This window comes from Fistularia commersonii, chromosome 5, assembly GCF_037954325.1.
Source record: "Fistularia commersonii isolate RoL2024-O1a breed Wild chromosome 5, RoL_Fcom_v1.0, whole genome shotgun sequence".
Taxonomy (NCBI): domain Eukaryota; kingdom Metazoa; phylum Chordata; class Actinopteri; order Syngnathiformes; family Fistulariidae; genus Fistularia; species Fistularia commersonii.
Window position 1 is genome coordinate 13,726,794 of NC_141288.1, and position 121,896 is coordinate 13,848,689.

Consider the following 121,896-nt stretch of genomic DNA (forward strand, 5'->3'; position numbering starts at 1 on the left):
CTTGGTGCAATCCGGGAGAATCGTTCTCACACTCTGCATGACGAGCTGTGATGAACAGCTCATTCAGACGTTGGATCATCCCACCCTACTGCAGAACGGAATGCTTAACTCAATGTTTTGTTTCTCAAATACAAAGGTCATAACAATCCTCATTACACTTAACAACATACTCCATCTTGTGTCTGGGTGTTCTGTTCTTGGGGTCGACCAGTCTCTGCCTTGGCGCGTCAAGGGGTTTGAGGTGTACAAGTTCAACAAGATTTGATGATTAACCATGACCAGGATGACTGGGAGCCTTCACAGATTTCTCTATCTTCTATCAGCTGCCTTCATCCAAATATTAGGATTGGTCTGTGCCCCTCAAACAAAGACTGGTACATTTCTTTATTCATTCAGTTTATAACAAGCTTCTATCAAAGCATATTGAAATCAGTTATTTCTTTTAACTGCATATTTTGATCTAACACAGCATCAAGTCACCCTCCACTCGAAATAAAAGCAATGTCTGTCCTCGAGAGAGTTCCTCTTATATCATAATGTGAGTTAAAATCTCACATCACCCATTCACAAAAGATCTTTTATTCTACCCTTATATGCATGAACATTTCGTTTAGAGGACAGCAAAGAAATCACCTCATGCGACCTTGAAAACATTTTCGGATGATTTAACGACTTTCCTCATTTCAACCAACTCTTTCCGAAGTTACTCTAAAAATACGTGCATTCAACTACACAGTAGTCCTGGCTATGATTAGTCAGAGTATCACATTATGTACAGAATCTTTAATTGAGTATAAAAAAGGCCATGAAATGGCTTCTAAAACACTGGGGGCACACTAATGCCTGAACCAATGTTCAGATTTTTTTGATGTCTCTTAAATGTGGATTGCTTTACCTTTGTTTGAACTGCCTTTGAAATGTGTGGTATTCATTAATCCACATAAACCTGAATCACCGTGGTTCCGCAACAAGGTGATCAGCTGCACCCAAATTGCCACCAGTATCTGAAAATGTAGTGTAAAAAAAAAAAAAAAGTGATCATAATGCATTTTAGAGTTAGTTAACTTTGGCTTGCTCACAATGAAACACTCCCAGGCTATGGAGAGATTCCACTTCATCCCATCACCCATTAAAATGTACAGTTTATGGCATTTTTGTGCTCCTGTGAATTTACATAAAAGTCAATTAGCATCCCCCACTTGCAATTTCATCCATCTGATAATGTGTTTTGATGCCTCTTTTTGAGGCAAAATATCTTTCAGTCTTTTAGTTATATTCATAAACTCCACATAGGTCATTAGAACTGAAGAAGACTCTCGGATTAGGGGTGAAATATCTTCAAGTGAAGAAATTCAAGTCCAGTTGCCAAGTCAAGAAGATTTCGACAAGCTTTCGGTCCCATTCCTTCTTTTCAGACGCGTTGCTATAAAAATTCCACCTAAGCAGGACACAGGCTCCACTGAGACTTTTTATTTTCCCGGGGGGGCTTCTTTCTCCTATTCCACATCCCTGGCTCTAAACAAGACAGGTTTGTAACCTCAGACACAGACACACAGTAACCTCAGCACACTGTTTCAGGCTCAGTTACTGAATTAGCATCTGAGACTGGACTGGCAAGAACAGAATGGGAGGCTGAACAACAGACAGTATTTTTTTCTTTTTTTTTATCTTTCTCTTATTCACTTCCATTATCATTCACTCAATCATCGGTCTTACATTGCAACCTGTTCTTCATCAAAGCTTGTAAAGATACAAATTTCAGGGCAGATGATTCTTTCCATTGTCTCAAGGCTTTAGTTGCAAAGTTATTTTATGGCAGAACATCAAGTACCATTTGATACTCAGATGTATATTTGAAATAAAAAGCTGAATTTTTTTGGTGAAAGGCACATCGAGCATTGCGCCGTGAAGAGATCAATACCAATTCAGAGAGATAACAACCCAAGCTCAAACAGACATGGTTCACCTTGTAACAAGAGCTTCATGATATTGACAGTAAAATGACCCTATTCCACTGTAATCATCTGATTTTTGGTATTCTTCGTCTATAGAAGCTATGGAAGCTTGTCTCATCCTAAAACTGAAGTCTGAGAACTGTCTGAAAAGGGTTGCTGAGGTGATTCTTGGCGTTGTTACAAGGGTTGGGAATTTCATCTGCTGTAACTAGTTGGGAAAGCACATGTAAATCTTTCGGGTTTGGATCTAAAAACACCATATTTCACTGCTAAAAGTTGAAACCCAGATAGATATTCTGTATTCAATCCAGCAGACAGTGAGATGGAGATATTACATTTTTATTAACGCGTTATTAGGCACCTCGATATGGTATCGTAAACAAGAATTTCAAAGCAAATTGTAAAACGTTTTTTGTCGAAATCACGACGCGATACTATTAACTTTCTATTGTTTGATTGAAATCAAACATGCCAAAGACGGGTTTGTGGAGAATTTTTTAATTCAATTTGATACTTTAATACTTTTTTCAGGCCTGAAGTTTCAGGTTCACTCCCAGTGAATCCATAGCAACTAAGTTTGTTTGCAACCTTCAATGCCTTTAACTCCTGCAGGGAGATTTATATTTCATGTTGTAAGAATGTTTTTATAGTGCATTGTTTCATGAGACGAGCAAAATAGCAACAACAGTTCATTAATGGCACTGATGAAATGTGTGTGTCAAACCGTGATGTGTCTTCAAGCCATGCTGCAGTAATGCAATGAATCCTCATGCTTTTTTTTTTTACTACGCAGTGCGCATTGAGAACACAGGGGAGAAACATGGTCTCTTTTCCCTATTTATGTAAAAGGCCGGTGAAATTGAAGCTAAGAGGTCTGAGCCTTGGTGGACATGTGCTGTCACAATAAAACTCACCATAATAGAGCCTGATGTGCTATTGACACATGCGCTGACACATAAGTATAGCATGCAACTGTTTATATAGGGGAACAAGTAATTATTAGTCAATGAGCTAGGTTGTAGCACAAATAAAGTGTTTGTTTTACCTGACAGACAGAGACGTGCATATGAGTACAGAAGAAGCAATAAATGGAGCCCCTACAGCAAGTCTGATAGGAAAGAACATATGTTTCATATAAATTCAGGACGTGTCAAGTATTTTACCCCCTCCACTTGAATGCACCTTTCTGATATGTGTTCCAGCTGTTCGAATGATAGCGCATGTGATGATATACAATGCTTTGTGTGTGTGTGTGTGTGTGTGTGTGTGTGTGTGTGTGTGTGTGTGTGTGTGTGTGTGTGTGTGTGTGTGTGTGTGTGTGTGTGTGTGTGTGTGTATCTTGATCAAAATATTTTTTTGTTAGAGCACTTTATTTATCTAGCATTCATTTAAACAAGTGCAAAAGTAGAAATAGTATGAATAACTATAATAGAACTGAGGAAGATGGCTAATAATTCAAGATGTAATGTATATCCTGGAGCATTTAAATTAACTTTTGAAACATGGGTAGTGAGTGCAGTGATGGTAAACCTGGCAGCTCTCATTTAAGCAAATCCTCTCCAGTTCATGGACAGAAACTATAGAATTTTGGGAGGTCGACTTTATTGTGAAAACAGAACCAAAGCATATTTTGACAGCTCTCTTGACACAGTTCAAGATGAATAAGCCCTAACACCGGGATCATTTGCAGAATGTGTCACACTGAGAGTATCTTCTTTGGTGATATGAGGTGGTATGAGCTAGTACACAGTGAGAATGTTCTTTAAGAAAGTCAAAATCGTCTGTGGGAATAGGCAACTTATATGAAGTGCTAAAATAACAGGGTGGCTCATGTGGTAATGAAGCCGTCTCATAATCTCAAGGTTGCTGTTTGATTCCTGGCCCCCTCCAGAGGTGTACTTGACCCTTAATGGCTCCTGCTGCTGCCCTGACAGTAAATACATTTATGTGAACATTCAAGTCATGTTATCACCTTGTAAAAATCCCCATTGTATATATATTTATGTGTGTGTGTGTGTGTGTGTGTGTGTGTGTGTGTGTGTGTCCAAATACAGTCCATTTAGCACATTTACAGTAAATGCAGCACAAAAAAATCTTTTTTTTTTATATCCTTGTTTTTTTTCATTTTTGACCGAATGTATATAATGTTTCCCACTGTTTTATGGAAAATTATTTTCTCAAGGGTTTCAAGTTTCCATATCACAGTTGTGCACAGCGTGTTCTGGTCAACATGTAAAGGCTCAAATGGAGTAGAATAATTTCCATTCTGACCGTAAATTAGAATTGCTGGACCACAAAGAGCCTTTCTTTCCCAAACCATAGAAATTGTTTTTTTTTTTCTGTTTTGAATTGCACTGTAATCATTTTGGTCAGTAAAGCTCAAGTGTTCAAAAAAGACTAAAACTGGATTCCAATGAGGAGTGCAGAGATGGAAAATATTATGAGATGATCCTCCTCACAATTTGTGCCCTCTCTGCTCCCCAGCTATATACTAATTCCCCATTATGTTGGAATCAAGATCAGTTCCTTCATTCTTCAACTACCTGTATTTTCTTCGTCAGCTCAGAAATTTGTCAAATTTTCCAGGAGTCTAAATTTTAACTGGTGATTCTAATAGAATAGAATATAATAGAATAGAATATAGGTTTTACCCAATTTGCCATGAAAGATGTTCACGTTTCTATTGATCACACCTGTTTATATTTGCTCGAAAAGCTTACTTCTTTGATATAAACCTGCAGTTGAAAATTGAACTGCTTGTGAACAACCATACAGTTTAGATTGTAAGTAAATGCAAATACATACACACACACACAAACACACATAGAAGGCAGTGAGTTGGAATGGTGTGCCAAAAGTTCCTGTGGAAGCAGGCCAAGTTTTGACAAGTTTCTATGTCTCACACCGACTCTCCTCTATATCACTCTTCCACTCTGCCCATCCATCTCTTCCCCTGTCAGCCCTTCCACTATTTTCAGAAGTGGCTCTCCTCCCATCCCCTCTTGTCCCAGGCATGTCAGCAGCATTTTTTTCCCAGGGAGGGCAGACACATAACATAAATTATTTGGTTAGTCCTGCCCTGTATTAAGAGGCAGAGGGAAGGATTCAGGGCAGTCATGTCAAACCGAATCATCCGTTTTGAGAATGAAAACCATGTTTTTGTTTTGATTTTAATCCATGTTTCTTATGTTTACAAATAACACACAACCTGATATGCGTGTGTCACGTTTCCTCAAACAACACCAGATTGGCTGCGCATTTGCTCCAGTGCATCAGCAACTGGTGTGTGTGAATGACTCCGTGGCAGAGTGAGACAAGCTAGCATGTAAGTCTAGCAACCGGGGAAAAGAGATAATGGAGCGGAAGTGAAGAGTTGGGGCTGCCAGCGGACAGCCATGTCAAAACTTTGTCTGATGGGGAAATGAGAGATTGTTAGAGTAAAGGGAAAGTGGCTTCCGCTTAGTAGGCCAAAAGTTTTAAAAGGCTGGTCACACACACGGACGAATGTTTCATTTTCCCTTGTGTCACATGACTTCCTTGGCACTCAGCTCACCTCAGCTGCCCAGCCTTAGCCCAACGTTACATTACCTTTTGATGAATGTTCAAGGAAACCTTTTAATAAAAGTCAGTACTGCACAGTTGGAATAAACCAGAGATCACATCAGGCAACAAAACAACAAGGGAATTAAGCCAATAGATAACAAGCTCCATTTGTTCCATGCTCTTGTCATTTAAATAGCCCTCAGACTCTCGGGGTCATGAAAAGGCTTTACGTGTAGCTATTCACTTTTAACATACTCAAACACTGACATTTATATTTTGGAATTTTAAAAGGGTGCTCATCTATTTTGAGCTTTAGATCCATTCCTGAACATTTGGCAAGTTTATTCTGTCTCATTGATAAATTGAATATTGGTCAATACTAAAGAAAGAAGGGCCAACAAAGCATTTATCTGCAGAAGAATAAATCAATAAATCAAATATATACTGTCTAACAGCTTTTTTATAGAAGATGAAGATTGTACTAGGTAATGGATCCCTCGCTTCCCCTCTGACTCTAGCTCAAACTTCCATTGGCTTAGCAGCTTTTTCATGAGAAAGCCTCACGAGGATCATTCATTCTGTGTTTTAAACTCAGTCACGGATGCATGTGCATCCCAGTGTCCATATTTTTGGTTATTTTGATCTGAGTTTTGGCACATGTTCTGTTACTTTGATTTAGGGAAAATGAACAAACTCAACTACATTTCTCACATCTGTAGTACATAGGAGAAGATGACTCTGCAGGTTGTATAGACTGAGAGATGCCCTTTCATACTGCCATTGAATCCAATTACGGTACATATGTAAAAGGCACTGGGGTGCACAACGATCACACTGAGAAGGTACATTGTCCCATTTCCTTAATCTTAAATTATATGTGACCTCAAAAGCCAGTCTGATACACAGAATTGATCAGAAAGTATTTTCATGTTGCATACTTGAATGATGGCGGCACGTGGTTAGCTTACCCACCATAAAGTAACAAGGTCCCTAATTTGATTCCAATAGGGGCACTTTCTGTGTGGGGTTTGCATATTGTCCCCGTGTTTGTATGGGTTTCCTCCGAGTTCTCCGTTTTTCTCCCGCAGTCCAAAGAAATATTCAATAGGTTATTTGGAGACCCTAAATTGGCCAGTTGTGAATGGTTATTTGTCTCTATATGTGGCCCTGTGATTGGCATGCAATTGGTCCAGGGTGAACCCCGCCTCTCACCCAATGACAGCAAGGACAGACTCCGGTTCCCCCGCAACCTCGAGTGCTGGATAAGCGGTACAGATAAAGCATGTAAGATGCTTGAATTCCCCGGGGATTTTCTGGAATGCCTCAAATTTGACAGATATGTCTCTTTTTAACCTGTATCCACTGCACTGATAGATGAGCGAAGGGTGAGCCTTAATCGTCTGATGGTGTATTTTATTCACCTTGTCAATTAAACAGCTGTGGGCCTATCTGTGACACATTCAAATCAAGCTTTTAGAATTTAGACATCACATATACACACAAGCAATGAGAAAGTGAGTCCCTGCAGATACGCAATCACTATAATGTGTGTGTAAGATAGTAGCCTGTTCAGGATACAAGAATGATTGTTACATCCCTGGAGAGCAATTTCATCCATTTGAGTAGCAAGATTGGGAACATACTTGACAAAGTCATCTGGATTCCACATCAAAAAATTAATGTGACATTAAATAGAGGAATGCATCTGGTTCAAATGATGTCTTCATGAGTTTCATGTGTGCCTGCCGTAAAAAATTACTAAAAGCAAAACGTAAAAGACTTCATGAGTAAAATCTGTAGGCTTTATCTTGTTCAGTTGGCCCCGGCCTCACAGCTTCGTTATAAGTGAGTCAAAAATTTGACATATGGGAAAGTTAGGGAAAAAAAACAACCCTGCTGGGAATAGCTCCTAAATTCTTTCCCATGTAGACGACACTCATATCCTTTCTCCTATTTGCCAGCTCACCCTGCTAATACAAGAGGAGTGCGTCTAGTGAATCGTGTAAATAAGTGCCATGTACCTCAATAAAGGACTATATTTAACTAACAAACAGATGTATTACTACAACGTTAAATACTCAGAATTATAATAATGCTTCATACGAATGCGCCTTGAACTCCATTGATTTACCACAATCTAGAAGCCTCAAGGGGTTAACAAAGACCACCTTTGGTGCTGATAACCTTCAGGGTAGCAGTGGAAATTTTGCTTCTGTGGGTCGAAGAAGGAGGGGACGAAGGCGTGTTCGGAAGCAGAGAGAAGAGGAAACGCAAGAGTCTGGGACTGAGAGTAGGGACTTTGAATATTCAGACGATGACAGGAAAAGGTAGAGAGTTGGTCGACATGATGCAGAGAAAGAAGGTGGACATACTGTGTGTCCAGGGGACCAGGTGGAAAGGTAGTAAGGCTAGAAGATTTGGAGCAGGTTTTAAATTGTACTATCATAGCACTGACAGGAAGATAAATTAAATAGGAGTTATCTTGAAGGAGGAGTTTGTTTGGGATGTTCTGGGGGTGAAAAGAATGTCAGCTAGACTTATGTGTCTGAAACTGGATATTTAGGGAGTGATGCTCAGTGTTGTTAGTGGCTATGCCCCACAGGTGGGGCGTGAGTTAGAGGAGAAGTTCTTAAATTAGTTAGATTAAGTGATGCAGAATATCCCTAGAGATGAGACAATGGTAATTGTTGATGATGGTAGACTTTGCAAAAAGGACGGGAATGGGTGTAGTGAACACTTTTTTCCAGAAAAGACAGGAAGATAGGGTAACTTCTTAGAACAGAGGTAGGAGCACACAGGTAGACTACATCTTGTAGAGTCAAGGTAATCTGAAAGAAATCAGTGACTGCAAAGTAGTGGTAGGTAAGAGTGTAGCCAGACAGCGTAGGATGGTGGTTTGTAGAATGACTCTGGTGACAAGGAAGATCAAGAGGACAAAGGCAGAGCAGAGGACAAAGTGGTGGAAGCTGAAAAGGGAGGAGTGTTGTATGGTTTCGGGGAGGAGTTGAGAAAGACTTTGGGTGGTCAGGAAGAGCTCCAAGACGACTGGACATCTACAGGTAATGTAGATGTCCAGAATGTCTCAGTCTGTCAGTCCAGCAACACTGTTCCTGATGTCCATGCAGAGGCGTGTCAGCTAGGACACCCCAACAACAGCCAGAGCTCCAGGGCGGACCTCATCCACCCCCGGCACCCTGCTACTAATGAGCTTTTTGACTGCTTCAGCAACTTAAGCCCCAGAAATAGGCGGGCCAAGCATTCCGACCGGAGGTCTCTTTGTATGGCAGTTCCGAGGTCTTGGAAGTATTCTTTCCACTGATCTACAACGTCTCGAGTTGAGGTCAGCAGCACCCTGTTCCCAATGTACACAGTTTCAATGGAGAACTGCTTCCCCTTCCTGAGCCGCCGGATGGTGGACAAGAATCTCCTTGAGGCCCACCGGAAGTAGTTCTCCATGGCCTCCCTGAACTCCTCCCACACCCAAGTTTTTGTCTCTCGGCCTGCTAGTACTGTTAGCAGCCTCCTCAACCCCGCAGGCATAAAAGGCCCGATAGGACTCCTTCTTCAGTTTGGGGGGGTCCACCAGCAGGTTCGAGGGTTGCTGCCCTGACAGACATCAGCCACCTTACTCCCGCAACTCCAGTCTGCAGCCTCGAAAATGGAAGCACGGAACATGGCCCATTCTGACTCAATGTCCCCTGCCTCCCCCAGTAAGTGGTTGTAGTTCTGCCAGAGACAGGAGTTGAAACTCCTTCTGACAGGTACTCTACCAGATGTTCTCAGCAGACCCTCATGTTACTTTTGGGTCTGCTGGGTCTCCCCACCATTGGAGCCCACTCACCACCAGTTGGTGATTAGTTGACAGCTCTGCCCCTCTCCTCACCTGAGTGTCCAGGATATGCGGCTGCAAGTCCGACAACACAATCTCAAGGTCGATCAAAGAACTGCAGTCTAAGGTTTGGTGCCAAGTGCACCTTTATGCCTGAACATGGTGTTCGTTATGGACAATCCATAATGGACACAGAAGTCAAGTAACAAAGCTCTGCTCGGGTTCATGTCTGGGAGGTCGTTCCTCCCAGTCATACCCTTCCAGGTCACACTGTTGTTGCCCACGTGAGCATTGAAGTCTCCCAGTAGACTGGAGTCCCCAGTGGGAGCACTCTCTAGCGGCCCCCCTAGGGGGAAGCCGAGAAGGGTGGGGTAAGTTAACTGAAGCTAGGTGCATAGCCGCAAACAACAGTCAGAACCAATCCCCCCACCTGAAGGATGCTACTTTCTCGTCCACTGGGTTGAACCCCAACGCCTAGGCAAGGGAAAACTGGATCCAAAGTCATGGGTGGTCTTTTGAGCTGTGCTTTGTTTGGGCCCTGTTTGCCTTGGATGGGCCTTCCGACAACATAGCTCCCATAGCTCCTAGGGTCACTGGGAAGCCAAACCTCTCAACCATGATGAAGGTAGCAGCTCAAGGAGAAGCCCAGAGCAGTCATCGCACTAAATTCGACACAACCCTGAATACTTGAACCTTACATACAGTACAGTGCAAAAAATCCTTTTTTCCATTTTTCAGTTCTTTGCTTCTTTACTGTTTTACCTTTTTCTTTCTACATATTTATCTATTTATACTTCACAGTGTTATTTCATATTATTTGTCTTATATTTTTTCTGTCTTATATCTCAAACCCAGAGATGCTGCTATTGTTGTTTTATTGTGTTGTTTCCTGCCTTGTTATGTTGGTTTGTGTCTGTTTTTAATTGAACCTGATAGCTGCTATCTCTAAATTTTGTTGCACTCTGTAACGACAATAAAAGTCTTGAATCTTCGAAAAAATGGCACCATGGACCACGCAGTATCTTGAGAACATAATGAGTGTCTTGGGCAGCAGATGCTTTAAGGAAAAGCTTGGGTGCTTTTAGATTAAAGATGTAATGCTCAATATCAAGCCTCTCCTTTCTTGGGATCACCCTTTGATAACATAATCAGCATGCCAACGCTCCTGACGTACAAAGAGACTGCTTCAAAACCCAGCCATCCAAATTCTGCTGAACCCAACACACAGGGTATGAATAGTGAGATGGGTCTTGTCCCAACAAACGATCTGGTGATACCAAGGATCCTGAAATTGCATGCTAACTGATTCACAGAGTTTCTGAGAAGTTTTTGTGGCATACTCTTCCGCAATGTCAGAGTTAGTTTGCTGTTAAATTGCTGATACCAAATGTGACATTGTTCTTTGACATCTTGGAAATAAAAGGGGCCTAAGATGCTCCATTTTGTGCCGCCAGCTGGTCCAGTCCCTATTATGTAACCAAGATTTTTAATAGTGAGCCTCATTCATGTACATGTGTAGAGAAAGCCTCATTCTAATGTAGCGGCACCTTGGCTCCAAGGAGCGTCAGCATGAATTTCGCTGCAGATATTCATGGACACTAGCTTTATATTTTCCCGTTGAAATGAAATAATGACGCAAAAGTTGCCGATTTTGAGGCTCAAATCATTTCAGTTTTGTTTTGTGTGTACTCTCCTTGTTTGCTTCTTCTCGCGTTCATTTTGGCTTTGAATATTTTGTTTGGTATTGATTTTAAGTCAAAATCATTTCAGTTTTGTTTTGTGTGTACTCTCCTTGTTTGCTTCTTCTCGCGTTCATTTTGGCTTTGAATATTTTGTTTGGTATTGATTTTGAGTCAGGGCACAGCTGTAAGAAATTCGACATTTCCCTTCAATATTTATGACATCAATTCTTTTCCGAAATTGTCGAAAGGGCACCAGGAAACTACAGGGGAACTGCTGCATCAAACCCAGAGGGATCACCACTGGCCGTGACTGCGGTAAATGAGGTCCTACAAAAACCCCATAGAATTTACGTCACAGAAATGTGGTGCTTCCGTGAGTACAATCATCTGAATCTACCATTCAGTAACACAGGTTGTCTTGTTCAAGTTTTAATTTAAGTAATTATTTTAAAACATTACAATTCCCTGTTATTTAATTAATTAAGTTTGTCTGACGTTATGTGACCAAGAGATGTTGGTCCATTAGCTCTCAAAAAGCTCTCAAAGCTTGGATCTCAAAGACCAAACGTGCAGAGATCATGCTTAGCAAGTCATGGATTTTGAACAGCATAAGATGTGTTTCGCCATTTTGTGGAGACAAACGTGTAATGCTGTAGAGTGCCTTAAGTAACCTAAATCTATGTCAATGAACTGCAGCGACGAGTGCTAACTACCATAAAGCCACAGTAAAGACACTGACACTTGGATAAAGCAACAACCTAAGATTCTTCTGCAACTAAATGAACCTTAGCAGAGGGAAAAGTGCTCCCTGAGGGACATATTTAACTCTGAAACTTTTAATACCAAATACAGCACTGAATTATCATGCTATTGATATCAGGGATGTGTGTCTGCAAGGTTTCAGTTGCAGTACAAGGCAACTATGGCAGGTCAGATAACATGTCTTTTTCTCAGACAGACACGCTTTAATTAAGCGGCAATGTTGTCTGGCTTACAACACTGTAGTATCCTCTGTCTAGATAGAGAGATGTCTTGGATGTTTAGATTCTTCATTTATGGGGTCTAAATTTGAAATTTACATAATAAATATTATTTATCACTTAATAAAGAAGTTCAGTATTCACTAAATCTACTTTTAAGTTTCCTCATTTAAAAATCCTGATCTCAGTTAACACTTTTGTCTCACATTCAATTAACTGCTTTTGCCACAGCATGTAAATAAATAGACACAAGGAAGAGCAGCCATTTTTTACGTTATGCCAACACTGTGTGGCAATTACAATGTAATGATAATTTGTCCTTTATTAATTCCCATGGGAAATTCATTCTCTGCAATTTACCATTCATGGATGAACCATGAGCAGTAGGCTGCCGTCAACCAGTGCCAGGGGAGCAGCTAGGGATTCAGTGTCTTGCTCAATACCACATTAGGAGTAGCCAGGAATTGAACCAGGAATGTTCAGTTCAATCTCAGTTCAGTTCTATCTCCTGCGCCACGCCACCCCTAGACTTTGTTAAAAGGAAAGCACATAGCCTTTGAATCAGCTTTACAATTTGACTTAGGATAATCCATGTGGTACAAACAACACTTAGGTAACAAGATAACTCAGCCTTGGCAGCTCAATGTGATGGAAAGAAAATACAGTATATTGTTACTGCATTGACAGGGAACTAGTAGAAGACAACAAGTTTCCGACTATTCATAACAAACCATACGGTTTAGAAGTTTTTTTAAGATGATTATTATTTGCAACTGGTGTCAAATTTTATTAAATGGACTGGAAGATAGAATTTGTCATTTTAAAATTACTCTTTCAAACCATGCTCTTTATGACCCACATCCAACAAAATTGTTTTATTTGTTTTTGATGTACCTCAGTTACCGATCCCAACATTGAAGAGCGGCTCTGGTTTGTTCCTGTGTTCAGTTGTGCAAGTAAATACTGGAAATACATTTATATCAAAAACAAATAACTCTCTGATATCTGCTTATCATTTTTGGGAGTTTTCTGTTTGATTATAACAGTTAATCTCAATCCAAAATGTGACTTTTAGTCTTTTCCCAGCAGCTAAATGTTTTAATTTCGCAACGATGCGTGTGCAGTTTGACACTACTAGCCATGGGAAGGGAATTTTCCAAAAGATTTGTCCCCCTCAGTCACTTTGCACTGGCGCCAGGCATAACCTCGCCACAGAGGAGTGATCAACACCAGAAACAAACTGATAGTTTTAAAAATAAAACAATGAAGCTACTATAACATACTGATTACCACAGCTTTAATGAAATGAACAAGTAGAACAAAATGCTGTATGTAAGCTATTTATCATGAGCTATTTGAGATTGAAATTATGCTGGAATCTGAATTGGATTGCCAACTTCTTTACTCTGTTTCCTTTAAGCAGAAAAATCAGGGATAGTAATTTAAAACAAAAAATCCATTTATTTTGTAAAAATAAATTCGATTTTTTCATTATTATCCATTAAATTTTCCATTTTCCATTAAATAATCATTTCCATAAAAACAGTCAGAAATAACCATCCTAATGCTTGGTAGCTATTGCATTCCTTAACCCAAAATCCCATTAATTAAATCCTGTAATTCAATGTCCTCACATCTGTATAGTCAAGTCTACAGTCTGTACTTCATAATAAACTGCACCAATTGGCTTTGTCGTATACAGTGGAAAAACCTCCATAAACCTGGATTCATAAACAACGATGTGCAACATTAAAAGATTTACAACATAATAATTTTAGCATTTCAATAAAAGCTAGTTGGAAGAGCAGACAAGTGGACTTTTGAGCTGTTACAATAACACACTGTTTTGAACCAGTACTGAACCTCGTGAGTAGCAACCCGGTTTGACCGTAGGTGTCGAAACAAGCTTTTAATTTCATAACAGCTGCCGTAATACTGTATGGTTAGAAATAGTGTTTGTGAATTTAAAGGGCTGCTATATCTTAAAGCACCAATTATGCCCTTAGTGGTAAATTGATTGTAATAATGGTTGTACTGTATTGTTATATAATGTACTTTTCTTGGTATCCCACCTTCATCGATGCCGGCAAATAGGTCAAAACAATAGACAAATATCAATATAACACTGACATAATAGTTAACAAAGGTGACTTCAGTTCTCTGTAATGCTGACTTTTCCTCTTGCGATCAGTAGGCTTGGCGACAAAAGCCAAAGCTATTTGATGCTTAAAGGCCAACACGCATCGAGAACATTGTGTAACAGGCATTAACTGTGGAGTTCGAACTCGGAGCAAATAGCGATTGGGAACTTCTCGCCAAAAAAAGCCACTGGGGCCAGGTGAAATGTTCAAATGTGTGGTGGGCACAAAGGGGTGTGGCTTTCACCCAGCAGGACTGCAGGTTGGGGGCATTGTCTGCACTCCTGCGAGATAGTTCCGATGTTTGATGTTGAGGATAAATGTTCAAACTCACGTCCGAGTGGTTCCTAACCACTGCTAAGATAGCGTGTTTACAAAAAAAGCGTGTATGTTTTCCAGTATTATCTCTTTCCTCTGTATTAAGCATTTGTTTAGTTTGTATTGAATCACAAAAACCCACTGGAGGAATGAAGTTACATAAGTCATTCCAATAAAACTACTTGGGGCGTCATTTATCAAACTTGTGTCAAAAAGGTTCCAAATCATTCCACACAACAAAAATGTAGAATATCCATTAGTGTAAATATCCATATTTATCAACCATAGGAACACCAGGCATATACACACTTGTAAATAACCTGTTAACATATTATGCATCCGTCCATCTTTTTCCGCTTATCCTGCACTCAGGATCGCGGGGGATGCTGGACCCTATCCATGCTGTCATCGGGTGAGGGGCAGGTTACACCCTGGACGGGCCACATATATAGACAAACAACCATTCACTCACTATTTTCCCAATTTTTTCCTATTAATTTGTGACCACTGTGCCACCCCCTATTCTGCATCAATTAAATTTACACATGTTCCTATGTGCAAATACAAATTGATAAATCCAATTCTTTTGACGGAATGTTCATACGCACTCTTTTACGAACGCTTCTGTATGTATCCTAGCTGACCCGTATGCCAGGGTTAATGAATAACCCTGATTAATGTCTTTTCTATTTAAGGGGAATCATTGTGGTGTCCCTTCCCTAAGTCTAATCACTGAGTGGAATAATAATCTTTATGAGTTAAAAGATAACAAATTAGAACTAACAGTTCTTTCAAACCTGGTCATGCTGATCATATCAATTCCAAAAAAAAAAATTTCCTTTAAGTTTTCCAAATATATTTCTGCCTCATTCTTCTGAATTAATGTAGATTCATTCATATTTTTAATCATAAAAATTCTAAGCTGCCAAGGGATTTTTATGAATGCTATGTTATATTCTTTTTGAAAAAAAAAATATAAAACATTTCTGAAGTCCATGCTGAACTGTTTATGCTGAGTGACTCATATGCATTATATAATGCGGGACTTATATAATAATGGTGATGTCACAACTAGTTCTGACATCTGAAGTGGAAATGAATGTGTCTGTGTGTGTGTGTTTGCGTCTGTGCGTGTGTATAAAACCCGTGTCAGATATCAGTACAAGGAATTCATACACGCTCCTCTTTTGATGAGTGGCTATCAGATTCTTTAGCAAATTGTTAAAACCATTCAGTCTGAACAAACCTTCAACATGCTCTCATTCATTTTTTTTCTTGAAGTTCTTTAAATACTATGACGGTTAAAAAAAGAAAACTGCACCACCTCATTTGACAAAAATTGGTTAATGGGTTCAGAAGTGAAAATTACCATTTTTGACTATTTCTCTTTATTATTGAAAACCAATTTGAATTATCTATTTTAAAAAACAGCGAAATCTTAAATCAAAATCTGACCACGATTTGTCTATGTAGAACAGAGTGAGATGTGTCATGTCCTATAACTGTGTTACATAACCAAGCCTAACCCTAACCCTGTGTTCAACTGTAAATGTATCAACATCTGTACTGTCTATTTGTTGGTCAGTTTCTTCAACAATGTAATCACAGAACTCTTCAATTTGCTTTATGGTAGCAGGCACTGTAGAGGTATGTTTCAGCTGTCTGTCGTGTGTCACCTGTAAATATGTCACATCATGGCCCCAGACAACACTTCATGGTTTGATGCCGCTTGAGATTAAACTGTTTATGTATTTAATTTATGACACTCATGTGGGTTTCATAAGTTAAATGGATGTTCATAGGACAATTTTTAAAATCAGTAAATGGATGAAGCAAAGAAACGTCATTTCCTGTCTAATGGTATTATAGAGTTGCACTGAAATCTAACTTTATTAACAAACTGAAAGACAGTTAATTGATAACAATCTGAACAAACCACTGCTAAATATAAAATATGTCAAACTGTAGAAGCGTTATACTCAGTGTTTCAAAAATAATGTTTTTAATTAATTGTTTTTCTCATCATTTGAACTGCTGAATGAGGTGGCCTGCACAGACTCACAGTCTGTGGACAAGGGGGGGGCACTGCCCTCAGATTAGGTCACATCCTCCTGTCGTTGTCGTGACGATGAACATTACGCTGGAATACTAATCCACCAGAAAGTAGAGATGAGTGTTAATCACTGCTGCTTTGACTGCACGCACAGATTACACACACACACACACACACACACACATAAACACACACACTCATATATCTGTGTTCATGTCCATGTCTCATATGGAATACGCATCAGTACAGAAGTTTCTATGTCTAATTTTCAACTGCGCACATTCAGAAATGAAATCCAACTGCAGAATCTCAATTACTTTTTAAACCTGTTTAGTGTGATTGCAAAGAAATTAAATGCATTTATATAAAGTATAAAAAACAGATTCCACAAAACTCTTGCCTCATCATAAATGTTTGTTATTGATAAACAAATTGATGCCAGTTTCTGCCTGAACTTTTTGCAACTTACTTAATAAAACACAAAATTTGGTTAGACAGTATGACCATAGAATAATTGGCTTGAGGAAAAAGGACTGGTTGTCTTGGGCAAATGGTTGTGAGATCTGTGGATCTTTTTTTTCAACAATTTAGAACAATATTATTGTTAAAATACAATTTTGATAGTCATCTTGTCATTTACCCTGGAGATTTCACTTTACTGTTTGAATAATGCACAGTTGCGCCACATGGGGTGAAAAGTCCAATTTTTTTTTTCTCTCAGTAAATGCAGACATGATCTAAAGGTTATAATCTAGCAGAGAGGTGGCAGAGCGGGCTGTTAATCCTCCATGTTCCCTTTTGAGTGAATACATCCGTTTCGGCTTTACGCCGGCTGGTAATGAAGGGGGGATTGCAGAAAAGCATGCAGTTTACAGGGGAAATCAGTGCAAGAGACAGACTGTGAAGAGGATGGAGGACCATCAGTTTGACGTGGTCAGGTTTAATATCAGTTTAAAATTGGAGCTCTGGATTATGAAGCCATTCTATCGCACTAAACAACAGTCATCCATTCATAAAGTGGTTTGTGCATCACAGCAACATCCTCTCACTTCTGGTAAATCAGACTTAATGTGATGTCTGTGCATCTGAAACATCAATGCAAAATGAACTTTATGGCGACAAAATATATTTTATATATTACAAATGTTATGCAACCAAGCTTTTGTTTATACATGTGTCATAAAGACTCGTCTGTCTCATCTATGAGGAAGTCTTTCAAGTGCTAATGTCTGACAGAATATCTAAATAACAACATACAATATATGAAACAGACTGAGCTGCCAATGATAGCGACTGTGCATCACTGATAAAATGAAGGTGTCTCATTCATCATGATTGGGTCCAAAGGTAGGCTTTGCAGTATTGCAGCAAAAACAATCATCTGAAAGCCACAGCTGACAACCCACCCAGCCTTTGGTAGACTTGTACTCGGATGGCTTAAGAGTGGGGAAAAAAAATGCAAAAGATTACCTAACTCGTAAATTATTCTCATAATGGTTTACTGTTGTGATTCATGGATTGCTCATTGGATCATGTGATGATTTTGGTTGAAAATGAAAAATGGGCTTACAGATGTGTGATGGCGTGGCAACAGTGATTTTAATAGTTTTATTTGACCATAAAGCCACCATTTATTATCATATCTCCCCATTCATACGAGGAACAGAGCAACAGGAAACGGGAGACCGCATCATGCTCCTTGCTTCCTGGTCTTCCCAAAACCTTGCGCCACACAGAGACCCTCCGTTTCTGGTGGGATGTTAGAGGGTCTTTTACAACCTTGCTCTGATGTACTGACCAAACCTCCCCATAGCAGCAGGAGATAGACGGTCGGTGTCCTCTGCAACTATCCTCCAGCAGTAAACCCCTCACATGGATTTGGCACACACTCAAAAGCATATCTAATGGATGGTTACCAGCCACCCATGTTTTCTCGCTCTGTAAAAGGAGATTGGCATCCCGTATGCTCTGGCTCTGCTCTGTCAGTCTCCAAACATGGATGCAAGCCTGACAAATCCTCTTTAAGATTTGTTGTACACCAGCCCCGTCCCACCAGAGCAGCCAGGGTGAGTGGTTCTCAGACCAATGTCTGCAGCTGATAGTTTATTCATGTCATCCAGCTCCACTTTTCTCCAGAACTTTGCACAAATGATTAAGAGTGAGAACATGAGACTTCAGTTCCCGGGAGTCAGCGTACGAGTGTCGTGTCAATCACCTCAAGCCCTTCAAGAAGAGCTTTTGCCCCAGCCTTTAAACCACTCACTTATGTTCAGTTCTCTCCCATTACATCCAGACCTGCCCCGCTGTATGACCATGGTTTGTATTTAACCCTCATATTATGTTAAGGGTCAATTTGACCCATTTCACCCATTGACCCAATGGGTCAAATTGACCCTTAACATAATATGAGGGTTAGCCCTTAATCAGCTGTTTTGGACGTATCTGTTTGTTTGACGTGGAAACAATCCGAAGCTCATAACACACCTGTCTGATGTTGCGGCTTCACTCACGCTCTTTGTTTGACAGATTATTCTTGAGCATGCAAAGTAGATGAAAAATTGGAGTTCATTGGATGCTTTTGTCATGTTTCCATAATGTTACATGTAGCGCCGGATAAAATTGGATATAGGGAACATAGGGAAGGTTTGCATGCTGTCATTGTCCAGTATTTACACACCATACCTTTTTAAGGGAGATAACTCCACAGCTGTGGGTGAGCTCTGGTGTGTGATATGACTTTCAGATTTGGTTTGGCAATAATTGTTGTCTGCTAGATGTGCATGCAAAAGTTATGTAACAAATCTTTTGTGGCACTCAGAAATACCCATTTCACTCAGAAATACCCACTCAGAAATACCCATTTCTGAATGCTGGTTATATCAGCTAAGAAAACAATATCTAACTTATCAATGACTGGACGCGTCAAATTGCTTTAAGGTGTAGTAGCATAATGCTACCCTTCTAGAGAGCGCGGGAGTCTGAGGAGAATTGTTCAAGACATAGAAAGACCATTTCTGTTTAAGGGGGGATTTCCAAGTTACTGTACTCTACAATTCAATGACTTAATGCACTGCATTTAATTTCTCACATATGTAAATGATAAATGGTTGGCATTCATATAACGCTGTAATGACTACTCAAAGTTCCTTTATAACACTGTTATAGTCACATACCAATGGACAAATTTACACACTGTCAGCAAGGGGGGGGTCACACAGGGTTCAAGCACACTAAAATATTCACACACATTCATAATACGGTGTGGTATCAGGAGATCAGCATCATGTTCACAGACACTTCATTCCAGTCTCTGGGGGGGGCACTGAAATCAAACCCATAAACACTTGATTATGGGATGGCCACACAGTAATCTGAGTCATAACGCATGTAGCATGTTTGACTGGTAGTCCGAAAAACCTCAACTAGCGCTTGGTGATGCCCAGCGTTACAGTGTGCATATTTCAGACCCATTCCTTTAAGTTTCAAGTCAGACGGCGAAACCTCTGCAGACACCTGACATTATTTACATTTACAGAGACACAAAGGGCAGTCCGCCCCGGTCGGGCCAGAAGTAAGGAGCCACAAGCTAACTCAAGACTCACAAGAATTACCTATAGATAATCCCAACATTTTTTATCTAATACACTTAGCTGCATCATGAGTTAAAACTAAGCATGGGAAAACTCAAATTTCAGAATTTTATGTACCCATTGTTTGCCAAGTGTATGTTTAAATAGTACGTTTTGTGTTTTTCCAACTACTAAAAACTTAAAATAGAGCACCCGCGCAGAGAAATGTTATTCAGACAGAGTGGGGACTCACAGCTGATTTGGGCCCTGAGACAACACAACTGGTTAATTTTGCCTCACGCAAGTATTTTCAAAAGGGATTACATAATGAGATATTTGGGAAAAATGTGAAACAAGTTCATTATGTGTCTGAAAATGCTATTTCGATCAAAATAAACCATAAAACCATGAGATCTTGAATTATGGGATGGCAGCAGCTGGTACCACATGCAATAAAAATACAATTTAATAGGTTCCTGTAGTGTACCAGGCTATTTTTCCCATGACTTTTACATGAAGCAGAGGTATAGTTCTGCTCATTGACCATTTAAGTCACACTGAACAGCAACACAACTCATCCTTCCGCACCATGTGAACACAACCACCTTTGACCTCTTTGATAAAAACAAAACAAACTAATCAGAATGATGGTGAGATTCTATGACCTTTTCCAGTTTTAGTGAGCGATTGCTTTCGGCCGTATTCACAATTTACAACATTGCTATTCTTGATATACTTAATTATCATATTATCTCAAAGGTCTCGATAAGGTAAATAAGTTTGCTTTTCTGTTGTTTGCACACTGGGAGAAAGTGTTTTGAATAAAAGATACTGCATTTTTTCAGGAATTGTTTAGGCTTTGTGACTGATGCAAGAAAAACGGAGGAGGGTTCAACTATCTCAGAAGGAAATATTTAAACAATTTATGTCTCATTACAGCCTGATGAGTACTTCTAAGGGAGCTGCAAGCTCTTAGCTAAAGTCAATACAACCTTCAGTAGAATGATCCCATGCTACTAATGGTTTTCCACATCCAAAAGGAAATATAGAAAATATTCACCTGGATCAGGCTCCCTTTGCTTTTCCCCAATTCATGTTCTCGATCTTGTAAAAAAGTAGAAATAAATAAATAAATAAATAAATAAATAATGGTTAATACATGGATTGAGTAAGGCTATCAAACCAGATGCATGCAGATACTAAATAATTAAATGATGGCTTTTTTTGTACTCCTCACTCTATGTCCTCATCCCCCATAACACAATGATCTGAGTTTAATCAAATATGGTTTGTCAGTCTGGGGTAGACTAATACAGACAGAGGACTAAAGGAGGGATGGCAAAAGTGCAATGTTGAAGAAAACTACCTGCAGTGATGACATCAGCAGAACACAACAGGAAAAGGACAGAGTGGCTGTTTCAGTCACAACAAAGATCTGGAAAGGAAAAACATGGGCAACAAAAAATAGAGACAGACTTCCTTCACATAACTGTGTTTTTTTTAAGCAAGTGTCTTCTATGATAATTTGAGGTTATGAAACCCAAAAAACACAGTCGTTCTCTGAGGCTCACTCAACACCACCAACAATACCTACATGAGTGTAACATTCCTGGATCCTACAAATGTTATACTTCAGTGACTGGGACTGGAGAGTCCTCCCATTTCCCAGCATTCAAGACAACATCACCTTTTTTACAATGTGCGGTGATCCAAAACAGACAGCACAAATTCCCTGCATGACATCAGCTCGACCTCTGCAGTTTTACATTTCACTTTGCAGTGACAGGTTTATAATCAAGCGAAGAAATCCCCAGTAATCCACCATTGAACATGAACATTTTGTGTATCTGAGAAAGATGATATGCAATGAATGTAAAAAAAGAAACTAAAATAAATAGTGAAAGACCAGGGTCACTAGATTCTTTCCAAACTGCAACCATTTTGTATCACAAAACACCATCGAAATACATTGATTCGCCTATTGTATGATACTTTTGGAACTTAATAAAATCCTGTGCGATTTTTCACCCTTTTTTATTTTTAGATCAACTATGCAAGTTTCTAAAAATGTATTAATCACTTTCTAGTCATGTTGTCGCTGTGTGTGCTCGATAAATGTCTCCCAGACAAAAGTATTAATTTCACTTGTAATGTTGAGCAAAGGAACATGAGGAAAAAAATAACTAAAAGAACTTTCAAAAATATTCATGTTAGTGTGGAAACACCACTTCAGCCGTTAAATGTCTGAAATGGGAAAGTTCAGCTTTTCCTGTTAAATTGAAACAAAAGAATACTCTGTAAACTAAAGAGTTAACCAAAAGTTGAACACTAAGTTGAGAATAAATGTTGATTTGACTTTTATTAATTTGTCTAAATGCAGACAGTCGTGTCAGGAAGGGCGTCTGGCATAAGACTTGTGCCAAAACCAAACATATTAATTACACCTAAGAATCTCATACCGCATCAGTTGAGCCCCAGGTTAACAACGACCGACATTGGTGCCAATAACCTACAGGGTACAAGTGGAAATTGGGATACTGTGAGTCGAAGAAGGAGAGGAGGAGGGCGTGTTTGGAAGCAGAAAGAGAAGAGTCTGGGACTGAGAGTAGGGACTTTCAATATCGGGACCATGACAGGAAAAGGTAGAGTTGGTGGACATGATGCAGAGAAGGAAGGTGGATATACTGTGTGCCCAGGAGACCAGGTGGAAAGGTAGTAAGGCTAGAAGCTTAGGAGCAGGTTTTAAGTTGTGCTATCATGGTACTGACCGGAAAAGAATTGAAGTAAGAGTAATCTTGAAGGAGGAGTTTGTGAGGAATGTTCTGGAGGCGAAAAGAATGTCAGATAGACTTATGAATCTGAAATTGGAAATTGAAGGTGTGATGCTCGGTGTTGTAAGTGTCTATGCCCCACGGTTGGGGTGTGAGTTAGAGGAGAAGTTCTGGAATCAGCTGGATGAAGTGATGCAGAATATACTGTAATTGGTGCAGACCTCAATGGACATGTTGGTGCAGGCAATAGAGGGGATGAAGAAGTGATGAGTAGATTTGGTATCCAGGATTGGACCGATGATGGTAGATTTGGGTGGCGTGAGAGAAACCCTGGTACTATATGAGGAAGTCTGGAGTGGCAGAGAAGTATGTTAGACTGGTGAGGGATATGTATGCTAGCTGTGAGACAGTGGTGATGTGTGCTGTCGGTGTAAGAGAGACGTTCATGGTGGAGGTGGGACTCCAGGTATCAGCTCTGAGCTCCTTCATGTTTGCAGTAGTGATGGAAAAGCTGACAGACAAGAGTAGACAGGACTCCCATGGACCGTAATGTTTGCAGACGACATTGTGATTTGTAGTGAGAGGAGGGAACAGGTTGAGGAAAATCTTGAGAAGTGGAGGTATGCGCTGGAAAGGAGAGGACTGAGGGTTAGTCACAGAATACAGAACATAGATATGTGAATTAGAGGAAACATCAACACCACCAACATGTTGAAAAGAGCTAGAGGTTGCAGAGATGAAGATGTTGAGGTTTCTTTGGGAGTGATAACAATGGATAGGATCAGGAATGAGTTCATCAGAGGGGCACCACGTGGTAGATGTTTTGGAGAGAAGGTCAGAGAAGCCAGACTGAGATGGTTTTGTCATGAACCATTTGACTGAATTGTGTGAATGAAGTACTGTGTGCACGAGTGTCAACTTGATTGTCCATACTGCCACACGTTTCACACGTAGAGAGGATTGAAATACCATTTCTCTAAGGCCCACAGTGCAGTAGTACAAAAATTATAAATAATATTTCGGATACGAATTTATGACAAGGTAGCAAGGTTATATGTTAGTCCAAAGAAAATTTGATGCATATGAGTTTTAAAATTACAGTTGTAAAAATAAGTGCAGTTGCAGAGATCAACTGTTTTTTTTTTTTGTTGTTGTTGTTGTTGTTTTTCCTTCTCAGACAACATAAAAATTAGATTCCGTTCCAATTTCCATAAATCGGAGACCCTGTGAGAGGTCTGTCTATTAAGTGGCCAAATATTAAAAATGATAAGGTTGCATAAATGACATGACTTATATTTGCTACTATAACTATAAGGACGTAAGGCAGCGAGGCTGCAGGGTTCTCCATCATGCAGACAGTATGATATGTTATCTGGCCTGGATCAACTTGTGCAGCAAAATATCACAGGTACCGCAAGAAAACATGAAGAAGGTCCAAGTGCGCAACTTGATGAGCGCTTATATAAGCAGTGATTCAAGATTTAAATCTTTTCAAAGTCATGATATAAGTAATTCTCTTTATGTTTTGTCTATCTGCTGGTTAAACCGAGGCTTCTATCAGCTGTGTCTCATCCAGAGGGCCCCGTGCTTTTGTCCTCCCAGTTGGATGTTTGAGCAATCCTCTGCTGAAACATGGACGCTCTGGATCAAATCAAATCAAAATCAATCAAAATCTGAGTTTAAGGAGTTCAAACCTCGGTTACTGCACCGTGCCCATCGAGCTCCAGAAAACATTTTATATTCTAAAACTGTTCACTGTTGGATTTATGTGGAAACTTCATGCTTGGAGGTGAAAAACCTCAGACTCGAGAACAATCAGTGATGTCGGATCATTGGAGCTTGGCCATGTTTATAGTTTCTGGATCACTAAATGCGATTAAAAAGATTTTAATATCCATAGCACAATATCACCCACCAGAAATAAATTCTTTATAGTTTTTATTTATGCCTTGAAGCTTACAGTCTGTATCGAATGTTTACTATATAGTAAATTACTATATAGTAAACTATATTTACTAGCTAATATCCCAAAGTCAGTACACTTGTTAAACTCTGGAAAGCATACAGGCAAGATTCCAAATGGCCACTTAATTTCTTTTATTTTTTTTCCCTTTCCTGACATCACGTTGACCACACCTGCAAGGTATTCAGACTGGCTTAAAATATCGTGGTATCATTTTCAGCCTTTCTCCGCGGATCCTTACACCCTGTTCTCACGACCTTGACCTCTTTTTCATTCACTATGGTGGAAAAATGGAGCACATGTTGATTTATGATGCCAGACAGGACAACGTTTCTTAAAAGTTAAACTTATGACTGGAACGTCTTGGAAATAAACCAGCTCGGGTAATGAAGGCCTTCAGGATGTAATGTTTCATCATTTCCAAAAAGGCCAGGTTTCTCTGACATCACTATGACGTATGTCTATGTACAGCTGCAACTGGGCACCTGTGTATTTCAAATGTTACATTCGTAAAAAGTAACAGGATTATTATCAGATTTCAATGGCTAGATCTTCCATCTTGTAATTCTGGTGTAACTGACATGAGCCTTTGCCGGTGTTCTTGGCCCTGTGGCGCCCTCTACTGCCCGGTGGTGTCGAAGAGAGGCTTTCTATCGTGTGTGATCTGTCACGCCTGTTCATACAACAATGACTAACATGAACAATACACACTGGAATTACAGCAGCAGTTTGAGGAGATTATATCAAAATAACTGAAACTGTCAGGGTTAAGCTTGCATGCACTTCTCTGGTTAATCTTCTTAAATGTCCTATATTGGACTGAAGTTCTATCTGAATTTAAGTAATATATACATAACATAACTTAATTTGCTTTATGATTATTGATAGTAACAGTATAATATAGGACGTTTTATTTTTTTTGTCTGATCAGAATGATATTTGTTGTATTACATCATATTGCAAGTTTATGCATCCTGGAACACCCAGGGTTGGCTTTTCTCCCTGCTCATTTGGTTTGAAATTACACAGTAGTTAAGTAGCTATTAATCACACAAGCAGTCATGCTCTTTGTGACCAGCAGATGTCAGGCTCACAAAAAAAAAAAAAAAAATCAGCGAAGAACTTCCAACTCCGTCCATATTTGTGTGTCTTGGAATTTGTCCTCTTGAGATAAGTAATTTAACCTCAGATAAGCTTAAGAATATTCATGACAGAGCCGTGGTGGGTCCCAGTGAGGCTGAAAAAAAGCTCTTATAGAATAAATTACATTTTTCTTTTTCTTCTCCTTTCGGCTTTTCCCTTCAGGGGTCGCCACAGCGAAACAACCTTCTCCATCTAACTCTATTCTTTGTATTCTCCTCTCTCACACGAACTACCGTCATATCATTTCTCACTACGTCCATAAATCTTCTCTTTGGTCTTCCTTGACCCCTCCTGCCTGGCAGCTCCAATTCCAGCATCTTTTCTATACGAGATGTAGTCTACCTGGGTGCTACTACCTCTGCTCTTAGCAGGGTAACTAAGTTACCCCATGCGCCTGTCTTTTCTGGAAAAAAAAGTGTTCACTACAGCCATTTCCTTTTTGCCGAATCTACCACCATGTGTCCCTTTGCGTTCCTGTCTTGTATACCAAATCTACCCATCACTTCTTCATCCCCTCTATTGCCTGCCCTAACATGCTCATTGAAGTCTGCACCAATCACCACTCTCTCATCACTGGGGATATTCTGCAGCACTTCACCTAGCTCATTCCAGAACTTCTCCTTCTCCTCTAACGCACATCCCAACCGTGGGGCATAGACACTTACAACACTGAGTATCACACCTTCAATTTCCAATTTCAGACTCGTAAGTCTATCTGACATTCTTTTCGCCTTTAGAACATTCCTCACAAACCCCTCCTTCAAGATAACTCCTACTCCATTTCTTTTCCTGTCAGTACCATGATAGTACAACTTAAAGCCTGCTCCTAAGCTTCTAGCCTTACTACCTTTCCACCTGGTCTCCTGGGCACACAGTATATCCACTTTCCTTCTCTGCGTCGTTTCAACCAACTCTACATTTTCCTGTAATTGTCCCAATATTCATAGTCCCTACTCTCAGACTCTTGCCATTCCTCTTCTCTCTCAGCCTCCAAACACACCTTCCTCCTTTCCTTCTTTGACCTACAATAGCCCAGTTTCCAGTGGTTTCCTGTAAGTTATCGGTACCAATGGCGGTCGTTGTTTACCCGGCCCTCGACCGATCCGGTTTGGTTTGGGCAAAAGTTTTAAGCCGGATGCCTTGCCTGGCGCAACCCTCTGCATTTATCTGGGCTTAGGACAGGCTCGGGGAGACACTGCCCCCTCCCCCCCCTCCCCGAGGCTGGCTCGGGGAGACACCGGCCAGTGCCGCCCTGAGGCTGTTTATAGAATAAATCACATTAAGTAGGTAAAATTACCTTGTCTTTCAATATGTTAAGCAGTTAAATGTCACGTTCTTGCAGCTGTGAGTTGAATCCAAGACAAAGAATCAAGATTTTTAATTGGCATTGTGCAGGCACTGTGTAATTTTGCAGTGTCAGTGAAATTGCTCCATCTCATTACAACCGAGGGAGTATTTTGCTGCATAAGCTACTTTTTGTACATTTCACTCAAAGTACTTCCAGTTCTTTCAGGATGTTTCAAATCCCAGGCTTTTACTTGTACGAGGGCGTAATTATTACTACTGTAGTAACAGTTCTGTCCTCGGTGGACTGTTGGAGGTCAGTATATCAGCTAACCCAGGTCACAGCATGTGTAACGTATCAGCAATATTAAATTCTATTTAATATTTTGTTTTTGTAACATTTCAGTTCTAACGTGGAATCCTTGATCCAATGCAAATGGGGTAAAGCACAAGAATCTTACTCTGTTCAAAAAAATACATTTTTGATTGTTCATTGCATGCTGATGATTGTGAAAGGTTGGATAGTTACATACGATACAGTGGATATTTCAATGTGTGGACATATAATATGATTTTCCATTAACCAAGAAGCTAAATTTGTCTAAACGGGGTCAGGTAAATGATCTCTGAGATAGAAACTGATACCATTTTATGAGTTTTGTTTTATCAGAATCAGAATCAGAATTATTTTAATGATCACCAAAGTGAAATTACTTTTTGTTAAAGAAGCAGCTCCTTATCCAATAGTACAAAAAAAGAAAATATAAGCATAAATATAAACAAATCTATAAAAGCAGTATGAAAAAAATTAAAACCATGTACAAGTATATATACAAACGAACATGTAGTTCCGAGTTATTGCATTGTTTTAGCATTGAATATGGATATGGGTCATTGCACAGCAGAAATGACTGTACGTTGTGAAACCTGAGTATGCCCAAATTAAGTAGTAAATGATGTTGCTGCCTTTGGGGTAAAATTATAATTTGAGGCTTTGTTTCATTTATATGATAAATTTCAAGCATTAATCTATCCAAATAATTTTGGAGCGAAGGTTATTTGAAAAAAAAACAATCACTCTAAAATGTTTTTACCATCTTAATTAGTGTTCACACTGGGAGAAAACTGCTGTGTGTTTGGGGTAGGAAAAAAAAAAAACAGAAACTAAAATGCTCAGACGCACTAATTACTGAGATGTTCTTTCAAGTATAAAAAAACAAGGAATATTTGTACCATCTTACAGCACTGGCTGTTCTCCCAGACACACCTGACCCATAATCATATTAGCCAAGAACATTTCCTGTCTGCCCTCTTATTTTCCTGTCTGCTGCCAGGGCATGCCGGGCTGCTGAGCTTACCTGAAAGGCATCACATCACCAAAACTTTTTTTTTAAAACCATGTGAATTTTACAGACATTAAAGAAATTTCATATTTTCCCAGTATGTTACTATTATAGTTGTTTTTCATATTTCATACAGATCATATCAGACAACAGTGACATGTCTGTTCATCTGAAGCTGCTTCTTCAGTATCTGTCCTGAAGAGGACGCTCATTCCTTTCATATTAGCTGCTTTGAATAGTGAGACACCATTGGCCTCCTATTACTGTCACATGGACGTGACGTGTGTTTCATCATCGTCATCTGTGTGGTCAGTATGAGTGAGTCATGTTGGGAATCGCCCAAAAGAGATACTGTGTGTGTGGCCGTGTGTCATATTTTTGTGCATTTTTTTTTTTGTCTTCTTTTGTTTTACTCTGCAGCCATTGAAAGCTCCACCAAAATGAAATTCAGATTCAGATTAGAGGGTCATTGTGGATTACACAGGACGAACTGTGTCCCGACACACACACTCCCCACCAGGCAGTCAGACAGATTAACTAGGACGCTCCTTTAGATCACACACAATCGCACACACAGACAACACACAGACAAAACATAATCCATCACCTTCAGCACACAATAATCTGCAGCATTATACTACACACATGATACCACACACTTTGCTGTGTGTGGGTCAATGTCACAGTACAAAATCTAAGTAGCTTATGCTTCCATCCAGGTCAATAGAATAAAAACTTTTTTTTTTTTAATTTAATGACCCTTTATTTAACCCTTCTTCTCAAGAATCACAAGGTTCAGTTTCATTTGATCTCTTTGAGGCATCTCTTTGGTCGCAGAATGAGAAAAACTACATCTATTCATTACTCAGGTGCAGTATAGCCACTGGGCCTCTGGGGCAGCATTTGGCGTTTGGAGGTTTGTAAAAGATCCTGGCTAAGACTATTAGATCTGCCCTGCAGCTGAGAGAACAGGGGATCACTGAGGGCAGAAGTTTCTTAGAAGGATCCCTGTTGTGATGGTGTAGGAGTGCATCAACGTGCAGCTCTTATTTACTCTGTACTCACAGAAATCACTAGTAAAAGTACCCCATCTCGATTTCAATGTTATATCAGTGTAAATTAGAGCCTGACTGATTTCATACCCATTACAGCTGTGTATGTAAAAAACACTCTTACTAATAAACTTAATATATCGAGTGCAAAATGTATCATCACTGAATTTGGAGTGAATGAGCTAAATATTTGTTTTGGATTGTAAATGAAAATCAGTTTAATGTCTCAGAAAACAAACGCAAATATCAACATGGAAGGACCTTAGCGTGTCAGATTACATGAACGTTGACTGTGTGGATGTTACGAAGTTTTAGTTATCAGCATGCTTCCAAAACAACATAATCTCAGTGTCTTTTTTCATCAGTATCTAAATTCCGTAGGCTGACATTAGACATTCTGTCATGTACGTCACAACCTGAAAGCAACCAAGTGTCCAAACAATGCTGATGTATAGTTTGGGAAGTAGCAATAGCTCAATTATTATGTCTTGTGTACAGTTTTCATATTGCCTATATACACTGTAAACCAGACTAAATATATATGAGAAACATTTTATTTAGATACTTATTGGCAATTATGATTATCTTTGTATGTATATATCTGGTGTGGTTTACACTTACCCTCAAGTCAGTATTAGCTGATGTAACTGCCACACACATCAGTGAAATAGTCTTTCATTTTTTTGCTTAGTCATACATGACAAGTGTATACAGAGAAACCCTTCTTACTCTGTTACAATGCTGTTATGGCTATGAGTCAACATCAAAAGCTATCAGTGCTGTATGTTTGAAATGTTTCAGAATAATGGGTAATAAGTGGACGTAAACTAAAAGGGATCATGCAGGGTGTGACTGCCCTTTTTTGGATGTTTACTTTTGAAGAAGTTGCTTGTTGCAATTCTGGAAACTGCACAACACAACTCAGCCAGGATGTTCCATCAGAACAATCAGAAGCATAATTTACCCCGGCAATAAAACCAAAATAAAGTTTTTTTCTGTTTCTGATTCTGACTTCAGAAGAGCACAGAAATTTACAAAAGGGTTCAATTCAGACATAATGATGCATTGTTCAGAACAATGCTGCCTGTTTTATAGGAGGTTCAAATTCATTTGTGTTCCTGCATCTGTGACGCCAGCGGTGTCGGCAGCCTGGAGGTCAACTAGGGTGTCAGGTATTGTTGCGTCAAGCATGAGAAATGCAGATTTCAGTGACCCTTTTTAAACAAAGCCTTCAGATGAACTGCAGATCCTGATAGTTAACAATGACACCTTGGCTCTGTATGTGTGTGTGAAAGAAGAATATCATATCATATCATATTCTTCTGCTCCTTTCAGCTTTTCCCTTCAGGTGTCACCACAGCAAATTAACCTTCTCCATCTAACACTATTCCCTGTATCCTCCTCTCTCACACAATTCTAGCTCCAATTCTAGCTGCCTTTTACCAATATATTCACTATCCCTTCTCTGTACATGACCGAACCATCTCAGTCTGGCTTCTCTGACCCTCTCTCCAAAACATCTAACGTGTTGTCCCTCTAATGGACTCATTCCTGATCCTATCCCTCCTCGTCAGTCCCAAAGAGAACCTCAACATCTTCATCTCTTCAACCTTCAGCTCTGCCTCCTGTCTCTTTGTCATTGTCACTGTTTCTAAACCATACAGCATCGCTGGTCTCGCCACTGTCTTGTACACTTGTCTGGTCTCCCATTATTTCCTTTCATTCTGGCTGATAGTCTTCTATCGCATAGTACCCCTGATGCTTTTCTCCACCCATTCCAACCTGCTTGAAACCATCTCTTCACCTCCTTTCCAAACTCTCCATTGCTCTGGACTGGTGACCTTAAGTACAAAAAATCCTCCAACCTCTCGATATCCGCTCCCTGTAGCCTCACCATTCCACACCGTGTCCTCTCATTCACACACATGTCCTCTGTGTTCTGCAACTAACCTTCATCCCTCTCCTTTCCAGAGCATACCTCCACCTCTCAAGATTTTTCTCAACCTGTTCCCTGTTCCCTCACTACAGATCACAATGTCATCTGCAAACATCATGGTCCGTGGAGATTGCCCTCTAACTTCGTGTGCCAACTTATCCATCACCACTGCAAACAAGAAGGGGCTCAGAGCTGATCCCTGATGGAGTCCCACCTCCACCTTGAACTTCTCTGTAACATCTACAGCACACCTCCCCACTGTCTCACAGCCAGCATACATGTCCTGCACCAGTCTAATATACTTCTCTGCCACTCCAGACTTCCTTATACAATACCAGAGTCTCTTGTCACCCTTTCATGTTTTTTTCTAGGTCTACAAAAGTGCAATGCAGCTCCCTCTGACCTTCTCTGTACTTCTCTATTAGCATTCTCAAAGCAAATACTGCATCTGTAGTACTCTTTCTAGGCATGAAGGCCATTTTTAGGCCATACTGCTGCTCACTCTCTAAGATCCTGTTGAATAATCTAGCCAGAAACTCTACCACTGCCTCTCCTAGACACTTCCACTCCCGCACAGGACCAACTGCCTTTCAGCTCTTTATCCTCTTCAATGGTTTTCTCACTTCACTTTTACTAATCTCTGCTACTTTGTGGTCTACAATGTCACCTCTTCTTCAAAGTATGCTGTCCATCTTCTATTACTCTTCTAGCATCTGCCAATACATTTCCCTCACTATCCTCAATCACTTGGACCTGCTGTACATCCTTTCCATCTCTGTCTCTCTGTTTTGCCAATTGGCCTCTGTTTTGTCGCTGTTTGATCGACAGGGTGAACGCCGCCTTAGCCTTCAGCTGGGATAGTCTCTACTCAACCATACATAGATGATAAGCACTTTAGATAAGGAATTAATTAATGTAATTGACAGAATGAATTGTCATTACGTCAGTCTACTAAAGGTTTGAATGAGATTCTGTTCTTCTGTTGTTTCTCAAAGCTGTTCTTGGGACCTCTGGGTGACTTTGTACTAACATAACATAAGATATATAAATATACACAATGTATGGATATATATATATATGTATGGATATAAGTGCAAAACAGTGTTCTTTCTTTGCGTCTTTCATGCCTAATTCCTCACTCTGCCCTGTCAGTGACCTGTGAACAGCACAGGTTTCAAAACACAATTACAGCACATCAAGAAAAAAAAGAAGTTGATTTCATTGGGTCAAAACTTCCCATCTGTCTTGAGAGGAAAGAGGAACAGGACAGTTTACCTCGTGGTCAAATTATAAAGACTGTTTCACCTGTTGGAAGAATACGAAGCACTATAAACCCAACATTTTACCATCTTATTGGTATTATGATAGTAAAATCCAAAAGTATCATAACTGACACATATAATTTCAATGTATTTTTTCGAGAAAATCTTGATTGTTGAATTATGATTAATTTCAATAAGTTAAAGAACATATCAGTCTTTCTTTTCAGTCTATCTTTTTGATAGAAAAACAGATATTGTCATCATAACAGCTTTAAATATTTGGTGGTTGTGAAAACATCCAGTTCTGCCTCAAATCTGCCTCATCATGAGTTGTTTTTTACGCTCCTCTGTATTTATAGAATGGGGTTGAAACACGGGTTAAAATTCTTTCTCACAGACTGCTGCCTATGATGGGATGGATAAGAAAACGCTTTATTGTTTATTGGTTTTAAAGGTCCTGTCTTTAGGAAGACCAAAGAGAAGATTTATGGACGTAGTGAGAGAGGATATTAAGTGAGTTGGTGTGAGAGAGGAGGATACAGAGAAGAGGGTTAGATGGAGAAGGTTGATTCGCTGTGGCAACTCCTGAAGGGAAAAGCCAAAAGGAAAAGAAGAAGGTTTTAAGAGAGCCTTGCATCATTTTTCTCCACACATCTGTACCCTATTCTTGCATCCAAGAATAAGTATCAACTTAATTTATCCATCTCAAGGAAATAACTTGAAAGTGGAGAAAAGTTTTTCAACAGTAAAAGTAACACGGCCTGCTATTCCTGTCTATTTTTGTGCGGAATGCAATGAGACTGACATGACTTGCACTTGCATGTTTTAGCTGTATGTCATGCACAGATCCAGACACAGCTGCTTGTAGCCTTGCAGAAAACAATGAACGTCAGTGCGTGAGTACACATCACTCGCTGAGAGCACATCGCAAATGGAAGCTCGTCCTGTCTGGTGCAGAGATTGAGCTCTGGCGAGCTCGGTGTGTGTCCCGTCCAAAGATAACTGCAGCCCACATTTTTTCTACAAACCGAGCTGACTTTCTGATAAAACTCATTAACAACCATCTCCCCCCTCATGCAGAAAAATAAGATGGTTTGTGAATTACAACCAGAGACTCAGAGCCTCTGCTTGTAAAATACTAGAAGACATCCGGTGGTGTTTCCCAATGGATTTGCTGTAAATGTTTAAAAAGTGACCCATTGCGCCATATCGGCTTTTTTTCTATGTGAAGACGAGTAAGACCATGATTACTGATGGCGAATTCCCGTCCCCACCCAGACCCCCACACACAGTAACAATGGTAACATCACAATGTAATTTGCAATATAATGCAAAATTTGGAATTCCACATGCAGCAGCAAAGTGCACTGGTCCTGTCTGATGTGATGAAATCCATACTATGATAGGAAATGTCCTGATGTGTGAGGCATTACACCAATGTCAGACACACCACATTAAGCTGTGATAGATGACCTAAGAAAATTATAAAGAAATGCAATTTTTGCCACATAACCAGTTGCACAAAAGGACTGAGGGTGTGAGCTCCAATAACCTTTTAAAGGCATTACACATGTCACTTGGACTTAAATCATTCTTATTTGTTTCTTTCATTTGTTACTTGGTTTTGTTTTGTGTCAGAGGCAGTAAAGTTGTAGAATTCTATAGACTCATTTCACAACAGCCAACGCATCTTTTTTCCCCAATTTTCGGGGGAAAATCAAACCAGATATTAACTCTGTGGATAGTGGACCTATTACCATGTGTACTATGAATATCACCGCGTACAGTATCTGTGTGTGGAAACCATGTCATCACCAGATCTGATAGTCCCAAAATCCAAAAAAGAAGAAACAGATGTGTAAAACAAGAACTATTTCATTTCCATCTCATTTATTGCGGGACCGGAGGGTGATGTTTCTCTCTCTCTCTCTCTCTCTCTCTCTCTCTCTCTCTCTCTCTCTCTCTCTCTCTCTCTCTCTCTCGCTCTTTATCATGGGTGAATGTGAGGCTGCGCACATCACTCTGTGGTTTAAGTTTTATTATGTAGAGTTGGAAAGGGAAAAAGAGGCGGTGGGGGTAATGGGTTTTCAGATGAGTGTAGCTTTGTCCATGTTTACCTAGCACCATTAAAAATGTCTCAATATCTCCCGCATACCTATTTTTCACTGCATTCCTCTACTCTTCTCCGATCAGTCCAGAAAATTATAAGATATCTAACCTCATTTCAGCTTGTTTACATAGTATCTTCATTTCACTCTTCTCCTCCCATCCCCGGAGCTGGCGTGTCTGTTGTCCTTGACGATCCTATTAGACAGTTATTAAGCCATTAGCTCGGTGAGGCTTTAGGAACAGTGAGGACACCAGTATAACAGGAAGTAAGCTGATGTTTTCTAATAGGGTAAATTGACGCTGACTAAGTTATTCCTTTTCTTTCCAATCCAGAGGCTAATCTGGAACCTATTAAGGCACAAATGGAATGATGTCACTTTTTTGAGAGTGGTTTGGCACACATATGTGACTTATTACCTCTTCTAATTTAGGCAGGTTATTTGTCCGTAATGACAATCGTTAAATCTCCTTGCCTGGTAATTGTGAATATCTGCATTAGTAGTGCAAAGAGATGATGCGGTGGAAGCGGTGGTGTGTGTAAGGCGTCTCTCTGTCTGTGGTGCTTTTTGTTTTAACTCAGTCTCTCAATTCTGCCTGAACGATTTCACCAGATGATTCACAAATGTGTGGGATTAACATATTCGGTTTGGTTGACAAAGAAGGGAGTTTAAGTGTGTAGCATCCAAAGGGTATAAATTCATGTTCAATGTGACTTTTTGGAGAGAAAAAAATAGTAAGTAGGATGTTTTCATCTTTCTAGAGTAATTTCCTGAGTCATTATTTTACTTTTTTGCCTAAATCAACTCCTTATTCAATATATGAATTGATTTTCGTGTCTTCTGAAAAAATTGAAAAATTAGGCAATTGTTTTAAGAAGGCAACCAAATCAGATAATGGTCGGAGATTCATGTGAGACAAAACCGGTATGCATTATGTTTTAATGCATACCTGGAAAATTTAAAACAGATTAAGCAAAACCCTCCAATCCACAAAATAACACACAAAAATGAAAGACAACTGATTCTTTCCACTTTTAATCCTGTAGTGAATTAATATCAAAATATAATAGTCAATTGCTGACTGCAAGAGTAAGAATTAGCATAAAACGTGAGTTGTTTTTTTTTATTGTTTACGTTTCAATAAAAGTGCAGTCGGTGAAATGAATGCGCCCTATGCAACTGGACTCACAACGAAAACAAAGATGACTTGCTACAGTAAGACAGTCCTTTGTGCCAGCAATGGGACTATGCAGGAGATCACGTACATGGGCTTTTATTTCAGAGCCAGTGTAATCAGGGATAAGTCACAGCCTATTTAATCTCTTCTACTCCATTCAAGGCCTCCTGAATGACTTATCCTCTCCATTCAGCAGAAAATCTCCCCATCAGGGGCCTCAACACAAAGAGGGAGGGATGAGTTTTCACTCTTCTGCATCAATAGTGGAGGTATTGGGTTTATACAACATTGAAAACACTGCGCAGTCAAAGGTCAATGTGTACGTCAGGGGCCATCCATAGTGATGTGCCGATTCATATTCACACATCTACCAGATGTTTCGCTTTCTCTTTTGCCTTTTATTTATTTATTTTGTGTGTTCGTAAGACGCTCTGTTGTTTTCCGTTTCAAGTTTGCCGGTTCAACTTCTCTTGTTCACTTTGGTGAAACACCTGCCTTGATTTTCTTACATTGTCTTATTATCTTATTCTACTATTGACTAATGATGACTTTAATAACACTCGTAGTAACCTACAACTACTGCCGCAGAGTGCGAGAAGAGTCCGGTCAACATTTTTGTTTTTTAGAAGATTATGTGATGCAACGCAACGGTAATAGTTCCTTGTGGTATTCAAATGAAAGTAAAACTGTCATGACAGGAACAAAAGTAGGCACTGCTGATTTACTAGACCATTGAACAGTAGACCATAGACCAGGGACGGGCAATTATTTTAGCCACTTTCTTATTTAATTTTTATGTGCGGGCCAACTAGGAATCATGTAAACAGAACAAAATGAAATTGCAATTTAAATATTAAAGTTTTTCGGCATTATATTTCAGCTTTAATCATGAATGGTCATATAAATGTACCGACATCATTTTGTATGTAATCACCCATACAAAATTAAACAAAAGACAAAAAAAGGGGTTGAAAAATATTGAAATATTCAAAGAAAATAGTTTGGCGGGCTGGATAAAAAACCAAAATGGGCCGTATGTGGCCCGCGGAACGAAAAATGCCCAGGTCTGTCATAGACAATTAAGCAAGTACTGCAAAAACACAAGATAATTCATGTATTAATCTCATATTTTTTAGTAGATCAGTAGAAACAATCATATCTGTGCGTATAAAAATCTAGGTAGGTACATTTAAAAAAAGATTGTTTCGCCATTTAATTCCATCCTATTCTGTCACACTGCTATAGAAACTGACTTGAGGAATCCTCAGGGTTACCTCTGAGTTCCCTCCCTGGGTCATTCCCTCTATTTTTGAAATCCGCTTCCTCTTCAATTCATTCTCACTCTTCTTTCTCTACCTGTGTCTTTCCTCATATCCATCCTCTCAGTTCATTAGCTGGTCTTCCCCGTGGCGCCCCTGGCTTCTGGCCTACCTGCCCGCCTTGGAGTCTCACCACCTGTTGCTTCTTTCCCTGGTCCACTCGAGTTCAGGTTCCTGTCTCTCTGTTTTTGTCAGCTCCTGTTTGCCGGTCAGTTTGGCAGTTTAACATTCCAGCTGTGTCCCCTGTTTCTGGCCCTTCCTGTTGTTACCTATTTTTTTGTCCATTCGGCTTATTTCTTAAAAAGCTGAGTTCTTTGGTTCCCCCGCCCCTGCTGATTTGGCTGTTGGGTTCCCGGGACTCTGCCACAACACACGATTTAACTTTTATAAAACTCCCTGGGTTTATTTTGGGCAAAACATGGGCAAATGAGTTTTGGTATAGTCAATTATTAAAGGTCCTCGCATGGACTGGAGGGTGGGATATCTATCGTCACATGTGAGCATGTGTTTTTTTATGGACGATAGTCATAAAACCATAAATGTGTATTGTGATTCCAATGCAAGGTACTCACGAGTATTCTTCCTGGCTGGTGGGAGGTTAGTTCACCTTTTTTTATCTCTATGGTTCAAAACTGAAAGATAGTAAAGGTGTATGTTCAGGTGTTACTTTGAACCCAAGAGTGGGGGCAGGGGGTCACCAAGAAGGAAGCACTGATCAGTCGCACAAGGAGGAGGAAGCTGAGTCATGATATTCTCCGTTCCCTCAGGGAAAATGAATCACTCTGCGAGTAGAAGCGGGTAAATGTCACTTGTGCTTTTCTCCATGCCTATATTGATTAGAAACCCTATTTCACTGCGTCAACCACTCCAAACACCTGGTCGCATCACACCCACAGTGATTCTGTGTATGTCAGAGTGATTGAGGACACACAGTCCTCTGTCAGTACAGCTTTAGGTAGCTATTTGTGGAGCCACTGGCTTAGTTCTCCCTGTTAATGACGGGCCTACGACCCATTCATACACCTGACACAGCAGCTTGTCTCTCCCACAGAGATGAAAAAATACTCTGGCCAAATATCAGCACCAAAACAGGCACCATTGCAAGGCTGCGGTTGTTAGGACAACACTGTCAACAGTTGGAGATACTAGCAGTTACAGCTTTCACTCTTTTGGCTCACATCTTAGCATTTTATTTGTTAAAGATCTACTTGTTATGTCAACATTGGATTAGCAAATTCAAGATGTTTACATGAACCATTGGATTTATATTTTGATGGCAAATTATTATTATTATCATTATTATTATTTGTTTATTATTAGCTCTATTTCTTCATCTTCAAATATTGATATTGGTGCAAAAATATGGTCCCAGTCATGAAGTGCCTGCGTGACAGAATGCATGATGTTGAGGTGTATAGTTAAAATAGATGCTTATATTTAGTTGGAAAAGTGGGTCAAAACATGAAAAAGACAAGTTAAAATGCTTAGGAGGGTTTATGTGGTAATGTGCTAAGTGCTGAAAAAGAGAAGGAGTTACGTGTGTGTGTGTGTGTGTGTGTGTGTGTGTGTGTATGTGTGTGTGTGTGTGTGTGTGTGTGTGTGTGTGTGTGTGTGTGTGTGTGTGTGTGTGTGTGTGTGTGTGTGTGTGTGTTGCGTGTCTACGAGGAGTTCCAGTGAGGCGGAGCAGAAAGTGGTGAACCTGACAGCAGTCACATAGGCACTCTGTCCACAGGATGAGAAGGCTGAGCCAAGACTGCCATGATTCAGAATGAAGGAAATACCACATTTGACTGGCAAATGCAGTGTCTGAGTTTTCCCTCTGTCTGGGAAAGATGCAGGGATGAGGAGCTTGCTTTTCCTCATGTATCTGAGGTAAATGGGTTCATCTCATCTGCGGGTCTAATTTATAACTTGATGCGAGGATGAACCAGATCATGGATCATATATTGATGTCACAAACTTACATTCGTGGAACTTTCCAATTTATTTTGAAAAATATACTAATATGCACTAACATTGATTCTGCATTCATTTGAAGTCATTAGGAATGAGAGTAAGAGTGAGTAACTTTTATTCAGTGTTAGGAGTTACTAGTATCTTGCAATTAGTGTAACAGAAGACACTTTTAAAAAGGAAAACTTCAAGAATCATGGATGTATTCACAGACATGTGTTAGATATGTGTTTCCACATAAGAAAGATGGAAAATAGCTTAATTTTTTCTTCAAATTAACCAACTTTTTGGTTGACTTTCTAGGTAACATTAATCTAATCATACAAGCTATTTCACTTGATCCTTATATGACAACGAATACATGTATGTAGAAAACTGATTTTTCATGTTTACCACCCAGTAAGTTTACAGTGTTCTGCTCTCATCTGAACGATTACACTGCCTGTGCAGAGGTAACCTGACCAGCAAGAGAACACGACCCCCTGACGACAGGACTTCCGAGCTACTTCCCGGCTGTGCCGTCACAAAAGGCCTGATAAGCAGCAAACAGTGTGTGACTCATGAATTATGTGACTATCTCAGAGGAGTTATGATTTCCAGTACACACTGAATGATTGTCTTATGACTTCCATATAAGTACACCGCAAGTTGTAAAGGCTCCTTTGGAATAAAATCAATACAGTAGAGGACATCTATTTCCCAGTGAATTTATTGGTCCAGCAGATGCAAAAAAAATCAAATACAACATACTGTCCAGACATGCATATTCAAAGGAGATGCCTCTCATTCAAAGCAGTCATTCAACTACATTACAAAATAAATAGAGAATGTAATAAAATGTATTTTTTTCTTCTTTACAAAAAACAAATTTCAAGTATCTCAAGCAAACATGTTACCAAAAGTTTTATTAGAAGTCACAAGAAACATTCTTAGTAAATCATATTTTCCATTCACTCAAAATAAATTGGTACAAAAACACTTAATTACATTTTCTGTTGAGGAGAATTCCGAGTCATCTCCTAGCCTCTCCAGTTAGACTTTATGTACATTAACATTTACAAAGATATTATTAACAGCACGCTTTGTTATAAGAAAATATAGGTGCTCACGTTTGTGCGTAGCCGACAGCAAAATGAGATTGAACACTGAACTAAAACAAAATTTAATTGAAGAGATGTTAGCTATGTTAACTGATTCGTATCAGCAGATCTAAATATAATGGAAAATAAATATCTTGTGAAAAGTTAATTACTCAAATGATATGTGAAATTATTAGGTGAAAGTTGGTGCCTCTCCTTAAGCATTCAAGTCCAAAATAATAACCAGAGAAGCGGCATCGGGCTTGCAAAGCAAGCACTACAGGCACTCTGACTGCAGCAAAGGTGATATTTGCCATAAGAAAAAAACAGACATACAAATAAAAAAAAGTAAAAATGTATCCCCGTTGTGCAAAATGATTTCTTATTTCATAGACTGTGTCCAATTGTACCACTCAGCCCTAATACACATTTTAGACAAACATCTACATCAGCGCCTCCAAATAAGGATGGTTAACATTGTAAACTAAATTCTTAAGTGTTACAACATGGTTAAAAAAACATTAAATGAAGTCAAGATGTTTGAGGTTGGTCTTTTGGTCTCTCTGAAAATAAGAAAGTGGAGTCCCAGAGAGCTGTCTAAGCTGTGAAATGTAACATGAATAAACTGAGTCACAGTTGACCTCTTTTAGTCTAAAATTCATGATACACAAGAGGTTTTCCAATTTCCCAAAGAACAAATTCATTATTCCCAGAGACAGAACATATTGAGGATGGCAGCAAAGGGAGGACTTGAAAAATAAAATCTCTCTGGACGTAAATATCTAATAAGACAATGGAGTGACAAGGGATCTAAGATTTAGCAGGCTCTTTTGAAAGAGAGAATGTCTGACAATAGTGTTTTCAGCAGGCATCTCGGCAAACACGCTTGTGGCTCCCCTGCCAGGGGATCGATGCGGTTTCACTGGCAGGGCTGCAGGATGTCGTGGCGGCCAGATGACTTTCTCTTCAGGTTCTGCCAGGACAAAAGAAGCACAGACAGTTTGAACAGTTGTGCTGCGTTCTAGCTACTTTATCAAGAACAAAGAAAAGCACATATGGCGACCAACACCTGAGACACACCACAAGTGACAGTTGCAGTGTAATCACTAAACTGCCAGTTACATCACCTATGTTTTCTGGCCCCCTGGTATTTTTAGAGGGCGTAAAATCTCACACGGAGTTCATGAGTGTGTCAACAGGTTGGTGCGTCTGAATACGTGTGCCAGCACACATAATCCTCAGGTGATTATAAATGAGGTAGACAAGCTCACCCAGTGGTGGCTCGCACCAGCAAAACTAGCACTGACTTGTCACTTCCTCTCACAATCAGGTGACTTTCATGGCTTTTCTTGTAGTTTAATTAACAGTATGAAATATAATTCTTTTCTCTAGTCCTTCTTCTGGGGGTCCTAAACAAAGACTTTTCACTACAGCAGCAATGATTGCATTTGCACTGTTTAAGTTATATTTTTCTAAAATCTGTTATCTATATATTGTTGCTTCATGTTTGCATATATGTAGCACTAAGCATCTAGTTGAAGCTAGCTTTAGCATAATAAGGTGTTAAATAATTGATTCATCAAATTTGTCGTTTGAGTTTGTCTACCTTGCAGGCTGCGGATGTGTGTAAGTTTTGTTGCATCTAAGACTTGCATAAAACTACAAAGCCACAGCAAAGCATCTACACTGTGTTTACCTTTGAAAGACTAACAGCAAAACCACATCCAGATAGTGGAGGATGGTTCGTCTTTAAGCGGGACGAGACAGGCCAAAAATAAACCAATGACAAGAACAGGACAGTAAGCATGAATCAGCAAACTATAGTATACAGATTGTCATGGTAACACCAGTGATTATGAAAGCAGACAGGAATGATGGGAATGTAAACATGAAAATGAACATCCCCACAACCCCCTCACCCCTGCCAGGAAAAGCAACTTCCCCTGAGTTATGAATGGGAAAATACACTGACTGGATTGTATCATTAGGAATGGTCTTACAAAATCCCACTATTACTCTATTAAGGGATATGTAACATTTCCAGGTCTATTTAGATGAACCACTATTTTAGTTTGAGGTTTTCATGTTCCCTTTCACCTCCCCAGTTCTCAACTACATATGGGGTGGGGAAAAGAAAAAAATTGCAGTGCACAGACACAGTGGGAAAACGAGATGAAATCGAGACATGCAGTTATGAGCTATGAGCAAATACTTACAGGCAAACTTTGCCCAGCCAGTGCTGCATCGTGCAGAGTGGAGAAGGCATTCGAGAAAGAGGACAGGAAATAAGTGAATGAATAAACATGGAGTCTATGCGGATGCATTTGAAAGCGAAACAGGCAAAGAGAAAGGGTCTTTTGAAATTTTCCAGAGATGTGCCAACTGTAGCTCATGCAATGTACCGGCAGTGATCAATCTTGTCAAATGTAGCGCACGGCTTGAAATAAAGTTTTATCCTGGTGAATCCTGAAAAAATATATATCATTAATGAGTTAATAATCACCTGTCCAGCCAGGGAAAGAGGGAGGTGGGTCGGGCTGCAGAGGGCCAGAGAGGCTACTGAGGGTGGCAGCTCCTGAATGGGAGCCTCGTCCAGGTCATCGATGCGCGGTTTCTTGATGTTTGACTCTGGGCTGGTCAGGGGAGTCACACTGTTCCTCCTGATCAAGGTGCCTGGACCCCTCTTCACCTCCTGCAACGATTAAAACTACTGTATTATCCCATTACTTTGGAAAATAAATGTCTGTTCCTTTACACACACAAACACACACAGAGTAGTTATACATGACAATACAGGGCCTTCTGCTGTCAGGTCTTACCTCCGGGCGGTCTCTGTGGGTGTTCACCGCCTCCACATTAAGAGAGATGGACTCCACTTTGCACCCATAGGCCACAGGGGTGAGCTTCAGTACTGTGTGAAGGGGACACTTCAGGTAGGGCATTTCATCTGGAACAATGAAAAAGGGCTTGTGAGGACTGGGAAATATGTACATACACACAATAAGCCATCGAAATTATATATTTAGTGGTTTAATTCAATTGATCGAGAAAAACACAGATTACAGTCTTTTACAAAAATTGATTTTTTTCTGATAGTCTTTAGTCAAAACTTTGTTTGGGTCAGTCACTTCGCATTGATAACTAGATATCGTGGTATTTTTTAGAGTATCTAGTTTTATAATAATTAGAATAATTCAATTTTTTTTAAAGATCCTTATTCTTATTCTCTCACTAAAGCCAAACATTTAGGGAGGTGTTCTACGTGTCTTCTTGTGAATCAAGAAAAAGGAAACTCAGGCTTACTGGAGATGCAGTACTTACCCGCGCTTTTATCGAGGAAATAGGCAAGCAGGCAGCGCATGACGGCCTGGTGGCAGATAACCAGGACGTTCTCCTGCCTCTCAAGCTCCATGATGACCGGCTCCACTCGCTGCACCAGGTCCTGATAGGACTGCAGTCAAGAGGAAGGGAGTTTGTTACAGTTGAATTACTTATGTGTAAATGTATCAGCTATTTCTGTATTTCTGTTCTGTATATTCCGTTTAGAGGGTCATGACACTGATAAAAGTTATTGTGATAAAGGTCAATAATGATCCAGCCATGAGATAAGTGGTTTTGTTCAACATTAGATAAGTTGAACAAAGGGACTGATTTCATGAGGCTTGCGATATCTTGGTTTGGTTGAAATTTTGTGACACTTTTGGTTTCGGCTCTGTTTCATACAAAGTAATCTGACTCACCATAGCTGTGAAAACCCACCCTTATAATGAATAATGTGGGTGTAAGGCATGTGTACCTCTCCAGCAGGGTAGCGGTAGTAGAATTTATCTTCATCTCTCAGGGAAAACTCCTCTGGAAATTTCTCCTTTACTTCATCATAAGTCATCTCCTCACATACTCCCTAGAAACAAACACACCATGCATGTCATACTTTCATTTTAGAAAGAACACAGATTTTTTTGTGCTGTAGTATAAGACAGACACTCACTGCATCTATCTCATTCAGGGCCTTCCACTGCTCGTATGGGACTCCCAGGTGCTCGGCTGTCTGGATGCTGCGACACAGCTGGCTTGTCCAAACCTTCAGATCCTTCAACTGCTGCTCCTTGACAAACCCAGCCAGAGCTGCCGAGAACTGTAACATGGAACAAGCTTCAGTCTCTAGCTAACACTCAGAAATATACTCTGCCTCACCATATGTGGATCTCCCTACCTGTTTGCCGTGTGACGAGAGGCCAGAGTCACCACCCAGGCGCCCCTCTAGGTTATCGGTGCTCTCTCCATGTCGACATAGGTAGATGGTTCGGGGCTGCACATGGATGTTCATTAGGTAGTACACAATTTTACTTTGGATGTGATCCTGGATGCGATTGACAAGGAAGCGGCGACCAACGTCTATAACTTTAATGAAGGACAGATCTCTGGAGTAGGAGGACAGAGAAGATGTATGAGAAACTGAAAATGCATTTGAATTGGGAGTAATGTTCACACAAAATCAGTGTTGGGGAATTACCTATCGTGCTGATCGGGATCAAGAGGCTGGTAACTGGTCTTGTAGCATTCAATTCGCCTCTGAAAATCCAACATGGCTTCAGTCTTGTTGCAGTCCCTGTAATCTGGACAGGAAACCTTCACTTCCTGTATGGGAGGGGAGACTGTCAGATGGCAAACAATATACCTGAGGCCAGAGAGTTTGCAAAACAGTTAATGCTGTTTCCAGGGCAGAGAGGAGTTCTGGTATCATTAGAGTGTGATTTACCATGATGTTTGAAGCAATGACGCTGGGATCATCACAGACTGACTCGATGAAAAAGATCTAGATGGTGAAAATAGAGGTTGTTGAAAGTTGTACATTTGGTTTACTTCATTTCCTTGAATTACACTCAGATCACTCACCTTGAAACCATTTTCACTGCCAAACTGCAGGATCATCTCTCGCCTCTCCCTTGTTGTATTTGTGGCGTCAAATACCTGAGGAGTACAGGAAATTAAAATGGATTGTCTCGCTATGTTAAGCAGTTTTATTACAAAAACTATGCATTGTGGGTAACGTACCGCGACTTGGCCTCCCTCATCCTGCAGGTAGGATTTGACGTCCCTCAAGGCTGCTAAGGCACATTGTCTGAGGAGAGAAGAACACTGAGATTACACTTCCACTTCCACTTCCTCTTCAAAAACTAAAAATTAACCAAATGAAACCAAAAAATGACTTACTGACGAATTTTCACGGCACACTCATTATCAGGCTTGAAAAAATCAAAAGAGCTGTAGTTCTTGACTGCCTCCCTGCGATATTCTCCCACATTGAAGACTGGAACAAACACAGAAAAAGACAACAAGCTTTAAGATGATGTCTTGAAGACAAAAAACAGATGCCAGGAACATTGCCATTGAGGACATCAGCGCAAGTGTGTGTTGACGTGTGTTGCATACCTTTGGTGGGCATGCCAATCCAGTTGAGGTAGCGGGTGAGTTTTTTGGACATGTAAGTCTTCCCTCGGGCTGGGAGGCCGACCATCACGATAACAGTCGGTGGATTGGCAATGTGAGGGGCGCCACCCGCTGCAGAAAGGGATGGGGGGCAGGAGACCATTTGTACATGAATATATAATGACAAAGGAGCATGAAAACTCCTGTACTAACATTTAGCAAGATGCAATATGTCAGTCAACTGCAGACACAATACTACAGAAGAGCTACAACTCTTGAACATATTCATCAAAGCCCTTTATCATTTATGTCCACCTTATTGCACATCTGATCCACTTCTGAACACTGGGTCAACAGCTATGATGTAATTTACCCAAGCAATTTACATTAGGAGCCATGGACTCCGGTGGTCTGCATTTGTGTTTACATGTGTGCATAAATGATACAAAACATCAGTATGTTGATGACAGGAAAACTAGTCTGTCAAGTCTGTTTTTAAAGTCTATCAGAACATTTCAGATCATAGTTACTGAATCAAATAACAAATGTTAGAAATATGAATTACTTTTCATGTAATCCTGGTTCTGTCTGAAATAATTATGGATCATCCATAATGCAAGTAATTTTCAATTAATACGTTCATAAAAAAAAAAATAACTAAGCAAATAAGTTTGCAAATGAAAATTCAATTGACAAGGTTTTTTTTTTAAATGATGGTGAGCCATATGCAGACTGCAAAAATGCTTAATGAGTTCATATGTATGAAAAAAAATCTTGACTTATCACACATACTCAATTTAAAATTAATGAAGGACGCAGTCCTCCCTCTGTGAATCATGTGTTCAATATCTCCACCTTCATTTTGTTTGTCTGGTACTGCGCATGTTCTCTGTCCTCCTTTGCTGCATCAGCAGAGATCTCTCCCTAATCTTGTTTCCGACACAATGAGTGGAAAAAGGGATCGAGCTCTTAGTACAGACTCCAACATCTGATTGGTCGGTATTCTCCAGCTAACCTGGAGAATAACAAACAATTTATTTCCAGAGCTGCAAGTAGCAGAAATACATTTATCACTTATGCTGATGCAAGGACAAATAATTTATTGGAAATCATACAAATTACCCGACAGCCAGCGATAAACTCCCTTAAAAATATGTTTGAATGTTGTAAAATCACTTTCACAAACTATTTTTGAAAATGACATGTATTTGTATCCATCAAAATATGTCCCTTAACATTTTAATCTGACACTGCGGCATCAGCATAATCAGAGTCCGGAGTTGTAGTTTTGAGGTTGTCTAGTGTGGGGCAGAGGGATTCGCTCCTCACAAATCACTATCTACATCTATATCCAAGCATCGATCATAAAAGAGCAGCGGCACATGCCTGAATAAAGCGATCAGAAAAACCGGCCTTGACCCCACCCTAAAAGCAGATTTATATGCTTGCACCTAAATGCCGGTTTCCCACCATCATCCTTCCATTGTGGTTCACAAGCCCCGCCAGCCGCATGGCGGGGAGGGGGTCGCGCCACGCACACGCGCTACCGGCCGACCAATGACAGCAGGGCGGCATCACAGACGGGAGACAACAGGGAGGGGAGGAGGGTGCTCGGCGGTAACCATGGTGACCTCTTCACGGTCACGGCCACGGTCCAAAGATGTGTGGCGCGTGCCAATAGACAACAGGTGCACTGCTCCGTCGAGCGAATATGTCTAGCTTGTGTCCTGAGAAATGACTGTGTCTTTTTAGAAAAGTACTAAAAACAAAACAAAAAACAGGAAACAACTCTTGTGAGTTGCGCTGAAGACGACCGCAATGACGCGCAGAATGTATGAATCCCGGCGTCCTCCGGTTGAATTCTGGGGAAGCGAGTGACAGGAAACGCCTCCGGCCGGCACATAGCACTTTCACTTTGCCACACACGACTGACACCGGCGGCAACATGGACGTAAACTGCCTGTGCTGTAAGAATATCTTAAATATTTATATTAGTTCGTACCTCTCCGGGGCGCCGGCTTGTCATCCTTTGTAGGAACCCAGATCTTTTGGATCCTGTTCTGGGTCAGCTCTCTTGGCATTCCTCGGGGGCTGAAAAGACGCTCACGACACGGAAACCGAGCCGCTTAAAATCCCGTAGCTCGGAAAAACGAGAGGACGGACCCAGTGATGTCTCAGGCGGAGGGAGGCTGGATGTTCGGTGTCTGCGGAGCACGTTGAGCCGGTGCTAATCTGCCGTCGTGCTGAGCACGACGGCTATTTAACTCCACCCGGCCTGGGACAACGTGACTGTCGTGACGAAATAACGCTAACACGCGCTCGCGCTCGCGCACGCATGTACCGTGGAGGGTAAAGGAGAGCGCCGCCCCGTGGTACATCAACAGTACAACGTTATAAAGTAGTGCGGATCCCTTAAGGGAAAGATCATCACGACATTTTCATTTACTTTGCTGTCTGCATGATCCTGCTTTTTTTTTCATCTGCAATCTCGCTTCTCCGGCCGTAGACTAAAGATGAAATGAATAAGAAGTAGTGTATCACCTGTTTATCACGGGGTCAAACGTGCAGATTCACCTGCTCATCCTCCTTTGTCCCTGAGTTACACCAGATGTAATTATACATCGTAGTTTAGTATAAACTATAGAGAGCCCTCAAGGACTAAACATTATTCATGTACAGAAGTAGTTTAATGAAAGTATTCAGGGAATCTAAATCCCTTTGATTAATTAAAATTCAAAACAGGCACACTGTAAAATGTGTGCCGTGGAATTTGATTGACAGCTGAGGGACTGAGAACTTTAACCTTCTACAAAATGAAAAAGAAACTTTCTGACAGTTTGGGAATACTGATGTAATAATCTGTGATTATGTTATTAATGTTCAAGGGTAAAATGCACTACGGTTAATCATTAATAATGCCTTTCATGGCATGCAAAATTTAACTAAACTATAAAGCGCATGAGTGACACATTTCAAAGATCATGACATCACTTTAATTCTTTGTACAATAAATGTAAATATCTGTTATTAATAGCAATTTACTCCGGTTCTTGTTTCAGCAACATGTCATATGCTATCTGGTGTATTAAGTCTGTCTGTACATCAAAAAAGTATTTCAAAGTCGAATAAAATAAAAACTTTAGCAACTTCTGCTGTCTCACACTGATCAGAATGGTTTTCGTGAAAAACTCCTATTGCTTCACCTGTGCTTATACCTTAAAAAAAACCCTGTGGACTTTCAATAACCTCACAAGAACATATCCCACTTTCAATGACTTGGTTTTTTGACAACAGAGGAACGAACTGATCAATTTCAACCAGAAATACTGTACTTTCCACATTTTTATTTCTATGAACAACCTGTGAATTCTATCACAAATGTTTGTTTTCAAATGCAAAATGCTTAAAAGGAAATATGAACTTGGGCAATCAAGGTCAAGTTGTGATCTTTTCACCTCTCGACTCCAGACGTGCCACTGTACGATCTCAAAACACAGTCTGGTTGTGAAACCAAACATGGTATGTAAATATTCTTTAAGATTGTAAAACATGTTTTAAACTTTGCGTCAGATACAAAACTCTTCACAGATAAAAAGTATTGTGAAATTGATGCAGCATCGGTTCAAGAAGGATAAGACAATAATTACTCCCCTGGTTCAAACTGGAGAACAGGGTCAAGTCATGGGAGCAAATTTCACCAGATCTTTCGAAATGCAGGTTTCGATATGAATCCAAGCACAAGAACATTCTTTCATTTGCCAACCTGAAAAAATTACAATAAACTACATCAAAATTATGAATAAAGACAAATGACTGGAAATTGAAATTACTTTTAAAATAAACTAATAATAACAAATAAACATATTGAGAACTGGCAAGGAATCATGTGAAACCTCCAGCAAAAACTCTCTCCAAGTTTTTCATAAAAGCATGTTTGTTGTTGACATTATCAGTTCATGTCTTGGAAATTCCTGGGTTACTTTAGATTCAACTTCCATGACATGATTTCCACATTCTCAAATAATTATTGAACACAAATAAGGAAAATTTATTGCTCATTTTTCTGTAATTCTGAGCAAATTGCCAGGTAATTATTTACCAATTTTAGGTGGTTTTTGCTTAATTTTAGGAAGAGTTTTAAGTTGATTTTCTTCTCCCGGCATTTTTCTTTTATACTTTCTTTTGCATGACAGAGATAGTCAGGTTCAAGGCCAGGTCTATAGGCCTTTTTTTGGACCTGTTTAAGTCATGTTTCCATATATTGCTCTGCAAGTGTCTCTAGAAGAAAGCCATCTGACCATGACCCCTTGACCTCTCCCTAAGTCATTCCAATTGGTATTAAGGTCAGGGCTAACTACGCTGCCCTCCCATCAACCCGAGAGCCAAATAAATTGCTCGAGTGAGATGATCATGTTCAGAGTATGAACAGTCTCACATCAGGTCCTCCAATCACACACACAAACTAATACATAACTGTAGCCAAAGCACACTTACTACAGACACTCATCTGCACGTTAAGCTTTCCAGTTCAAGGTAACTTTTAAGTGCAAAACTTTTTTTTTATTTAGCTGTGATGTAATCTGATTGAGGAAGCCGTTATTTTCAGACAGAACTTACGCATTTAAATGAGCTTGTCAAATAAAAAGTATACCTTTACTGGGGTCTTTCAGACATGATTAGTTCCAATCCTCTTTGAAAAATCCTATTAATGTCATTAAAAGAAATTCAACCTAATTGGAGTGAACTGAATTTTAGCCAGAGATACACTATAAACAAGTAACATGATTCTGGTACTTATGATGTACTTTGTTATGTAAAGTGTGAGCATCAAGGAATGTCGGTGATTTAAGAACAAACAAATGTTGAGTGAGAAGTCCTGTAAATGCACTGGATAATCCTTGTTCATACTTAGTACGGTACAGATTACAATATAAAAAATACAATTACCCATAAGTACATTTAGCCCTATGGTTGTGCAAAATGTTTTCGATAATCAAACATGACACGTATAGGTATTCTAGTCCTTCCTAGGGTCAAATTTCTGTTAGAACCAAATTCATATTTCTTGACCTTTGACCTGTATAGCCCTGTTGCTTGAATGACAACTCTCAGTTCCTTCTTTTCATTTCTGGTTTCCCTGATCTGAATTAAACCTGCTCCAGTGGGATCCCTCCTGACGTTCTTCACCAAACTCTCCAGGGCTCCTGGCACACTTACATAAGATCTGAATGAGGCTTGGGGCTGCGTTCACCATCCCAGTCCCCTTCCCATAATCCATGACGGCTAAGTTAAGACTTGCAGGCCCAAGAGATCTGTTAACACGACTGCAGAGCCACTGTTATGTCAGACAAAATTCTGAGAGAATCTAGGTTTCTTGGAGCCATGACGGGATGTGTATATTTTGAATTCCATTTAAGATTTGTGTACAGGACCTTCATACTGCAATTGCTCTGTGTATTTCATGTATGAAGAAAATACCAGACAGGATGATGTTTACACAATTTATTTTTTGATCATAAAAGGTTGATTTTTTTTTGTCATTTCCAGGAAAAAACAAAGAACCAATACAGATGTGCTCATTTGTTGCTTGGAAAGTATAAAAAAACATTTATATACATGTGGGGGATGACGTGTTTGACCATGTCTGGAGGTACTGCACTTCAGACTTGCTCACCTAGATCAAACACCCGAAACTTGTCTAGATTGTAGAAGCAGGCTTTGACAACCCGGCCGCCGAAATAACGTCCATTCAGATCCACAACAGCTGCAGAGGAGAGATGGATACAGTCAAGGATGACAAATTTTAACAAGGTTAGTGGCTAATTATCAGTGACTAATAATCTAATACAGGTATTTCATAATATGCACTGACATGCAAGATTATGTTTCCCTCATAACAACCTTCAACTGGTGCTGTAAATGGTGTTTATCAGGTACAAATCCAAAAGAGGGTTTACGGTAACTCAGTACAGCCAAATAGGGTGTTTATGGTTCAACAAACTATCCCTCTACGAATGTACAAGCGAACAATGAAGCTTAACGGCAGGACCTAAAAGAAGGAATCAAATAAAGGGCCATTTGAGTGTTTGACAATAGAAACATTGGCATTTGGGGTTTTAGAAGGGCTGAGTCATGGTTACATAATTGCTGTTGTTTGGATTTAATTTTTTTGTATTAGCATTTAATTAGCCCTAGTTTCTGGAAATAAACATAACTAGCCAATTATTCTCCCTGTAATTCCATCCAGTTTAACAGCTCTACTTGGTTAGTGTTCAAAATAAGCAATTTCACTTAGGTAAGTTATGTGATCTGTCATTTGACAACTGAAATATAAGTGTCTCGATATTGGGAAACTATTTTTCTTTGTACACTCGGTACCAAACTGCAATCACAAAAACTATTGAATGTGTTCAAAGTACTAATGCACTAGGTCCTTAGTGTTCTATTGATCAATTTGATGCATTACGCTGATATTTGAAAAATATTTAAATGCGATTCTAGAGATAATCGAAACACTCGATACTATGGTGGCCAGCAACTGCACCAGATGTCAAATTAAAATCAGCAAAGTATCAATTTACCTTCAAGACTGATACCTGTGTTTTGCATTTTATATGGGAACTGAAAACAGGTTGATATGTTAGCTCCAAAATTGGGATCTTAAACCAAAAAGGTATTAACACTATGAGAGGTTAAGGTGCAGGACACGTCTCAAAATTCCATTATTTGTATTAGACACCATGTTGTTGAGTTTCATTCTCAATTTCTACAGCATGTCTAGACAATACAGACAATTCTGTCAGTTTAGGGAGGCACATGTCAACAAGCAAACTAATCAGTTCCTTTTTAAAAACAATATTGTAGGACGATGTAATCAAAAAAATAGTACAGTGTTGGAAGTTCACTGAGCAGCTGTTGGCATGACTGCAGAATCTTGTTCACACAGTGGCTATTTATTTTCTTGTTCTTGGAAATCACGACATGATTTCGTAGAACAAAGCTGGCTCTATCTGTTCAAAACGGAGAAAATAACAGGAATACGGAGAAAATCTCAGTATAATCCTCCCAGTATTCTTGCACGATTCCCAATTCAGACTCAATGTACAGTGAAAGTCAGTGAAACCTTCCTTTGAAATTGGATACAGAGCATTTATCAAGTGTGTGGTTAACACACATACCGGTAGTTTGGCCGGGCGTGGCTACCTGTCAACTAACATCTGCTTTGCCTTGCATTCAAGTATAATATTAAGAAGATGTCAAACAATCATGATAATAGGTCAATGAACAGTAACTGCTGGTGCACACAACAGGAACAGGAATACTGAACAGGGGGTGAGACTGGATTTACCACAGTGATCCACCTAGGTGCCCACCATTATTTTTTTTTATGAATATTAAAGTCATTATTGTATCCAGTCAGGCTATCATGTATCTGTTCCCGCTACTATCATTAGGACGAGATCAGTTGTGCCTGTCATTCCCAACCCTTGTATCCCTGTCACACACTTCTATCTATGTCCTTTTCTTTCACTCTCTCTTTCTACCCCAAGCTGTAGAGAGAGGAGGCCGCTCAGATCTGTCCAAGTTTTCTGTCTGGTAAAAGGAAATTTTTCTTAACCATTGTCGTCAAGTATTTGCTCATGGGGTAATGTTGTGCTTCTGAAAATCCGTTGAGACTATGGTCCAGACCTGCTCTACATGTGAACTGTCATGAAACAACTCTGATGTGATTTAGCTGTATATAAATAAAAACTGACTTGAAAATTATGAGTTCACTAAAATGACTTATTGCTACCGATTGTGAGTATTAATGGTGGTACCCACAAATTAGTTGTGAGGACCAACGTTGACAGTTAGCTGCACTTGTGAAGGCAAAGCTATGCATTGGAATAAATGAGAAAATCTTTACAGAAAAGACTTTTAGTGACATTTATTTTCATTTTCCTTTTCATTAATTTACCATCATGTTTCCTGGTTTCAGGTTTAAATCGGAGAAGTTTCTATCCAGTTGGCGGAAGTTTAATTTCATTTGTAATCTTTTGTGATCAGTCTGGATGCCCACATCTCCTCCCCTCAAGAACTGCTTCTGTAACTAGTACTGTTCCAGTTGCCAATACAGAGGTCTGTCCTGTCAGCCTGTTGAATAGTGGGTAACAAAATATCATCATTTCATCCCTCATACTTATTTAGAATTTAACTTAAATTATGCCAGGATCAGTGTAATTATAATGTGAATAAAATTACTGGTGCAAAGCTAAAATTTTGGTGTGGATCACATGTTGGCCTTGACCTTTGATTTATCATTTGACCCTTTACTTCAAGTTGATGGTTGTACAAAAAACTCTGTCAAAATAGTCTTGAAACACTGTTGTCGTGAGTCTAAAGAGGATGTCACCAGTACAGAGACTTACAGTGGGTTAAGTTCTCCCACTTAAAAAGATGAGAAGCCTGTAATTTTTTATCATAGGTCCACTTAAACTATGAGACAGAATGAGGGGAAAAAAATCCAGAAAATCTGATTTTTAAAGAATTTATTTGCAAATTATGGTGGAAAATGAGTATTTGGTCAATAGCTAAATTTAATCTCATTACTTTCTTATATACCCTTTGTTGGCAATGGCAAATGTTTTCTGTAAGTCTTCAGAAGGTTTTCACACAGCTTATTTTGGTCCATTCCTCCATGCAGATCTCCTCTAGAGCAGTGATGTTTTGGGGCAACACGGATTTTCAATTCCCTCCAAAGATTTTCTGTGGGGTTGAGATCTAGAGACTGACTAGGCCACCCCAGGACCTTGAAATGCTTCTTACAAAGCCACTCCTTTGTTGTCTGGGCGGCGTGTTTGGGATCATTGTCATGCTGACAGACCCAGCTACAATTCATCTTCACTGCCCTTGCTGATGGAAGGAGGTTTTCACTTGAAATCTCATGATACATGGCCCCGTTCATTTTTTCCTTTGCACGGATCAGTCGTCCTGGTCCCCTTGCAGAACAACAGCTCTAAAGCATGATGTTTTCTCCGCCATGCTTCCCAGTAGGTATGGTGTTACTTCGGGTGCAACACAGCACTTTCTCTTCTCAACACGACAAGTGGAGTTTATACCAAAAAGTTCAATTTGGTTTCATCTGACCACATTCACCAAATCCTCTTCTGGATCATCCAAATGCTCTCTAGCGAACTTCAGACGGGCCTGGACATACACTGGCTTAAGCAGGGGGACACATCTGGCACAGCAGGATTTGACTCCCAGGTGGTGTAGTGCGTTATTGATGGTAGCCTTTGTTACTTTGGTCCCAGCTCTCTGCAGGTCATTCACTAGGTCCCCCCGTGTGGTTCTGGGATTTTTGCACACTGTTCTTGTGATCATTTTGACCCCACAGGTTGAGATCTTGCGTGGAGCCCCAGATCGAGGGATATTATCAGGGGTCTTGTAAGTCTTCCATTTTCTAATAATTGCTTACATAGTTGATTTCCTCACACTGAGTTGTTTATTGCAGATTCAGTTGTCACAGCCTTGTGCAGGTTTGCGGTTTTGTTTCTGGTGTCCTTTGATAGCTCTTTGGTCTTGGCCATAGTGGAGTTTGGAGTGGGACTGTTTGAGGTTGGGGACAGGTGTCTTTTATTCTGATAACCAGTTCAAACAGGTGCCATTAGTACAGATAACATATGAATGACTAAGGCACCTCTTACAGATGAAGTTACAGGTCTGTGAGAGCCAGAAATCTTGCTTGTGTGTAGGTGACCAAATACTTATTTTCCATCATAATTTGCAAAAAAAAATCTTTAAAAATCAGATAATTTTCCCCATTCTGTCTTTCATAATTGAAGTGTACCTATGATGAAAATTACAGCCCTCTATCATCTTTTTAAGTGGGAAAACTTGCACAATTGGTCACTGACTAAAAACTTTTTTGTCCAAATGTCCTAGAGTCCTGGAAATGTAGGTTCAACAAATAACGGATATTTGGGGATGATTAACAATAAATATTTAGTAGGGGAAGAAAAAATATCCAGTGAAATCACCTGACAAAATATATATCTCATCAAGTACTCATCATGAAAAAATTATCATGCAACAAAGGAACATATATTCATATATAGGCTTGTGAGCAGCAAAGATATGTTCGCAAGACTGGGTGAATTTTAAAGTGATACAATAAAAGTCTGACAGAAATCATCAGAATGTCATTCAGATATTACTGTTTGTTTTCAAATTGTAACAATGAGTAATTGCATTTAAAAAAAGGAGCTGAGTTCAAACCTTTAAGTTGTTTGCCCTACCTCATGACAAGGCACTGAAGTCAGAGTTAAATTTCAAACTGTAACTGTGCGGACATGACCTATGACCTCTAAGAGAGGAACAATAGATATTTGCTGAGAATGAAAAAAAAAAGTCTCATTCACATCTTCCGAGTCCAAGCTTTCAGTGAGACACTTGGACATGATTTCGCAGTATTATTGGAGCATCAAGCCTGCTTCCTCCGAACTATGATGTAAACGCAGTCCTGCCGCAGGGAGACGGTGGGCCACATATGATGTAACACTACAGGGACCTGAGTCTCACCTTGTTTCTGATTTGGGCCAACCCATTTAGAATGGACATACTTTCACCCACATTAATAGGGCAGTTATACAATAGACAAAAGTGATGCAATTACGCAAACTTCATCTTCCTGCAAGAATACGGACTGCTTAAATATGCACTCTACATTGTGACCTGGTAAGATTTTTTTTTATACTTTATTAATCCCTCATGGGGAAATTTGTTCTCTGCAATTAACCCATCATGGATGAACCATGAGCTGTAGGCTCGGAGGTCACGGAGGTCAAAATCACAGGCAGCTAAACTGTGCTAAAGTCGACAAATGGACATTTTCTCTGAGCTTCCAAGAGAACTGCTGAGATGTAGTCTGTTTCGATGCAACACAACCATAGGATTGTTAGAGATGGGCTGACATGACAGAAATGAAACTAACACTTCCTCTGATCTGATGATTGAATCGAAGTTCTTTCTGATTCTGTTGCATTCCCCATTTATTAATTTGGGAACGTCTGTTCTTTTTGGTAAATGCTAATGAAAACTTTACATTTCATGTCCCATTTGTAGGCTGGAGACACAGTTGTGCTTTCCTCTCCCCCTCACTGATTTCAAACTGTCTCCAAATATCAAAAGAAAAAATCCAAGATGATATGAATAAAGCCCAGAAAAATGCAAGTTACTTCCCTCTCTGAACACCCTGGAAGTACGAGTTTCTCGACACAAAAATATCGGGCCATTAGGTTGGATAATACTTTTCTCTTTAGGTGTCAAATAATAGCTTTTGGGAAAATCTAAGTGTTTGTAATAAATGTGTTGCTGTTTATTTATAAAATGAATTGATGCAATCATTCAGAGTTAAGATGTGATTAAGTACAAACCTTTGATGGCTGACTCCACCCTTTCAAACTCCAGAAAGATCCTAACAGCTTCATCATCTGGCACCTCTGCAATCTGAAGAGAAGAAATGTGTTGGTCTGGGTTGATCAAGAAATTTGCAGGGCCTCGTGAATCCTTCCTATTCATGTTACTCACCTCAAAAATTACACATTTAACTACTTTGCCGTATTTCTCACACTCTTCTTTCGTCTCACCCTCCAGGTCTTCATCCACCTCTCCACGACCCACCATGTTCTACATGGAAAACAACTTTAGAATTCAATGAAAATGCGCTACAATGTCAAAGAAAGTGACGAAATTAGCAGACCTGACCTAGTTTCTTAACTCCAGTAATAAATGCTCGTTTAGACAGGTAAAGCCACTCATGACTCCTCTCCTATATTTTAAAGGCCTGTGTCAGCAAAGCAGCTCGTTTAGCTGGATAAGAAGATGAAATGCCTCGCAGGGCTGAAAAGGAAATTACCAAAATGACAGACTGTTTATAGAAGTCACTTTTCTACATTAGTATCCGCCCTCCAGATTTAAAGCATATTTTCAACTTTTACATAAACATGAAAAGGAAAAGACTAAAAGGATTGAGTGGATATGCTTAAAGTACAAGATAGCCTTAAAAATTACGTACAATAGTTGCCAGATCCGTTAAAGTTAATTGCAGTGCATTGCAGTGGAAAGAGATACAGTGATTAAATGATGACTAGTGGAGACATTTTCACTTCTTCATCAGAGATGGAAAGCAGAAGTGGACAAAAACATGAGATGTGTGTGGAAAAATAACTGAAACCTTCCATGAGATATTCCAAAATCAATGCTACTGACAACTTCTTCTTCTCCTCCTCCTTTTGGCTTTTCCCTTCAGGGGCCACCACACCCAATCAACCCTCTCCATCTAACCCTATTCTCTGTATCCTCCTCTCTCAAACCAACTACCTTCAGATCCTCTCTCATTACGTCCATAAATCTTCTCTTTGGTCTTCCTTAAGACCTCCTGCCTGGCAGCTACAATTCCAGCATCCCTTTACCAATATAATCACTATCCTTCCTCTGTACATGACTAAACCATCTCAGACTGGCAGACTGGCTTCTCTGACCTGCTCTCGAAAGCATCTAACATGTGCTGTTCCTCTGATAGACTCATTCCTGATCCCGTCCATCCTCGTCACTCCAAAAGAGAACCTTTAGCTAATGACAACAGTTTGCCTTATTAACAAGTATTGGAATAGCCAGGACTTCCCTTTTATGCTTTTTGTTACCTCCTGGATATTTTCCTAATTGATGGAAAGATGATAAACATTTTTTACCATGTGCTAACATCACAGTTTGCCTGCCACACAGCAAGGGGGAGGTATGTTTGAGATGTTATATGTTATAGACATCAACTCAACATCATGTTGTTGAACTCAAGTTCAGTGTCCAGCTGATGAGCACATCAAATTAAAAAGAACCCCAAACAATTTTTTGTGTAACTGGTCTGTTGATTAACGTGATCATTGAATAAGTTTAGCTGAAAAATAATGTTTTAACTAATATATGCCCTACAACAGCAGCAGACATACCCTGAGCAGGACCACTTTAGTTGGGTTTTTGAGGATCTCCGTGAGTGGGTTTGCCTCGGACTTCTTCAAAGGGTCCACTGGTTTGATGGGAATAGAAACAAAGGTCAGGTTTTTCTTTCTCTAGATCAATATTCACCTGCTGTGTGATGAAAAAACAGGGGGTGGTGCAGAAGGTTATATCGCATTGTATCGTTGAGGACAAGAGTGTCAAACTGAATATGAACAATAAATCAAATAAATGTAATCAATCTTTTGTCTAAAAGCAGTGGGGAAAAACACTATCCTAAGGTTGGTGAGTTCATGTGATATCTACTTTTAGGGGGTATTATTCCCATATCTAACAGCAGTGCTTTTATTGTGATAAACTACTCAGAATCTTCTATTCATTTTCTAAAAGTAAGCAGCAGCATGATAAATGATTTGCTCACAAGAACACACCATTTTAAGCCTCAACTTTGGATCCGGTTGAAACCAGACAGATGAACTTGCAAATTTTTAAATGTGGATGAGAGCCTGGAGAAAGGTGTAAGCCTAATGGAAGGTAAAAAATGCTAAGTAACATTCAAAGGTCAGACCGAATAATTATTTTAATAAAGGTGTGATAAATCTACTCATGATGTTCACGGGAAATAAGTGAGCTTATCAATTCAAAGTTAATACACAAGCATATATTGTGCCCTTTATTGAATGGAATCCCTTCTGAGTACTGTGATGCTGAGTTCTTCCAATACCTCCAAGGCCAATTACAGTCTTCTTGATGCAGTCCCTCTCTCTGATAAATACTGTTTACTTGAACTGAGCTCAGTCCCATGACAGCAATTCACAAGTGTGACAGTGAGATGGGAACCAGAAGCCTATGAACCAAGCATAGCGCCCCTAGAGCAAAGTAGGTTGCACTAATGTAAGAATATTATAATATTGAGACGTTTACTCTTTATGTAGTCTCTGACAAGATGATGCTTTACTCTGGCTGAATTGGATATAGTATGTTTTCTTCTACTAGATTCATTATAATTATGAACTAACCATACTTTTGCTAGAAAAGTGTTGTTTTTTGCAAACACTGGCATGAAATCCCCTTGAAAATATTAACTCAAGTCCAAGGGCTGTAGAAATAAGCATCCATGAAATCTAACTGCCACAAGGGTATACACGTAATACCAAAATTACTTATTCATTATCTATACCGCTTATCCTGCACTGAGGAATCCAGGGGTGCTGGAGCCTATCACCTAGCCTATCATCACCTAGCCATCATTTGGTGAGAGGCAAGGTTCAGTCTATCACAGGACCACATATAGAGGCTAACAAACCTTTACTTTGTGATTTACACGTCTGTGCAATTTAAGGTTGCCAATGAACCTCCTGAGTGATTTTGGACTGGGGGAGGAAATCGGAAACCGGAAACCCACACAGACACTTAAAATTCTACACAGCAGGCCCCATGTCGAAATGGATCCAGGGAACTTCTAATTGTGAGGCAGGAGGACTAAGGACTGCGAGACCGTGCTAAGAGATGATCAAGTGCTGAGAGATGATAAATACTTATCTCATTTCTCATGATATGCATTTATGCATAACTATGAGAAGACACCAAGTGACTTACTAAGAATTTGCCATGTATTGATAATGCTTGCTGCAGATTAAAAGGAATCGAATTTGGCTGCTGCATATGTGGAATCTAATCTTTGAAGTATAAACATAATTTGTGGAATTCGTTCATTTATAGATTTGTGTGAGACTGACAAAAAGTTATACTGAATAAGAAAAAACAAACATTCCATGGCTGCAGACAAGTCAGAAAAAAGAATGGCAGAGGGAAAGTCAGTTTAGCCTGACAACAAACACTAAGTTATAAAAAGACTACATTCAAAAATGTCAGTTTAAAGTCTGAGATTAAATTTGAGCAAAGTAAAAGAGCAATTTAAGGGAAATGCAGTTGTGAAGTTTTATTTTGCAGTTGTACTTCACTTGACAGGCATCAAGAGACTTGAAGGGCTTCATGCATTGCTCTTCATAGAAGGATATATAAAAGTAACAATACTAAAAATGTAGTTAGATGGAAAAACAAGGTCAGCAAGAATGACAGCATTTTGTTGCGTGAGAGAATGGATTCCTAACCTGCAGTGCCCACGCCTGAAGTCTCAGCAACTCCTGACTGACTGGAGCCTGCTGCTCAAATACACACACAAGAACAACAAATAGTGCATAGACATACACATACTGAAACATCTGACTGTCGTTAAAATGACATAATTTCACAGGGGGAGGGCAAAAATACACACAACCTAACAAATTAAATGTAATGGATTTGTCATATCTTTGACTGAGGTCGTAAAAAATGAATCTTTGGTATGGACCAAACATCTAACATGTAGCAGCATGATATGCAATGAATTTTACTAAAAAAAAAAAAAAAAAAAAAAAAAAAAATGCTCTGCGGCAGTTGGAAGGCAGTCACACCTAGTTCAACTTAAATGATTAGAGGTTCCAAGGAATTGACTTGAAGCCCACAAGCAAATTTTGCCTTTGACATTACTCTGGCCAAGTGAGACATAGATATGATGAATCAAGTTTTTCCAGGTCTCAATCATTTCACAACTTGGTAAGGGAATATGCCTTCTTTGAATGTGTAGCTGTATGGGCAGGCAACGCAACATCACTGAAATATTATGACAGGAGCTAAACTGTCTAAACATTTTTTTTGATTATTCATTTTATTTTTATTATATATTTATTCTATTTAAGCACAAGTTGCTCAGGTTGAGGTATGGGTTATCACACAGTCTTTCACATCTCTTCATCCCAAAGCTGCATTCCATGAAGGAATACGACAAGCACATTTTAACAGTACGGAGGCATATGCGTAAATATTATTACTTAGTAGGTTCTGGATATCATCAGTCCAATTTTACGCAATGGTTTCAATACAATGTCAGTTACTTGCCAAGCTCTACATGTATGTATGTTACATTGCCACCAGCACCATTAAGTTACCAGGAGTTTCAATGTCAACTTAACAAATTAAATCTCCAAATAACTAAGACAGAAAAGTAAACTGAGTAAAGAGTAAAATTTCTCAAACAAAGTGACTCTGGTAATGAAAATAGATATGCAGTTGGAATTACATGCTTTCACTTCGAATCTGGATTCCTGAGGGATGGTGAGCTTTATGGACTTTGTCATCCAGGTGTGTCTACTCTGTTTTCCCTTAATTATAAGTTATAATTTGCATTATTTAAGCTGCTGCTTTTTTTGACTTGCTGTGATTACTATTAGTTTTTACATTTTTGCTGTTAAATCACCTGGTTTGACTGTTACTGCATCTCTTATTTGGTAAAAATGTCAACTTAACTAAAAGGCAGTCAGGCGGATCAGCCATAAATGAAACTTACCATACAATTGTAGTTCTTTGGAAAAAAGACAGTTTAAGGTATTGTCCGTCTTGAAAGACAGACAATACACTCTGTGACATAATTATGACATGAGACTTGGGTTTAGACAATTAAGCAGGGGTAGTTGAGAATTGGGAATTTTTCAGTATTCAGTTATTTCATATAAACATGAGGATTCATAAGGAAAGCCCTTTGGAACTGAATGTCAGCTATCAACTGCTGTGTAACAAAGTAAGATTTTGTAATAACAGCAGCAGAGTAAGCAAAAACATGGATTAAGAGACTCAAACTGAGACTGAAAACAGACAAAAAGCCTTTTCAATTCAGAGCAGGAGAAAATGGCAATAAACGCAACTTAAATTCTTGAAGGACCTTGGAAATCATCACGTAATCAACAGTTTTATTTCACATGATTTAGATATTGGTGAAAAAAAAAAAAGTTGATTATATAAGAGTATCGTTGTAAACTCATGTTGCATCTATAGGACGTTTCACCTCGCATCTGAAAAGAAGTTGTTTTAGGACTAAATAAGCCTCTCGGATGAGAAGTGAAATGTCTTCAAAAAAATGAACAGGTCTAGTCACTGCAACAAGATTTTACAACGAAAACCATAACCTGGATGACTCAGACCTTTGACATGAAATATTAAAATTATTTGTTGCGCAAATCAATTTTTCCATCACTCAGGATGTAGAAAATGAACATGTGACCACAAAATGTGTTTCCATTGTGTGTTCCACAGAAAAGTAACGTGAAGTGTAAAATATGAGGCTGTCACTGGTTTTGATTCTTAATAAAAAAGACTGACTGGGACTGATTCAATTGAACATTATTATTATCAAGCATTACTGTGTGCTTGTTTATGATGCTGCGAGATGCACCCGTTGAGAAGTTAAATTGTTCAACCCCCGATATACTAACATCACTCAGTCTATAAACTCAAAATAACTCTCCCTTATCTGCATTTAAAATTGTAGAAGACTTTGAATTTTCACAAGTTACCAATTCAAAGTCAGCTCTCAACCATTTTTGCAACAAAAACCTGATATTGTCTATGTACAATGTACAGAATTGAAACTAGAAACTTTATTTTGAAAAACCTACTTATTACCAAACCTGAAAAGTAGTGGATTTCCTCTGGACATTAACCTTATTATTTCAAACACTTGAGCTCAGGAGAGAGGTGTCTTACATAAGTACACATTGCTGCTTTCCAATGAGCATAACTGTGTATGCAAGTGTGAGGACTTGAGACAACTTTTGTTTTTTAAGAACCACATTTTAATGCAAAGGAAATAAAAACACCTGAATTCTAAGTTGGCTCACCCCTGCCTTAATTAGGTGTTTTGGCTTTAAACCCCTTGGGTTTTGGTGACTGAAAGAAAAGCACCATTGTTTTTGATGCTTATCTTATGCAAAGTTTTCTTACGAAGGAAAAGTTAAATAACATTAAAAAAACAGGTAAATTGGTCAAAAAGAGAGGATTAAGAAAAATAAAATGCAACATCCTGGTAGCAGGATTAAAGTTTAGGAGTGGTGCTTACGTTTTTCTGCGGCGTCACCGATGATGATCTTTCCACCTCTCTTACTAGTCTTTTCCACAGACAGTGCCGTGCTCAGGCCTTGCTCGTGCTTCCCCAGGCCCTGACCCTCTTTGAAGCCATACTTCTGCATGATTTTATGGGCCACTGTGCCTCTATAGTAAATAGGCAAAGATTAAAAAAGCACAATCTTACTTTGAATGCATGATCTACTTTTACAAACAAATGATTACTGTCTGAACTGTTACAATAAAGCCATAATTTCTTTGTTTTGTTAAATACATTAACTTTGTAGTTAATGTATTTAACAAAACAAAGAAATTATTGCGTATGTTTAAACAAATCACAAGAGTTGAATTACTCAGCGCTTCGGTAATAATCAAAACAACATTGAAAAGTTAGTCATCAAATATGTATATCAATAATACAGAAAAAAAAATTACATCTGATTTAAATTAAATGAAAAATGGTAGTTCAAGTCAGACCATGTCAAAAAGAATTGTTGAATAATGATCTTTTATACAGGAGAAAAATATTTTTGTGGAGACTGTCATTTTTTTTTTCTTTTTGATACAGTCTTGCATTTCATTTTTTTGATTGTAGTTGTTATTTTTAATGTTCTTAATTTTTAACTACTCTGGAATGTTAGTTACTTTGTTTTTTTTGTACTAATTTCTGAGTTAATCATTATTGTGACTTTGACTCCCTTAAAGAAGTCTCCATGGTAAAAAATAAATAAATAATAGTAATTTCGAACTAAATCTTGTGTATTTTTAGATTAAGTTTTCAACGTTGTGGTCAATATGATCAAGGAGGATGAAAGGGGTCTGTGAAGTTGGAGTAATCCCTCTCACTCTCAAAGGTCATCTCTGTGTGTGTGTGTGTGTGTGTGTGTGTGTGTGTGTGTGTGTGTGTGTGTGTGTGTGTGTGTGTGTGTGAACACCAAACCTACCCCATATTGGCCAGGAAAGAGCTGGTTGGTCCAGGTGGTGAACGCGGCCGATCAGGGTCATCAAACATCGGCGGGGGAATTGCAGCCTTGGAGCCTCTGGCAGGTCGTCCTTCCTCCTCGTATGGGTATGAGGATGAAGAGCCTGTGATGGAAAAACACCACCACAAAAATTAAAAGTAGTAAATATTTCCAAATATTAATTAAAATATTTTGTTGTCCTCTTCATTTCTCCTGTTATTTTAGGTTCAGTATAAATTTTATCTTATGCTGCAATTTTTTATACCAAGCTTCATATTTTGCTGTAAATCCATATCGGCTATTTCATAGATAATAAACAAAATGAAAATGTTTCAAGTCAGACAGCTTTTGGCTTGCTCATGATCTAAACTTCAAATGATAATGCTGCCCCCTGTTGGGCAGGGTTGGTTTTAGCTCATTTACCATATTATCAGTTATAGGAAATATCATTTAGATATCTTTCTCTGCAGTCCAAAATAATGTGTGTATAAGTTTAAAAATACAAAATATAAATAGGTCAAAATAGGTCAAAAACTTCAGGATTCCAAATCCAAACAGCTCATTAACTTATTTACCATTCATTTTATTACAGGCTAATTTAAGCATAATTTATTCTGGAATGGGTCTCACTTGGGGCCGTGTATATCCATTATTTTAATTTCATCAATTTCATTCCATACTTGGTCAATAATATAACAGACAATTTTGAAAAATGTCTATCAGTGTCTTAAGGATCAGCTAGAAATCCTCATTTGTGCAGGATCTAGAGATTTTAACATGACTTTCCAAAAAATAGAAAGAAACCAAAAACGATTCACATTTGATGGGCTGGGATTAGAGAAACTGGACATAGGTTTCCTACAAACATGAGTCAAGTCAACTACTTAAAACTTAAAATATTTGGTGTTTAATCTAGAAGTTGAAAATAAATTGATTGATAGTGGGAACAGTAATAAAATTCAGAAGATTTAAAAGGTCATCAAAATCCAATCACTCACCATCCCGGTCTACAAGAGATGAGGGAGGGGCAATGGCAGCCCCACCCATACCTGAGAAAAAGGTAAGCAGAGTAAAAGACAACCATCAAAATGAGTTGTGAAGTAATTATCTTAAAATTGATCAGACTGGAATTAGAAAAGTGATTATGAAAAAACCTTTAATATTACAGTTACTTTTTCAGACACTTCTGTGAAATTCTGTGACCCAGTGAATGAATTTCTGATTTAGGGCCAACATGTGCTCACAGTAGCCTTGACTTTAGAAAAACAAATTAATAATTTTGATGACTAACTAATTTTATAACTACATTTTTTTTTCTCAAAACTTACTTCGTTTCCTACGCTCTTTCTCGTAATCCTCCTCCTCATCTGACTCGCCCTCTGCTGCTGGAAATCTGGAAAAACCACTTGGAGCTCCTCCATCATGTCGGTCTTTCCTTTTCCTGAAAACACACATGTAATAAGTGTCATTCTTTACTCCAAAATTCAGTATGTTACTTACTTTCAAGTGAATAAGTCGTTTTTTTTCTACTTCTTATATCCATGTCATTTTATGCCTCCTTGTTTATATTCGGTGTGTGGATAATAAGTGTACTTTTCTCTCTCCTCGATCTCCTTCTGCCGCTCCTGCTCCCTCTGTCGCTGACGTTCCTCTCTGTGTCGTTTCACCACCTTCTCATAATCATTTGGGAACATGGGGTCGTACTCATCGGCAAGAGGGATGAGGACATCTCCAGATGAAAAACCACTGGGGACAGTGTCCTGAAGGATTGATAAACAGAGGAGAAAGAAATTGACATCAGACTGAGATGTCGGTCAGGTGTCACAAGACACACATTTGCCACATAACAAAACAATTGCATTAGGAACAGTTGCAGACATTTTCACACTCAATTATCATTGAAGGTCCAGTTTTAGTGATTAAGACCAACCTTGAGTCCGACAGCAGCATGTGGAGGTGTATCTATGATTTGTCTCTCCTCACTGGAGCCTCCTCTTTTCAAATCAATGACTGGAGCCAAGACAGTGGTCTGCTTCATCCGCTGGGTCTACACAAACACACACAAAGGTTTCCATTTCTTAATCATATGACCTTGTGAAAACCTATGCCAAGACAAATTACTGCATTTAAGACACATTGAATTTTCTGTTACATTAACTTGCATGAATGCATTCTCAATTAAAAGAAGGAGGGGCATTTTACGCTGTGACAACAACATATTTTTTGTTGACAGGGAGACAGTTTATATGTAGGAGTATAGTCATCATCACAACATAAATCACAATATTTTAACTAGTTCTCTACTCTAGATAATAAACTTACCATATATTTGCAAACACAGTGATACCTCAATTTAACAATTGATTACTGCCTAAACAAATCAGTTAATGATCCAAATGCCATCAGACTCCTAAACAGCTGACAGTACTCTATTTCTGCACTTCATATGCAGTACTGCTGTAACTACTGCCATTTAAACTGCACTCATCCTTGCACCTGCACTTTGTGAGTTGCACAGCTGCACTGAATCATTTACTTGCATTGCCATCACTGTTCATATTTATATAATGTTTACACCACCTATTTATTGTCAATACATATCCAAATGCACTGCGGACAGCAAAGTAAGAATTTCATTGTCCAAGGAAACATGTTTCCACACTGTACATATGACAATATACACTTTGAATCATTGAATCCTGAAAATTTCTGGACATTAATGTCATTGAACAAACTTTTGATAGACAGCCAAACTAACTGCAAACATCCAAGGAACTGCTAGCTGAGCTAAACATTTGCGCATAGGTCACGCTGCACCATCTGTTGGTCATTGGTTCAAAGAGCTTTGTTTTTTGATTTTTTTGTGTGTTTTTCTCCCAATCTTTCAGTTACGAACATTGGTGAGAACTCCCTCGAAAAGAAGTTCTTACCCTCAAAAGAATCTTTCCTGACTCAATTAAGATGATTTTTATGGTGCCAAACAAAGATAGTGGTAAAACATGAACATGATATATGGTATTGGTATTTCCTTGGTGGACTTTGGAAAAATCCTTGGTCTGTGCCATACTAAAAAGCAAAGAAACAATGAGGAGAGCCTATGTCCTTGAATATGAAGCAGGGTCAAGCAATCTTATGCATAAAATGTCTTTAAAATGGTTAAAAAAAAAAGCCTTCATTTTGGGGTTCAGGAATGGATTCATCCATTTTCCACTGTGTGTATGGAAATGTTAATTTAGTTTGTACACATTTTGGCTTCATACAAAAGGTTATTTTGTGCAAAGACAACACCATGATATGCATCAGAATTCCTACCCAGGAAAACAATTGCTGTAACATATCATGGGATGGTAAGTAAAACAACATTTTGATGTGATAGTGGTTGTGATCACCATTGTGATAGTTATACTATGTGATAAATTTCAGGCTTCGACTACATAAAACATGCCTAACATTTAGAATATGTGTTCACTTTGGTAGATAATGGATTTCTTAGTCACCAAAGCCCAGTATATGGTTATATGTCTAACTTTTACACCTTGCCAAGGGAATATATTGATTTATTTATTTTTACAATGGATAGAGGTGGCATGTTATTGAAAACGTGTCTCCTACCTTAGCTTGAGTCAGCGCTGCTTTCTTCACCTTAAGCTGGGACTGCAGCAGCTTGAAGTTCTTGGACCAGCCTTCGGTCTTGGTGTCACTGGCACCGACACCGAGATCGTCGTACAAGGACATTGGGTCTCAGTACCGCTGCTACCTACTTACACAGAGACGTTCCTTGTCATTGTATCTTAACAGCAACTGAGTATTGTGGTCGTTTTGTCAGCAGAAACTAAATGTAACAATAAATGGAAGTTGCGGCTCACTAGACTCTATTTTGATTATATCTTCTATGCAAGCAGCTTATTGGACACAAAGAAATGCCAACGTTAATTCATTTTTTTAAACACATTATTTCTTACTGAAGACAAGCTAACAGCATAGGTTAGCTATGCTGTTAGCTTGGTATGCTAAAATAGCTTACATTATATGGCCGCCTGCCTCTAAAAAGAATCGACAAAAGCCGGTCTTAAGCCAAATTTTCTTTATTTTTTAGACTTACCGGTCTAACGAGGAGTGGTCATTCACTAAAAACAAATGCTATTGCTTAAAACCAAATTAAATTTAATTTACACCAGTGGTGGCACCACGACGATGGGTAGCAACACAACAATGACACGATCACACCAAGAGCGACAGTCAAGAACATACTTTGTCAGTTTCCCTCACTGCGCTATCTAGCGGCCGGATGACCGCATGGCCAAGGCTGTTTGAACGATCTGTCAGCTCTGGATCGTATGGTGAAAGCGTAAAAAAATCGAACAGGCTAAAATAGACAAGTTCCCGCGTTAGACAGTCTCTGGGTGGATTTTTCAAGTTTTCAACTATTTTCTTTACCTCACTGTGACGTAACACACGGCCGCGCAGCGCCCCAGCAGAAGAGATTGTGAATAACGTATTGAGAAGTTGAGCTAAGTGAAAGCAAAAGTAGTATCACTGCGTGAATTTTGACTGACAACCCGCCGCAAACTTGTCTTTCTGGCAAGCAATGTGTTAAGTTTTCTGTAAATGGATCCGGCTTCAATTACTTTTTCAATTTACCTTGTGATGGTGTGTGCGCTCCCGCGTCTTATCGCCGCCTCCGCCAGTAAGTGCAAATAGTCTCTTCATTTCAATGACAGTTATTACGGTTTTAATATCGCTAACATGTTACGATCGAGCCTGCAAACAGCTCTTATATGCCTATTTTCGTGAATTCTACGTCATAAAAAAGGTCTAAAACAGCATGCAGTAACAGTAACTATAGATTAACACAGTTGGACCACCGTGGGGAAGTTTCAGAATAGGAGAAGTCTACACGGTCTGTTCACTGTATGGGTTCTTGAAACTACTCTAGTAGTCATTGAGTTTTTGTTCGATTGTATGTCAGAGGGGTTGAAGTTCTGAGTTAAGTGTGTGTAGCTGTCCCTAAATTGACGGCTGACTGAGTCACACTTCTGCCTCGTAAAGTCCTAAAGAAAAATCCAGGCTCGGTTCATCAGTGTCGCAGGTTGGCTGAGAAGGACGATCATAGCTTCGTGGCTGGGTCGAAGGTTTCCATGACGACGACTTGAGAGACCAGTGGCTATTGCCAAAAAAAAAAACAAAAAAAAAAAAACGAAGAAATGTATGTATGTATATATATGGTTTTGAGATGGCTATTTGGTAAAGTGGTCACCTCTGACTTCCGTGTACTGGTACTTTGGATCTTCGATGACTGAATTGCACTTTTTGTTAGTCGCTTTGGATAAAAGCGACTGCCAAATGACTGTAATATAATGTAATGAGTGACTTATGCTGACCGTGGCGAAGGGACATGATGCAGCCTGCCAGACACTCCCTGCTGCCCGAGCACACAGCTGTGCAGCTGTGCCCGGGTGGAGAATACCGACCCTGGCTCCTGGCTAAGGGACAGCTCCTGGTACAACTCCAGCATTCAGGGTTTCAACACAGATGACCCTGTTTATCAGAGTAGGTGGCACTGAAAAAAGTGCAATACTAGAGGAGGACTGATGCCTGCCATGCCTCAAGCGTTGCTTTGGAACCTGATGGCAATGACTTGGTGACCCTTGATTCTCAGCAGATCCAGCAGCCTTGGTAGCAAAATGTAGTTCTCCCCAGGGTCCACCCATGGGTGGGGGTTGGTCACCCACCATACTCCCAGTGGGCCAGCATCAATTAGCCAGAACAGCAATCTTGAGCCAGGAAGAGGCAAGATGGACAGTAAAGATAAGAAGTACGCGCCTTCCCATGAGAGCTTGCAAGAAAAAGAGGAGGCACAAGGGACCAGATAGATACTGTGGGTAAACTGTCATTAGTCCCCCCTCGCATTGAATACCTTGCATTCAGCTGCTAAGCAGTCAGAGGGTGAGAAGCCTCCAGCACAATCAGCTGAAGGGAGCTGGCGGGACAGAGCAAGGAGAAGCCAACGTTTTCCCACTGCACCTTTAGGATTTTGAGGTGGAGCTGGAATTGCTGGGGACCGTTTGTCCTTTGAGTTAGGGGCAATGTGGCATCTCAGAGGGGTCCTGAGGGTGTGATTGGCTAATTCAGAGCTGAAGCTATGAGTGAAGTGGCCAACTAGTTCAACAGATACACCCGTTCCTCTTCAAAAAAGGCTAAACTGAGTGACACTCTTGCGCGATGATTTCTAAATAAAAAATCCACAGCTGACTATTGTACAATTACCGTGAGATTACTAATAGAAGGAAAGAAACGAGGGATATGCCATGGTTTATTTGAAGGCAAATCGTTTTTTTTTTTTCAGACAAAAATGACTGTGTATGTCAAAAAATCTCCAAGTTGCCTCGTACCAAACCACCACCCCAGGAAAACTACAAAAGCGGACAGAATTTCCGCTACACTTGTAGCGATGGTTTTGTGAGGAAGGCGGGGACCTCAAACCTAATCAAATGCCAAGAAAATTGTGTATGGAGTACACCCAGTCTCACCTGTATACGTAAGTCTACCCTGTAAAAGTGACTCATAATCTTTGAATGAAAAGACTTTCACACTTCTATGTAGGTGAGTGTCTGTGCGTGTGGGGGTGGGGGGTTCAGAGTGGTGTTATCGCCAAAGAATGTAAACTAGCGAAACCAGTATGATGAAAGATGTGACAAGAAAATATCCATGGAAGGAAAGCATTTGCAATCATATATTAAGCAGTATTCTCTAATGCCATTTACTAAATAGGATTTGTAGCATGAAATCAGCCATATTCAAATCTTAACCAGGGCTCAAACCCAAGTAATCCAACATCTAACATCATCATCTAAAAAAAGGAATTTCTCAAAAGGAGTTTTGAAAAGAAATGCAGAGAAGTTTGTTACTTCCAACAGTCAACATGTGTCCTCAAAAATTGAATATTTTGATTAATTTCAAGTATTTGACCAAATTTGGCAACATAATTAACAGCTGGTGTGGAACAGTCTGGAGAATGAGCAGTGTCGCCTTGTTTAGTTTGCCCAAAGGCTACACATATCATGGTCAAGCATTTGTCTCACGCCGGAATGTCCTTTTTCCAAATGTGATCCAGAACATCGAGCTTGAATGTTATTCAGTTTCCACAAGTTACATTGTTTTGACAAAGTTCAATGGTTACCAGATGCAGATGATCAACAACCTGATAAGCTTTCACTTTCTTTGTGTTTCAGCCGACCCAAACTTACCCACCACACAGCCACCGAATACCCTCAGCACATGTAAGTATGACTGTCTGGTTTTGAACTGCACTGAAGTTCATTATAAGGAATCAATGTTACAATCCCTGAAGTTCAGCACATTGCTTGATGGAGTCCTTTCCCAACCATGACCACAGAGAGAGTAAAAGATACCAACCACTGACACTTCATCAGTTGTGCACCTCTACTTTATTGGGTATTTTTGCCTTTTATCACAATACACCCTCAGTTGAGGCAGGCCCATTGCAGGCTGACCAAATGCACGTTTGTGTTGAGAGGTTGGTTCCTCCTGCATAAGCCGCACAAACAGAGCTTGGCGTTAAGTTTCTTGTTGCAGACTTGAGACATGCTACCATGGCACTTGTTGCGCAGGCCACCGTTAAGTAAGGGAGGTAGAGTGTTGGAGGGGCACCTGATGGAGTAGGTGCCTCCAATGTCAGTTTGACTTTTACTGTATCTCCCTCTTCCCTTCTTTATTTTATGAGTAGAATGGGGGTTGCAAGGGATGGGTGAGTCACCCAGTGGCTAAGCAGGATATTTCCTTCTAATCGAGAGCCAGTGGCTGCTTCTTTCTGCCGTGGGACACATTACCTTGATGGATTATCTTTTGGCTTGCCCCTTGATCCCCAAGTCCCTCAGGAGCTTTGTGGTGGAATTTGGGACAAAGCCTCAGCAGCCCAATTCGACCAGCAAACTTACCTCATACATAGTGATTGGCCACATAAGTTGGGGCAGCAAGCTGAATTGGGAACACCGCAGCTTAAGCTTTCAGGGGAGGGTAGTGCAGTCAGTCTGCTTGAAACCTTTGATTGTGTTTTGCTTCAGCTCCTCCACCTGCTGGGTGTCTCTTCAGTATACCACCTTCATAGGCTTTTGACAGGGTTCAATTGCAGTTGGTATTGCCTCATTGTCAATGTTGAACTTTTCATCAGAGAGCCAGCCCTTCATTTTGAAAATGCCGTGGGATTTGCTGGGTTTTACATCCATTCTGGACTATGCTTTGTTTTCTTGAAGCTTGTTCAGGAGCTGTTTGGCGCATGCTTTTGCGGTAGTTATGTTTGTCATTTCATCAATAAACAAACAACCACCCACATTGATGCTCGGATGGTGTATCCCACCATGATTCACTTTTTCAAAAGGTGCCATCCTGTCCTTTTATCCTGCACCATCTCACGGAATTGGAAGACTTCATGACTTGACCAGCCATGTGATGTTCTTGGGAACCTTGAAGAAATTGAATACCAGGGGATGGCGGGGTGCCGGGGGTTGAAGTGGTCATCCTTGGAACTGAGCATTACTACTTATTGTAGTTTTGCCATTTGTTACTTTATACCTAACTGTAGTGCCTCCAGACTAGCATTCTCTGTTCCAGTCCCCGCTGTCTCTGAAACCTTGGCTTGGTTGATTTAATCGACCGTGCATGATTCTTTGTGGTCTCTCCAAATCCACCTCCAAGTCTACTCCTTAGCCATAGATGATATATTAACCTACCAAGTTTTTGCTCTGCAGCTTCTTTCTTTCCTGCCTGCAAGAGACCAACCAGGTCTGAGTTGATAATATGCCACTTTTTCTCTGTCTCTTTTGGCTGGATCTAGGCTGTACAACATCTTCCCTCATTTCTTTTACTGGGTGAGGATGGTTAGCTCTCTGGACTCTCATTAGTTGGCTGGTCTGTGCTGGGCTTGATTTTTTGGTGAGATGCAGGTGATATCCTGCAGACTGTGGTCTTTGTCCTGGTACTCGGTTTCCTTTACTAGGCCCTTCTCACAACAGATGGCGAGGCCCCTTGCCCAGCTCCTCCAGACACTTTTCCCTGCTCTGGTGAATCCTAATGCCCTTTTCTGATGTTACTTTGGTCCATCCACGTTGGCAGCTTCAAAGAGGTTGTCCTGCCAGTGTTGCTGCTCCCTCTTTTGATGTTGTTCTTCTGTTTCATTTGCATTTACATTTCTGGGTCATTTGCTGTTTGGTCCAATGGTGAGTCATCTTGTGCCCCTGCTCTCGGAAACTTTCAGGTTATTAATAAAGTAGTCATCGTAACAAAAGTTGTGTGGAACCAATACACTGCTGGCATCTTTCCTGGCTGTCACTTGGTCTTTGCCAGATTGTCAGCTCACAATGGTCACTGATTTCCCACGTGAGCAAGTTCATTATTAAGACTTGATGTTGAAGTTCCTTGATGGAGCCCCTTTCCCAGCTATGACCGCAGAGAGAGACCAATGACCTACACTTCATCAGTTGACCTAAACCTATATTACCTATTTTTATGTATTTATGTATTAATTTATGATAAAGGGGAATGTGAGTATACAAAGAATTAAGCAACATGCTCCAAAATAAAATTGATTTGACCTTACAATACTAAAATGATACTAATAACTAATTACAAGGAAGTTATTTTAGCTGAGGAGAAAAACATGCTGAAGCAGGTTGGAACAGGAAGAGAATAGTGTCAGGGGTAATATGCAATAAGAGTATCAGCCAAAATGAAAGGGAAGGTGTACAAGACAGTGGTGAGACTAGCAATGCTATATGGTTTAGAGACAGTGGCACTGAGAAGACAAGTAGGAGAACTGGAGGCAGCGGCGATGAAGATGTTGAGGTTCTCTTTGAGTGTGACAAGGATGGATAGGATCGGGAATGAGTCCATCAGAGGGGCAGGACATGTTAGATGGTTTGGAGAGAAGGTCAGAGAAGCCAGAATAAGATAGTTTTGTCATGTACAGAGGAGTAAAAGTGAAGATATTGGTAGAAGGATGCTGAGGTTGGAACTGCCAGGCATGAAGATTAGAAGAAGACCAAAGAGAAGATTTATGTCTGTAGTTAAAGAAGACATGAAGTTAGTTGTTGTGAGAGAAGAGGATACAGAGAATAGGATTTATTGAAGGAGGTTGATTTACTGTGGTGACCCCTGAAGGGAGTAGCTGAAAAAAAACACAGGAAGAAGGTATTGTAGGTAAAACTATCTTAGGTATTAGTGTGTATTAAAAGAGATGTTCTCTTGCCAGCAGCGTCGCCCACTTCTCAAGTAAAGCACATTTCAAGTGTCACCACGTCAGCATTCAAAGGAATGCAAGAACCATCTCAAGGAACAAATGTTTCGTCAGATCCAACTCCAGGTAGATCCTTCGACACTTCTGTTTAATCACTGATTCTTCTGAGTCATTTGTTTTAGTTCATTGAGTTCTCGTGGTTTAAAAAAATGCATCAGTTATCACTTAAGGTGTACTTATGTGTAATTAATCTGCAGGGAAATATAACCAGGCTTTCTTTCACTGGTGAAATGTAGATTGCGTGAATTGCACAACGTTGGTTACTTGGACATCTTCCACCACTTCAGAGTCAAACCTCTCTGCTCCAAGCAACTTTAGTTTGACATTGAATTCTGGTAAGGTTCCACACTGTTGCTTAGACATCATACATCAATTATATGGTAGAAATAATTGGAGACTTTTAAATAATTGAATTTCAATGTTACACTAACAGTCATTACCTCAGGCCTATGAAGCTCCCCATTTTAGAAAAAGGGAGCTGTTCTAAAGAGCTCAGTAAATTGTGGTCATATGATAATAGATGCAGTGTTGCAATAAGCTAGTTTTTGAAATGTATATAATTAAGACATGGCACAAAGAAATGAAACTTTTAAAAAAAGGAAGTAATACAGAACAGCAGGTATTTAACAGTTAAGTGTCAGACCAAGTGTCAGGCAAGTGTCCAGTCAACACCGGACACCAGAGCAGGTGACATGGCACATGTGTGTGTCAGTCTGATCGATGAGTCCAGATTTGGACTTGCAGAAAAAAGCCCTGAAAAGAACCCTGAACTCAACCTAATGCAATTCAAGACTTAAACATACAAAGATTCAAAGTGTTTAATGTCATGCATACAGTCTGGAAATGTGTGTCCTTGTATACTGAAATTCTCACTTTGGCGTCCACTGTGCAGACAGATAATTAATGAATAGCAAACAAACTGCTGTAATCAGATGTAGACATAGCAGGGAAATGTAAACCGTATACAGAAATGTGAACAGTATCAGAAATATTTAGAATTTTAAGTTGAATGCAGCTTTGTCCACATGCAGGTTGTATGCAAACAGTTTAGATAAACAGTTAAGTTAGATGAACAGTTGAGTCCAGCACTTACTGTGCTGAATGTAAATTGCAGAATTGTCCTGAGATAGAACATAGTTATTGACTTCTGTCAGCTGTTCAAGAATCTGAAGGCAGTTGGGTTTTGTAGTCAGGACTTCCTACATTTCGCATTCCAGTACCTCTGGGCAGAGGGTAGGAATTCCTTGTTGGGGGTGGGAGTGGTTCTTAGCAACCGAGGAAGCTCTCCTGTGGACTCTGCAGAGGTAGATGCTCTGCATAGAAGGCAACGGGGCCCTTGTGATCTTCTCTGCAGTTTTCAATGCTCAATGCTACGGTCTACGGTCCAGAGCAGTGGTGCTGCTATATCTAATGGTGATGCAGCTGGTTGAGATGCTCTCAACAAAGCAACTGTAGAAGTTGCTGAGGATCTTAGGCAACATGGCAAACCTCCTCAGCTTCATCCAAAAGAACAGCCACAGGGTGTCGATCAGGGTGATATCCAACTGGGACTCTTTTGGATGAATTGGCAACAAATTTCAAAATGTTGTTTAAAGCCTATCAAGCAGAGTGGAATCTGATAAGAGCTGCTAAAGGGAAACCATTTTGTATTGTTTCCTGTGGATTCATAAATGGAGTTTCTTGGTGTCCCCATACATTTAACCATATAGTGCGGTGGTTCATCATGGTAAATGCTCTCAATTGATTGAGTGCCTTCACACCTTGCAGTTTCAAAGTGCTTTACAGTTGATTTTTAACATTCACCTAATCACATACTGATGGTGTAAATTCTCACACAAATACAAATATATACACCTCTAGAGGTTAGCTTCTGTTTGACAATATTGTTGTTTTTTTTTTTTTTTTTTTTTGGAATTATTGAATTTTGTTATATACATACATATTTTAAAACTTCAATATTTCAAAATATGTCCTAAAAAGCGAAAGAATGTGCACTATATGCACCATGAGTAAATACATACATGATGTAATCAGTCCTGCCGACAGAACCAAACAATGTTTACTAAATATGTAAAGAGTATCAGTAAATCACTTGGAGGAAACAAGATAAGCATTATGTAAGAATTGATCCAACACTTGTATTAAAACACTAAATAATGATCTACCTGTAGAATTGGCAGAGTAGATAACTGCATTCTGCTGTTTATTCATTCATATTTACATATCAAATCTGGGTTAGTTTTCTTGCATAAATCTAACAGGAACAAGGTCATTTACATGCACACACATTCATAATGTATATATGAATCCAGAGAAATTATTCTAAACATGCTAAATTTGTTTAATTGCTTTTAATTTTTTTTTCCACCCATCCATCCATCTTCTGCCATTTATCCTGCACTCAGGGTCGCAGGGGGATACTAGAGCCTATCCCAGCTGTCATAAGGCTAGATGCGCGGTTATACTCTGGTCTGGTTGCCATTCTATCGCAGAGCCACTTCTACAGATAGACCGCGCCGCCCTTTTTTTCATCCATCTTTATATATTTTTTAAATATATATATGTATACTAACGCAAGAATTGTTCCCGAGTTGCATTTGTTTGAGAACACCAAATATGATAATTAGATTTCCACTCTCTGGGAACATTTGTCTTCACACATGTTTTTTTTTCCTCCAAGACAGAAATGTAAATAGAATAAGATGTGAAATGCAGTTTGCATTATTTTTCCTTTTAAACTTAACCTCTAATTCACTATTCTAGATTTAGAAAATCCCATACATACTGATTGCAGATATCAAAATAAGAAGTTTTATGTGTGAAAACATTGACCTGGGTGATCTCAGAGTGTGAAGATACCAAAAAGATATTTATTTTTCAAGTACAGTTGAATATCAACACTGGCAGCCAAAAGTAACAGCTCTAATTGACCAAATAAGACAGTGGAGATACCAGACATCCGTGTTAGATGAAGAGATTCCAGGGCCTTTGTTGATGAGAAAAGACAGACTGCAATAGTCATAATACAAACTGAAGGAGATGCAGTCGTGTCCAGATTACACAACCACTGTCAAAATAGAAACACATAAGGAATAACTGAAGGCATTTGTTCATGAGAATGACGGCCGCTGATATCACATCCCCTCTTCATTAAGATTCTTCAGCTGTGTGTGTTTTATTTCTTTAAACAAGGGTGGACCCTTGACTGTGCCAGTGCATAATTGTCCATATGTTTTCCAGAAGAGTTTGCAATTTATATCCTCCATAACTTAATTTACATAGTTTAATAAGCAAATAAATAGATACATTTTTCCAAAATGTCAAACTGTTCCTTGTATAAAATTCAAGCTAGTAATGTAGACATTTAAGCGCCTTTCTTAACTCATTTTATGTACAGCCAATTGATTGTTTAATCATTAATAGAGTGTAACGCTCTTGTAAAGGAACCCCTCTGGATATCACATTTCTTTCTTGCAGACTTTACGAATTGGAAGGCCTCAGTGATCCCTATCTTTATAATATTGGTCTTAATCATAATCGCAGGAGGGATGATCTATCATTTCAAGTTTTCAGGGTAAGTCAGGAAACAAAACAAGGATTTAAGACTGTTGAAAAAAAATTCTGCCTCAAATGTCAATTTGAATAACTTTGAATAACTTATTTTGACCTACATCAACACTTTCAGTTTTTGTTTGTCATATGTGACATATGTGATCTTTCCTTTTAATTTTTTTCTGTCTTTCTGTCTTCTTTATTCTGTATAAATCATAATTTCATTGCCTCTTTGCTGTTTTGTAGTTGTCATTTTTTTTTCCCCAGGGGGAGGGGACAACTTCACGATCGGGAGAGAGAGGAGCAAGTACCCATGAGATCCACTCAAGAGTAGAGCATTTATGGAGTCTGTAACTATTCACAAAGAACTTGGACGATGAAATACAGGTCAAGAACATCTCTAAACACTAGCTACACACAGGTTATAGCAAGCTCTTCAACTGACTGTGAAATCATTAAGAGATAAAAAATTTGTTTGAATCATAGAGGATGAAGGTCACACCCTGTCCTCGGTCTGCTGCAGATCTGAGATGTGTGAACAGATCACATATATTGCATTGGATGTTTGGTTATCATATTTGTTTGTATTCAAGTAATCATATATTAACAAGGATTATCCGTAATAATTTTTTAGAACTGCATTACAGACTTAAAGCAATAACTGCTTAAATGATGATCAATGAAATATAAGATAGAAAGAAAGGAGCGTAACTAATTGGCCGCGCAAGTAAACAATCTCATGAATAATCCTGTATTTGCTTGGGTCTGTTATAGATCAGGGAGCTTCATTTTGTATGTGGCATGTATTGAAATCGTATCTTCAGGGAAAGCATTAATAATCTTATCTATATCAGAAATAGAGTGCTGAAAGATACTATGGTCGGGATTTTCTGAGAGGGACTATTAATATTGAAAACTACAGAGCTTCAGTACTGAGGAACATACCTATTAGAATTAGCAATGGAGGACATTAAGGTCTCCAAAGTAACAAAAAACATTATTTTTGCAATACTGTAAACCTGTTGCGTTTGCATCTTCCCTAGTGCATCAAACATTTAACACGAACAATACTAAAACAAAAACCATGGCACTTTCTCTGATACTCTGACCTGTTCTGACACTTTAAAACTAAAGAGAGAATTCAGAGTTGTACATTTTGCAATGTATACTTAATTATTTTAAGTATCTTGAACAAGTAATGTAGCAGGTATAACTATTAAATAAAAGTTGTGCTTTTTTGTAATAATAAGTATAAGCAAGCAGTTTACTTGAAGAGCCGAGTCTGGCTTCACTTCACCGATGGACATTACAGATCAAAAATTAGGACAAGCAAATTCAATGGTGCAAGGAGGAGCAAACCTCAAAGGTGCTAGTAGGCATTGTTACTTAAAATAGTTATATTTTAGGTTTTTATAGAGCCGAATGACAACATTTTTAAACATCTTTGCTTAAACATCATGATGCAAATTGTGGCAGGAACAAAATGTGGATAACATAATTTTCTGTAAAGTGTATTGACTGTCATGAATTGAAAAACAAAATCTATACACATCAACTAAGTGCATATTTTTTATAAGGGGTTTAATGCTATTCCATGACTTCCAAAACAGGAAGTTTTATGTCTGGTTAAAACAACAATTGCATTACTTGTTTGCTCCTTGTTTCCCACAAGTGCCAATCTGACACTAGATTACATCTTTTGTCATTTTAAACAGAGTAGAGAAAAAACTACAGAATACTAAATGTCAACGTTCACTATCTTCATAGTTTATGACAGAGTAGGAGCCAGGCACATAGCTGAAGAGAGTTAATCAAGAGTTTAGTAGCCTATGTTAAACTGTGAACAAATTGCAGAAGTGTTTGGTCTATGGTAGAGGACTTATTTAGAGAAATGAAGTATATTGCCTTAAATCTTCAAATCAGCTAACAAAAAGTATTTGCATCAAAAATTACACAGAATACATTTGGTGGTGGATGTCTAATCTATCTGCTGTAAAGTCCTAACTGTTTAACATTCTTTTACCTCAGCCAGATAGATGATTCCTACAGTTTTATATATATATATATAATATAAGAAGAACAAAATGGATTTGCTTTTCCCAAAACTGCTTTGTGCTTTCCCCCTACAAATCGACAGCATAAACTTCATCGTGGAGAACAACTAAACTTTTTTTGAACGCATGGGCTTGGCATGCACGTTGTGCCAAGCTGTACTTGCACCTATAATGTATATGTATATGTAAAACGAAGTTAAACTGTAAAATCATATCATGATTTTGTTTAGAATTGAAAAATGTGATAAACCCACTAGTTATGAATATCTAGACCAGGGGTGGGCAAACTATGGCCCGCGGGCCACATTCGGCCCATTGTTGTTTTTAATCCGGCCCGCCAAAAATCGGTACAGAATTCATACTTGATGTGAATGGTTGAATGATTGGACCAATGAATCCGGGACGTCAAACAGGAGATTATTTCATTTTTGGAGCTACTTGAGAACACTTTAGGATTTTCCTGAGCTGAGTTTTCCTAGCTTTGTGATTTAGCCTTTACTGTGGACATACTGACACACATGAATGAGCTGGACATGAAGCTATTAGGGAAAAAACGATTTGTGCATGAAATGCAAACTAACGTCAGAGCCTTCAAAACCTAGCTGCGTTTATTTTCAAAGCAAATGTCAGACAATGATCAGACAAATGTCAGATGAGTCCCATATGTACTGTTAAAAAATGCGTTTTTAACATTTTTTTTATATGTATCGTATCTTGTGCTGACCCAGCCCGTCTGTCAATTTTAAAAGTCAATGCGGCCCCTGAGCCAAAAAGTTTCTCCACCCCTGATCTAGACAGCAAATTTCAAGTGTCTGAACTGTGACTTAGGTGAAGGATGGGACAATGCCCCCAGACTATACCAAGACATAAACATCAAAAATCTGTGAGCAGGACATGTAAATAAGTGGGGTACTTACAGAAACAAGACTTTAAAAGATGTGTAAGATTCATGTAACCAGATAACACTCCACTTTATCACTCCACTGTGTTTTTTAAATCATCCATTTCTTGTAACAGGATAGTATGCACAGGGATGTTTGTATTTTATCCACACTGCAATACTGATGAACACCAGACTGTTCGCAATATGTTTTCTCTAAAATAAAACGATAATCTCTGCAGCTCTTGGGCTTTGATTCAAGACCAATGTTACACTTCACATCCAGATGGTTAACTGTTACACAGGAGGAATGACGTAAGGGGAATGTGAAGAAATTCACATGGAGGTCTTTTCAGGGCAATGAAAACTGAACCAATTGCACATTTAAGGTAGATTATATTTTAGAGCAGTACTCAGATCTAAAGTACTACTATGACACACCCAACTGATATGTTTTCTCTGGGAAAAGTCCCAGCATTTCTCAATGGAACATTATCCAACACGCCAAGGTGGCCAATGAATTTCGGCTAAGAACACCATTGGCCCTGTGCCAATATTATGATTACAATATGCTTTCAACCATGTAATGTGTTGATTCATTTACAGTGTACTGCGAAATACAAAATAATGGCTCTCAAATGTTAATGACTTTACTTGCATAACATTGATAAATACTACATTACTACATGCTTCAATTCTTTTGTTCACTCACTCATTCAGGGCAATTCTTCCCAACTTTTTTCCAATTAACCTGCTGGATGTTTTTGGACTGTGGGAGGAAACTAGAGAACCTGGAGGAAACCCATGCAGACATGGGGCGGTCATGCAAACCCCCACACACAAAAAATGTGTGCAAATTGGTAAAAAAATATTACCATAAAATATCTTTCTTGAAACTCTTTTGGCAGTGAATTATATTTAAAAAAAAAAAAACCTTGAAAGTCAGCACATTTGGCACCATGGTCGTCATCTTCTTTCGGCTTTTCCCTTCGGGGGTTGCAACAGCGAATCAGCACATTTGGCACCTTGGTCAACATATAATATTGTATGACATATCAAGCTTATGTAAAGGAGGCTCCGGTCTTAAGTACTTAAGAGATGTTAGGACAGCCAAGAGGATCCTTCAGGATCTATCCCACATCCTCTTTCCCGCATTTGAGTAGCTCCCCTCTGATCACAGACTCCACTACCCAAGCTGCAAAACTCAGAGAAGGGCAACGTGCCAATGCTACCTCATGTGCCCTCAAATTGCCCCTCAGGGACATATAAAGTGGTTCTGAAGTACTAGGATTATTTTCTGGAAAAAAGGATATGTATCAACAACTACATATTCCACTGATTTATTTTTACAGTTATGCCCCAACGCACGCGCGCGCGCGCGCGCGCGCGAACACACACACACACACACACACACACACACACACACACACACACACACACACACACACGCGCGCGCGCGCGCGCGCGCGCGCGCACACGCAGAGAGAGAGAGAGAGAGAGCGAGAGAGAGAGAGAGAGAGAGAGAGAGAAAAGCCTCCGAATAGCCTCTCTGGACTGAAATGATTGATGATAAACATTAGTTGAGTGTTTTCTCAACACCACCGAACTCAATGAAAAACACTTGCACTTGATTTGTATTTTTTGGAAAAAATATTTGAGTTACAAATATGCCACAGAGCATTGGACTGAGTATTATAAATAGCTGTAAAAACTAAAAAGTAGGAAAACAGAAACCATCTAAGGCAGGGGTGTCAAACATACGGCCCGCGGGCCGGAACCGGCCCACAAGGGGATTCGACCAGGCCCGCAGGATAATTTGAAAGTGAAAAAATGCATAAAAGACAAGGATTTTTTTTTTTTAATTAAGTGCAATTCGAGAATTTTCCGCTAGGAGGCGCACTATTTTGGTCAGAGTAGACGACAATCCGCATCACTGAGACGGACCAATCAGCAGACATTATCAATGCACCACCTGTTGCTTGTTATGACGTTGTTTCTACCCTGTTCTCTACCTCCCCGCTACGTTGTCGTTATCAAAACGGAGAAAAGTTGTTAAAAAGTGTAGAATTTTCAAAGAAAAATTGACTACGTCAACCTTTGTGCTTAGATGTTTGCAACAAGTTTCGGTATTTTAGGAATATAATATACGGCGCCGCTACGAGACTCATCAGAGCGAAAAATATGACAGCTTGTAAAGACAACTGAGAAGAGATAAGATCAACGAATTGCTGCCGGGTCTGAGGAAACAGCGGTCCACTTTCACCGATAGCCGAGAAATCAGTGAAGCAGCGGTAAAAGCCAGCTAGCTAATTGCTAGCGATTATGTGCAATTTAAAGTTAAGTCAACAGCTTCACTGCAAACTAGTATGATGGAATTCTAGTGTTCATGCAACTCCATACATTTTCAGTATGTATTGTATGAGTATGCATGTTTCATGGATGAAGTTTACACATTTACAGGACAGGTGAATACTCCAATCCTTACACATTTAATAGCACCCTTTTTAGTTTGGAAGGTGTAGGCAGGGATTCAATTTAGATTTTATATGCACATGTGTAAATGGTTTAAAAATCCCTTTCTTTATAAGTCTCATTTAACCTTAAAGTGCATTACTATATTTTTCAATACCAATTACTTGTTAAAAGTTTTGTGCCTTTGTACGATCAGTGGGATCTCATGATCACATGATTGCAATTCATACATGTGAATGATAGAAGTAAATTGCACTTTTGTCTAAGGAAATATGAGGTGTTTCATGAAATGTTTTGTAAAGGGATTGGTCATTAAATTCCAAGATTTTCTAATGTCCTTGTACTTCTTTACACCAAAAAAGAGGAAAGACATGATATTTTGGTTATTTATTGTTGATTATGCTATTATTTTAATGGTCCGGCCCACTTGACATCTACCTAGGCCGTATGTGGCCCGCGATGAGAAATGAGTTTGACACCCTCGATCTAAGGATTTGGGTCTTCCCCGACACAGCTTCATCAAAAGCATGCTGTTTTATTAAAAATATTTTTAGACCATTACACTGAGCTTCACAGCCTATACCCCATCATCTGACCTTTCCTAAGGTTATATCAGCCATTCTTGTCACCTCAGGAAAACACATCCCACACAGTGACTGACAGATAACCAACCCTAAATCAAACCAAGAATATGTCCGTATGTTTTCAATCTCTGAGCATCCCTGGAGAAATAACATTTGACTTCTTCTCTGAAAAGAAATATCAGAAAATGACCGGAAACATTGCATCGGGTCCTTGTACGTCCAGCCTGATGGGGATGCCTGCCATTGAGTGCACGTCGTCTGTCATGAGGAAGGCAGTGGGCCCAATACGCGCCCAAACACACCTCTCACACAGCGGGCCACTTTTGGACACAGCATCAGTCTGAATATGAAAAAAAGAGGCCCAATATTAGATTATATTTTCATAGTTTACTGGAAAATGTATATTGAGCAATTATTAAGCAATTAAATAATAAATTTAACAATCACACTTTTTTTCTCTCTTTGGGCCGCTCCCTTCAGAGGTCGATACAGAGGATCAACTTCAATTTCACAATCACACAATACAGAAAACAAGCAGCCCCAAGTATGTGTCCTCCCTGCTCCAGTTCCAAGCCCAGATACACGCAGAAGGTTGAATCAGGGGAGCATCAGACGTAAAACCTATGACAACCTTAACATTCAAATCAAACCTAAGACTTTCATACCACACTACTGCTTGAACAGTGACTACACTGATAACCTACAAGTTACCAAAGGAAATTCGGCCGTTGTGGGTCGAGGAAGAGAGTGGAGGAATGTGTGTCCATAGGCAGAGCGGGAAGAGGAAAGGCAGAAGTCTCAGACACACTTGTCTGTCAGATAAAACATTGGTCTGACTCATATGGATGTGATATTATTCTTATTATGCAAGACATTTAAGAATTTAAGAAATGTTATATATCTTGAATGGGATTTTAAAAGCAGAAATGAAGAAAAAGTGGCTTCAGAATCCCCCCCTATTGCACCGCTGACAGCTGATAAAAACATGTCCTTACACATCTCATCTGTCTTCTGCTCATGATGAAGGCTGAACCAGGGGTGATGAAATTGGGACAAGAGACGACGGAGCATGGAGGAGTCTCCCCCACCTTCAATGGTTTCTGGGGCATCTCTGACTTCAGATAGTATTCCTGTTGATGAAATGGCATATAAATTACTGTATAGAATTTATATTTTAATTGACATGACCACTGCAAGAATATGGCGATTCAAAAAAATGCAATGAAATTCTTCCTTCCTTCCTTCCTTCACACCAGCCGAATAGCAAGAGACAAATGACATCAACACTAGACAATACTACAACACAGAACAGTAATAATTTAAGTAAGTAATATATGCTAACAAAAAAAAAGAAACACTGCCTATTATAAATGAAGGAGGGGAAATTAAATGGCTCTTGTTCAGTATTAGCAGTGGTCAGTGACTGTTTGTAATGTTGGGGGAGTTCAGAAGTCGGATAGCCTGTGGGACAAAACTGTATGCAAGTCACTTTGTTCTTGCTCTCAAGACTCCTGTAGCGCCTACCTGGCGGCAGAAGTTTGAAAAGGTTTTGTTTTGGGTGACACGCCTGTTTTGGTGCCCTCCTGAAATGGAAATGTCTCGGTGAGATGGGAAGGCTGCTCCATCGCTTTTCCAAGCTGTTTCGATCACCCCTGTCCTGAATGAAGCAGCTTCTATGCCATGCGACATTTGAGCTGGCAATGACGACACACTCCACTTTGCTCCTGTAAAAGTTGCTGAGGATTTTGGTGGACATGCTAAATTTCCTCAGGTTAACCTCTCCACCTGAGACCCTCTAATTTAAATTGGAGTGAGTGTTCTGCTCCTTTCTCCTAGGATCAATAATAATTCTCTTGGTCTTCTCTATATGTTAACAAAGATTATAATCCTGACACCAGGCCAACAGTACAGCCACCCCTGTCTTATATGACGTCTCCTCTCCAGAAGTGATCAGTCAAATGACTGTGGTGATGTCTCCAAATTTTATGATGATGGTTTTGGTCTGGGATGCCACGCAGTCATAAGTGAATAGGGTGTACAGCGGAGGGCTCCTTGCAGTTCTGGTCCTTGAGATCCGGTTTCCAACTCTGACTAAGTGGGGCCTGTTTGCAACATGTCAGTCGGACGGTGAGGACCTTCTCAGTGAGTCTGTGTGAGTTGCCTGTTTTAAATGCTGAGCTGTAACCATAAACAGCAGTCTGCTAAGTGGGTGTTGCTCTGCTATCAGAGGGCCTGTTCCTCCTATATGTTTAGTGTGTGTCCATGACATTTTTTTTAATGTGGGTAATGACTATCCTTTCAAAGCATTTCAGTACTGTTGAGGTGAGTTCAACTCGGTGATAGTCATAGTGGCAGGTCACTGTGGTTTTCTTGGGGAGGGAAACAATCGTAACGGAATTGAAGCAGTTGGGAACAGATGCCTGGGCAAGGGATGGCTAGGTAGAGAAAGACTGAGAAGTGATCTGGTTGTCAAAAGTGTGGCCAGGGCACAGCCTTGTAGGCATCCTTCACATGGTCGTACGCCTGGTCAAGAATGATATTTTCTCTTGTTGGGGAGCGTACATGCTGGTGGTACATGGTAAGGACATTCCTCAGTTTGCCGTGGTGCCGACAATGAACACAGCACCTTGATGCGCAGTCTCCTGTATGCTGATGGTGACTGCGCAAGTCCAGATGAGTGTATTCATTGTCAGGATTTGGTTCAGAAGTGGATCGACAGCATGGATCGACAGAGGTCTTGAAAAAAAAAGGGTCAACACTGCAAATATTGACCTACCGCATGTAATTCTCAATAAAAGCTTTTGACACTTGTGAAATGCCTATAATAGAATGTCATTATACCATAGAAACATCAAGCAATCACCTAAAAACCTTGAAGGAACGGACTTTGTGAAAATGTAATATTTGTGTCATTCTCAAAACTTTTGGCCATGACTGTACAGAGGACAAACTACATGAAACTTAATCTCTGTGTGCATTACATAGAAATGGCATATTAGATCCATACTAAACTAGACCTTTTTTGAGAATAAGGCTGTATTTCTGTGAGAATAGTAACTAAAAATGGAAACAAACTGCAGGCATTAAGGCAAATGTTTTAATTTCCTTGGTCCTTTCATCTGAATTAAAACATCTGGCACATCAGATGAGTGCTTCTCAGTTATTTTCAACAACCAAAAGAACATCTTCATACCGAATGTTGCTGGTGTTTTTGAGAAATACCGAAGGTTGTTCAACAATGCCATATACTGGTACATTTAAAACCCCGCAACACCATGAAGCAAAAACTGGTGCACCCGAAGGACAAAACACTCAGGCACAAGATAGAGATTGTAGTGCATGCTGTCACTTGCACTGAGAAATGTGATGACGTCTACGTTGGAGAGACCAAAACTACCTCTGCACAAACAGGTGGCCCAACACATGAGAGCCACCACTTCAGGACAGGATTCTGCGGTCCACCTACACCTGAAGGACGAGGGCCTATGTGTTTTATTTCTTTGTCTAGCCATAATAATCCATTATAAAATTTCTTGTGTTAGCATGACTACAGAAGAGTTTATAATCAAGAGTGAGATGTAGTGTCTTTAGGGCTTCTTACCCCAGCAATTGTGATGATGCGACGGATATTGCTGGTAATGATCAATGAAGTCGTGGCCCGAGTCACCGCCACATACAAAAGATTCCACTCATCTTTAGGAATATCCGCTGAGTGGGGAAGAAATATGTTCATTTAACAGGAACAAGAAGAACAGGAAATCAAGCCAAATCTGAGGTGATGGCAGCTCAGTTAAGGTTCAAGAGCATCGACAAAAAATCTAACAAAAGATAACTCACAAAAAAAAACTCTGGGGTTGCAGATCACATTGTGTCTGGAGGAAGGAATTTTGATGAAGTCATCAGTGACAACCACAGTGTGAAACTCCAGGCCTTTGGATTTGTGGACAGTCCCAATTATGAAGTCTGGAACATAACAGGAAAAACAGGAGTACTGAGCACAGTAGGGAATAATTACATGTCACTGCCAATGATACAATTCTTTTCGTTGGAAAACATATTCTACATCACATGTATGCATTGTGCATTCAGAAGTCAGGTGTTCAGCACAGTCAATCTAAGAGCAAAACAGTGTTTCATGAGCATATGATAGTGCTGTGTTCTTCACTACAAGAGCAACAATAACAAGACAGACTGAGCGGGAAATAGAAAAAAAAAGCAGTAACACCAAAAGCTTTCTGTTTTTCGTTTCTCAGTAGTTTCAATGTTGAGCCAATTCTTCTATAAATAAGCTAGGTTCTTAAAGATTACCAGATGTGATCACTGGCCGATAAAAAAAAAAAATTATTTGGTGTCAAGTCTTTGTGAAAGGAATAAAACAAATCCTGAAGTTAAATTCTACACTTTCTTTTGATTTACTGTCAATTATCCCACTGACTAACTTACAGTATATGCTGGATATATGAAATTGGAAAACAGCAAGCAAAAGGTATGATGCTTATTAACATATCAAGTGTAGGCAGAAAAAAAGCAAAAAAAAACATCAAGTTTGTTCTGATCATTGCAAAAACAGCTTTACTTCAGAGTTCAATAAATAAACACTTTGTAGTCCATGTTTTGTCGAGAACTCTGCATTCTGCATTGACCTTTGTTTTTCTTTTGGCTCAAGTGGACATTTTTGTGGGCTGCTTTTTGTGAAAACAGATTCAGCAATTTAGGCTTGCATCAGGGCCTAGGTTTCATCCCAACAGGGGGCCTTTTTTTGAGTTTGCATATTTTCCTCATGTCTTCATGGACTTCCTCTGGGTTCTCCAATTTCCCCCATAGACAAAAAATGTTATAGGTTAATTGGAAACCTCTCGCCCGAACCCTTCCCTGACTACAGGGTAGGCAGGATACACAATAAATAAATGAATGGATTATTTTTTTATTGTTATTCTGTCCTACTCTTATTATTCTTATTTCTTCGCTTCCCTTATTTTCTTCGCTTTATAAATATATTTGTTATTATTATTATTATTATTCCCAGAAATGGATTGAGTCTGTAGACTTAACTACTGCTGTTACTTTGTGACAGATGATGAGACAATAAGGCTGTAATGGAATACAATAGAAGTAATATTTTGAAGGCCTTCTCACAGTCTCTAAAATGACATTGAGGAAATAGTAGATTTGCTGCTCCTGCTCTACTAAACTAGCAATAGGTATGTTTAACTTAATTGCTTGTCTCTATTTTTCATTTGATATAAAACTACTCCAATGCATGACTGTACTTGAATAATTGTTTACTGAAGAATTGGGTTCTGTGCTCCAATATCCAATGATTAGAATAGAAAACAATAGAATTCATTTAATCCAGAAGGAAATTCTTTTGCCGGAAGGCATTATAAACATTATATACATTTACTCGAAACATGATGTTGATTTTATTCCTTTTAACATGGAAGGTGAAAGCCTTTGGAGTAAACTGGATTTAACAATTGAAAATATCAAGTAACCTTTATGAAAGTGCATGGTGAGTCATAAAAAAGTATAACTGAATAAATGCAAATGTTTCAAAGAGAAATATTAGGATTCAGGATGGAGTAGATATCGCACATGGTTTGTATTGCACCTGTGTGTGTGTGTGTGTGTGTGTGTGTGTGTGTGTGTGTGAATACGCACCTGCTTTATCCATGTTAGCTTCAGAACACATTTTAAGGCGCTGCACCAATTGAGGGATACGACCACTGTATTTCTCAACGATGGCTAGTTTGGCCTCCAGATCACGGTCCTCTGTCTGTGTGGCATAACTCTTCAGGGCAAGGTAGGGATTCTCTTTTGTCCTTGCGAATGATCGAATGAGGCTGTTATTGATGGCTTAAAGGAAAACATAAAAAGCAATAATGTTGAGATTTATTATCTCACAACGGGTGGAAATAGATGGTAGTGGGAATGTTTATTAGAATGATCCTCACAATTGAATTGATCTTTCCTCCCTTTCATTAGCTGCCAAATATCCAGGATCTTATTCAGACCGATATAATCAGCCCCCTGTAAGACAAGGAGTAAACCTTTAAGTCTGAGGAAAGGAAATCTACCATTACTTCTTTACTGACACATGAAATATACACAGTCATTTTGAAGACATTAAGTACAATCAATCATAGCTGTTACAGCTTTTGGATTTCTCTCTCTCAGGATTCGATTCCCGGTGTGTATTCAAAAACAAACACACACACTCACCCCAATGAAGTGGATCCGACAGTTTGAGTTGACATCAGTCAGTCGGACTGCTTCGCTGAACACTCCTAAATTGCATCTCGACAATATGGCCGTTTTTCCCGGGCACTGAGTATGGGCGACTTTCAGATCCTCTAAAACTTGGTCTCCTGCCTCATCGCAAACACCTCCTGTGCATTATATATGTACACAATATCCCATTAGTTTTCTCACATCCATTTTGTAATGAAATTTACTTTTCTAGATAACAGATTAAAAGAAAAATTTACCCTTCTGCCTCCCTCCCACTAGAATCTTGTCAACATTCTTACACACATCAAGGAGGGTTGCACCCACATAGGAGATCTCTGCTCCAAACCGGAAGCTCTAGGGAAAAAAAATTGCAAGAATGAAGTTCAGATTTTGACAGATATCAAGGTGCAGATGTTGAAATGTAAAAAAAATATAATAGTTGGACATGAAGTCAGCAATTAGCATTGCTGATTTGCTCATGAACACAGGATGAAGTTATGACAACACCATTAACATTTGTCTTGCTAAGTAAGCTGTTTTTTTTTCAGGACTTGTTTTGAGATAATGTATATCTTTGGTTCTTTAGAGCACAACAAACGGTGTGATGGAAGCCTATGATGGGGTTACTTGTAATCATGGGAACTTTTGGCACAAATACCTGCACCAACTGTCATTTTATAAATCCATCCATCTTCCCCCGCTTATCCAGACTCGGGTTGCAGGGGCATTAGCTGGAGCAGCGACGCCCAGACCTCCTTCTCCCCCCACCACATGGTCCAGCTCCTCTGGGGGGACCCCAAGGCATTCCCAGGCCAGCCTGGAGACACAGTCTCTCAAGCATGTCCTGGGTCTTCCCCGTGGTCTTCTCCCAGATGGACATGCCCAGAATACCTCCCCCAGGAGGCGTCCAGGAGGCATCCTGACCAGATGCCCAAGCCACCTCATCTGGCTCTACTCTAAGCTGCTCCTGGTGACCAAACTTCTAACCCTATCTCTAAGTCACCCCGCAGAGGAAACTAATTTCGGATGCTTGTATCCATGATCTCGTTTTTTCGGTCACTATCCACAGCTCGGGACTATAGGTGAGGGTGGGATCATAGATCGACCAGTAAATCGAGAGTTTTGCCTTTTGGCTCAGCTCCCTCTTCAGCTTCCTCATCCATCCCTGGGGCCCTGCCACTGAAGAGCTTTTTGACTGCTTCAGCAACTTTAGCCCCAGAAATAGGTGTGTCCACTCCAGAGTCCCCCGGCCCTGCTTCCTTGTTGGAAGGCGTTTCAATGGAGTTGAGGAGGTCTCTGAAGTATTCCTGTCACCCATCCACAGCATCTCGAGTTGAGGTCAGCAGCGCTCCGCTCCCACTGTGGAGAGTTGACGGAGCACTGTTTCCCCCTCCCCAAGCTGCCGGATGATGGAACCAGAACCGCCTCGACACCCACCGGAAGTTGTTCATGGTCTCCCTGAACTCCTCCCAGGGTGGGTAAACTGAACTGTTGTTGGGTGCATAGGAACAAACAAGAGCCAGAACCCATCCCCCCATCTGAGGGCGGAGGGAGGCTACCCTCTCATCCACCAGGTTGAATCCAAACGTGCAAGTGCAGAGACAGGGGCCAATCAATCTGCCCAAACCTGCCCGGCGTCTCTCACCGGGGGCAACTCCAGAATTAAAAAAAAAAAAAACAAGTCCAGCCCCTCTCAAGAGGCCTGGTGAGTCCATCTTTATTAAGTCAGATATAGGAAACATAGCTCCCAGGATCATTGAGAAGGTGGCAGCTCATGGAGGGGACTACTTAACAATAAAGTGAGAATAAGGACATCTGGAGTTGACTGTTCATACTGTTCATGCTCTGGGTAAGAAGCTACATTACTGATTCCCAAAGCAGAGAAGCCACAAAGGATGGTTTAAACCACTTCTGGGATGATAACACGATCAGGAATTTTAAGGGGTGTGATAAGTTTTGAAAGTTCTTTTCTCTTGAGAAGAAATACAGTACATGAATATCAACTGCTTCATAAAGTAAGTATTTATTTCAAAAAAAAAAAAATAGAAAGTCTTATAAGTATACAGTACCTGTGTCAAGTAGTAGATGTGTGTGTGATCAGTAATCTGCAATGCATTGACTGCTCCTTTGAAAGTGTAGATCTGCTGATGGGGATCTCCAACCAGGATTTTCCCACAGTTCTGAGACAGTAACACATCCATGATGGCTGTAAGGAAAAGCAGGACATCTAAATACAAATGAAAAACAAATAATTTGGTGTTTCAGAAGGGCGGATACTTGGTAACAGATTACCTGGAGTGCAATCCTGGGCTTCATCAATGAAAAGGGCATCATACTGGTCGGACAGGCATGGCTTTGGATTTTGGAGCTGCCACAACTTAAGATACCCTGAGAATAAGAGGTGAAATGTAAAATATGTAGCTGTCCTTCCAAACAATTAGAACAGACTTACTCATGATTTAAATAATTTAGTATATAGCATACCATCATGGGTAATGCAGTAGGCTAACTTTGACTTCTCACGGACATTCACTATTTTAGTCCATATCTTCTGTGTCTCTTGGACAAACACCTATTTCCACAATAAAAAAAGAATTGAATAAGGCACAATGTAAAGACTTAATTTCCTGATTGGTATTGATACAAACTTCTGAAATCCATATGACTCACACATACAGTTTACAGAAAAGCAAAGATTTTAAACTGTTAAAGCATTTGTAATTTACTGTATTTGATTGATACCCAGTTTTGGCATTCATCAATTTCAATACATTTGGTTTTAGCATTCACAGTCAAAAAAGGTGGATTCGAAATGGATGCATTGATGCGATCATATGAACATACCAGTTTTTCATCATCATGAATAGATGTGACAGCACCGCTGTGACTCATGTAGGTGTTTGGGACATGGTTGCTGGAGATGATTTTATCACTTGAGGCCATGAAGTTTTTGAGAGTTGAGGCTACCAACTTAGCTCTCACAAAACCACCAAAGCCTTTGGGTAGAACCATACTGATGGCAAAAGGGGTCACATTCAAGACTAGCTTGTTATTTTCATGGTACCTGTAATGCGGAGACGGGTGGGGAGACGGGTGGGGGGGGCATGAAGAAAAAAAAATTGCAGGATTTTCTTTAAGCGGTTGAAAATGGATTAGCCGTAAAGTTTTGCTTCGTAGACATCAGATACAGACAGCAAGTGTTTCATTTGTTGGATGGAACAGTTGATATAGCAGCTCCAATGGGAGGAGCTCTAAATTTATGCAACATACAACAACTGTGACAATCAACTTCAATTTTGCTTCATAATCTTACAAAAATAGATAGCTAGATTTCATCTATTATAGTTAAACAACTGGCATGCATGTTTTTAACTGTAAAAAGACAAAAACATTAGATAGCATCTGCAAGGAAACACAAGTCAGCACCTCCTTCCTATGTCTTTGTACGCCAAGGAGTGCACCGTCCTGCAGTGGACATTATTCGGAAATCGCTGCCTCGCTTCTTCCGCCACTGACTTGTTGAATGCTACATATAGAAAGCGGAGGTGTGGCCAGTTCTCTGCATATTTCACCAAAGTCGTTGTCTTCCCTGTACCTACCAAAGGCAGTGCCAACAGTAGAAAAGGAAAACACAAAGACACAATTACGGGACAGAAAAGTAAATTACAGCGAAAGAGTCAACATGGAGCTCAAACGAAGTGGTTACATTGGAACTGCGGTACCTGCGAAAGCTATGATCTTGACCACGTGGTTTTTCTTGATATCATGGCTGAGGATCAGTTGCTGTTCGTGTGAGAGACGAATCTGAGGATGCCTATCAGAAGGGGAAAAAAATTTACTTCTAAAAGAACTAAACCTCAACATGCATGTACTGGTTAAGTTACTTGTCCTACATACCAAGTGGTGTCCTACATACCTTGCCCTACTACCAAGTTCCACTCAAGCCAACTTTAAATTACCTCATGTCGATCAAAAACAATGAAAAGGTACATTATAACATTTTACAAGATAAAATTTGGTGGAGATTTAGAGGTTCTAGAATGCTGAATCTCAACTAGAATCAAAGTTCAACTCTTGCTCAGCAACAAGAAAATACACTTATGAAACAAGTCCTGTGTGACCGTAGAACAAAATATAGTTATGATAAATATATATTTACTGAAAATGTTTTAAGTCGGATGCTGTACAGTTAATTTATATATCCATAAGTATATTGAAATATGGGTCATTTTTATTGAGTTGCTGTAATTCAATGTGACAAATCTTTGCTATGTACATTTACTTGCACATTGCCTAATCACTATTCTCATTAGGAAATCAAGTGAGTTAAAGCTGATTGATGAGGCAGTTGGTCGGTGAAGTAAGTGTTGAAGCTTTCCATGATGTGAGAGAAGCTGTGATATCACGTACAGAACTGAGATGTTGAATAAGGCTCATAATACTGGAAGTCATGGATGGATTAGCAGTGATGCTGCAATGGACCTGGCAGGTAAGGCAATAGTACAGGCAAGCACATGGGCTGCCATTGCAGAAATAGGGATGGAAGTGGAAACTGTGATGTCACATGGGGCATGAACCTAGACAGGGAACAGTGATGTTCTCATGATTTCTCAGGCTAGGCTCCGGTCCTGGAGGGGGCCATGAGTGGGCCAAGTTAGGCCTAGACCAAGCCTTAACACTTCACAAATCTTGCCTCTATGATCTGTCATTTAACAAGTTTAACTGTTCTGAGGTGAAAGGATATTGAGCTATTGCAGAGGGGAAGGAAGCCCTTTGGAAGGAAGTTGGGGTCAGAGAGCTTTATTCTTGAAGATCAACAGCTGAGATGTCCCGCCAAACAACTGATATTCCAACATCACACCTCTTCTTATAGAAATTACTTGGAGTGCCATTTGTTCTAACCAATGGTCACTAAATACCTAATACCTGTACTATTTCACTAAATACTTGGAGTGGTACTACATCATAATATGGGTGAAAGGTTATGCAAAAAGTGACATATCATTCAATCTTATATACCCAAAAATCCAGACAACACAATGTCACACTTATAGGGTAAGGGTATGAGTGTGATAGGCCACTGTGTGACAAACATGGAAATATAAGTTGTGTAAAAGTACAGATAGATGTAGGTTACATTAAGAATTCAATTTACTGCTAGGTAAGTATAGGTACTGCTGCCACTGGAATTCAGGCTGGTATGAGCCTAAACACAAAGCACTTATCTCTCATCAATGGCTAAACTTTAATATTGTGATTGACTTTGTCAAGCTCTCTATGTACAACAGTCTTGAGAGTCTTGACAAGCCTGAAAACCTGTTCATGAAATGTAGGAACTTGAGAAAATACTGTTTACAGTTTTGGAATTCTGTGCAGAAGTTCTGTACCTCACCTGCTTTGACCGGAGCTGACAGAGAAGGGCCCATTCTCCATCAGATGAAGCACATAGTAAATGTTATAATGCACTCTGCAGACAAGAAAAAAGAGAAGTACAAACATTAAATAAATTACTGTTGAATCTTTCACAATTTAAATCCAGAAAGTGGTTTAAGGAACATTGTGATTGCTCAGCGAGGCTGAGAAATTTGGATGAGTGCCATGATAATTGTATGAATTCACTTTGGCCACCAAATTATGATTTTCAGTTTTGTATCAAATATCACATTTAGAAGAGTATTGGATGATTTGGAAAATGAGACATGGTGATGTGTGCTAAAACTTACCTGTTGCTAATCTGAATGTTATTCCTCTTGATGGCAAGTAGCATCATGGCTATGTGGCTGAGGTACTCTGTGATGGCCGTGTACGACATGCAGTCAGTGAGCAAAGAAACCAAAGCCTCCACATCGACGACACTTTCACTTAGGATCAGGATCACAGCCATGGCTGCATACGGATTGGGATCCTGGAGACCAGATGCTAGTTATATTGGTTCCTCTTTAGAAAAAATAAACACTGCAGCCTGATAATTCAACATGATAATATCATCAACCAACTGTTCTGAAAAAGCAGTGTATTACTTTGTGGAATACAAACCTTTGTTTCGGGAGTCATGCCCTCGTAAACATGAGGAATTCTTAATCTGATGGAGGCCTCAGCCTGAGGATAGAGGCGATGTTTCTTCACGCACTCCAGAACATCCACCGCCAACACTCGCTCACCCACCCTGTGATGTGCCATCATACTATCCAACATATTGGACCACAGTTAACATTTCAAAGCTGTTTTCACAACAAGAACTAGCATCCCACAGCTCCAAAAAAGGTCTACAGACCGACAATCCTATGATTAAACGAAAATGATCCAAATCGAAATAACATTTTGTTTGTTTGCATTTGTAGAGGTTTATAGAAATATAACCATTTTTGTGGTGGGATGCTTCTTTGAGAGGCTGAGTTGAAGCTTTATGAGAATATGAACTTACACAACCAAGTTTCGTATGCTGTTCTGTACCAGCACCGGATTTGTGATGTCACTGCTCAGGAGAATGGAAGATACCTCCTCCACAGTATACTTTTCATTCATCAAGTAGCGGTAATACTGTTTCTTGAAGGGTACAAACTGAAATTTAATAAACACAAATGGTTTTTTTTTCCTTCTTTCCACAGTGATATTTTTTCCACAACTAATACAACAATAGGGCTGAACCTCACTCTCAACCACCCAACCAATTTAAAACATGATTAATTAATGATATATAAGTATATACAAAAACCTTGGTGTCCTCGACAATGTTTTTCCAGCGATGGCAGACAAGTCTGATATTTCTGTAGAGGTCCTGTGCAGGCAGGAAGCTGAGGACCTGGATCAGCACCTCCTCTGGAAGATCATCCATGGAGCCTTGTGGCAGTAGCAGGACACTACTGGTGCCCAGGAGTCCATAGTGTGCATCAGGAATGGCATCGACGTCCTCATGCTCTCCTTGAATGCCATTCTGATAACTATCAAAATGGTCGTCCCCAAACATCTCTGCCGTTATTCCCTCCAAATGGTCACTCTCCTCCTCTTTCATCTTAGATGAACAAACTAACATTTTGGCATCATCAACCACTCCAGTTGTCTCAGCATCTAGAAAAGTTACGTCTGCTATTAGGCTGACGTCATCACTGTCGCTGTCAGTGTTGTTCTCCTTCTCCTCCACAATGCCTGCTAAAGAGAAAAAAATATTTTATGACTGACTCCCCAGGGGTGATGTAGTTTTACTGAGCAAACTGTGAAGCAAAAATATCTTTTTAATAGCCCTTCAATGTCATGATACACAGACTGCTGTTTTGTAACTGGCGGTCAACAAAATTATGAATATGGGCTGAAAACCACTCATGATAACAATCCCATTTTAGATAATAGGTTTCTGTTTTGGCTGCTTGTTAAATATTTGTTAGTGGCCCAGAAAAGAGCTCATCCTCATACTATGCTCTTTAGAAACAGCTCTCATCATCATTTAAGTATTGTTCAACAGTGTTGTGCTTAAGAATTCAACTGATATTACCACACTTCCATCGCTTAGTGAATGTCCTGGGTAAAAGTCCCCGGTTCGGGTTGTGATTTACAGTGTGGGGTTGAGTGAGGACATCTGTTCCCTCGGCACATCTTCCCAGTTCTGCACAAGCCTCTGCATTTATGTGCCTCCTCTTGGCCTTCCCTTAAATAACCATACAATTTTGACACATTAATTACCATCAGAATGATTTCTTAACATATTAGGAACCTGCAAAGAATATTCCACCCCTTTTACACAAGAGAAGAAAACCGCAACTTTGAAAACACTGAGAAAGGTTAAAATTGAGAGGACATCCATTTCAAGTTCTTTGTTCATCACTATAGTGAATTAAGATCAATGTTTTAACAGGCAATTCTTTTTGAATGTTTTTTTGCAAGTGGACTTTAAGCCCCAGCAAAGTCCGTCCGTTCATTCATTCATTCGCTATGCCAATTATCTTGCACACGGGGTCATCGTTGCAGGCGTGAATGACAGTAAAATGTAGCCAGTTATTATACGAGGCCCTTCGATTGATAGGTGACAGGTTAAACTCCGCCCATCGACCAATCACAGCTGAGATTTGCTGGAACTGCGAGGCGTGTGATTGGACAGTTATTTGTAAACTTGAGGAAGCTAAAATACTCGCCAACTATAAAGTTTTACTGATGAACACGACCAACTTTAAGCTATGTACTCCTAAACTTCACATTTTAAATAACAGTATTTCCACTTAAAACAATTAACTATCAACTCACATTTGAGCGCCACCTCCATGTTTCTATCTGCGCCGTCTACGGGACAAGAGACGTCACAGAAAATAGCCATTTATTTGTCAACGCTTTACAGGACCAATGTAACAAACTTGTACAAGTCATACAAGCTAAGTATTGAGTAAACACGTTGCCACACCTTGCTCTACGACTCAGGTCTAACGCTGCTTTTGTTTCACTTTACTGCTTTTGTTTCAACTTACCGAAATATGACGCTATAGTTGGCCCATTGCTGTTTTTCCACACACTATTTTTAATCTGTTTTGCAGCACTTTGTAACGTCAAGCTCAAGTTGTCATCATACCACAGGTACCCGCCGATGAATGGTAAATATGAGACAGAGACGTGTTTACAGTTTTAGCGAATCAATTTCTGAAATTTTGGTGGGAAAACAACGCGTTTCTGGCTATACCGCCGCCACTCGGTATGGAGTGGCATTAAAATTACTGAGAGTCACGCATGTGATCTTATTTTATCTTACGTGACGCCACGGGTTAAAATCTCCACCTTTAGCCTCCCACCACACACAGCAGCGCACCATTCCTGCACCTGGCATCATAATAGGAAGGTCTCTTTACGGTCTCTCCACATGTATGTAAAGGCACCAGCACCCGGGTGACAATAAAATGTCTGTTTAATGAGCAATAGCGGTTGTTGGCCACAGCCACGTCACACAAGACTGCAATAAAGCTAACTGTTCCCCTCAATTCCATGTTAACCATCCCCAGAAATCATTGCACCCCAAACCACACCCCCAATATTTCCAGCAACCCCCAAATCACACAGAAAACAAGCATCAAAATAAACCCCAACATTCGTGATTCGCTACAATTTAAACTCTAATATGAAGCCAGGTCTGTCCCTGGTCTCCGTAGCGCTGTCTGATGTCCTGTGCAAATATAAAACGCATTAAAAAAAAGTATAATCAGTAATATGTAAACACTGGGCTTTTCCAATTATCTCTCGGGGACTAATAGTTATTCTGGTCCTAATTCTAATAATTTGAACCAGACAAATATACAAAGCATCATTCTGACTCACCATCCATTAGCAACAGTTTATATTTGAAGAGATATTTACACATACAGATGAATTGGCAACATGTCGACAGGGAAAAAAAGAAAACTACATCTCCTCTGTGAGTTGTTTTTCCCTCGGATGTTCAAACAATCACAGACTGCAATCAAGCACTTATGCATATTGCCACAGTAAAAAAGATCTAGTGGAGATTATTTTTTCTTGTTGCTTTTTTCTCTCAAATTCTCCACCTTGACTCCAATAGTGAGGTACACTTCCTTTAGCCTTATAATAAGAGCATCCTGGCGAGGCACTAATTTATAACTCGGGATTTGGGTCCTATTCTTCTTAGCTACTTCCAGATGCTACCAACCATCAATCAGTTCTGAATGTACATCTATGTTTCCATTTGACGGGTGCTGAACTCTCCCTCACCATCTCACCTTTCTTCAGTTGGTGACAGGTGAGCTGAAATTCCAGGTTCAAACATCTCATTGCATTGTTCCCTCCTGCCAAGCTTGTGAAGAGGAAATTAATGGTTAGATTTAGTCTATCTATTGTGAAGCTGTTTAAAAAATATTATCTTCTGTTGTTTCAAAGGATCCGATTTCAGTTCCAGTGCTTCAGGAAAGGTGTGAGATTGCATTATTCCATGTGTTGTACTTTCACCCCCCTTTGTATGGACCCGCTCAGGTGAAGGTTGAAGGAAAGCATCCACGAAGTGGTGGAAGCTGAAAAGGAGGAGCGTTTTATGGCTTTCAGGGAGGAGTTGAGAAAGGCTCTGGGTGGTCAGGGAGAGCTTCCAGATGATTGGACAACAGCAGCTAGTGTTATCAGGGAGACAGGTAGAAGAGTACTTGGTGTGTCATCTGGAAGGAATGTAGATTAGGGGACTTGGTGGTGGAGAGAGGAAGTGCAGGAGTATACAGAGAAAGCGATTAGCAAAGAAGTGGTACACTGAGAGGACTGAGGAGAACAGACAGGAGTACAGGGAGAGACAGCGTAAGGTTAAGAAAGATGTAGCGAAGGCAAAACAAGGGGTGCACAAGGACTTGTATGCTCAGTTGGACAGTAAGGAGGGAGAGAATGATCTATACAGGTTGGCGAAACAGAGAGAGATGGAAAGGATCTACAGCAGGTCCGGGTGATGAAGAACAGAGGGAAATGTATTGACAGATGCTAGAAGAGTGATGGGAAGATGGAAAGAGTACTGTAGTGAGTCACAAATGTTGGTGTTTACGTTGATGCTTGTTGTATTGCAGGCTTGTGTGGTGTGGCTGTGGCCAACAGCAGCTATTGCTTATTAAACAGACGATTTACCGTCACCCGGGTGTTTCCCTGACTAAAACGCTACAGCACTTTGAAGAGCTGATAAATTACAAAAATGAAAGAAGCAAGGATAGAATAGGTGACTATTGTAGACCACAAAGTAGCAGAGATTAGTAAAAGTGAAGTAAGGAAAGCATTGAAGGGGATGAAGAGTGGAAAGGCAGTTGGTTCTAGTGATATACCTGTGGAGGTGTCTAGGAGAGGAAGCAATTGAGTTTCTGACTAGACTATTCAACAGGATTTTAGAGAGTGAGAGGATGCGGGAGGAATGGAGACAAAGTGTGATGGTGCCCATTTTTAAGAATAAGGTGCAGTACTGTGGCAACTATAGAGGGATAAAAGCGGATGAGCAATACAATGAAGTTATGGAAGGAGTAGTGGAAACTAGACTGAGGGACCTAGGTGGAACGGTGAGGCTACAAGAAGTGGAGGTCAAGAAGTTGGGGTCAACAGTCCAGAGCAGGAGAGAGTATGGAAAAGAGGTGAAGAGACAGGTTTTAGCAGGTTGGAATGGGTAGAGAAAAGTGTCAGGGGTACTATGCAATAAAAAGACTATCAGCCAGAATGAAAGGAAAGGTGTACAAGACAGTGGTGAGACCAGCGATGCTGTATGGCCAAGAAGCAGTTACAATGATGAAAAGACAGGAGGCAGAGCTAGAGGTCGCAGAGATGAGGCTGCTACGGTCCTCTTTGGGAGTGACCAGGATGGATAGGATCAGGAATGAGTCTATTAGAGGAACAACATAGGTTAGATGTTTTGGAGAGGTCAGGGAAGCCAGACTGAGAGGTTCGGTCATGTACAGAGGAGGAATAGTGTATATATTGGTAGATGGATGCTGGAATTAGAGCTGCCAGGCAGGAGGCCTTGAGGAAGACCAAAGTTTATGGACGTAGTGAGAGAGGACATGAAGATAGTTGGTGTTTGAGAGGATACAGAGAATAAGGTGAGATGGAGAAGGTTGATTCGCTGTAGCGACCCCTGAAAGGAAAAGCCAAAAGGAGTAGAAGATGCACTTTTTGATCATCCTCAATGTCGATTGTTTCATAGCTACCAGTGATCATTTTCATCTTGAGTCACCCCCCTTTCATTTGTTGCATTCTGAGTGGAAGGGTGTCTCTGTTGCAATCTCACGTCATAGGTGTTTTTCAAAAAACAAAATAAGCCAAAGTGGTTTTACATCTTACAAAGTTGGAGGAAATACATCCATACATTTGATGTACTTTAATTTATGTTCTTCTGGAGTTCTGGAATGGATATTTAGGGTGAGTTCCAACAAGTTAACATGATGACTTTGTTGAGCTATTGAAGCAACATCATCATGTAAGAGAAATGAGGGGGAGAGGAGCTGCTTCTGGAGCTGAACATCCAATCCTAACAAAGATTCAAATGTTTGGGAAAGTACACTCCAAGGACTCAAGAGAGATGTTCCTAGCCAGTATAGAGCATCCTCTGTTGCAGACCAGTGGGAATAGGATGACATCCTTTCCAAATTAACACGCCAAGCCGAGGAGGTCAAATATCAAGTTTATGTCTTTGCTGCCATAACTAGAAATCAAGTATGGGTTTAATTACAATATTCTGACAGTTTTACATAACATGGCCTTTAGTGTTCTTACCCTTTAAATTGACTTTTCTGTTTTATTAGAAAAATGTTAACACTGAATATTCAGTCCAAAAACCCGAGAGACATGACAGTCAGCTTTTAAAAAAAGTGCTATAATATCTTATATTCACAACCTGGAAAGATCCTCCATAATCTTTCCAATTTTATGTAAACGCACTTGGTGCCATTTTCACATGACCTTTTCTCCAAAAACCCTGTTTCATATTCTCATTTACTCGCAAGTCCGAGATGAAGGTCCGGCTGAGGAGTCAACTCCCTGTCCCTCTGCACAAAAGAGGACAGCTCCTCCAACTGCTGCTGCTGGGCATTTTCCAGGTCCTCAAGCCTGCGACGCAACAAAGACAGCTCCTTTTGATGCTGCTCCTCCTGAACATGAGAAAAGAACCATGAAACACAAAGCATAACAACAATCACGTTTATGTCAAAGTCGAGCAAGAACTATTAATTTTTGGAATGATTGTACCAAGATAGACGCTTTTCAGAAATATAGCCAATGTTTCGCATTTTTACTAAAGCCAATTAAAAAGTTATATTTTTGGGATTTTGTGTGAAATGTACTACAGAATCATATATTGTAGAAGGTAATTCTCATACCCAACAGCCTTTTGTCTCCCACAATAAACAATCATCATCAGTGGATCCAAATAAAAGTACTTTGGCTCTGTGAATTTTCTTACCGGTATATTGAATAGTGGTCCCTCGGAGCCAAGGAGGTGGAATGGGGTGGGTGAGGAGGTTAGGAGTGCAGTGCTGAGGCCAAAGGGCGCCTGGCCACCAAGAAGGAGGCGCCGGAATTCATTATGTCGTCTTTGTAGCTCCTTCAACCTTCTACTGAGTTGTGATTGCTCTTCTGAGTTGGGTGGTCGTCTGAAAGGCGAAAAATCTGAGTTACATGTTCGGTATCAGACCCCCTGGCTGTAACATTTTTGTCAGATGGGCGGATCTGGGCTGTTTGCCCTGTACTGTTTTCAGGTTGACAGGAATGACGGGGAGGAATATCACAGTCTGAATCAACAGGCTGATACCAAAAGCAATTAAGACAGAAAAATGCTTTACTTCTTGGCTGCAGCAGCTTCCAGTTCCAGCTCTTTTATCTTGGCCTCCAGCAACTGGATTTTATCCTGCAGTTTCTTCTCTTTATTCTCAGTCACTGTTTTCCTCTACAAAAACAAACATATGTTCCAGTGCTTCAAACAAATCACTTCGATTCATTTTAGCGATCAAGATAAATATACTGCCTGTAGTGCTCTTTTTTCCAAATTGTTTTGATTAATGATGGTGAGTTATTTATTATGCACAGGCCATACTATGCACAGGCCATACTAGATAATATGAAAGGAAATGTGATATATTAGCAGTCTAGCCTAGTAGAGCAGCAGCTTGAGTCAAGATGTGGGTTGTGTTTGAAGTTAGACAGCTTTATTACTTTTATGGGACTTTTGAATATATTAACATCTATATCTCATACATTAGTAGCATATTCCAAGCATTGTCAAACATTAAAATGTTTCAGCTTCAAATAGATACCTTCTTATAAATTGGGGCTACTTACACATCAGTTATCACTAAAGACTATTTGGTGAAACATGCCCCTGAAGATGTGAGGAAAGTTCAACTTGGGCATTATTATCTGATTGCAAAAGGGGAAAAGAAACACTGAGAGGAAACAGAGGCAGTTGTCAACATCAAAAGGTAGCACAAATCACAACAAGACTGACAAGAATGACAGAAAGCATGAGAGGTTGAAAAAGAACTCATGAATAAAAAAGAGTTAACTTTTAAATAACAATTTATCCTTCATTAATCCCTTTGAATTCAGATGTCAGGGACACTAACACTGTTTGCTTCCATAATTAACAACATGAGAAATTTCGGGAATGGATGTTAAACTTAACCAGATGGAGGCTTAATATGTTGTCTTAAAGGCAGTGTTGTAAGCATATGCTAGTCATACTGGAAGAAACACTGATTCAAGACTGTCTGGGATATCCGACTGATTCCATTTTAATGGTGAGACCCAGACTTACACCCTCAGATTGAGTAAAGTCAGACAAATGAACTATTTATATATTGTATCCTAATACCTCGTGTATTTTCCCATCTGGATGATAAATATGGATATGAAAATGTGCATCCCATTTCTGTATTTACTTCAAGCAAGGTTCATCAATACAAATGCACAAATTAAAAATCAATACCTTTTTCTGAGCTGCAGCTGCCCTCTGCATTCTCTCTTTGGCCTGGGTGTATTTCTGTTGCAGCTCAGTTTCTCGCTCCTGTAACTTGTGTTTCTTCTCCAACCACTCAATCTGGCATGTCTCCAAGTGTCTGACAGTGGAAGGAAACAAAGTGGTTCAGAACCTTAGATGCTTCAGGTTATGGTGACATCCTCAAAAATGACTAATTTGAGTAGGACCTCACTGTCAGGGTACCTCTCAGCATCATGTTGGCTTCTCTCAGCCTGGGATCGGGCTGTTCTAAGTTCTTCCTTCACTCTGTCCAGAGTTTCTCTAAGCCGCTGGTTGACACTCTTTAAATCAGATTCCGAGTGTGACAGCGTCCCCAGCTGGACACTGAGTTCCTGGTTCTGCTGTTGAGTCAAACAAACAGAAGTTACCTAAATACGATGTAAGCAGACGTGTTAGGTTCTTCTCTTTGTCGTGATGAAAAACAAAGGGCAAGTGAGTTTAGAATTGGTTACCTTCTTTATGTCTGAAATCTCAGCTCTCTGCATCTGTAACTCTTCAACATGTGAACTTTGCTGCTGTAGTTTGGTTCTGACAATCAAGAATTTAGAGGAGACAAGTTTACTAAAAACAAACAAAAAAAAAAAAGAAACAGCATTCCACCATCTTCTTACCCTGCCCTGTCCCCTCATTATTCGCCTTATTCTAACACCTTATAATTTTTAATAATAATTTAGGTTCAACACTTTCCAACTCCTGAGAAGTTTGAACACATAGGTCACTAAGAAAGCAGTGAAGGGCCGGACTAAGGAAAACAACAGTCATTCCTGACTCAAGCTAACAACAGACCTTTTAATCACACAACTGTGATTGGTGTGGAGAACAAACCTGGCACTGTGATTTATTGCATTCTTAATATTCTTTTCAACAGCCTAAACATTTAAACATCTTTTAAACTTTATCGCTCTTGAAGGGTGACATAGCACATAGCACATAAGTCATCTGATTAGCTGTGATTGTAAAATGTGTACAATTTAAGAGATCTAGAAACTATTTTCTGTCAATAATCTATTATCTATCTCTAAAAAAAAACTGGGAAAGGTTTGTAATACTCTCATTGAAAAAACAAACAAAAAAAGCTTTGCCATTGACCTGAGGTTCTGTAGCTCTCTGCAGACTGATTCCTCCTCTTGCTGAGCAAGCCGGAGACGCTCCTCCCATTCCTCTTTTTGGGCTTGATCATCAGCATCTTTGAGAGCCCTCTGCTGTTCCAGCAATGCAAGTCGGTTCTCCAGCTCCAACCTGAAACACAAAATACACAGAGCAATAATCAAATATGTTTCCATTAGGACTATGTTCATGGGCAGATTGATTTGTGTCTTATTATGAAAAAAACAAAACAAAACAGGAAACTTAAGAGCAGAATAGTAAGAAAACAGAAGACTTTATCCTAAACCACTTTACTTAGGTACAAAAACAAAACAAAATATAGATCTCACTTTTCCTCATGAAGCACTGCTGTTCTGCGGAACTCCTCCTCACGAGCAGATTGCACCTTCCTGACCATTTCCCGATCTTTCTCCACAAGAACACCCTTGTGTCTCTCCACTGCTGCCTTGAGCACCTCCACATCTGCCTGTAGACCTGAGAGACAGAATTTACTGTGGGAGTGCGATACGCACTCAGTCTAACAGCCAGGCAGATTTAATGACACACACAAGTTTCTGCCAAAATGTCTGTCCATACCATCAATATGTCCCTGCAGGGTGTCTCTCTCCCTCTCAGTCTCGCCTTTAGAGCGGGCACACTCCAGTTTAATCTTTGCCAACTCCAGCTTGTGTGAATGCTTTAGGCTCTCAATCTGTGAACCACAAAAGGGAAACAATAAATCAAATGCCATCATATTGAAAGATGACCTATTTGGGGTACACCCTATTTGCATTCCTTGGTTCCTAGAGTTGGGGAATTAACATCAGACTGGCAAAAGATGTTGTAGGGTAACCCACTCAAGTGATAACCAGACCCACTAAGCACAGGAGGGCAGAGGCTGTAGTTTTTCAGGAACTCCAATAGATGACGTGTATCTCTAATCCCAACTCTGGCTTTTGGTATTATTGGTTAACTTGCAGAACTAACTGGACAACATCTAATGCCCCCCCCAAGTTACACAAAAGCAGGAAAAATTGACACTCCACAGAGAAATAAAGATCACTGCAATAACCCTGTTTTTTTTTTATTATTTATTCAAGTGTTCAGATGCCTTGTGTTGCATGTGTTTTTAAAGAAATGTACATCAAATACTGCTCTCATTAGAAGTAAGTCTAAGCAGGCCAGTAGTCTATCTCATTAACTTTCTATCACACAATGACTTCTTACATTCCTCTCATTTATTTAGTGCCAAGCTGCAATGATGTTGTCTTGCAAAATCCAAAGGGTGTTCTGTGGGCTAAAAAGTGTCATTCAACCTATCAGTGTAGAAAAAAGGGGATGCTAAATCCAATGCTAGGTTGAAATAGCCTTTGAAGGTAAAAAAAACAGCTTCCATAATATCTCTTACATTTCAGCAGTGCCCCCCTAAGCTGCGTGCTTGCGCAATCGCACACTGCTCCAGAGTTCTCCGCGCACAGCAATCTATGATGCACATGAAATAAAATCCAAGCTGAACTGTAAAAAAAATTAATGTGTTTAATTTATTTACAGTTCAGCTTTGCTGTGAGTGGAGAGCGCTGGAGCAGTACGCGATTGCACAAATGCGCGGCTTAGCGGGAACATTGCATCTCAGGTGGGTAGGACAAGAAAGCATTGTACCTGACTAGTGAGGGAGTTGACCTCCCTCTCAGCTTTGTGCAACCGTCCGGTGATCTGGCCATTCTGCTCATGGCTGAGATGAAGTTCCCTCTCCATCCGCTCTAACTGGAGCCGAAGAGACTGACGCTCTGCCTGCCACATTGACAAACTCATGTTTATTAATGTTTGTTTGTCAAAATCATGTTTGAAATCCTCTGGAATTCAAAGTCATCTGTTCACCAATAGGGTCAAAAATACTACTGACATCAAGTGCTGTGTGAAAGCAACAAAATTGTTTCTGAAGGAATCAATATCAACAGCGGTCGTCTCACCTCCAGGGACTTCAATGCAGCCTGAGACTCTGTCAGCTGTCGGATCTGAATGCGCTGGACATTCTCGGCCTGCTGGCCCGAGTTTTCTTTCTGGGCTCGCAGCTCGGCCACCTCCGCCTCCAGACCCTTCAGCCGCAGGTGGAGTTGAGCTTTCTCTCTTAGTAGAGCTTCGACACGTTTGACATCGCGCATTGGGTCTGTACCCTGGTACTGGACCATCAGCTCTTCCTTGTCCCTCTGTAAATGAGAGATCTGACAACATGGAACAGGAAAATATTTAAAATAGTTATACTTGAGATGTAACAATATCAATGACAGTAAATTCTTCAGGTTTTTAGGCAGCATGAGATTGTCAGATAGGACTAACACCTCCTACCTCGGCCTCATAGCGTATCCTGTGTTCCTCCAGGACTCGAGCATGTTCCTCCCTCTGGTGGTCAAACTGGGACTTGAGGAAAGTGTGTTCATACCGCAGCTTGTTGTACTCAGATCTGTACTTCTCTGCCTCCTTCAAAAGCCACGAGTGGATAATTAGTGCAAATCAGTGAGGAACAAGAGGGAAGATGAGAAAAGGAGAACTCAAGTAGACAAAACTATGATTCGTCACAGATCACGGATTTTTCCATGTTTTAATAAGTGATAAAGCTAATCTTTAGTGATGGGCAATAGATTGCCCACTGATGTCAGCAGCTGATGAAAGGCAGTGTACTGGGGGGAGGGCTGTCGCAGGAGGTAGAGCAATCGTCTTTGGAACGGAACATTCACAGTCCGATTCCCGGCTCCTCCGAGTGTGTGGAAGTGTTGTTGGGCACAACACTGAACCCCTAACTGCTGTCCTGGCATTGGTGGATGCTGGCCTATTGCTAATGGTTCATGCATGATGGGTTAACTGCGGAGAACGAATTTCCCCACAAGGGATTAATAAAGGACAAATTATTTTCATTATTATTATTACTGCTACAAGTAGGATTTAACAACTATATTTCACAAGAGACATGCACATTAACTGAGTTGATTATGAACAGAAAATAACAATTACAATGATGAAAAGACATGAGGCAAACAGTTGCAATGACGAAAAGACAGGAGGCAGGGCTCGAGGTTGCACAGATGAAGACGCTACAGTTCTCTTTGGGAGTGACCAGGATGGATAGGATCAGGAATGAGTCTATCAGAGGAACAGCATATGTTAAATGTTTCTTAGAGAAGATCAGAGAAGCTAGACTGAGATGGTTCGGTCATGTACAGAGGAGGGATAGTGAATATATTGGTAGACGGATGCTGGAATTGGAGCTGCCAGGCAGCATTTCTTGAGGAAGACCAAAGAGAAGATTAGTGAGAGAGGATATGAAGGTAGTTGGTGTGAGAGAGGAGGACACAGAGAATAGGGTGATTGGAGAAGGGTTAATCACTATGGTGGCCCCTGAAGGGAAAAGCCGAAAGGAGAAGAAGAATTATGAACAGAAAATGAACATTTTCCAGATTTTTTAATTTTTGTATTTGGCTGATTATGGACATATGAAGGAAACATCAGCAATTTACAGCAACAAATTATTCATTTTTTTTTCCAATTTAATTTAGCATTTTTTGTAAAAGTTGCATTTCAGAAACAAAAGCCTCTTGTCACAGCTCCCAAAATAAATTAAAAGCCATCCTATAGTTTCAAGACATTGTCAGCTTGTACTTTTGTGAAATTTCATGTTAAACAACAAGCTTATCATTCCAACAAACCCCAATTCCAATGAAGCTGGGACCTTGTGTAAAACATACATAAAAATGGAATACAATGATTTGCAAATCATTTTCAACAAATATTCGGTTGAATTTAATGTTGAAACTGATAAAATTTAATGTATTTCTGTAAATATTCACTCACTTTTACCACAGTGTTACATAATTTTTCCATTTACAAACACTCAAAAAGCATGTTGGAACTGAGTACACTAATTGTTTAGGCTTTGTAAGTGGACTTTTTTCCCATTCTTGTTTTATGTACAACTTCAGGTGCTCAACAGTCTAGGTTCTCCGTTATCCTATTTTGCACTTTATAATGCTCCACACATTTTCAATGGAGGTAAGTGTGGTCTGCAGGCAGGCCAGTCCAATATCCGCACTCCTTTACTACTAAGCCATGCTGTTGTTATGCGTGCAGAATGTGGCTTGGCATTGTCTTGCTGAAATAAGCAGAGGCATCCCTGAAAAAAACACTGCTTGGATGGCAGCATATGTTCTTCCAAAACCTGTATGTATCTTAATCATCATTAATCAGGACACCATTAATAGTGTCTTCACAGATGTGCAAGTTCCCCATGCCATGGGCACTGACTTTTAAACTTTGCACTGACAACAATCTGGGTGGTCCTTTCCCTCTTCAGAATGAGTTACAAGCATCAAGTTGAAAATCAGTGACGATTTGCAAAAAAAAAAAAAACATTAACTTTTCTCAGTTTGAGCATTAAATATATTGTCGTTGGAGTGTATTTAACTGAATAGAGGTTGAATTTTTTTTGCAAAACGTTGTATTCTGTTTTTATTTACATTTTACACAATGTCCCAACTTCATTGAAATCGGGGTTTATACATCTATGTATTTTAAAGCTCACATTAATGAACACAGCATCCCCCTCATGGCCAGATTGTACAAGATGCAAAAGAGAGACTGACCTCTTCCAGTTTGTTAAAGCGCTCTCTGACTGGCGCCTCCATGTCCTGCTGTACCTGAGCTCTAAGCAACTCAAGTCGTTGTGGAGTCATCACCTGGCCAATACAAACACACAGGAAAACTGTTTTACAGAAAACCAAATGACTCAAAACTTAATAGAAAAAAAATATATTCTCATCCAAAGCAAAAGAAAATGTATCTCTGCTGCTATTAGGTTGCTGTTCTTTGGCCACTAATGTTTTTCAGTGAGCAAAGGAAAACACTTTCTCCTGAATATTACTATTAGAAGTCTCATGGACAAGAGATGCCTGACTTTTATATGAGCTCACAACGGAATGGTTTTAAATGCAGAGCTGAATTTTCCATGTCAGCATTAACAAATAATCTAAAAGTACACCCGGATGAGCTGACAGAAGAGTGCATAATTCAAGAGTGCATAGTGGCTAAATGGACAGGAAAAAAGTCTGATGTTTAAAAAAAGAACTTGAGTGTACTGATGGGGTGGATGGGGGAGAGATTTGAAAAGATCTGAAAGGGAAGTGTCCATCACAACTGTGTATGTGGCTTCAAAGAGAAAAGGGTTGAATGTAACTGTCGTTCTCAGAGGTGACAACACAAAGACAGGATACATTTAGAATTACAAGATTGAATCTTGAGAATTACTGTGCATTAAGTAAATAAAATTAAGTTCAAGAAACATTTAAATAAAAGTGAGAAAGCAAGTTATATGATGGCTCTCCTGCCTTCTCAAGTGTGCGTTACCTGCAGCCGGAGCTCCTCCAGGTCCCTGGTTTTGTCCAGCAGCTCTCCTCGCAGCTCAGCTAAGAGCAGCTGCATCTTCTCTTGCTGGGTCTGTTTGTCATTCAACAAGCGCTTCAGTTCGTTCTGAGAGTGTGTGAATTCATCCTGCAAGCTGGAAAGAATTGCAGTATAATGGCTGACACTTACCTTTAAACACAAATTAGTTGAGGATTTGTTAAAAAAGGAACTTAATAGTGCTACACAGTGCAAATTAGACTCCTCACTTTTAGAAAGTGACATTGAATCAGATTTAAAAGTACCTGGCATGTTCAGCCTTTAGCGTCTGGTAATTGCTTCTGTGATTTTCGCACTTCTTTCTCTCATCAATCAGCATTTTCTGCAGCTCTATCTCAGCGCCGTCCAGCCCGGCTGACAACCCCAGCATCGCCGCAGAAGACCCTGTCCGGGGCTCCATGCTCAGGATGAGGGGAGCGGGCTGTCGGAGGGTGGAGGAGGTCATCTCACCTCTGCAAGAGAAACATGCAGACACAAGACGCAAGGATCCTGGGTAAATCAAGCAAACGACTTGCAGTGTCTGTGCCTAATAAAGAAAATTTCACCGCACCCTCCCCCTAGCAGTGCTCTTGGGTGTCACAAGGACTCGCAATGCTCTTAATCAAGTTGATGCAGTGCTTAAAATAAGGGAGCCTGCATTTGTTGTCAGTCAGTCTCCATGGTGGCCATGACAAGCTACATGTCCCCAGCTACTTAATCACAAGCTGATGGCAGTCAGGACGAGGCTGTGAATCAGCCTCAAGTGATTGCTTCGCTCCTGGTTGTGTTGTGGATACAGGAGTCAAGAGTGATTGCCAAAACCGCTTGAGCTAGTCAAGATCTGACCTTTCAGTAGGGGACACATTCTTGACTCAAATCACTTGCATGAATAAAAACAAAAAAACAACGTATGCTGGAATCACAATGATTCTGGTTTTCTTGCTCTACTTTGGAGATAGTCAACGTCAAGTACATGTTACATGTACATGTACTCTGTTACATGTACATGCTCTTTCAGTCGTAGATTGATACCACCAAGGAGCTCCACTGAACGCCACAGGTCTTTCCTACCTGAGGCTATCAGACTTTTTAATTACTCTTCCTTCAGCCGAAGGGAATATTCAAATCTTTGTACTTTTTAAGACTTTAAAACACTTTATAGCCTAATCTTTGACACTTTATATTTTATTTGTATTTCTTATTCTCCCTCCTTCCTACTATTATCTATTATTGTCATGTTTTACTTGAAACTCTGGCACAACAATTTCCTTCGGGATAAATAAAGTTGTTCTTATTCTTATTATTCTTACATTTTGATTTACGATTCGTATTTGCACGCTGAGTCTTGTTACGGTTTAACAATTAAATGTTAATACGAGTCTAAACTGCGGTCCGCTTTTACGAAATATTCATGTAAACGGTGATGACTGGGCTCATAGTGAGACATCAACCCAAAATGACAGTAGGCTGTTTTCAAATAACCCGCTCAATGTCCCACTGCAGTGATGGTCTTTGGCTAGCTAAATATAGTAGCACTTACATTATCGGACACGTAAAATATTATCAGCAAAGCAGCGACAACACAAAGAGGTAGAAAGGGATCAGTAGGATTTAGAATAAGCAACAGCAAATACACACAATTCAATGATGCCGAACTCCTACCAACAGACAAAACAAAGTGTAAATTTCGCGTCCAGTAACTTAGCTATCGTAATAGCCATAGTAGCATTCGATCCATAGCAGCCTTTAACTTCCTAATGCTAAAGCCAGCAGGAAGTTAAGTGAAACGTCTTTCGAACACACAAAATAATCACGACTAACGATATCACATTTGCTGCCACGGGATGCTTACTTCGAGATCCACCGTCGCTAATTTCTCGTGTTATTTCCATCGGCTACGCTAACCGTCGGCCTACGGCTAGCTAGCCAAGTAGGAAACTACAAAGAGTGGGATCATGGGAATATCTTCGCGTCGAGCATATGGCTGAATGTCACGCCTTTAACTCAGTCATTGGTTTTCCCTTATTTAATTTCTGATCATAAAACATAAGACTTTATATTTGGCTTCAAATGACGTTTGTATGGTCAGTTTACGCAAAGCTTACGATATTTCTGCACACTTTTATTGTCGCTAAAATCGTACATAAACTGTTGACTTCCATCTCAACAGTAAATATCATCACTGCAGTGTTTCAAGTGATTGATAAAAGTGAGAGCCCTGAAATAATGGGGAGGTTCTATAGACTATCAAACTAAATGACAAGGTTCTTGCAAAATGACACGCTACTAGTATTTTTTGTAGTTTTAATCCATTGAAGTCATTCAGATATGTTGTGCTCCTTTAGTGCGAACTGGTTACAACTTACAACTGAGTTTTTCCTTCAACTGGATTCTTGACAAGAATGAGAACACACTAAAAACTAAAATTACCAACCTAATGACAGGTGAAGAAAGACAACAAAATGAACCAAGGGATACAGAGGTGTAACGGAAAATGAAAATGCTATTAATTAGCCATCTGTGAAGAATGACATGAAAATAAAGATCTTCAAATCAATTATTCTGAATCACAGACTACTTAAAAACGATACATCATAGTGGTCCCCTTATAATTAATATTCTCACAATGTCAAGAGAATTAAATAAGTGGTCCTTGCAGAAAAATAAAAAAAAAATAAAAACACAAGTCATGTCACCCTGAAAAATATTAGTTTGTATTAAATACCAAACTGCAGCTTTTAAAGTGTCAGGTGGTAAATAATTGTAAGGCACCATCAACCTTCCTAAATGATCTTTAAATCATATGCACAACACACTTGTTTGACAAATCATTTAAGCAAAAAAGTAATGGGACACTGGGCAAACATCTTGTCAAAATGTTTCTATATATATACACAAGGGAATATTTAAATACATACAAAAATAAATTAACACTCTATCTAGGCAATATCATACAACTGTGGTCTGACTTGTTGAATATATCCTGCCTTTCTCAAAACAGATTGGTCCAGGACTTTCAGCTAGAGCTGCAAGAAAGAGGAGAAAACAAGGGAGATCTTTAGTAAAAAAGCAACGAGACAAGAAAAATAACTGTGATCAATCTTGGGCCAGGCAATATGTCTATTCAGTATGTCTAAAATGTCATCTAACTTGACTGTATTGTGAAGTTTTTCCTTTGCTAAAAATACTTCCTTTGGATTTTTTTCCCATTGATTTCATCATAAAATTGTAATTAAAAAAAAAGAATCATGGGAGCATGCCATACATAGATTGGCATACAGTCACATATTTAGCTATGTATCAGTACCATTTTCTTAAAATTTTGTGAAGAATCTCTTAAAAATATGCATTAAAATTTCAAAATATCAGCAAAAATAAGTCAGCTGGAAGTGTAATACAATTCTCCAAGGAATGTCCAAGAGATGATAGAAATCAGAGAGTGATTATCTAAAACAATAACATTTTGTGATTTGCCAACAAATTTTCTATATGTAAGTAGAGAACTTTAACATTAATTTTGGAAAAGTTTTCTGCTGTGACATTCATATAGCCTTCGGCCCAGATAAACCTCATTACTTGTCGGCAGCATCCTGGTCAAAATCGGCGTAGCAGTCATCCTTTGATGTAGATCTAATTTTTATGGGATCTTGAGAGAAAAACAGGTTGAATCAGGTGGATATGGAAATGAATGAACCTGTCTGGCTTCAACATTTTCTCATCTGCCCACCTTGAATCCAGCGGATCTGTGTTGCTGGGCCGTAGCCCTGCTCGTTCTTGGCCGCGATGCGGAAGACGACAGCTGGTCGATTGGAGGCTGAGCAGTCAATGTGGGCATTTTCCATGCTGGAGGAGCTGACCGAACACGCCATCTTCGTGCCGCGATAGATCCGAACGAATGCCATTGGACCAGGGCGCTCTGAACTGGTTGAGCGGCTCTTTTTCACTGCCATATACATGGAATATTCCAGGATGCGTCCGGAAGGAGAGCAGGGAGCCTCCCATGTAATATGGACTGAGTCATTAGCCTGTTGACCAGTAATAAACGTATAATGACCAGAGAGCATTACGAGAACATACCTTTTAATAAATCTGCAGTTTCTGAGACCCATTTGTTAATTTTTTTGTTTCTTTTTTGCTTCATTACCTTAGAAATTTTGACAGCAGAGGGTGCTCCAGGGAAGCCAGGCTGGCATGTTTTGAACTCGCTCACTGGGCTGAAGTCTCCATAGCCAAAGCAGTTGATACCTGCAACTCTAAACCGGTATGTCTGACCAGGAGCCAACTCCCTCTTCTCTCTGTCCTGGTAGTCATGAGGGCTTGGCAGTTTCCTTTGGGGAAAGGTCTAATGGGAAAGCAAAGAAAGGACAGGAGATATTTCAATCAGTGTGTTAATTTTTTTTGCCTGCAGCAAGTAATGTAGAACAAGTGTGACTGACATCTTGTCAAAAAACAATATTATAGTATTCAGATTTTTTTCCCATATGAATACATAATATTGTTCAATTAAACATTCAATCATGAATAATATGCAACAAATAAATCAAACATGTCACAGTATAGTTCATAGACATAGCACTATAGGTCTGGTCTTTTCATCCATTGTTGTCAAAGGACAGATCATTCTTATTCATCACATTACTTAATATCCATCGTCGTATAATGTTTATCTCACTCACTCACTCACTCACTCACTCACTCACTCACTCACTCACTCACTCACTCACTCACTCACTCACTCACTCACTCACTCACTCACTCACTCACTCACTCACTCACTCACTCACTCTCACATTTTGCCTGTGCTTGAAATGCCAGGGAAACTTGTCACCAAAGAATGGGCAGGCACCTTCGTAGAACTTTACCTCTTTTGTGTTCAGGCCTCGGCTGCCCATAGCTGTGGTCATTTGGTCGTTGTCAGCAGGCAGAAAGTAATGGCTCACCTCAGAATAGAGGGATTTGAACACACCAACGTCAAACCACACTGTTGGGTTTGGAATCTGTAGAATATGACATTAATAGTTAGGCTTCAAACTAAAAAACTAAAAGCCACTTCATAACAACTAAAAGGCATTGATAAATTCCCCTGTCTGACCTCATGAGTGTGGGCGTAGAAATGTGTGGCCTTGTCAGCTGTCACAGTCTGGAATTCTGTAAAGATAAAGGACAATCAACAAACTAAACCTGGTGCTTTTGCAGCGTGACTGCCAACATCTGAATATTGTTGTTACCTGGACGGTGTGGAGCAGAGCTGCTGACCGTCAACTTTAATGTTTCTTGTCCATGAACTACAACAAAAACACACATTCAGGTAGCAACAGGTCAGAAGATCAAAGCGGACTAACAGATTCCTGATTCAAAAGATAGTTGAAAGGTTGTTATGATGAGAACCCTCAGACTCAACGGCTGTACTGAAAAGACACAATCATGGTACCTTATGGTGCAGGGGAGAGAAAACATAAATAAAAACAAAAAAATCAATTTATTAAAAAAAGTGACGTTTTAAGTTCACAGCAGTAAAAACCGATTTGATTATCAAAAGATAACAAACAAAGCACATTGATTTTTTTTTCTTTCAAAAGGGACTTCCTATGAAATTGGATGCAGTACATTTGTTCAGCTGCTTTTGCAGCTCATGAGAGCTGCAAGTGAGTTGGACCATATGGGCTCCTGATTCCACATGGACTGCATGGATGGGGAGAAAGCAAATAACCCGAAAATACAGATTGATTTATCAGGCGACTCACACCAAGAGAAGCTGTAGAATCACTTGAGAAGCGAGAAAATATCTGTAACTACAAATATTGCAAGTGGCATCATGCATGTTCTTTGTTCACAGCTGTCAATCACAACAGCCACAATTGTGATATGAATCAGATGATCATATCATCATATCAAAATAAGTTTGTCTCCTTCATATTAGCAAGATATGTAAAAAGATGTGAGGCACTTGTCTTATTCTGTCTCTGAGATTAAATAACATTTATTAGGGTGTCTTATGACAAACAATAGAAGAATTGCTCCTCTGTGGAGGGTTCCCAATACACTGACAAGACATTTGACCAAAGTCTTTGTTGCAATGATAACACTGATGTGAAACCACAACTAAGTGGATCAACTATATAAAGCTTGAAAATAATATGAACAAGAGTGTGTTTTTCTTTGAAGCACATAGTAATTCCTCTAAGTTAATTGTTCAGATTTCAAAAGCTGACACTGAGCTATATTTAAATCAATTAAGAATTTCATTAAAAAAAATCAGTTTCGTCATAGAAAACTAAAATTTAAAAAAATCAATTGAAACTTCATCCTGTGCAAGTTAGCACAAAGACTTACTGCAGCATTTAGTGTGTGAGTTCTCCTCTTTCCCAACACTATATCTTCTGTCTGCTTGAGGAATTGTTGAGCCACTGGGTGATTTTACTGGATTTCCCAGCTGTGTTGAATCATCCTAAAATTCAGACCAGAATTTGAAGCAAAAGAATGAATTATTTATAATGGATGGCTCGACTGCCGTTGACCTAGGTGTAGACAAAATAGATTTAATTGTGCTCAATATGGATGCACCATAAAACCATCTCAATGGATGATGTGCTGCTTTGTTCAGATTTAAGTATATTGACAATTTTCTACCTGAGCTGTCTTCTCTTCATTTTTAGTGGTGGTTTCAACTTGAAGTTGATAGGACTGGACACCTGAGAAAATATACTTTTTAAATATCCTATCATGCTTTGTAGTGTCACTGGGGCAATTACAGAAACTACCGCATTTAGTTGCCTTTATTTTAATGTATTACCCTCAGCAGATAGAGCTTAATATCAACTTTCTCCGGCTTACCTGCACCACCTTTATCTTTCTCCCCCGGTCTATCTGTTTCCATCGGATTGACCTGGTTGGCTGGGGGATTGGTGGCTACGGGACAAACAGGCTGAATTTGAAGGATGTAGCAGTCTGCTGCTGCCAGAGGGCGCCATGCCACATGGAGCATGCTGATAGTAGATTTAATAAGCATTACTGCCTCCGGGGTTCCTGGTTGGTCTTAGAGCAACGGACAGAAACATTATTGAATGACTGTATTTGCAAAACATATCCTCATTGCCCTGTGTTCAAATATCTCTCATGTTCGTACCTGTTTCTAGGTACCAGAAGTCTTTGCAGCAGACCTGGTAGTTCCAGGCTTTACGGTAGCCATCGCGGCCACTCCACATGTAAAGTCTGGATCCAATAGTGGTCGCACAGTGGCCTGCCCTCCCTCTGGGTCGACAGGCGTACTGATCGTCACTCAGGAATCCTGGACTCTGCAGCTGGGATATAACATCATCCTGCTCCGTGCCTATGTTCTGCCAGCTCATTGTGTCTAAGACAGGAAAAAAAGAAGCTGTGAACTCATTGCACTCAGAACAATGGAAAGAGGTGCCACTCATTCAAGTCTCATTCTAGGTATAAAAGTAGAGAATAGTGGGTTACATTGTGCCAGTAAAACAGTTGTTAAAACAAGGAATTAACATATGGGTGAAAGACAGCCAGCATGCTTGGTCCCCTGGAGGACAATAACAAGAAATCATTAAGTTTTACTTTCAATTGTTTTGCTACACTTGGATGTTTAAAGTCAGAAGTACTGACCAAAGTTGAGCACACTCAATGAGTTTGTGCAGATCCATTCAGTTCCTGTAGGATTAGATTTGGCAGACTCAGGAACAGGAATCCAGCCTCCAAAAATGTACATCCTGAAAAACGGAAAGATACAGAGTGACTTGTCGAGGTGTTGTCCACAAACTGGATATTCAGTGAAAACAAGATTCCTCACTTCGGATTGCTTACTTGTTCCCAATGACATTGGCAGAATGAAGGCTTCTGGGGAGGGGTGAGGAGCCCCTGGTTTCAGGCATGGACCAAACCATTGAGTCTAAGGGAGGGGTATATGAGAACACTCCGTGTTAAATAGAAACAAAAGAGAAAATAAATACAAGTATGCTTGCCGCAACAGGGGCCTTTCAGACACTTGCAAGGGCAATACATTAAATCAAAGAAAACTAAAATTTTACCGAGGTCAAGCTGCCAAAGGTCATTTAATCGGCAACCTCGCATCCCTCCAAAGATGTACAGCTTTGGGGAGCCAAGGCCACTGTAGGCAACTGCTGTGTGGGATTCCCGTGCAGATGGACCCCCACCTTTAGTGTCTGGAATGCTCCAGCCTCTTGCCCCTGATACTGACTGCAACTCCAGCTCATAGAGATCATCCATGTACCTGAGGTGGTAGTAACTCATCAATCAAAAAAACTGTAGAGGTCCAAGAGTCCATATGAGCCTTATCAAAACAAGCTTCATAAATAAGCCTCAAACAAACAAACACACAAACAAACACACACAACAACATGGTCGAACAGAGATGAAGCTATTTCATAACCAATCTGTCATCCACCATATATAAAAATGTCTGAGAAGCCGAAGTAAATTATTTAGAATATACAACACTATTGGCACAATACCTTGGGATATTGCCATTAGGATCTTCACTATCATTGGCCAACCCTCCAAACAGGTAACACTTGTTGCCCAAAAGAGTGAAGCTGTGTGCAATCCGAGGGCACGGAGGCAGACCATTCCGGGGTGCTCTTGGCTTCAGCTTTTTCCACAGCCAGCGACTAGCCTGAGTCACAGGAGAACAAAGGTGAGCTCTGAACATGATTCTAAAGTATTAAATATTAGAATCATCAAGAAGGAAATGGGGAAGTGTTACCTGAAGTTCATAGAGGTGGTTGGTGTATTTGCCAAACTCCACCATGCCACCGAAGACTAAAATTCGAGTGCCCTCACAGACCAAGCCATGGGCAGCGCAGCCAGGTGGGATGTCACCCCTCACAGCGGGCAGAAACCACTGCTTCGAAACTGCAAATGGTTGGAGGTCAGCCAGTTTATTAGAACACAGGTCCATTCATATTTCTTCATTGTATGTGTTTGTATATGTGTTATTTCATTGTTCTCGTTTTTTGCTTGTTTGCTTTATACTGTGTGTACCTTTTTTGTTATTTCTTGTATGTTCAATTTGGCTGCTGTCGCAAAATTATTTCCCTGGCTCGGGGGCATTAAAGGATTATATTATTTTATAAATCAGTTCAATTATCAGTTCAAAAATCAGTTCAATTACTGCAATTTCCTTCGGGATTAATAAAGTTGTTCTTATTCTTATTCTCTGATGTCAGTGTTTGCAACTCACATATTGCTTTGTTGCAAGTTTAAGGTTAAAATGCAACAATGCGTTAACCTGTGATTGAGCAGCTGCGATAGACAAAGCAAATATACGACTTGTTCTTTTTTACAAGAACTTTGTGTTACCGATATAGCTTGGAACCGTTCAAAAATCTGACTGCAGCTAACATTAGCATCAGTGGCTCAGATCAAGGAACATTACATTCAAGGATTTTTGAAGAAAACAAAACAATGAATGTGAGCAAAGTGAATCTAGATTTTAAGGTAGCCTTGAAATAAAGGGCGAAATTCATTGGCTTGATAGCTTTGTTGAGCTTTTTCCTCTGCCGTACATGCTAAAAACATTAGCCGCTAACCCGCTAGCTAGCATCTAGCTAATGCTAGCTTACCAGTGTTGTAAACATGGAGGTCCTCTGCTATCCCTTCGTTTCCACCCCCAAAAACAATAATCAGCTCCCGAATCGCCACCGCCCGGTGTCCATGTCTCGACCGCGGTATCACACCGGTGACAGAATGCACTTTCCTCCATTGGGTTTCTGTGGTGTCGGTGATCATTTTCCCCGTCGTCCGGGAACCTGAAATTTGGCGCTGTTGACGTATCAAAGATGTGGGCGGTTCAGATGAAGCGCTGTACTTCCTGCTGCGATGTTGAATTTAAAAGACATCCCACTCTGTCACATTTTACAAGTACCGACCTTTTGGAGGAAACTGGCGGAACCATTGACCCAAGAAAGTGACAGACAACCGTGTGTTCATTTACTCCGAATAAACTCCTCATATGGACATACAATATAAAATGTCTGATTGAAATTGTTGGAAAATGTTTACTATGACCACC

The 121,896-nt window shown here is 39.8% G+C and overlaps 6 protein-coding genes across 21 annotated transcripts; 1 reads left to right on the forward strand and 5 right to left on the reverse strand.

The window, feature by feature from the left end:
- Positions 1-40,069: 40,069 nt before the first annotated feature.
- Positions 40,070-48,149, reverse strand: pfkfb3 (6-phosphofructo-2-kinase/fructose-2,6-biphosphatase 3). Of its 3 annotated transcripts, XM_086146915.1 has the most exons (16): positions 47,890-48,149; positions 45,891-46,019; positions 45,672-45,768; positions 45,513-45,579; positions 45,354-45,428; positions 45,217-45,273; positions 44,971-45,095; positions 44,671-44,878; positions 44,446-44,592; positions 44,254-44,358; positions 43,779-43,908; positions 43,277-43,404; positions 42,961-43,149; positions 42,674-42,696; positions 42,154-42,204; positions 40,070-41,430 (listed from the first exon to the last, which is right to left on the reverse strand). In XM_086146915.1, the coding sequence occupies exons 1-16, from the start codon at positions 47,966-47,968 to the stop codon at positions 41,424-41,426; spliced, it is 1,617 nt and encodes a 538-aa protein (XP_086003041.1). In that variant the 5' UTR covers positions 47,969-48,149; the 3' UTR covers positions 40,070-41,423. The 3 variants fall into 3 exon arrangements, with proteins under 3 accessions (XP_086003041.1, XP_086003044.1, XP_086003042.1); XM_086146918.1 differs by lacking the exon at positions 42,154-42,204; XM_086146916.1 differs by lacking the exons at positions 42,154-42,204; positions 42,674-42,696.
- A 3,225-nt stretch (positions 48,150-51,374) lies between these two features.
- Positions 51,375-69,666, reverse strand: rbm17 (RNA binding motif protein 17). 4 transcript variants are annotated; one of them, XM_086146920.1, is made up of 13 exons: positions 69,425-69,666; positions 68,396-68,540; positions 66,714-66,830; positions 66,377-66,543; positions 66,112-66,224; positions 65,782-65,832; positions 64,766-64,907; positions 63,817-63,968; positions 60,998-61,048; positions 58,877-58,953; positions 57,459-57,557; positions 57,305-57,377; positions 51,375-51,651 (listed from the first exon to the last, which is right to left on the reverse strand). In XM_086146920.1, exons 2-13 carry the CDS (start codon positions 68,516-68,518, stop codon positions 51,548-51,550), a joined length of 1,269 nt encoding a protein of 422 aa, XP_086003046.1. In that variant the 5' UTR covers positions 68,519-68,540; positions 69,425-69,666; the 3' UTR covers positions 51,375-51,547. The 4 variants fall into 4 exon arrangements, with proteins under 4 accessions (XP_086003046.1, XP_086003045.1, XP_086003047.1 ...); XM_086146919.1 differs by lacking the exon at positions 69,425-69,666 and adding an exon at positions 68,886-69,032; XM_086146921.1 differs by lacking the exon at positions 69,425-69,666 and adding an exon at positions 68,886-69,007 and having other exon boundaries at positions 68,396-68,543.
- On the forward strand, positions 69,334-81,980 carry il15ra (interleukin 15 receptor subunit alpha). Of its 4 annotated transcripts, none has more exons than XM_086146923.1 (7): positions 69,334-69,470; positions 71,130-71,321; positions 72,016-72,063; positions 75,051-75,161; positions 75,332-75,430; positions 78,573-78,669; positions 78,894-81,980. In XM_086146923.1, exons 1-7 carry the CDS (start codon positions 69,392-69,394, stop codon positions 78,979-78,981), a joined length of 714 nt encoding a protein of 237 aa, XP_086003049.1. In that variant the 5' UTR covers positions 69,334-69,391; the 3' UTR covers positions 78,982-81,980. The 4 variants fall into 4 exon arrangements, with proteins under 4 accessions (XP_086003049.1, XP_086003051.1, XP_086003050.1 ...); XM_086146925.1 differs by having other exon boundaries at positions 78,915-81,980; XM_086146924.1 differs by having other exon boundaries at positions 75,054-75,161.
- A 2,448-nt stretch (positions 81,981-84,428) lies between these two features.
- On the reverse strand, positions 84,429-99,479 carry fbh1 (F-box DNA helicase 1). 5 transcript variants are annotated; one of them, XM_086146930.1, is made up of 22 exons: positions 99,322-99,479; positions 99,104-99,139; positions 98,361-98,510; positions 97,584-98,014; positions 97,293-97,429; positions 96,905-97,052; positions 96,592-96,773; positions 96,261-96,335; positions 94,591-94,682; positions 94,295-94,463; positions 93,713-93,932; positions 93,353-93,440; positions 93,161-93,256; positions 92,938-93,074; positions 91,126-91,222; positions 90,860-91,026; positions 90,592-90,667; positions 90,299-90,493; positions 88,475-88,600; positions 88,239-88,345; positions 85,633-85,767; positions 84,429-84,977 (listed from the first exon to the last, which is right to left on the reverse strand). In XM_086146930.1, exons 2-22 carry the CDS (start codon positions 99,120-99,122, stop codon positions 84,816-84,818), a joined length of 3,009 nt encoding a protein of 1,002 aa, XP_086003056.1. In that variant the 5' UTR covers positions 99,123-99,139; positions 99,322-99,479; the 3' UTR covers positions 84,429-84,815. The 5 variants fall into 5 exon arrangements, with proteins under 5 accessions (XP_086003056.1, XP_086003055.1, XP_086003054.1 ...); XM_086146929.1 differs by having other exon boundaries at positions 97,584-98,017; XM_086146928.1 differs by having other exon boundaries at positions 98,358-98,510.
- A 536-nt stretch (positions 99,480-100,015) lies between these two features.
- On the reverse strand, positions 100,016-113,821 carry cep83 (centrosomal protein 83). Of its 2 annotated transcripts, none has more exons than XM_086146934.1 (16): positions 113,704-113,821; positions 112,118-112,324; positions 111,819-111,969; positions 111,059-111,151; positions 108,771-108,902; positions 108,395-108,646; positions 108,084-108,215; positions 107,022-107,136; positions 106,775-106,919; positions 106,428-106,577; positions 105,791-105,866; positions 105,522-105,676; positions 105,288-105,417; positions 104,146-104,249; positions 103,767-103,956; positions 100,016-103,455 (listed from the first exon to the last, which is right to left on the reverse strand). In XM_086146934.1, exons 2-16 carry the CDS (start codon positions 112,315-112,317, stop codon positions 103,297-103,299), a joined length of 2,184 nt encoding a protein of 727 aa, XP_086003060.1. In that variant the 5' UTR covers positions 112,318-112,324; positions 113,704-113,821; the 3' UTR covers positions 100,016-103,296. The 2 variants fall into 2 exon arrangements, with proteins under 2 accessions (XP_086003060.1, XP_086003059.1); XM_086146933.1 differs by having other exon boundaries at positions 105,522-105,679.
- Positions 113,822-113,972: 151 nt separating this feature from the next.
- On the reverse strand, positions 113,973-121,648 carry hcfc2 (host cell factor C2). Of its 3 annotated transcripts, XM_086146935.1 has the most exons (17): positions 121,448-121,648; positions 120,589-120,737; positions 120,338-120,498; positions 119,894-120,096; positions 119,670-119,754; positions 119,472-119,575; positions 118,978-119,205; positions 118,686-118,886; positions 118,482-118,543; positions 118,185-118,299; positions 117,080-117,136; positions 116,944-116,999; positions 116,714-116,848; positions 115,996-116,193; positions 115,579-115,876; positions 115,428-115,497; positions 113,973-114,877 (listed from the first exon to the last, which is right to left on the reverse strand). In XM_086146935.1, the coding sequence occupies exons 1-17, from the start codon at positions 121,611-121,613 to the stop codon at positions 114,868-114,870; spliced, it is 2,298 nt and encodes a 765-aa protein (XP_086003061.1). In that variant the 5' UTR covers positions 121,614-121,648; the 3' UTR covers positions 113,973-114,867. The 3 variants fall into 3 exon arrangements, with proteins under 3 accessions (XP_086003061.1, XP_086003062.1, XP_086003063.1); XM_086146936.1 differs by lacking the exon at positions 115,428-115,497; XM_086146937.1 differs by lacking the exons at positions 118,185-118,299; positions 118,482-118,543.
- Between the last annotated feature and the right edge of the window lie 248 nt (positions 121,649-121,896).

Bases quoted from the DNA above. Each gene is read 5' to 3' on its own strand.
- il15ra (XM_086146923.1), top strand. From the start codon at position 69,392: ATGGATCCGGCTTCAATTACTTTTTCAATTTACCTTGTGATGGTGTGT. The intron at 71,322-72,015 runs GTAAGTCTACCC...TTTGTGTTTCAG, and splicing joins ACCCAGTCTCACCTGTATAC to CCGACCCAAACTTACCCACC. The intron at 72,064-75,050 runs GTAAGTATGACT...TTCTCTTGCCAG, and splicing joins ACCGAATACCCTCAGCACAT to CAGCGTCGCCCACTTCTCAA.
- pfkfb3 (XM_086146915.1), bottom strand. From the start codon at position 47,968: ATGCCAAGAGAGCTGACCCAGAACAGGATCCAAAAGATCTGGGTTCCT. The intron at 44,593-44,670 runs GTAGGGAGATCC...TCCATGTTACAG, and splicing joins TCTCGTCACACGGCAAACAG to TTCTCGGCAGCTCTGGCTGG. The intron at 43,150-43,276 runs GTAAGACCTGAC...TAATCGTTGCAG, and splicing joins CCCACAGAGACCGCCCGGAG to GAGGTGAAGAGGGGTCCAGG.
- hcfc2 (XM_086146935.1), bottom strand. From the start codon at position 121,613: ATGATCACCGACACCACAGAAACCCAATGGAGGAAAGTGCATTCTGTC. The intron at 120,097-120,337 runs GTATTGTGCCAA...CTACCACCTCAG, and splicing joins CCTAATGGCAATATCCCAAG to GTACATGGATGATCTCTATG. The intron at 119,576-119,669 runs GTAAGCAATCCG...TCCGTTTTTCAG, and splicing joins GCCAATGTCATTGGGAACAA to GATGTACATTTTTGGAGGCT.
- fbh1 (XM_086146927.1), bottom strand. The intron at 97,053-97,292 runs GTAAGTTCATAT...TATGTTGGATAG, and splicing joins AGCATACGAAACTTGGTTGT to TATGATGGCACATCACAGGG. The intron at 94,683-96,260 runs GTGAGGTACAGA...CCCTTCTGATAG, and splicing joins GTCAGCTCCGGTCAAAGCAG to GCATCCTCAGATTCGTCTCT.
- cep83 (XM_086146933.1), bottom strand. From the start codon at position 112,317: ATGACCTCCTCCACCCTCCGACAGCCCGCTCCCCTCATCCTGAGCATG. The intron at 108,647-108,770 runs GTAGGAGGTGTT...CCATGTTGTCAG, and splicing joins GGATACGCTATGAGGCCGAG to ATCTCTCATTTACAGAGGGA. The intron at 103,456-103,766 runs GTAAGAAAATTC...TCTCATGTTCAG, and splicing joins GACCACTATTCAATATACCG to GAGGAGCAGCATCAAAAGGA.
- rbm17 (XM_086146920.1), bottom strand. From the start codon at position 68,518: ATGTCCTTGTACGACGATCTCGGTGTCGGTGCCAGTGACACCAAGACC. The intron at 65,833-66,111 runs GTAAGTTTTGAG...CCTTTTTCTCAG, and splicing joins GAAAGAGCGTAGGAAACGAA to GTATGGGTGGGGCTGCCATT. The intron at 58,954-60,997 runs GTTAGGAATCCA...CCATCAAACCAG, and splicing joins TTCAGGCGTGGGCACTGCAG to TGGACCCTTTGAAGAAGTCC.